Below are 112,642 nucleotides of genomic sequence, written 5' to 3' on the forward strand. Positions count from 1 at the left end.
AATCCACAGAGCCTGGACCCCCTGCCTTCTTAGCTTACCCACACCAACCAACGGTCCTGTCTGGGAGGTGAACTGTGAAAGGAACTGGTAGGAAACATTGCAGGAAGGTTGTAAGAGTCACCAACAATGGGTGTCTGCCAGGAGGAGGGGTCAGGCCCAGTGACCAGGGTAAAAGTAGGTTGGGAGGGTCTAGAGCACACACCTGCCAGGCCTAACATGTCCCGCATTGTTCCTTACCAACCAGCCTCACCTTCACGATGCTGATGGGCTTTCTGGACATGTGATAGCAGGCATAAATGAGGAAGGTGAGCAGCAGGATGAAGCCACGGAACCTGGAGGAGAGAGGAGCATCCCAGCCTTCAGAAGTCAGGCTAGAGCATCCTCAAGGCCTTGGTACCACCAACATTTTGCCTTTAGGCTCTCTTCTAGACACAAGTTCCTGGGGCAGAGGCCAGGAGTGTCTGGGAGCAAAGGACCTCTATGTATGCACACTGCACATGCGTGTGCGTGTACACACACACACACACACACACACACACACAGAGAGAGAGAGAGAGAGAGAGAGAGAGAGAGAGAGAGAGAGAGAGAGAGAGAGCTTCTGCCACCTTCTTTCCAACCTCTTAGTCCCTCTAGGGTCTCCCTGAGGCAATGCTGTCTTAGTGTCTGTTTGTGCAGAACAGGTATGGCCACAGACGGGCATGGGGTGGGATTAAAGGAGAGAGGGGTCTGTCTGCAGAGTGAGATCCATATTTCCCTTGCACTTAGGCGACAGTGGACTAGGCCCCGACTATAGGAAGAGCTGACTCAGCTGAGACAGCTGGTGACAAAACCTGAGTCCTCTCCCTCAGGGACCAGTCCCTGGCTAGTCGATTCCACTGGACAGAAAGATCGTTATTTCCTCTCTGGCTCACATATTCCATGTTCCCTCCTCTGCCCTCCTGCTTATCTCATGGGCCAGCCAGATGGAAAGAACAGTCTAATGGGGAGTCTCTCGAAGTTTCCACAGCAGCAGACCCACTTCACCCACCCGAGGGTCTGCGGAGGATCCCGCAGCACCCTGCTGAGTCACTGTTTCCCCAGCAAGACATCAGCTGAGCTGAATCAGCAACCGGAAACCAGGAGGTATATGGAAAATAGATCTCAGAATGGGGCTGAGGTTATAGTTCAGAGGCAGGACACAGGATTAGTATGCTTGAAGCCCCGGGTTTCAACCCACCAGCAAACAAACCAGCCTGAAAGAAAATGTTAGACAGTAAAAGGCTTGGTGCCTCTGCTCACTAAAGAATAGGGTAGGGGAAAAGGGTGAGCAGGCCCTGGAGCGCTCATCTCCCTTGGCTCCATGAACGTAAGGCGGATACTGGATGCTCACCCTGCCCTGTCTGGTAATCTGCCTCCAAACTCCAAACTCACTTCCCCCAAGCATGTAATTAAGCAATGCAGGCCACCTCTTGTGAAATGAAAGGTGTTTCTGCAGAACCTGAATTGAGTTGAGCTACCAAACAGTGTCTCACTTCACCCTGGATTTAAGTTTCCTACCCAGACATCTGTTTCTATTTTCTGCACTGTATTCTTGATTCTAAACCTTGGATGGTTGTGCACACCTGTTGTCCCAGAATTTAGGAGGCTGAGGCAGGAGGATTGGGACTCTGAGGCTAGCCTGGATTACATAATGAGACCCAATCTCAAAGTACCTCTTTGGCTACTTATTCCCAAGGTACCTATGTGAATTCACACAGGTCTTCTAGGGATGTCAAGGAAGCCAAGGCTACCCCCGATACCTGCCTGTCCCAGTGACTGACATCAAAAATCTTGGTGACACCAAAGTTTCTCAGGTCTACCAATTGCCATCTAGCTGATTCCTAGTTCAGGGATTTCTAAAATTTTCTGAGAAACTTTAGAGAGCTAGCCTGGGCAAAAAGCAACAGATGAAAAGAATGTGCAACCTTATAGTTAACTGGGATGTTGTCTAATCCAGGATAAAGCAGGCAGCTTTGACTGGCAACCTCCACTCGCTCACCAGGCAAGCCTTTTCTGCTTCTGGCTTCTTCAAGGGCATCAGTCCCAACCCCACCTATGTCACTCTCATCCTAGTTCTTGGGTACCTGGGGTACCACCTTTAAGTACCACACAGCTCAGCTTGTATGGTCACTCATCTTGGCTGACCACACAGAGGTGCCAGGGCCACAGATGTAGGTGGCCACAGTCATGACATATCAGGTCTTTTCTGCTTAAGACCTTTAGGGATGCAAGTCCCACTGGATTCCCTGAGAGCACACCAGTGATGACTAGTCAACAGAAGACCCCAGTGTTACCCGGGAAGTCAGAGGCTGTACCTCAGCAGACATGCTAGATGCCAGCTGTTTGAACCCTTCCCTTCACGTCAACTCCCAATATCCACACTGCATCACTACCACATACCAGGAGCATCCCAAGGAGGCAGGTCCAGCCCACCTTTTCATGGCTTCTTCCCACCTGAGTTCCCAGGTCTCTATCCTTATCTGTTCCATGCCCTTTTCATCCAGAGCCCTGACCCTTCCAACTGTAGGGAGGAAAAGCCATTGCAGAGAACAGTCATACTAATGTCCAAATCTAAAAATACAAATATTCTTCGAAAAAATCGAGACTCCCCTTGCAACCACCTACCATGTCATACTAGGGATTGGGCCACTGCAAGAGAAATGGGAAGAAAGACCCTGCCTTCTGCAGCTCACAGGTCATTGGGGGAAACAAACACTCGGGGAGAATTGGAGTGACTGTACCATAACAGCAGGAAGCCTTGTGTCCCAAGGGAACACAGAAGGGGACACCAAACCCGGTGGGATAGAAGCAGTGTCAGGAAAAAGGTTCTAAGAGAGATGGTTGCTTTCAAAATCAAGTAGGAGATGGCTAAGTCAACCAGGGATGGGAGATGGGCCAGGAAAGAAGCATCACGGAAGGCACTGGTGTGAAATAACACTGCCAGTGTGGGAACACTGCACGGCTTAGGATATCTGGAAAAGGAGACTGAGCCAAGCACAGAAGCAAAAGTGGCTAGATGAGGTAGGGCCCAGGCCAGGTAGGGCTCTGTGTGCCAAGAGGTAGAGTTTGGGCTATCTCTTGAAGAGAACAAGAAGACACTGGGTGATGCCTTCCTAGGAGTGGGAGCTCTGGCTATGAGCCGGGTGAAGCCAGGGGGAAGCCCCATGGGAGCTTCTTCACTGCGGGGTGGTGCCCATCCCTATGCCTTTCCATCCTGCTAGCCACTTCTAGATACACAGCAGGCATAAACGAGCAGGTTTACTCCTCGGAGGAGAAGGGCTTTCTCACCTTGTTCACAGAAGTATTGACAGATGCTTGTTCTAGATCTTACAGCATTCCTGATACCCAGTGGACACTTTAAAAATGGCTGGTGTTGTTTCACATTAGCACCGGAAAACAAAACAAAACAAAACAAAACAAAACAAAACAAAAAAAAACCAGACCTCTTGATTTTATAAGGGGAGTTCTAGGACTTCGTTGCCTGGCAGAAAGTTGGAGGCCATAAGCCCTTCCTCCCTATCTCTCAAGGATGCCTACCTAAGTCTCCTAGAACACAAAGACCTAGGGTTGCTAGTTTCTTCCCTTGTTTACAGAGGGTAGGGTAGCTGCAAGAGAGTCTGCAACCAATTATACAGGAAAGTGACTCTGAGTAGCTGAGGTCTTCCTCAGGGCAGACAGGAAGACCAGCCAGTCCATACTGGTGTTCTGATCTGTGATTTTTTTCCCCCCAGCTCTGCAGGGAGCTAGATCCCAATCTCCCAACCAAAAACCTGACCCCTAAGTTAGCAAGAAAGGACAAGACCCTTGAGAGCCAGGGTTTCTAGCCTGTGCTGTATGATGTTAGCCTAACACTGGTTTCCTCTGGGGCTTCCTGCTTGGCCTCTAGAGGGTAGAAGGTTAAGTTCATAAGACTGCTGGGCCCCAGCTGTCATCAAAGGGGCCTAGGAACATGGGGGGTAGGTTAAGGGTGAAGCTAGACTGAGACTTCAAGGAACTCAAGTTCACAGCTGAGGACTCTGAGCAGGGCAGGACCTGAAGGTTTCACTTCTCACAAGCCCTTTCTTCTCTCAGGAACCAAGAAGCCCCATAGGGGGCACAGGGTGAAGACTTGTAGAGGCACAGGGCAAGGAATGGCTACCCCAGTGCAGAGCAAGCAGTCCAGGGGCCAAGGAACATGTCAGGGAAGGCTCCAAGACTACAGCTATCCCATGACCCTGTTAGTCTTTTCGTTAGCAAGAGGTGGCACTTCTAGGAGTCCCACCTCCTCCACCATATGCTGGTTACTGAATAACCAAGTCAGATAGAGAAGGGCTACTATCTCTTAAGTATTAGCTGACAATCTAACTTATTCTTTCCCAAGACCTCGATAATAGCTTTATCAACTTCATTAAGACTTTGCACTAAGAATGATTCCGGGCTATGAACAAGGAACAATGTGTTCAACAGTAGCAACAGATAATGAACAAACACCACCCTTAAGTACCTTCATCGCTACCACAAGTCATCATGACCCCAAGAGCAGCCTCTGATCTCTGGAGAGGTGGAAACGGGTCCCTCTGCTGAGTCAACCCTGTTCCCCACCTTCTTCGCTCTACACCTACTTCTCTGATAGCCTTGCCATGACTTAGAGACAATGGGGGTTTGAACACTCTCAGTCACTGATCATCACCCCGGCTTCAACCTGGGACAGCCTCGATGACCGACATCACCATGTGGCTGCAGGTGACCTTGGCACTTCCTCTGAAGAGGTGAACCCGGTGACCTGTTCCTGGGTGTGCCGGTTCTAGGGTCAGCGGGTTCTGAAGAGGATAGAGGGCTGGGTACAGTAACAACCAGACCAGGATCAATTTGGGCTGGGCCACCACCCTCACCTTCTACCAAGTCCTCCACCAACACTGGGAGATATCCTAGTGGGGAAGGGCCAGCCAAGGACAGATACCCAGGGGTAGAGTCCTGAGTCATGTCTGCAGCAAGAGGGAGCAGGGACAGGACAGGCTAGGATGGCTTCTGAGAAGAAAGCTTTCTTGGGACAGGGAACAAGCCCATGGAATTTCAGTCCTCTTCCTTCTCCTCCTCCTCCAGCCCCTCTGAGAGATGGAGATGGCTTAGGGTTCAGCTAGCTAAGAAATGAAAGTTCCACCGGCACACCCAGGAACAGGTCACCGGGTTCACCTCTTCAGGGGAAGTACCAAGGTCGCCTGCAGCCACATCCTGACGTCTGTCTTTGAGGCTTTCCCAAAGGGGTGGTCAGTGACTGAGAGTGTTCTGGATAAAGGCTGTATTCTGAACAGAGCACAGGTGGGAATATGGTGACGGACACTCAGGGAAGTAGGATGCTGGCTTTCCTTCTAGGACCCTTAGAACACCTGGTCCTAGCCTCAGCCTCACTGTCTCCTGAGCATGCAGAACTCAAGGTCCAAGGCCTAAGCTACAGGTTAAGAAAGTAGTGATACGCCCCACCCACGTCCCTCACCCACCATCACACCAACTTAGTGACAAGTAGATAGGGGCAGAATCTGATTTCGGGGCTCTGTCCCTATTGGCCAGTTCTTCTGAAGCCCACAAACTTGCACCCTTAGCAACTCAAGCTCTGTGCATTCATTTGTTCTGGGCTCTTAGGGCTTCTCTATTTGGCTTGGCTTCCTTCTCAAATATATATATATATATATATATATATATATATATATATATATATATATTATATAATATATAATATATAATATAATATAAATATATATTCCTCTTTCCAATAAATAAATAAACACCTTAGCCACAAATTTCATCTAGAAAGTTCTAATTCCTGTGGTTACTGGCCAGTGTTTTCTTCTCTAAGAAGGATCTTAATATCCACTGGATTGAGACCCCCAGCCTTATGTCCACTGGATCTCTCTAATCCAACACTCAACTCCAGCAAGAAACACGGGATTCCATGGGCCGGCTTGTAAACCCACGACAGCTTTTGTGCCTTGGGCTGGTGTTACTTCGGGACTGTCTAACTCCAATCTTAGTGAGTACTGGTACAGCTGGACTGAAGAAAGATCCTGACCAGCTATGCAGACAACTCCAAGCCATTTGCTGCCTCCTGGACAGTCCACACAGGCTGAGCTGGCAGCCCCATTCAGCGCAGTGGGGCTTGGGGGAGGGGGTGTCACATGGATCTGTCCTTTAAGAAGGGAAAGAGGAAACATCAGGGGGAAAAGAGGAAGCCCAGAAAGCAGCTGCCTGGAGCTGCAGTAAGATGTGGGGGATGGGCCTCCTGGTCACATGCTGGTAACAGGAAGAAGATAGGCTCCTGTATCCTTGGGATCATTCCTCTGAAGGACAAGGCAGCCCCGGGTTTCACCGCTCTCCTTAACCAGTTTTGTCTGGTTGGTTTGGTTTTTTTGTCTGTTTTTTTTTTTTGTTTGTTTGTTTTTTATGTTTTTTTTTTTTTTTTTAAATATATGAGCACACTGTTGCTGTCTTCAGACACAGCAGAAAAGGGCATTGGATCACATTACAGATGGTTGTAAAGCCACCAATGTGGTTGCTGGGAATTGAACTCAGGGCCTCTGGAAGAGCAGCAGTCAGTGTTCTTGAGCCATCTCTCATCCCTTAAGCAGTTCTCTCTGCTGCCTTTATCAAGCATTTCTTTAAAGGAACCAGGAAAATAAGACGAGAGACAGGAACCATCTGGAACTCAGATCTGATTCCAGCCTTCTGGCCAGAGAATAGGGAAAAGGACCTCAGACTTAAGCCAAAGAAAGCTGAGGGTTCATTTCCGGTTCTGCCAACTTACTGTGACTTTTGAGCAAACCGTTTAACCTCTCAAGCCTCAGTTTTATTTTTAAAATAAAAGAATAGAGCACTGCCCAAAACCGTCAAAGGGACTGACAAACTCAACGGGTGCACAAATATCCAATGCGGACAGCATCTCTCCGAGTGTTTGAGTATCTTTCTGCTCTAGCTTCCTCACCAACTCCAGCATCACCCAGCTTCCCCGGGAAAGATTAAGGTATGGGGAAAACACAGACAGTGTGGGAGTCAAGCTCTCGCTCCTCTTGCCTAGGAAAGCTGTCTCCTTCCACACCCATTCCTGCTCATCCAGCTGCCGAGTCACCCTGCTCCCTTCTCCAGGTCCTGAGTTTCTCCTCCTCAAAAGGCCTCAGGAAATTCACCCAGCCCTCTAAGCACCAGCCACAGTCATTTCTCTGGAAAGATGCCTATGATGCCAGCTGTCCCCAGGCATGTCCATGGAGATATTGGCACACAAGGAACCAGATGGACCCATGGTTAGGGACCCCCTTGGGTGTTTGGAGGCTCAGAAGCACCATGAACTGGTTGGTGGTCTATTTGGTCTTGACCGGGTGTGGACTCACACCTACTGGGCTGAAACTCCACACCTCCACACACCTGCTGCCACCTGCTCCCAGCCCCACTCCAAGGATTGCTTTCTGGCACACTGTGCTTGCTCCCTCTGGCTGGAGAACCAAATAACCAGCACCCAGACAAAGACTGACAGATTTAATGATTCAAGGTGGCCTCCTCCCAACAGGCACATCCCTTCCACAGCAATCTCAACTGCCTAGCAAACCCTAACTACAGAGGCCTAAGTGCTTTAAAAAGCTTTCCATTTACATATGTATCTTAAAGATACAGAGGCTACCAACCTGAGGGAGAGGTTTGAGGGAGGGGAGCTGGGAGGAGAAGTTACAGGAAGGATAATGAGGAGGGAATGTGATATAATTCTATTTCAATTAAAAATATTCTTTTAAGCCGGGCGGTGGTGGCGCACGCCTTTAAGCCCAGCACTTGGGAGGCAGAGACAGGCGGATTTCTGAGTTTGAGGCCAGCCTGGTCTACAGAGCTAGTTCCAGGACAGCCAGGGCTACACAGAGAAACCCTGTCTTGGAAAAGAAAACAACAACAACAACAACAACAACACACACACACACACACACATATATTGATAATATTTTTTTTAAAGAACTAAGTAAATGTAAAAATCAAGCTTCTCACTTAATCTTATTAATACCCTGAAGTATACATATTGACATTTCCCTTTTAACGTTAAGGAAATGTAGCCTCAAAGAGATTAAGTGGTTTGTCTAAAATGACAAATGACAGTGTAATTTCTTATTTTCCACCCACGTGATCATCAGTACAGTGGGAAGACGAGAGGCTTAGGAGTCAGATTAACCTGGATCCAAGTCCAATTCAGTCACTTGCCAGCGACACAATACTGTACAAGCTACATGCTTTTCTATCTCTCAGTTTTATCGGTATGTCCCATGGGGGGACTAATGGTTCACTTAAAAAAAAAAAAAGGCAAATTAGTAATCCGTGGTATACAGTAGTATGGAAAGTTTATAGAATGACAGTCAGTAGTAAAGCTTCTTCAGGACTTAACGCAAGCCTGGCACCCATCCAAAAACACTTTCCCGTTTAAACCTCAGCGATCTTAGGAGTAGGTATCCTGTTATCCATATTTCACAGGTGAAGAGTCCAAGACTGTCTGTTATCTTCACGTCTATTTTGATGTTCTCCTTGGGGCCGTGTGAAAGCAATGTGCGACAGGGTTCGTTTCTAACTTTCTTTCACACTCTTAAGTCTTTATCCTGCTGTCTCCTACCTCAGCTTATGTTTGGTTTAGCACAGGAAATCTGCATTGGCCTGACATCCATCTGTGATGCTCTTCGGGAACCACAGAGAGAGTCGCGGTCACTGCAGGCTTCTTACATGCCAAGCAATTTCTACCTCTACCTCGATCTCATACTTTACACTCGCAGGAGGCGGTTTTCTTCGAAATCAATTCAACCGACCTGAAAGAGCCCCGTGAAAATATGAATCATTGCCCTTTGACACTCAAGTGCATGCAGCGCTACCTCTAAAATTGCTAACTCAGTGCTCAGTAGCACAGCACTTGCTCGGCTTCCCCAGGACCTTGGGTTCCACACCTAGGGCAACCAAACCAAATAAATAAAACAAAATAAAAAGATCAATGACTGCTGTGGGAACAGCAGCTCGCCAGCTCTCCCATCAATTCCAAGGAGGTGAGGTGATGCCTTTATTTTCTCTGGGACCCCCAGAGTTCAGTATAACATTTTTTTTTTTCCAGCAGAACTATACTTGGGTTCTTAGGGCAGGGGAACATCTAAAGTCACCACAGAGAACATCTGTGAAGGGTTCAGTCACAGAAGTCAGACATCTTTCCATGAACTATCAAACATACCCTCTAGAACTACCCTGCCTCTCCTGATGAGAACAAAAAAAGAGACTCTTAAAAGTGAACGACTCAAAAGCACGGAGTGGTAAAAGGATTCCTATCCCTGTATGGCTTGAACTTTGGAGAGCATCGCTGTTAGTCTCACTTTAAGTGTGCAAGTGGGGCTGAGCTGCAGGCTCAGTTGGTAGAGTGTTTGCCTAGCATACACAAGGCCCTGGGCCCAGGAATTCAAAGTCACACTTTGCTACATAGGCAGTTCAAGACCAGTGTAGACCCGAGCCCTTAGTTTTAAAAGACATTGCACAAGTGTTTTGAAGACTGTGTGGTGTGCATTCCTGTGCTGGGAGGCTGGCCTGTGATGGATTCTTTATCACGATTCACCCTCCGTTCTCCCTGATATGTGCCACTTTGGGCTGAGGTTGTAGGTTGCTGGTAGAGCATTTGCCACTTATGGTTATGGGATGTATTTTGTGGATGGTTAATGCGAGTTGCCTTGGATTGTAGTAGGTGCAAGGGTTAAGTCTGGAAAGAAGCAAGTGAGTATGATAAAATCCTGTCGGGGCAGGCTCAGGCTTGGAGACTTGTTTCACGTAATGGTGAAAATCAGGGTTCCCGGAAAACCAAACCATCTAGATTTTATTGTTTACCTTTTTAAAAAGAGAAGTACTGATAACTAGAATGGCTTTGCAAACCAATGCTAGTCAGTTAGCATTAGCATCGCTGGGAAATCAGGCGATAAAAGCAGTTTTCTCTCTACATTAAACTCATATAGATAAAATGCCATCATTTGTATAAATAGTTCAGAAATTTCTGCATGATAAATTACACAGATTTCGGAAGCTGTCTCTGACCATGTTTGTTTTTGTTTTGTTTTGTTGCCGTTGTGATTTTGTGGTATTTGGGGATTGAGACTAAGGGTCCTGCGTGTTCTAGGCAAGTGCTTTACCAGTAAACTGCAAGCTCGGCATTTTCCTATTTTCTATTTTGAAATAGGGTTCCCCTACTTGCCCAGGTTGGCCTTGAATTGACAATCCTCCTGCCTCAGCTTCCTGAGTATCGGACAATTACGGGCCTAGCCACATGTTTCCACTGATCCTGCCGTTGCTTTGTCTGATGGCAACATGCAGAGTTGGATACCATAACTTCAGCTACCAGCTAAAATGTTACAAGGATTAAAGCTCCTTTTCTTTAATTTGAAATACAGTAAGTTCCCAGGCCATCGATCCTCCCCTACAATCAGATGCTTAGGGACTGACCCCAAACTTACTCTTTTGTTGTTTACAGTCTTTGCATATTATGGGAATGAATCTCAAATTTCTTAGGCAGGTATTTATTTTTAGTTTATGTGTTTGAGTGTTTACCTGCATGTATATCTGTACACCACTTGTGTGCCTGATTCCCATGGAGGCCAAAGGGTGTCAAATCCCCTGGAACTAGAGCGACAGAAGGCTGTGAGTTGCCATTCGGTTGCCGGGAATAGATCCTGGGTCCTCCAGAAGAGTAGCCAGTGTTCTTAATCAACGAGCCATCGTGTCGGCCCATCTCAGAATTTTTGTATGTTGTATCTAAAAGTTTTCTTCTCTGGAACACGTGCTTGTTCATCCTTATACACTGAGCCCTTATTCTTCTCACTTGAACAACGTTAAGTACATGGTGGTGGGCAGTTAGGGAGATGCTTCTGCTTGTCCTGAGAAACTGAGTGCCAGAGATTGCTGAGCCAAGATGTGCAGAGTCAGCACTAATCACACAAGAAATAAGTGAACGACCAGTGACTGTCACATATGCTTGGAATGTTATTACAGTGCTCCATTTTCAGGATGCCAGGATAAGGAAGACCTTTGTCTTTCCTCCTAGGTGATCCATAACACATGACAATTTAATAGTAATAGGCATTGTGGTTTGTTTTGTTTTGTTTTTTTCTGAACTCCTCAGAATGCAGAAACTTGCAGTGACTCTTCTTGTTTTAAAGGGTGGTGTGGCTATTTGTAAAGCTTCAATAAGAATCTCTTCTTTTCTAACAAGAGTGTATTTAGAACTGATTATATAACCAACGCCTTGCCCGGATGTTGTAGTCGACAAGGATATCTATCTAATATCAACGACATCGGCCCCTTTGAAGGAACCGAGGCTCACTGTACGGACTCAACACTAATAGAACACTCCAAGGAAGGTGGTTTTCTGAGTTCCCCATCTTACAGGTAGAAGAAAGTCAGTCAGTTTTTCCGGAACTAAAAGGATAGTTGGGGGGTGGGGCCGTAAAGAAAGAGGGATCTGCTCAAATCTACAAGCAGGTGGAATCTGGTGAAGACAGGTTTTTTTGGCATCAGTCAGCAAAGAGCTTGCTGCACAGGCTGAGCTTCGCCCTCAGCACCCAGGTGGTGCTGCATCTGTGCTCCCAGGGAAGGCAGAGACTGGCTGGAGCTACCAAAAGCTTTGCGGAACTCACTGGTAAGGTCTGGGTCCCAGTGGGAAATCCTGTCTCAAAAACTAAGATGGATGGCTCCTGAAGACAGACACCTGAGGTTGACTTCTGGCTCCACGGAGACACACATGCACCACCACTGCCAAAGGACGGACACACACACACACACACACACACACACACACACACGTACCCCTGAAATCTTTTTAAACATTCCTTGTGAAAACTTCCAGCACTACAAATTTAACATGTCTATGACCTACCTGGTTAATTAACGCTTCTGCTGCACATAGGTAAACAGTGAGATTAAATCTAAGGAGACCCACTTTATTTTGTGATCAAAATTTTTTTCTTAGAGATGAAAAAAAAAAAAACCTGAAATAGAGTCTGTAAAGAAAATGATGTTTTAGAGAGAGGACACCTTCCAGATTATCTGAATCTAGTCTAATTTCAGATTTTCTTAACATTGAGCAATTTTACTCTCTGAAGGGTCGCTAATTGATAAGTCATATAAAATATGTCCGCTAGTGAGATAGCTTCAAGAGTCTTAATGTACAAATGAGTTTATTTGCATTATGCTTTTAAAAATCGTGGTAAAATATACATAGCATACAACCTTATCACCTCAACCACCTTTAACTGTAAAAGTCAGGGACAGCAAGATACCGTGTGCCACCCATCGCTGCAATCCACTGAAGGGTAAGTCTCCACTCCCCTCTGAATTCTCTTTCTACCAGGTTATGACATATTCTAGCTTCTTCAACAGAGGCCAATACACTCTCACATTCATGTTCATCTCCTTTTGAGAGTCATTTTATGTCCTTTTAAAAACACAAAGCTGTTTAATAGTTCCAAATTTTTAAAGGACCACATAAACCATCTAAAGGATTTTGTATATGTTGATTAGCCTTCTAGGCCTGGAAACAAAATGACGCTTTTTAAAACCAGGCCAAATTGATCACTAAATATCCGCCCAAGCTAAAGGTGACCCTTAATTTAGTTTGAGAATTTAGATTTGGCAATGCTGTGTCATCTGGTTTTTTTTTTTTTTTCAAAAGAAGCCAGCAACTATTCTGTTAAATTTTATAGTTTATTAATGATGGTAACTAAGAAAATATTTTAACACCCTCCCTTCCCCACCTCTTGCAGACCAAGTATACTGCTTCAAAAGCTCAATGGGGATTGGCTAAAACCTTTTCTCCCAGCACAAGGGCGACCTTGTGGTGGTGGGGACAGCTGCTGTAAATGCCAGCTCACGCTTTTAAGGGTGACCACCAGTACTGGAGCAGCTGTAGATCTGATCCGAGATTTGCCCTAGCTAGGTATCCCTGAGACTGGAACGGTGCCCCAGGCAGGCTTAACAGAATCAGTGATTTCTGCCTTGCTACCTAATCCAATCAATAGGGGACCTAAGCTTTCTGGCTCCATTTGTATTCTACCAGTTCTTGGCCTCGGTTCCCCACAGGCAAATCCGGATCCCTTAAATACACAGATAAGACTTGGAGGCACTCTACAGGTACCCGCCTGTGCGCCTGTGTTTGCAGATACAGGTGGCAAACCAGAAAGGATGAAGACTCCTAGACACTCTGTTCTTCACCGGGGTTATACAGACATCTGGGCTAATGTGGAAGTAATAGTTCTGTGTTACCAACCTTCCACGCCGGCGCCACCGGAGGAGCCCTGCCAGATAGAACTAGAACCCCATCCCCCACTGCAGGGACAAGCAGAAACATCTGCTGCCTGAGTGAGTCTCTGAGCCTCTAGGCAGCCTCCCTCCCCAGCCCTGCTCACCAGCTGTCCCTAGAGAAGGCACGGAGGAACCAGACTCCCGGAGCCAGGGAAGACCGCATCTTGTGGCGCTGGTACTCGAAGCTGGGACTATGGAGGGTGCAGAGCCGGCGCGCGTCCCCGCCAGCGTCCACAGCGATTTAAATGCCCCGCCGGCTGGCCCGCCCCAGGCAGGCCCGTGGCCAGAGCCCCCGCCCCTTGAACAGGACCGTCCTGCCCTCTAGGTCGCGCTGAGTGCAAACCCTAGCTACCCTTCTGTGCTCAGTAGCCTGTTTTCTATGAACTGCCATCTGTTTTCTCGAACTTTCTCTCCTTGTCGAAAACCATCAGTCTTGAGTTTCCTGGGGCTCCTCTTTCTTGTCTGTGCTTTTGCGTTTCACTACCCATGAAGGGATGGGGAACTGAAAAACTGCAGCCCGACAAGTCATCAACTCTGTGTGACGTCCGGTCTCCCGCAGTGCTACTTGTCTTGAGTGATTCTGTGCCCTGACATAAAGCAAATCAGGTGCTCTGTACGAGTGAGCGCAATGGGAGCGCCACACTGACACATGATCTGCGGGAGCTCTTCGGGAGCCCTGAAAGTTGTCTCAGGGAGGAAAAGGATCCCCAAACCCGCCTCTCAGGTTCAGGTTCTGCCTGCTTAGATTCCAGTTTACTGAGCCTGCGAGGAGCCTTTCTAAAGCTCCACTAGCCAGTTCTGCCAGTAGCCAACACGCCCCTTCCCAGGCACGCCGCCAGGTGGCAGTGAAGAGCTACAAGGGTCTTCCGTGCTCATAAAAAACCGACTGCCTCTAGCTTGAAGATTTCAGGGTATATTTCCACCTATAAAAAAGGCGCTGTGAGGAGATTCTTGTGTAGGAAACCGAGGGCAAAATACCGAGGGTGGAAAGGGAAAGTATGCGCCTCAAAAGTAAACTTGTTAATAGTACATAAAATAGGAATGTGTCTGTGCAAATGGGTTTCAGCCCTTACCCCACCCACCCCTAACTCCTAGGAGTGCCCAGTATTCAGAGCAAGGTCAGGGAGGTGCAGCAACAAACAGCTCCACCAAACAGTGGAGGACTCGGGAGAATGGGCTTGGCTCCTCAGCCCTGGTATCAAGCAGAAAGAGGGTAAGCAGAGTTATAAAACTCTTGGATAATACCAGCAGTTGGGAGTATGGGTCTAGTGCCAGAAACAAAGGCAACAAGTCAAGGGCAGGGGTAAAGAAAGGATTAGAGGAAGGAGAAAGGTGATAGTCAGGAGGCACAAACACCAAGAGTGTCACGTAGTACGTATGGCTCAGTGGAATCCCTAAGTACAGGGTCTGGGGAGATGGCTCAGTAAGAGTATTTCCTCTGCAAGCATGAGGACCTGAGTTTGAATCCCCAGCATGCACACAAAAAGGCAGGCATGGCTGCCCAGGCCAGAGACCACAGCACTAGGGGATGAAGACAAGTAGACCCTGAAAGCATCACTGGCTGGCCAGCCAGCCCACCCAAAACCGAGTATTTGTTATTCAAGAGGAAACCATCTTAAGACAATAATGGAGAATGACAGAAGACGAGGTCAGGGTCCTGCTCTGTGTATATGTGCATACACAGGCAGATACACCAAATAAAACACACACACCAACACTCACAATAAATAAACACACAAACAAACAAACAAACTCCACACCCTGCCTAAGTACTCATCCCTTCCTGTATCCACCCCCCCCTTTTTTTTTTTTTTTTTTTTTTTTTTTTTTTTTACCATTCAGTGAAGTGGGAATTATCAAAATGTGTAGCCTGACTTTAAGCTTCATTTTCCCGGGGCACTCCAAACCCAAGTGGCAAACACTCCTGATTAAACAGAGGACACAGTAGGGTGAGCTGGCATCCTCAGATTGTCAGCTACTGATTTCTAGGGGACTAAGAGAAGGAGCCGGTTGCGATACAAATGAGTTAAGGAAGCTGCAGGTCATCTGAGGTTACTCAGTAAGTAGGTAGCAGTAGAAGAATGGAGAGGCTGTTGCCAGGGCTTCTGTGGTGCTAGCTAGACCTCAGCAGTAAAGGACAGCTGTCTCTCCATTTGAAAGACAGACAAGCTGGGCGGTGGTGGTGCACGCCTTTAATCCCAGCACTTGGGAGGCAGAGGCAGGAGGATTTCTGAGTTCGAGGCCAGCCTGGTCTACAGAGTGAGTTCCAGGACAGCCAGGGCTACAGAGAAACCCTGTCTCAAAAAACAAAAACAAACAAACAAACAAAAAAGACAGTCTGTTTTTGCATGCTTTTCTAGAGGTGTGCCGGTGTCTCTTCCATAGTCATATCTGCTGAGTGCTGGAACTGTAAGACTAGGTGCTCAGTAGTGCTTACGCTAAGTGCTCTGAGGCTCTAAGACTAATGCCTCACCATGCACCAACAAGTACTGAGGAGCTGGGCCAGTCCTCAGTCTTTGCTGCCTATGGATTCTGGCCATGAATCCCTGTCCAGGGGTTAGGGTGGCACCTAGGGCACGTCTGTTAACCCTGGAACCCATCTGCAGTTGCCCCTGTAGGTGACCTGGCTGCGCTCTGCTTCCTGCTGCTTCAGAGTGACACAGAAGGATGTGACAACCCAGGTATTCCTTCTCCCCACTAACAACACCTCTCCACTCCTGCCTCACCTCACCTTCCTGTTGTGTCTGACACCCCCGTACAGCACCTTCTCAAACCCTTTGAAGAAATGAGGAAGGGAGGAGCCACTCAGTCAGCCACTGAGGGAAAAGATGCTAATTCCTGATATGGCAGCCTTCTAATTACTGTGGTTCAGTATTAGGCACTCGTGATGAGGAAACTCAATGTCATTCTCCTTTTTAGTCACAAAGCATCTATTTCAACTGCTACTGGATTTCAGTGATCACCCATGTGACTTTCTAGGCTTTCTGTTTAGACTCTTAGCAATGAGTGTCTTCCTTGGTTTTACGGAAGGGACAAAAGGCCTCGAATGCTCCTGAATATTAGCGACCAAATGCCAAAAGAAGTTACTGGGCTGAAGAACATAAAATATCAGCATACACACAACCATCATCTTAAACATGCTTTTCCCTCCTCTCGTTTCCGTTTCATAAAGCAGACAATAGAAGAACCATATCTCAAGGGATGTGATTGAATGGGCAGGAAGTCAGGATATTGGGAGAAATATATTACTAGGATTTTTCATTGAGAGGTGGATACTAAAAATATAAAACACTGCTTAGAGTCAGGGACAATTCTGCTTCTCAGTTCCCATCTCTGTAAAACATGGACAGTAACACCTGCAGTGTAAGGGCGGCTGTAAGAAGTGGAAGGTACTTATATACAAATGTGTATCCGTGCCTGACGTGATCAGTAGTTCTTGCAGGTAGAGAGATTGTGTGTGTATGGTTAGACATTGAATCAGAGTTCTTACAAAGAGCTGGTGGGTATAATGGCACAGGTTTGTCGTGTAAAAACCTTAACAGTGTGCCTGTGTACAAGACAAACCTATGCTATGCCACTCAATGAAAGCTACGTTTCTGAAATGTCTACCAAAGAAAAGCTCCGCCTTGATACAAGTAGTTACAAACAGGGGTTTTGACTTACCAAAGACTGGACTGATGATTAATGATGCCCTGAAGAACTGGCTTTACACTCGACATCAGCTGCTTCTCCTGTATCCAGCCTCCTCAGGACACTAGCAGACCAGCAGACCAGCAACAGCACAACCTCAAAGTCCTTATAGAAGGGGCACAGTGCGGCATGAGTGCTTACTTATTATAATTTTCCAAAGTTGCTTTGTTTAGAGGGAAACTAAGAAGTAAATGGCAAAAGGAGTTTGTCAGCCAGGCAGTGGTGGCACATGCCTTTAATCCCAGCACTTGGGAGGCAGAGGCAGGAGGATTTCTGAGTTCGAGGCCAGCCTGGTCTACAGAGTGAATTCCAGGACAGCTAGGGCTATGCAGGGAAACCCTGTCTCGAAAAACCAAAAAACCCAACCAAACAAACAAACAAACAAACAAACAAAAAGGAGTTTGTCCCTGTGACCTAGTCTCACAAGTTGTAGATGGTCTTTGGGTTAAATTAGTAATTCATTCATTTACTGATTTAATAAACGTTTGGTCTGTGTCAGTTCTATGGTAGGTGGAGGACAAACTGATAAGATAGGCATAGTGCCTAACCTCAAGGAATTTACAGTTGAATAGGTGAGAGATGTATAAGCACAGTCCCACCTCAAGGGTAAGTTAGTAGATCGATGCAAACAAGAAAGCAACACCGCAGAGTGTGTCCATACACCGCGGATAACCCTGAGATGGGATCAAGTAGTTCTTCATCTCAGAAGGCTTCACTATATGCCACATGTCCAGATTTGATGAATATGGCTAGCTGCTTACCACGTAGAGGAGATGAGAAGGTGGGACCCACAGAGCACATCTGCAAAACAACATGCCACAGAAAGCATGGTATTGAAGGACGGTCTGCATAGCCGGCAACATGGTGTTTCACATGTGCACAGTGGAAAACTACAGAAGCTATGACTGCTCTTCACTGTAGTGAGGTGGTTGAGAGTGGGGAACGGCCATGCTAACAGGTTGAGAGTTGATCCTTTGGACCGTAGGCTGTTATGAGAAGAGGGTTTCATGAAGGGTTCAGAAATTCTGAGCCTAGTGGTCCATATTTGAAACCCCTGCACTTGGGAGGCAGAGGCAGGAATGTGAATTCTCGGTTAAACCTAGGCTAACATAGACATTGCCAGAAGAGAGAAAGGAAGGTGCCTAGAAAAGTTAACCATGTCCAGTCAAAAGGGCAAAGAGAGGCCAAGCAATAAGCAGTCCACTCCAACAAGCACCAGAGAGAACACTAGCTCTCCACTCCTGTCAGCCAAGACGATAGGAGATCTAGATTTCTGCTTACACACGTCTACAGCAGATCCGATCCCCATGCCCTGAGGTGGCATCTGAGAACTTCAAATGTGAAGGAACTTTCGCCTCCTTCCAGTGATAACGAATACTCCAACCCATACACCAAAGTACCACTGGTCCGGAGTGGAGCAGTTAGAAGGTCCATTCTTCCTCCCATAGGGCTGCCAATAGAGACCTAATCAGAATGCTCACCCATCTTAATAGCAACGAGGCATACTTGGTCCCACAAGGGTGACAGTGAGGACACTTTTACCCATTGACACCTAGCAGAGTAGGTTAAAAACAAAAACACAACCCCCCAGAACATACTGTCACTTTCCTAGGAAATGTAGACTGTCAGTCAGCAAGATGGCTTAGCAGGTAAGATGCTTGCTGCCATGCCTGAGAGCCGGAGTCAGTCCCTGGAGCCCACATGATGGAAGGAAAGAACTGACTTGTCTTCTGACTTCCACATGTGCACCATGGCACACGCATGCATACATGCACACAGAGACATTTTTTTTAAAGTCTGAAACATACTTTCCATATAGTTAAGTTTCATTCTTGGGCATGTATATTGATTACTCGAACATTTCTATCTGTACAAAACCCAGTATATAAATGACCACAGCAGCTCATCTAAATAGCAAAGAATTATAAATCTCCCTCAATAAGTGAATGGCTATGAGCTAGGTGTAGGTAGCACACTCCTTTAATCCCAGCTCTCAGGAGGCAGAGCAAAGTGATCTCTGAATGTGAGGCCAGCCTGGTCCAGGACGCCCAGGCTGTCTTGAAACCGTCCTGAAAACAAACAAACAAAACAAAACCCATACATTAAATGGTTACATTAAAAAGCCAAGTAGTACGTGGTTTCATTTATATATGTTATAGTGAAAAACTGTGAAGATGAAAAGGATATAAAGATGACCTTGTGTTAGAGATGGTGATGGGGAAGATATGAGTTTAAGTTTCCAGGGTAATACGAGGGACCTTGGTGACAGTGGAGTCATTCTGTAACTGGATCCTGTGGTGTTTACTTGGATCAAAACATGATATATTGAGACAGAGAGATATGCATGCATACATATTGGCCAGCCTTGGCGTAAGCTACCGGATAGGCAGGCTGCAAGACTCAGGGATTAAGTGTAAGATTGGCTTAAATTCCCTGATTCGAGATCTGTTTCGTCAGAAATTCTTACTCTCAGGCCCTAATCATTTTTCTGAGCACTTTTACTAAATCGTTCTGCCCTCACTTCCTAGTGATGAACGGGAACAAGATCTTTCCCAGTTTCTAACAACCGAGCTCTGGCTATAGAGCCAGACAGGCATCACTTGAGAAAAGCAGAAATATGTCAGGGGCTTCCAGGTTCTTATCACACCCTTACATTACACAGAACGAGGGTTGTGCAGCAATGCCCTGAGTTAAAACCAATCCTGGGGCTGGAGAGATGGCCCAATAGTTAAAAGTATACTGGTCTTTTGGAGAAGCCAGGTTTGGTTCCCAGCACTCAAATGGCGGCTCACAACCATCTGGACCTCCAGTTTCTTGCCTTTGGGGCTACCAGGCACGCAAGTGGTACATTCTTACATAAAGGCAAAACACTTAAAATACAAATAAGTAACTCTTTTTAAAAAAGATCTATGAACAATTATCAGGTAGCTAGAGTGCCTATGTGCTAAACAGTTGAAGTAGCTATACTGTGTTGGAAAGTTTCTGAACGTAAGGGACCAGGCAAGTTTTCACCGAGCACTTTGCCTCAAAGGAAGGAAGTGTTTAAAGTTGAAAAATTCAAAGGGCACTTCACTCAAACAAAAGCCAGTTAATCCTAAGGGACACTCCTGCCAACTGATCTAAGTGTTCCCAGCTCTCTACAACCCAAGGAGAGGCTATCAACCCCCTGAGATTTATTAAGGGGCAATACCCAATTTAAACCCATCTTAGCAAGATTTCTAGTCCCAACTACAAAGATAAGGGTTCCTGGCAAACACAGGCACATAAAGGAACCTCACAGTCCATTTCCTGCATGCCAGATAGACAGAATTATACCGCCTATAACAAGCCTGAACAAATTCCCTGTCCCTGCTGCCTCAGTGGGCCAGTGTATAGAAATGCAGGTCCAGCTGGGCTACGCTTCTAGAGGCAAACTGATTCATAAACTATATATAGACAGCCACTCATCTATACATTTCCATCTTGGCAGTTGTCAAGGGGAAGAGGCAGTAGATAAGGGGTTTAAACAATGGGAAAGCAAGAGAGACGTATTTAGTGAGCATCAACCGTCTCCAGCTACACTTGTCTATGTCAGACAGCATTCCTTCATCAATGGACTTCCAGGTTGCGCCATTACAGGTTAAGTCTACAAAGGTAATAATAAGCACCAACTGTTGTCACGAACTCACAACTAGCTAAACTGCTCTTTCCTGTCGTGTTAGTTTATGCTCCGTCCCACTCTGCTTCAGACTCTCTTTGCTCTCTCAGCTCGGCTCGGCTCGCTCCTCGTGTGCCTGCGTAACCCTCTCCCAGTCTCCACTGTATCTAATGTAAATGACTGAAGTTACTGACAGGGTGAGAACGAGTTACGGTTACACGGAGACACTACCTGATCCCAGCCCCTCAAAGACAAGAGTGGTGTTACAGTCTTTCATGTTAAAACTTTTCAGGCTTCCGTGAATCAGTGTTTTGCTGGTGTGTACGTGTGTGTACGTGTGTGTACGTGTGTGTGCGTGTGTGTGCGTGTGTGTGCGTGTGTGTGCGTGTGTGTGCGTGTGTGTGCGTGTGTGTACGTGTGTGTACGTGTGTGTACGTGTGTGTACGTGTGTGTACGTGTGTGTGCAGCATGTGTGTACGTGTGTGTACGTGTGTGTACGTGTGTGTACGTGTGTGTACGTGTGTGTACGTGTGTGTGCAGCATGTGTGTACGTGTGTGTACGTGTGTGTGCAGCATGTGTGTACGTGTGTGTACGTGTGTGTACGTGTGTGTACGTGTGTGTACGTGTGTGTACGTGTGTGTACGTGTGTGTACGTGTGTGTACGTGTGTGTGCAGCATGTGTGTACGTGTGTGTACGTGTGTGTACGTGTGTGTACGTGTGTGTACGTGTGTGTACGTGTGTGTACGTGTGTGTGCGTGTGTGTGCGTGTGTGTGCGTGTGTGTGCGTGTGTGTACGTGTGTGTGCAGCATGTGTGTACGTGTGTGTACGTGTGTGTACGTGTGTGTGCAGCATGTGTGTACGTGTGTGTACGTGTGTGTACGTGTGTGTACGTGTGTGTACGTGTGTGTACGTGTGTGTGCAGCATGTGTGTTGCTGGTTCCAGCAGAAGCCAGAAGAGGACATTGTTTCCTGTAGCTGGAATTATAGGAGGCTGAGCCAACATATGGGCGCTAAGAATCAAACCCGGGTCCATCACAAGTGCAGCCAGTGCTCTAAACCCCGGAGCCATCTCTCCAGTCCCCCTACTCCCTAGGCTGCCTTTTCTTTCAGCCAAAGTCAGTTTATTTTATGTACACAATACAATGTCCTTATGTATGACAGAAAAAGATGTTCTTGTACCTTTACTTTATGACAAAATGTCTTTAATTCCCTAGAGAAAGCATTGTGCCCACATAGGAACATAGGGTAGACTTGGCCTCTTCAGGCTGAACTCAATCTTAGCCATTCCAAGGTGGGTGGCTCTCCTTAGATGAGGGTACCTACAGCTTTGAACCAGGAAGGATTTACAAACAGGCAACAACTCACCCTCAGATTGAGCAAAAGGGAGGGCAGGTTGATTTGCAATTTAATTGGCACACCCACTTATTTGGCAAACTCTCTTGCCTTCATCTTCCACTGTCAAAAAAAAAAAAAAAAAAAACAAAAAAACAAAAACACCTGGTTCTTGTGCTAAGTAGATTTCCTACAGGATGGAGCAATGAATAAAATCAAATAATCAAATTCTATGTCGTTATAACCTAGGGACATAGAAAATGTCTTTACCTAGGCAGTAACATAAAAGCCATACCAGATACACTTGTATTGCTGTGCTCCATTAGCTCAGCTCATTAGGAGACCCTGAAACAGCAATGGAGCAACGTGCTTGTGTTGAAGAGAAGGTCTTGTCTCTTGAATTGTTCAGGAACATCTGGAACAGCTGTATAGGGATATTCACATATGGTATTAAGAATGATACTGGAGGTAGTAACTCCGCTGTTAGTATATTCACTTTACTCACTATGTGCTAACCACTGTGTGTATGCTATCTCACTGAATTCTCAGAAATCTATGGAGTTTTCTTTTCCCCATCTAAAACTCAAATATCTACGGTAACTGACTTAAGGTCACTCAGCTGGCACGGGGAAGGACCAGGATTTGAAACATAATCACAATCTTAACCATGGGGTACAAACTCTGAAGATGAAGCAAGAAAGAGCTTCAGTGTCAGAGGACAATTCTGCCATGTAGATAGTAACAAACCATACTTACAAGGAAGCAGAAACCTGGAACCTGCCTGGGTCATTTCACAGGAAAACTCATCCCATTTCTAAAACAAGCTAGATTTTATTTTTTAAAATGGGGGAAGTGTTTCTAGATTAAAACATTTATAGATTTACATAACATCAAACTACAAATTTTCAATTTCTAGAGATTTGATTTAGAGGGAAGATGCAAGTAATGTTTTTAGCATCTTTGGATTAAATGCGATGGATATTCTTATCCCTATTTTCAGCCAAAGATTCAAAGCCGTTTTACTAAACTGCCGATGTGTCCTTCTCATTTTTACCCCAAGTTCTCTATGGGCTTTCCTCCTTGATTTCTCAACTTTTATAGGGCTGGGAATTCACAGATATACTTCATAAAACCCAGCGATGAGGTGCCTCTCTGATTACTCATGGTATGAGCTATGCGAGGGAGCCTCCTGACCAACCCAGCCTCTTGCACGAACCTCACTTCTATTTAGTCTGTAGCTTCTAGGTTCGCTTCACCAAACGCCCGAGTCACAAGTTCCAAAACTGTGAAATAACATTTTCTCCTTCAAATCTCTTTATTCAGGGGAGGGGGCAACGGGATAGTAACATAGCATTTCAGGCTTAAGACCTATGCTGTAAATTACTCAAGAAAACAACAACAACAAAACAAAAACAAAAACAAAAAAACCCAAGACCAAAACAAAACAACATCAACAAAATCCTCAAACACAAAATAAAGTGGAGAGCGTAATGACTCTCACAAACCTGCCCCCCATCCAGTGTTATCAAGCTTTTGTTAACACTTACTTGAATCAGCTCTTCTGTCCTATTTTGTTGAATTAGGATGAATCTTAAGACTGAATTTCGTTTCACTCATACCTACCTCAGTATTTATGTTCATGTTGATATAGAACTTTTTTTTTTCATTACTGGCTTCTTTTTCCTTTTGGGTCTGTGGTGCTGAGGACTGACCCCGGGGCCTTGAACATGCAGGGCATTTGCTTTATTTAGCACCGAGCTGTTGAAGATTGGTCCTAATGCTTTGAATTAATCTGGCTCCCAAAAGCGGGAATCCTTGTGTCCAAATGCTGAAGGTCCTTGTCCCCAATTGGCTTTTTGATCGATCAATAAAGAGCCAACAGCCAATGGCTGGGCAGGTAGACTGAGGCGGGACTTTGAGGAGAAAGGAAGGAAGCAGAGATCGCATGGCGGTGAAGAAGGCCAGATCTAAAGGCCCACTCGACATGGGAGAATCACAGAAGTGTCCACACGGGCCAGCTCCCCAATTGTGTTTGGGTAGCATAGATAAAATACAGATTTTAAAAGATGTGAACTCAGGAGTACTGGAGGAGAGCGTTTGCTAGCAGCGGGAAAGATTAGAAACACCCAACCATTAAGAAAGCTAGTCAAGGCATATTAAAATTAATGGGTATATGTGTCTCATTCGAGAATCCAGATAGCGCTCGGGCAGGTGCACATGTGCGACCCATCGGGAGCACAGAGCTGTTAACAAACTACTGCTACACCAAGTTACATCTCAGAACACATCTATTCATTGTCACCCCTCACGACTCGAATAGCTGCGGCTCTATACGTTCTTGGGTGAGTCCAAGTTACCTTTTCCAGACTTTCTCCTCTCAGGATCCAAATGAGGTTCACACGTTGTATCCTGGAAGTCATGTTTATAAATCTTTTAGGGGGTTGGAGAGATGGCTCGGTGGTTAAGAGCACTGACTGCTCTTCCAGAGGTCCTGAGTTCAATTCTCAGCAACCACATGGTGGCTCACAACCATCTATCTGTAATGGGGATCTGATGCCCATTCTGGTGTGTCTGAAGACAGCAACAGGGGACTCAGACATAAAATAAAATTTAAAACATAAAAATAAAAAATAAATCTTTTAATCCAGAATGTAAGGCACTAGCTTGCTTTAAAAACAGTTTCCGTTTTCCTACAGAATGACCTAGGTTCTAGGTTAACTGCGTCCTCATGGTAAAACTTGTTCCTATTTACTGTGACTACTCCAGGCTTTTCTCTTTACACAGTGTCAGTACCGAGATCAGAAAATGACTCAAGTGACCATTCTTTAACACACATGTTAAGGTCTGTTCTAGATGAGTAAAAGCTAACTTATCATATACCATGGATCTTGAGAGTTTTAGGACTCAGGATCTGTTTTGTGTAATAAATTAACTTTTGGGGGGACAAAGTTTCACTATGCAGACTAGGCTGGCCTTGAACTCAGAGATCTGTCTGGCCCTGCCTCCTGTACTGTGACTGGAAGGTGTAATGTAGCTTTTACTTAACCAGAATTATATGCTATCCTCGAGTTTTCTTCCAGAAGCTGGGTTTTTTAAAATATGCTAAAAGACTGATATAAATGTTGGTATCAGAATGGGCTCCGAACCCAGTGACATCACATCTAGGCAAGCCCCACATCTGATGTCAAGCGACAAAAAGGGGGAAAAGAGGGGGTGGGGTCAGAGGGGTCTGCCTATTTATATAGTGACGTAGCCTCTCACAAAGTGAGAGGTGAGCCAAGTAGATTCTGGAAATGTGTGGCGGTTGCCTTGACAACGGATGTGGGCGTCGCCTAGATGTGATGCCACTGGATTCAGAGCGGATCCTGATACCAACAATAACCCTTTCCCTTTTCTTTTTGCAGAAATACTTTATGGGAGACATTGTTTATTTCAGTTTGCTTTTCTTTTTGCTATGCTAGGAGGGTTAGGAGATTCAGACGATGGATGACCTGCCCAATAGGTTGACCCATTGATGAGTAACTTAGCTACTGGATCCTGTGTGGAGGCATATTGCCAAAATTTCAGCTTGGGGCCATGAAGAGATGACTCCTGTTGCAACACCAAATACCTTAATTTTTAGAATCCAGTTTGGTGTGTTTGACATAGCATACCCTGTTAGGGTCATCGGCAATACACAGAGCATGGTGAGATGGATCCTTTGTTTTTACTTTAAGAACGCCTTAAAAATCTAAAGCAACAAGTTTTAAGAACTTCACCCAACACAAAGAGCTGGATACGCATTTGTTTTTTGTCTTTCTTTATATTTTCAAATCTCTCAATCTCTGATTTTTTTTTTTTGGTCCAAGAAACTTGAAAATAGCTACAAGGAGACACAAAGTGATGACTCCATGCAAAAGGTAAACTAGAGGAAATATTTTGTTTCTAACGTGAAATATAAAGATGAATAGAAAAGTGATGCCTGCTGTCTTCCTTTCTCTAATTCAAACAGCTAAAAGACAGAAGCAGTTTCTAGTCTCAGCTTACAGTCGGTGGTCAATAAAGTTGTTGACGATCCTATTCCTGCCCATCGTAAAAGGGTTAAAGGGGTAAGGGTGAGGCCTGGATAATTAAGTAATAACCGAGACAAGGGAGAGAATGTAAACATTTCCTAAATGGAAGCATCTGGGAACAAGCTCACACAGGTTGGACTAGCTAGAAAAAACGTGTCACACATATTCTGGATGGTTGTTATCACAAGGAAGCAGGCAGACATCCCTGTTGGTACATGCTCCTACACTTGTCTGTACAGCACAGCTGTAGCTCTTGGCATATGCTGGCAGGTGATGAAGGGTGTCTCTGGGTAGGAGCTGATGCTCTGCTCTCAGTGCTTGTGCCCCTCGGGCTAAGCTCATACCTTCACTGTAAGTGCTTCTGTTCTGCCTTCCTGGTGCACTCTGACAGCATCAGTGGGCAACAGAGACCTTGTTGCACCCTTACTTCTGACACGTCAAATCTACCAGTAGTCTACACTCAGCAAGAACAGATCAACTACAAAACATGGGAGGGCAAAAGTAAAATCATACTGTATTAGAGCTGTGCTGAAAATCACATTGTACAGTCCTCTTATTTTATCAAAAATCACTGCCCAGAGACATTAAATTATTTGTCCTAAACTACCAAAACACCAAGGGAATATGAAACCAGGCAAAATGAGTTCCAGTGACTTCTCTGAGGAAATACTACATTAGGTAAGACTATTTATCATGGAGAATTACCTTTAATAAATTCTCTTTATTCTGGTCAGATTACGTCTATAGAGAGAGGATAGGGAAAGTCCTAGTACAGGGCTCAGTAAGATCACATTCTCTCCATGCACGACAATGCGCTGATCACTGGGTGAGGGGATCATGCCACCATTACAGGTCCAGAGGTGAGGCATCTCTGCTCTGCTGACTCAGAGTCCAGATGCTTGTAGGAGTTGAGTTGTGGCTAGATGTGTCTTTAAAACCGTTATACATAAGTGCTACCTCCATTTACGCACAGCTGAAGTTTGCAGTTATTCTGTGTTGAACATTCTACTGAAAACAATTAACCAGAACACAGAAGAAAGAGGGGTGGGGGACAAGTTTGTTTAATTATTTAATAAATATTGACAGAGTCCAATAAATATCAGGCACAACCTTAACATTGGGGATATATAACAGAATTTAACAAATACAAATAAAAGTCCCTCTAAGAAGTATACAATCCAGTGGAAAGATAAATAAATAAATAGTCTACCACACAGGCCAAGTAGCACAAAGGAAACATTTAGAGAGACTATGGAGCACTTGTGTCAGGGGTGGGTGGGTAGGAAGGGGAGCTTCAGCTCATTAGGGAGGCCTCGTGATAAACTACGTTTGAACAAAGATGAAGGACGCAAACCAAGTATTATCAAAGGAAGACGGCACAAGACAGCAGATGAAAAAGCCTTGAAACAAGTGTCCTTGGAGTGCCCAAGTTAGAACAAGCCAGTGTGGCTAATCAGAGCAGAGAGGAAAGAGGCAGGAGAAAAGTCTCAGAGCCGCCTGAACTCAGTCATGCCCTACACAACACTGGAAGGATAAGCCTTTTCTGAGTAGATCGTAGACAAAGGAGAGTTTGTGCAGGGGTGGCATGCAGACAGATCTGTCTACTTCTGGCTACTGCACTAAGAGCAGTGTAGGAGCTGGAACTGCACACAAACAGAAGCAAGAAAACCAAGTAGGAGGCTACTCTAGTAACTCAGGGGAATGAGGTGAGCACTGTAAAACAGTGAATCCTGAGTGTATCCTAAGGATAAAACCAATAAAACCTGTGTGCAGCTTGCGTAAGAAAGAGTGGAGAGTGACTCCACAGTTTTGGTGAAGATAAATTAGACGGAAATGGCATTTACTGAGATGGATAAGCGTATAATAAGGAACATTCATTGCTAATTTACTTAAAGTGGACTGGGGTGTGTACATACTGTGTTGTTAGGAGGGAGAGAGGCCTTATTTAGAGGAAGACGGGCTAAAGTTATAGCTAAGGGTAGTAGTGCACACCTGCAGTCCTAGCACTTGAGAGGTTGGAGGCAGGAGGATGAGACATTCAAGGTCATTCTTGGTGACACAGAGTTTAAGGCCAGCATGGATTACAGGATACTTGTTTGGGGAGGAGGGGAGAAGGGCGAGGGGAGGGAGAAAGGGGAGGGAGAGAAGAGGAAGTAGACGCTTGGCATCATTTGCTAATGGAATGATGAAGGGAGAGAGAGAGAGAGAGAGAGAGAGAGAGAGAAGAGCCAATGGTTTCTACAAGGCTTTGTCATTAACTGATAGTGGGCAGAGTGAAAAGTATACATCTTTGGTAAACCAGCCATACAGAAATGCCACCTATGCAGCCAAATTTATGAATCTGGAATTTAGAGATGAAGTCAGGAGCCAGAGAATAAATTTCAAAGTTGATACTTAAAGCCAAAGACCTAGATCAAAGCTCAAAGGAGCAAGGGGAAGGAAAGACAGAAGAGAGAAAATTTAAAATTTTGGTGGTGGGGAAGGTGATAAGGTGATTAAAAAATGACTGATCACTTATGTTATATTCTTTTGATAATTAGGATGAAGTTTGAAAATGACCTTTGGATTTAGCGATGGAGAAGCCACTGGTGACTTTGGCCTGGAATACATGGTCCACCTGCCTCAGCCTCTCTAGTACGTGGACCACCACACCCAATCTGAAGGATGTTTTCACCAAAGTGGTAAAGGCAAACTGTGTAATCAAGGCAGAACATGAGAAGGAGCAGTGAGTACTGAGAACTCAGGAATGTTACTTTAAAGGGAAACAAAGAAGTTTAGTGGTAACTGAGAGTATGTCAGGTAAACCAAGTTTTTATTTTGTTTAGTTTTTCCCTTTTTTTTCTCTTCTTCTTTTTTTTTTTTTTTTTTTTTTTAAGTTGGCTGGTTTTCAAGATGAAAAAAAATTACAGCAGTTCTGTATACCTATAGGAATATTTTAATAGTTAGGAACTTTTGTTTTGTTTTGAGACAGAGTGTCTCTGTGTAGCCCTGGATGTCTTGGAACTTGCTCTATGTACCAGGCTGGCCTTGAACTCTCGAGATCTGCCTGACTTTGTCTCCCAAGTGCTGGGATTAATGGCACGTGCCGCCACCATGCCTGGCGTGGGAGAAAATGATGTAGTGAAGAGAAATACTGAGGCAATGCCTTTGAGGAGATGGGGCCCTCACTTCAGCCACAGGATGGGATAGGATAGGACAGGACAGGACAGGACAGGACAGGACAGGACAGGAAGAGAGCCTCACAGTAGCAGGGCTGAGCAGGTACAGGCAGGTGTGCCTGTGCAGATATGATGGTGGGAGTTGTGAAGGTTCCCTGTTGTCTGTCAGAAAGACTTCATCAAATAATTGTTAGAAGGAAACACCTACAGAAAATATGAACAGCTATCCAAGGGCTATTCATTTTCTTACTCAAAATATTTTTTAAAAATGTTTATGTGTATTGGTGTTTAGCTTGCATTTATGTCTGTGCACCTTGTGCATGCAATGCCTGGGCCTGTAGAGGGCATCGAATCGCTAGTCCTGGAGTTTCAGATGATTATGAACTGCCCTGTGAGTGCTGGACACTGGATGGAGGCCCCCTGGAAGAGTAACCAGTATTTTTAATCGTGGTGGCATCTCTCCAGTCCCAAATATCCATCCTTATTTAGTCTCTTTTTTTCCAACTTAAATGCCTCGCTTCTACCCTACGCATCCACTCACTCACTCACTCACTCACTCACTCACTCACTCACTCACTCATTCACTCATTCACTCATTCTGAAGTGGGATCAAACTCCCAGCCTAACACATGCTAAGCAAATACTCTGAGGGACATTCCCCAGACACACACTTTAAATCCTGGGTCCCTATTCCTGCTCCAAAAATCAAAATCTCTTTAGGATCAATTTTTATCTTTCAGCCTCTTCTTCCTTAAAGTTCTCTGCTAGGAAAGTTTACCCTTCAAAGTTTGATTTACTAGTGTCTTAGTTAGGATTTCTGTTGCTGTGGTAATGCACCATGACCAAAAAGCAGGTTGGCAAGAAAAGGGTTTATTCTGCTTATAGTTCCACACCACAGTTTATCATCAAAGGAAGTTAGGACAGGAACTCAAGCAGGGCAAGAACCTGGAGGTAGGAGCTGCTGCAGAGGTCATGGAGGGGCACTGCTTACTGGTTTGCTCCCCATGGCTTGCTCAGTCTGCTTTTTAGAGCCCAGGACCACCAGCCTAGGGGTGGCACCACCCACAGTGGGCTGAGCCCTGCCACACCAATCACCAGTGAATCAAATGCCCTACAGGTTTTCCTATAACCAGATCTTATGAAGACATTTTGTCAACTGAGGCTCCCTCCTCTCTGGTGACTCCAACTTGTGTCAAGTTGACATAAAATAGCCAGGACAACAGTCCTTCAAATTTAGGAACAAAACAAGAAACTTGAATTCCATATTTCCTTCCAAAGCACATTTATCACTTCAAATGGAATTCACCACACTGTCACCATGTGTGACAGGTGACTTGCTTCTTCTTGATCAATGCTACTGCTCTCAGACTTCTGTAAGTCACAGATGGAACCACTGGCCACTGTTAACATATAACCAGACTGCAGTGCAAGAACATTCGCATCTGTGGTGGTTTGAGGATGAATAGCCTCCACAGGCTCACAGATTTGAATGCTGGTTACCAGGGTGTGGCGCTATCACGGAGTGGCACTATCAGGAGGTATGGCCTTGTTGGAGTCAGTGTCACTGAGGTGGGCTCTGAGGTTTCAGATGCTCAAGCCAGGTCCAGTGTCTCTCTCTTCCTGCTGCCTGACAATCCAGATGCAGAACTCTCAGCACCGTCTCAATACTATGTTTGCCTGCTGCCATGCTTCCCACCAAGATGATAATGGACTAAACTTCTGAACCTGTAAGCCAGCCCCAATTAAATGTTTTCCTTTATATGAGTTGCCTTGGTCATGGTGTCTCTTCACAGCAGTAAAATCCTAAGACATCAATCTTGAAACTTTTATATATAGACTGAAACTAAAAGACTTAAAAGTTTTCTAATGATATCCAATGGGCCAATTTTATCATCATTTCACTAACTTGAGATCACACAAGTCAAATCACCTGTTTCAGAAAACCAAACTTGGAACAAACAAGCAAACAAACAAACAACTGTGTTTGTTTAAAGAAACAAAAGCCAATACAACGTATCCTAGGAAAGTAATGTTGTAGTAACACAAGAAAACCAATTTAAAAAAAATTTTAAGGCAAGAGCATAAATTTGAAGCTGGCTTAGTCTACATTGCAAGGCCCTAATCCAAAACACCAAAAAGAAAAACAAACCAAACCAAAAAACCCCAAAGTCCCCCAAAGAATACATAATAATATTAGATGCAGAAAAGCATCAGATAAAACCTCACAATTCCAGGAAAACAACCCTCGGTAAGCTAGTAATAAAAGGTAACTTCATCAAGTCTGATAAATATCATAAAACCTTAAAAATTCTTCGCTCTTTAAGTGCTGTATAATTTTGTGTATAATGTTCTAACCAGTAACAAGACAAGTAATTAGACAAGAAAAAGAAACAAAGCGCCAAGCTGGAAGTAAGCTTCTATTTTAAGAAGACAAGATTCAACGTATAAAACATTCTTGGCTGGCACTGGGGAGACGGCTCAGTGGATAAAGTGCTTGGTGAACTAGCCTGATAATCTGAGTTGTTGTAGCCTTGGATCTCAGTGGAAGGAAAAAACTGACTTCTGAGATTGTCCTCTGACCTCCGTATATAAGCAGTAGTACCACCCCCTCCCCCCCCCCACACATACACATATAATATGTCCCACAAACTAATAATTTAAAAACAAAATCCCAGGCTGAGGATGTAGTGCTTGCTCAGTACTCACAAAGCCCCAGGTTCAATCCCCAGCACTGCATCAAGTGGGTGTGGTAGTACAAGCCTATAATTTCGGCACTCAAAAAATAGAAACAGGAGAGCATCTTTCTGACTACATACTGAGTTTGAGGCCTGCCTAAGTGACATAAGATCAGACTCAAAGTGGAGAAAAAGGGAAAAAGGGTAATTTCATTTACAATAACATCAATATAATAACACTAGGAACATGTTTAACCTACATACAATTTTTGCCCTCTGTAAATGTAAAACATGGCCAGGAAAAATTAAAGCCATACACATGTGAAATCTCATCTTATGTTCATGGGTCAGATGCCAATTACTCCTGAATTAACCAGGAATTCAGTATGTTTCCCAGCAGAATTCAGCTACTCTTTTGTGGTTTTTTTTGCTTTGCTTTGTTTTGTTTTTGGTGGAAAAGTGACCTTTAAACTCATATGAAAATGTATGGACTCAGAAAAGTAAAATTATCTTTTTAAAAAAGGACAAAGAAGTAGGGCTCACACTTGTCAACTTCAAACATCTCAAAGTTATAATATTGCAGAAATATTCTATGTAAGGGTAGGCACAGGATGAATGGTACACAATAGAGATCTTGCATGTACACTCTGACATTTCCAGTCAGTTCTGTGTGGCAAACAGTAGTCTTTAACAAGTGATAGTGGATCCACATGTCAAAGACAACCTTTGACACACATTAGCTCCAACTGGTTAGTAATTCTAAATATAAAAGCAACACTTTTAAAACTTGTAACAAAAGATGTAAGACAAACATTTGTCGGATCAAATAATGGCTTTTCAGACTATAGAAAAAACACAGGCCGCAAACATATATAAATTAGACTTCATTAAATCTAAGTGTGTGCGACAAGCTGCAGACACCACTAAGAAAGTGAAAAGAAGCAGGTGTTACACTCTTTAATCCCAGCATTTGAGAGGCAGAGCCAGGGAAATCTTTGTGAGTTCAAAGCCAGCCTGGTCTGCAAAGTCACTTCCAGAACAACAGTGAGACCTTGTCTCAAAAAAAAAAAAAAAAAAAAAAAGGAGAATGGGAAAAAACAAGTGACCAGCTGCTAAGGGGCCTGTGTAGAGCCCAGCAAGAGCTCCTCTAACTCTGTTGGTTTGCTCTTGCTATCTACTGTGATGCTAAGTGGTGGCCCTCAAGACCTGGAGTCCTCCAGTAGAACTGTGACCCTGACCCCAAGCGATTTCTGATTGGTAAATAAAGATGCCAACAGCCAGTAGCTGGGCAGAAGAGACACAGGTGAGGTTTAGGTTTCCAGGGCTTGGGGTCTGAGGAAAACCAAGAGAGGAAGAAGAAGGTGTAGGAGAAAGAGAAGCCAACGTAGGTTAAGTGAGCAAAATAAGGTGGCCCTGAGGGACTGGCCAGTTGGCGTTAAGAGCAGCCCAGATGAAACACAGTAAGTAATAACCCTGGATTACCATAAGAAAGTAGATTCTAACAGCACAGAGGGCAGGTATCTGCCCTGCTCTTGTGCTGTGTAAGGCTTACTGTAAATATAAAGGCTCTGTGTGTCTTTTATCTGGAAACTAAATGGTCAAAGGCTGTGTAGAAACTCCAGGTCGGGATTAAACATTTCAACAACACAATTCCATAATAAAAAGACAGCCCAGTTATAAAGCTGGCAAGGTATCTGACAAACATCTTCAAAGACAGACAGACAGACAGACAGACAGACAGACAGACCCACGCAGCCAACAGGCACACGAAAAAATAAGCAACATAACTGCTAGGAGGAACTTAAAACCACAATGAAATACCACCTCACAGCCACCTGTCTGAGAGATGAATGTTGGTGAAGAACTAAGCCTTTCTTTACACGTTCAAGAGAATGAAACATAGTACAGCTACTTTGAAAAAGAGTTTGTAGTTTGTCAAAAGTTAAGCACAAAGCTACTATGTGATTCCAAAATTTTACTCCCATACACCATGAAATGAAAACATGTACTACACAATCCTGAGAACACTTGCTCATAGCAGAATTCACAATAACTATGTAGAAAACCCCCAAATGTCTACTAGTGGATGAATGCATAAATACTTTTATTGTTACGACTACTATCAATATTACTCAACACATTAATGAATCTGACAACACAGATGAGTCTTGACATCAGACTAACTGAAAAAGTTCAGTAAAAAGAGCTCATACTGTATATTCCATTCATAAGAGAAGTCACATATAGACTTATTTATACATAAGAAATAGATTAATGGTTACCTAGGATTAGAAAGGGATTTTAGAGTGGGAAGACTCCAGAAGACTGCCATTATTAGTTCCTTCTGTTTTTACTGTTAACATTTTTAATTAGGAACAATCATATAAAAGCTGGTTGCCATGGAGAGGGCTGGTCTGAGGGTAGAGAGGTTGTCATGGAGAGGGCTGGTCTGAGGGCAGAGAGGTTGTCATGGAGAGGGCTGGTCTGAGGGTAGAGAGGTTGTCATGGAGAGGGCTGGTCTGAGGGTAGAGAGGTTGTCATGGAGAGGGCTGGTCTGAGGGTAGAGAGGTTGTCATGGAGAGGGCTGGTCTGAGGGTAGAGAGGTTGTCATGGAGAGGGCTGGTCTGAGGGCAGAGAGGTTGTCATGGAGAGGGCTGGTCTGAGGGTAGAGAGGTTGTCATGGAGAGGGCTGGTCTGAGGGCAGAGAGGTTGTCATGGAGAGGGCTGGTCTGAGGGCAGAGAGCCTTGTGCTGCACTCTGCATTTCCTATCAGGATGCCTAGCAGTGACCTCAGGAACCAAAGGCTTATGACTGCTGATGCCTTCTTTATGTAGACGGGAAGAGAAGACCACAAGAAGAAGAGCCAATGTCCTTCCCAATATTGCAGGATTCACTTAAGTGCTCTAAGAAATGGAAGCAATGCCTGGGAAGGGACATTTAAAACTGAGATGATGAAGTTGGAACATGAAGGACTGTAGCCCAGCTTCCAGGAGGGGAAGGAACCGGGCACTCGAGCTGCCCACAGACAGCTGTCTGCATTCTTCCTGCTTAGCTCAGAACTCTGGCCCAAGATTAAAGCTACCAATCTTGGGAATCTCTATGTAGGTTAAACAAACACACACACCCAACAGTTGAGTGAGATGCTGAACAGCTTAAGCAGCAGACAAAAGCATCAGTGAGGTGGAGAAGCAGAGGGAAAGTCTGCCGTAAAAAGGATCCGATTGGTGTGTTCACAAAGGAGGAAGAAGATGAGGAAGAACAGCAGAAGCACAAGGAAAAACAACTACTTTATTTGGCTTAAATTTTTTTTGAGACAGTTTCATGTAGTTCAGCTGGCCTGAAACTCCTGATCCTTCTACACCAGACTCCATAGTAGTGGGATTAAAGACATGTACCACCACGCTCACCTAAAAATGTTTATCTGTCTCCTTGAAAATACCATAAAGGGGGGAGTATCATGATCCACACATCTCATCTGCCCTCATTGGGTTTAATTTAGAATCTGACCACAGTCACACTGCGGCTTCTCAAAGCATGAAGTTTACATGAAGTGGACATTAAGTTTACGTGAAGTATCTGGAGCTCCTGAAGTTGTATCCACATCGTACATGTTCCCATACACTAACATGAAAGGTGCTCTGTGTAACCCTTGCTTTGCATTTTGATTTTGGTATGACAAGGCATTTGAAGATGTTTCTAGCATTATGCTTTCAGCCTATGAAGTGATATTAACATCATTATTGGCTCTAAAGCCCAAATTGAAAACTGGACATAAAACATATCTGTAGTTTGTAAAGTAAACAAAATTTCAAAACCAAACTCCTGATGCTCCTTGCTTGGCATGGGGAAGATGCCTTTTGGAAGGGCTATAGCTCAGGGGTGCACTGTGAGGCTGGAACCTCTGACACTGTAGTGGCTTCCAGTAGCTTCAGGTTGTCTTGTGGTTTCCTATGTGACATAGCATTTTGCTGACACTCTTTAGCTGTGAAAAGAGAAGCTAGCATGAGAAGTGTTGAGGTTTTGGTTATTTTTCTCTTAAGTTATCATGTACAGTAGATATACAGTAATCTTTAGACACACTGAGGAATTCTTCACTGTCAGCAATGAAACCCTGAGTTAACGTACGTTTCTAGAGCCCTCTGTGCCTACATTGAAGCAAATCATATGCATAAAATAAAAATAAATAAAATCTCAAACAAATTAATATAAAATAAGATTTAAAGTCCTATATCCAATGTCACTAATGAAAAAAGAGGCAGTCATTTAAAAAGTAAAAGAGATGGGAGGAATTTTTTTTTAATTTACACCAAATTCAAATTCTTCTCATCTCCAATTCTTATATAAAACTAGAGAACCATTGGTGCTCAGAAGTCCAGTTCTTTTCTTCCTCTCAGACACTTTCACTACTGTCAAGATTCAAAGGCACAGTTTCAGAAAGGTGATAGTAAGATAATGTCAAAGATTTCTCATGAGTTTCTCTAATTAAAGAAAAAGCTTAAAATAACAATTTTGATTTTAAAAAGTCCAGCAAAAAGTAAGAGAAACCTTAATTTCCTAATTACTTTAAAAATAACAGGTTCCACAAAGTAACCAAAGAGACAAGTTTGGCAGTCAGCTTTCAATGCTGGTCCCAAGGCAGATAGACGGTTATGTGGACTTGCTTTCCTTCCAGATGATACACCGTATATATACTTTAACAGCCTTTCCTATATAATTTGTGAGGTTGATTTTAAATGAAGGTGGAAATACTACCAGTCATCGGCACTGATTTCAGACTCTTACTGGAGACTTTGTTTTGAAGTCCGTCTATGTGCAGAAGCAAAATTACGAATGGCATTTCGAAGAGTTGCGTTCCCCTCAGAGATATCAGAAGAACTGATGACAGAATGCAATGCCCGATTATATGCTGCAAATGAAGGTGTGCACAGTGATGAATATGCTAGACTCTAGACGGCTCCCCCACTTCTTCCTATTGGCACTGCTTCATTACCCAAAATGCCACAGGCATTCATTCCCACACAGAACACATATTTATTGAGCACTGACAACAGAGGCTAACTCTGTGAGGAAAGAAAAGAGATTATAGAAAATGACAACAAGTGAAGCTGTAGTAAAGCGTGCTTCCACACCACAGGCACAGATACAACGTCACCACAACAGGAAGACGGATCTGAATCAACAGCTGGGGAACCCTGGAAAGACGTGAGAAGCTGTACCATTTAAAGTGGGATTTTGAGGGCTAACAGGAGGAAAGAGACAAAGCACTACAGATAGAGAACGAAGCGTATGAGATACACCCAGGCTAAGAGGAAGTTCGATGAAGCTGGAGTGTGGCCTGAGACTAGGGAGAAGTATATAAAATACGTCACGCATTTCATACTGTCATAAGAAGTTTTAAAGTAACTCATTGGACCGATAAATTATCACACAGATGAAGCATTTTTGGTATATAAATACTGACAACATTTTCAGTAGTTTCATGAGGCTGACAAAGTTCCTATGTTCTATAAATCAATACTTACTGCTGGGCAGGAAACATTACAGAAAGGACTCACTCCATTGTCTTTGCCAGGGACTCTATAGAGCTTCTCATCTTTCTTGGTGTACCCAGCAGAAGTGACAGTCCAATATGGATATATGCTTTTAAGTCTGCATTAGACATCATTAAAGTATGGTGATAACAGACTCCTAATTTAGCCATAAAAGACAAACTTATTTTTCTCTCAAGACAGGCAGGCTCTTTCTCTGTAGCCTTCATCTGGAACTTATTCTGTAGACCAGACTGGCCTGGAATGCAAAGAGATCCATCTAACTCTGCCTCCCAAGTTCTGGGTTTAAAGGCATGTGCCACTACCACATGGAAGTGCAGGGAAGATCTGCATCTGAGTCCTCTTGTATACAGTGTAAGGAGCTGAAAACGCTTCTTCAGCATGAGCAGGACCAATCAGAACTGAAACTATAGTAATTTCCATTGTCCCAAATATTTGTTTTATAAAGGAATAAATAAAATTCTCTTAAATTACTATATATAGATATTTAATTTTAATTGCTATTGGGACTCAAAGATTCCTTAAGAAACTTACCTCTGTAGTTTTTATAGAAAATGCAGTTGTTGGCACAGGTATCAGGATGAGCATCCCAAAAATCAGGACCACAACAGCATAATGGAGGTAAAGTGATATTATAAAGCTTCATTTTCTCCTGGACCTGGGCTCGTAAAGCTTCTACATATCTACAAGAAATGACAGTGAGGTCAGGTCAGTCAACTACTAGGAGAATAGTATGCATATACCTGGTTTTATAGCCAGGTCTCTCTCCTCTGTACCTCTAGTCTTCATATGCAGTGGGACATGGCACTAGGAAAATGCAGTACTAGTCCAACAGGTCCTAGACAATGCACCCTAAATACGGAAAAGTATGAGAAGGCATACAATGTCTCTAACTTTGTATTTCTTGAGACAGAATTTCTCTGTGGAGCCCTGGCTATCCTGGAACTCGGAGATGCACCTGCCTCTGCCTCCTGAGTACTGAGTACTGAGATTAAAGGCATGTACCACCATCGCCATGCTAAAGCAAGTCTGTTATGGAATATGAGAAAGCCTACTTTCTACTAGGTCTCTTCTAGACCCAGAATTTCATGCAGAACATTTAAAATCACCTTATATATTCTTTTTCTCTCTGTTGCTGTTTTTCTCTGGCTCCTTTTGTTTCTTCCAGTTGTAGCTGGGCTAAAACATCACTTATCTTCTCTTCTGAGTAAGGTTCTTCATGACAGCTCATTTTCAGGAGTCTCTGCTCTTCAGCATAGCGCTGTTCTTCTTTCCTTTTCTTAAGTCTGAAAGTGAAACAAAACATACTTAGAATTTTCTAAAACTGTTATTTAAAATTAGCTTCCTGATCCAAATAACTCAAGAAACGCCCTCAAAAAATGAGAAGCCCAGAATCAGTTCATCACTCTAAGAGCATGTGCAGAAAGTGTTCATGCTGGCTGACATGAGTTTATCTTCTAATCACCCATATAAATCGGTTCTCAAAGGGAAATGAGAACTGGTCAGGAAAACATTTTATGTAAGAATTCCAGCATAAAAACAGGCTCAGGTTAAAAGTCCTGGTAGGTAGGACACATGCACCAAAATGATGCAACAGGGGCCAGGTTTGTCCTCATACCAAAGAAACTTAAAATGCAAATAAGGCCAGGCAGTACTGACTCTGACTGACTCTGACTTTAATCCTAGCACTCAGGAGGCAGGAGGATCTCTGAGCTTGAGGCCAGCCTTGTCTACAGAGATACTTCTAGGGTAGCCAAGGCTATATATAGAAACCCTGTCTCAAGAAAATGAATGGAAGGAAGGAAGGAAGGAAGGAAGGAAGGAAGGAAGGAAGGAAGGAAGGAAGGAGATAAAACACCAGAAACACCAGCGTTCGAGACACTGACATCAACCAGCAAATACAGTAGTTCTAATAGATGATAAATAGAAAAGTAATCCCTACTACTGTCAACAGTTAGTGCCTTCAGTGTTTTTAGACAATAGCACAGGGGAAATGCAAATGTAACCTGGTGGATTCCCAAGTAAAAAACATTTGCAACAGTGATACACTTACCAACCAAAAGGTAAAAAATAAATCATAATGTTAGATATTGTCTTAGAGTTTCTACTGCTGTGATAAACACCAAGACCAAAAGCAACTTGAGGAGGAAAGGTCTATGTTTTATCTTACAACTCAAAAGTCACAGTCCATCAATGAAGGAAGTCAGGGCAGGAACTCAAGGCAATAACTGGAGGCAGGAATCAAAGCAGAAATCATGGGGGGACGCTACTTACTGGCTTTCTCCTAGCGTGCTTACACTGCTTTCTTATATAACTCAGACCCACCTGTCCAAGGGTGGCAGACTACAGTGAGTTGGCCCCACCCATATTCATCATTAATCCAGGAAATATGTCAAAGACTTGCATACAGGACAGTCTTAACACAGGCCTTTTCTCAACTAAGAGTCCCTTTTCCTGAGATATGTCTAGGTTTGTGTCATGTACATAAAAAAACATGCACAGGAGGCAGGGAAAGAACTCACAATGAGCAAAATCGTCAAACAAGATCAACTACAACCGGACTATTGGGTTAGAGTTACATAGAAGGACATTTACATAGTTACTACAGACATATGTTCAAAAATAAGGAATTGCTGGGCATGGTGGCAAATACATATACATATACATATACATATACATATACATATACATATACATATACATCTCAGCATTCAAGAAGCTCAAGTGTGAGGATCATCCCAAGTGTGAGGCTAGCCTGATCTATAATAGTGAATTCCAGATCAGACTGCACTACATAGTGAGAACCTATGTTGAACAACAAGAAGTAACAGGAAAAAGACAGAAATAAATCTTCCAGGGGTAAAAGCTACAATTTCTGAGTAAAAAAGATAGTAAACATGATTTTGTCAGAGATGTAAATCTGAAAACACAAAGATAGAAACGCTAAAGCATATCACAACAAAAGGGATGCAAATAAACAGCACAAAATTAGTCAGATTAAAAATTAGATAAAGAAATTCAGTAGCCATTTATGCAAAGATAAAATACAAATGGGCCAACATGCATGTAAAACAATAGCATCATTCACCATACCAAAGAAATGCAAACCAAATTTACCAAATAAAATAAAATTAAAAAATCCAGCCAGGCTGATGGCACATACCTTTAACCTTAGCACTTGGGAGGCGGAGGCAGGTGGATCTCTGTTTGAGGCCAGCCTGATCTACATAGTGAGTTCCAGGACAGCCAGGGCTATGTAAAGAGAAACCTGTCTTGAAACAAATAACAAAAATATTATCTAATATTCATCAGAATAGCTATCATTTTTTTAAAAAGTAGCTGAGGATACCTCAGTTGGAGGAGTACAGCTAAAGAATATTATAATAGGAGGCTGGAGAGACGGCGCAGACGATGAGAGCACTGGCTGCTCTTCCAGAGGACCCATTTAGATTTATAGCATCTACATGGCAGGTCATAACTGTCTATAATTCTAGTTGCAGGGAATCTGATGCCCTTTCTGGCCTCTGCACATACCAGAAACACACATGGTACACAGATAGATGTGCATGCAGGAAACATATTCATACCCAGAAAATAAAATTTAAAAAGTACACAGTAGTAAATTTCTAGCATTAAATACATATATATTAGAAAAATAAAATAAAAAGGGCCTCAGATCAAAGACTTTAGCTTCCACCTTAAGAAATTTACAAAGAGAAAAATCAAAGTCAAGATAAGTATAAGAAAAGACTTAATAAAGTAGATAAAAGAGATCTGAAACAAACTGACAAATGGAAAATAAAAATAATAGAAAAATACTGAAATGAAATTTCTTTATAACTGTTGAGTCAGACTGTGAGAGAAAAGATACAAATTACTAGTATACAAATAAAACAATGTTGTTACAGAGTCTACTGTAATAGAGAAAGCTCAGGGGTTGGGGATTTAGCCCAGTGGCAGAGTGCTTGCCTAGCAAGAGCAAGGCCCTGGGTTCGGTTCTCAGCTCTGGAAAAAAAAAAAAAAAGAAAAAAAAAAAAAAAAAAAAAAAAAAAAAGACATAATAAGAAAGCTCAGGACAATTTTGTGCCAATAAATTTGACAACTTTGGTGAAGCTACAATGCAAAAGATATACATTACTTATAGTCCTTTAGTGGCAAGAATGAAATTATAGTTAAGAAGTTTCTCACAATGAGAAGTCCAGAGTCACATGGATTTAAAAGCAAATTCTACCAAATGCTTAAGAAAGCAAGCAAGCCAGCTGTCACTCACTCATCCACCAAGACGGGAGAAGACAAAGTGCTTCCCCACCTGCTCTCCAGCCCTAGCCTTACCCTGAGACCAAACAAAACCCCAAATCAGAAAATCAAAGGCACAAGCTAGTATCTCTCAGCATACACATAATCAAATATTGTATTTTGTCTATTTTCTTTTCTGGAGCTGAGGAGTGAACCCAGGGCTTGTGGTTACCCGGTAAGCACAGCAGTAGGAGCTAACCCCACCCCCATGCCTGTTCTGTCTATTTATGGTTGTTGACAGCGCACAGGAGTTTTAGACACCAATGCCCTGCAACCTTACTAACTCCTTGTCAAATTCCAGTGCATTTTTATAAAATGATCATGTCATTTTCAAATAAAAGCAGCTTTATATCTTTGTTTAAATTAGATTGTTGTATTTCTTTTTCTTGCTAGACTGAACTAACTAGAACTTTCAGTAGGACTGGAACAGATGTGACAAGAATGGGTAGCATCTGATTTGGAAAGAAAGCATTTAGTCTTTCATATGAAATACATCATCAGTAAATTTTCAATAGATGTCCTTTACCAAAATCTTTCCAATTGTTTGAAAAGGGTTTAGATTTTAAAAAATGGATGCTGGCTTTTGCAGTGTAATAACGAGCTTTCCTCCCTTCTCTTCCTCCACGCCTTCTACTGAATGTTAAATCAAGCCCACTTGGTAAGATGCGTTGCCCTCTTACTATGTGGCTTGATTCTCTTTGCTCAGCATGCTGACAGAAGTGCCAGCAGTACGACCTGTGCTCACAGTGCCTCGGGTGGACACAATCAATTCTATTGGAAATGGAACTAGAGGCAATTCCATTCCTCAAATAACTTGTCTGTTTTATCTGTGTCCTGAGACTATGCAAGGCTAAACTTAAAGGATATGTTTTCTGGATTGGATCCACTTCTCATCTGTGGCTTTTCACTGTTTACAGTAATGTTGATACAACCACTTTGAAAAACAGTCTGAGAGCTTCTTTTAAGACTGAGGTATACAGCTATCTCCCTGTCAGGTACTTAGTCAAGACAAGGCATACTTGAAGCACACTAAAGCTTGCTTACAGATTTCACGGGAGCTTTAAGACCAAGTCAACGCCTGTCTACAAAGCTTCAAAGTGTGAGATGACTATTTGTTAAAGCCAATGCTCACTTCCCAACCTGAAAATCCTCAGGGACTCAAGGATTATACTAGGTCTACTTCACTCATGTTCTAAATAGAACAAACATAAATGACAAAACATCCATTTAAATGTTTACTGATAAGAAATTTTGTGACAAGCCACATGTGTCCCAGGATGGCCTGGAATTCCCCATGTAGTTTAGTGTTCTAGTTTCCTTCTGTTGCTGTGATAAAATATCTGGTCCCTTCTTAATGGAAAAAAGATTTTACCTCATCCTACACTTCCAGGTCACAGCCCATCATAAAGGGAAGTCAAGGCAGGAAGTCAACCAGGAACCTAATTATCAAACACTATGGAGGAAGCAGCCTGCTGGCCTGCTCTTGGGCTCATTTCCTGGCTCGTGCTTAGCTAGCTTCTTATACAGCCCAGGACTACATGCCTGAGGAACAAGTGCCACCCATAGTAGGTGGGCCTGCCTACATCAATTAATGACCACAGTTCCTCAGAGATACACACACAGAATAACCTGACCCAGGCAAATCTTCACTCAAGGCTTCTTTCAAAGAAGTCCAGGATGTGTCAAGATGACATTAACTAAGGCTAACCAGGACTCCAGGGATGACCTCTGGCCCCCTTGTCTCTTCCTGAGTGCTGGGATCATAGGTATGCATGTACCACCACACAGTTTCTGTGCTGCTGAAATCAGAACCACCGATGTGTGTGCGCTAGGCAAGGAGTCTGCCCAGTGAGCTGTATCCCTAGACTAGCTGTTGAGTAGTTTAAGCCTACTGTTGAGAAGTACTTCTTTGGGAAAAAAAAAAAAAAAAAAAAAGGCTTTTCTGGAAAAAAAAAAAAAAAAGAGAGAGAGTAATCTTTGTTAAAAATGACCTTGAATTCCTAAGAGCTCTGATGGATATCTATCAAGAGACCAATGTTGTTTCCATACTTCCTGTGGGTAGATACATCTAATGGATCTGGGCAACGTCAACTGTAAGTGTCCTGGAAAGAACTGACTGAGGTAAGCACCATTCCTTCGGAGGCTAACTAAAGTATGGCTCAGGCTCTTGGCTGAGGCTGACCCCAAGCTTATGGTTGACACTTAGGGATCCAAAACTAAAGTGGAGAAAATAGCTACAGATTGCAGAAGAAAAAAAGATGAAAACTAGAATTTGAAGTGAAGCCTGAAGACCCACCAGCCTCTGACAGACTTGTTGCAAACAATCAGGAGTTACAATCAAGAGGTGAACAAAGAACATGGTGTCTTCATAAAGAAATCTGCTTGAGTCGCTGAGAACACAGCTGAAATGAAGGATCTACAACGCTGTAGGAATCTAGCTAATGAAGCAACGGCAGGGTTTATGAAGACTTTGCTGTTTGTTTTGTGCAGGATCTCATTACATGGCCCAGGCAAAGCTCTGACTCATGATTCTCTCCCTCCTCTACTACTTTCTTGGTAGCAGACATGCAGCCGAGGGGCACACACAACCCAGGCAGGCGCTCTTCAACTCAGCTAAGCAACAGTCCAAGCCCTTTACTCCACATTTGAAAGTATTACAGTGGGAAAATGCTATCAAGTAGTGCCACGTACCAAAGAGATATATTCATAAAAAGAAGAGGCAGTTATTGGTACTGATATCTTACTGTAAGAAACTATTATCAAGGTATTTGCAGAAGATCAAGGCTAGTCTGAGCTACACAGCAAGTTCTAGGCCAGCTTGAACTACAAAATGAATGAGAACCTTGTCTCAAAATAAAAATAAATTTAAAAAAGAAAAATTGCCATAGCCATTCAAATACTCAGTAACCATCACTTTGATAAGTCAGCAGCCATTAACGTAAGGACAAGAGATTCGACTAATAAAAAGATTACATTTTGTTAAAGGCTTAGATGATTGTAAACATTTACTAATAAAGAATTTATTTCAGGCATGGTCTCACTATGTAGCCCTAGCTGGCCTAGAACTCACTATGTAGACCAGGCTGGCCTCTAATCACAGAGATCTTCTTGCTTCTCCCTTCCTAGTCTTACCAGTCTTAGGATTAAAGGGATATGCCACTGCTCCATGTAATAATGTATTTTAAATAAAGTAACACACACACACACACACACACACACACACTTAGAGGATGGGGAGTGAGCCTAAGACAAGACAACTTTTACTAGGGCCCCAAGGCCCTGTTGGGGAACAAGCTCTAGATGACCACCAGTCACCACCCCTCAGGCATCATGCAGCAGACCATGACCAAGACGATCCCTGCCAGAGATAACCTCTACCTGGAGCCATGCAGGGAGTGAGCCTGAGCCAACCACCAGTCCAGTGAGGGGTAGGTAGAAGGGGGGGAGTGGGAAGGATAGAGATGTCAGGGGGATGGGTTAGCATCAGACAGCCAACCCTGCCACTTATCTGCCATTCAACTACAGTGGTGAGAGAGATGCCCTCCCCTGCTCTCACCCCCTGCCACATTCCACAGGCCAGAGAGCTGGCCCTGCCCCTCATGGGCTACAGCATTCAGGAAAGAGGGCCCAACATCTTCACAGTAGAACTGACTCTGGTGATAGGAGATGACTGCGGGTGAGCCAGCCAGCCCTGAGGGTATAAGATGGGGAAAGCTGGCCCAGCCCCACACCTGCTACAGCACCTCAGGAGAGTAGGTCTGATGGCTTGGTACAGGTGAGCCAGCACCAAGTACATGAGAGCTGGTGCTGTCCTTTGCTGGCTGCAACATTGGTTGAGCTAGGCAGGGTAGTGATGGAAAGCTTGCCCTGGGTGCAGGAGAGCAGGAGAGCTAACCAGCTCAGATACCTCCCAGGCTCACTCACATTCAGAGCTTTGAGTTGGCCCACTCCAATATCTACCCCATCAGTGAACTTACGGAGCTCATGAGGAGGCCGGTCCTACAGATCCAAAGCTACAGGATCTCCATGACACAGGATAAGAACAGAATATCTGAGAGGAATCCCATGAAATTCCAGTATTAATAGTGTAGCAGAAGCCAAAGCTTCAAACCAGATCAATGACTCATTGCAAGTGTGGACAAAAGGGTATATATATATACTGTGGGACACACTGTGACACACTACAGCTATCATGTGATGGTTTGCATATGTTTGGCCCAGGGAGTGGCACTATTAGGAGGTGTGGCCTGGTTGGAGTAGGTGTGTCACTGTGGGTGTGGGCCATAATCCCTCATGCTAGCTGCCTAGAAGTCAGTCTTCCACTAAGCAGCCTTCAGATGAAGATGTAGAACTCTCAGCTCCACCTGCACCATGCCTGCCTGGATGTTGCCATGCTCTTGCCTTGATAATAATAGACTGAACCTAGCTAGCTTCAATGAAATGTTGTCCTTAGAAGAGTTGCCTTGGTCATGGTATCTGTTCACAGCAGTAAAACCTAACTAAGACAAGTTGGTACCAGGAATGGGGTATTTCTGTGACAGGCCTGACCATGCTTTTGTTTAGAAGAATGTGGATTTGGGGACTTTGGATTTGGAAAGCAGTGAAATATGTAGGAGGAGCTAAGGAGGAAGGAAGAAGGAGGAAGGAGAGGAAGAGGAAGAGCTAAGGGTGAGACGGAGAACAAGAGGGGGATATGGAGGCTGATGTTCGCTTGTCTGTAGCAGTCAAAGGTAGTTGGTATATCTAGGTTGGGCATTGGGTTACACCTCTGATTGTATGGGTATCTTGTTATTGATCATTACTAAATATATAAGCCTTTGGATAATCTAAGTATTAGAGTCTCATTTGTACCGACCCCGTGCGGTTGGTGGGATGGTCTGCACAGAGCCATCTCCCATGCTGGCATCTCGTGGGTGGCAGGGCTGGTGTTTCTGGCTGTTTCTAGCTGCTGCGCGCATGTGGCCTCTGGCCACAAAACACGGTTGCTGAGCTAGGCAGAGCTGCTGCAGCTTAGATAGACAGCTTGATCCGGCCACTTTTTAAATAATTAATTCAACAGAATATGTTAAATGGGGCTTAATGAGCTGTCATAGGAGGAATATGGAAGACTTTGTTACTGAGAGTGTTCTAAATTGTATGGACCTGGCCCAAGAGGTTTCAGTGGAGAATTTCACTATGTGGCCTAGAGACTGTTTTTATGGTAATTTGCTGAAGAATTTGGCTACTTTTTGCCCTTGTCTGAAGAGTCTACCTGAGGCTAAGGCAAAGAGATTTATATTAATTGCATTGACAAAGGAGTCTCAAAAAAGCCCAACAGAGACTTTGTTCTCTGGTTAAGTCTCATGAAGAGCATTTTCAACAAGCATAGCAAGCTGAGAAAAGAAATATGTAAAATATATGATTTGAGTACTAAAAAGGCACCAGGAAATGGAGCTGAATCCAGTGTTCAAGGATATTAAATTGAATTAAGGGAGTAATGACCTTGTGGCAAGATTCCACCCAAATTTAGATCCAGTAGTACAAGCCTTTAATCCCAGGAGGCAAAGACAAGCAGATCTCTCTGAGTTCAAGGCCAGCCTAGAACAGAGCAAGTTCTAGGTAAAGAAAAACTTAAATCCAGGCTTGGTGGCCCACACCTTTAATCCCAGTGTTTAGGAGACAGGCCTGCAGATCTCTGAGTTCAAAGTGAGTCTACAGAGCAAGTTCCAGGACAGACAAGCTTAGGCAGTGAAGGAATTGGAAAACAGAAACCTGGTGATAATGTAATAGAACAAGGGGCCATGTTCCTGTCCCAGCAAGCAGCAGAGCTTGGCAGCTTTGACCACATGGCCCTGGCTTTAGAGTCCAGAATAAAAGGAACTTCTGAGAAAATGAATGCTGGTTAGCTGGAGCTAAGAAATTAGTGGTGATTAAGAAGAGACGAGCATAACTGAGGTTAAATCTTCTGGGAAGTGTTTTCTGAGAGCATAATGAAGCTCTGTTTCAGAAGTAGTCAAGGTTGTACCTTGTGCTGCAGCTATACGTGGAGGAGCCCAGAAGATCATGTGTGGATCCCAGACATTGAAACAAGAAACAGTAACACTGAAGCTGCCTTGGAGAGCCCAAGATGTTTGAGATGCTAGAGCCATGGGCTATCTGCTAAGAAAAGCTGTTAACAGGGAGTGGAACCAGCGCAGGTAAAAGAAGTTTGGTGCAGTCAACAAAGATGAAAAAAAGGAGCTGGAGATCTGAAGAGCACTTTGACATCAGACATGGAGATACAGAGTCTGGAGTTTTCCCAGCTGGTTTCCTGTCTTGCTTTGGGGATTACAGTTAAATGACTGGATGAATCTCAAAAGAGACCTTGACCTTTGAACTTTTAACACTGTTGAGACTGCTATAGACTATGGGGACTCTGTAAGTTGGACTAAATGTATTTTGCACTATGCTATGTTTAGGTATGGCCCCCCATAGACTCATGCGTTTGAACAACCCTATGGGGGCCAAGGAGTGGAATGTGATGGTTTGCATATGCTCAGCCCAGGGAGTGGCACTGTTAGAAGGTGTGGCCTGGTTGGAGTAGGTGTGTCACTGTGGGTGTAGGCTTTACAACCCTCATCCGAGCTGCCTGAAAGCCAGTATTCTGCTAGTAGCCTTCAGATGAAGATGTAGAATTCTCAGCTCCACCTGTACCATGCCTGCCTGGATGATGCCATGCTCTGGCCTTGATGATAATGGACTGAACCTCTGAACCTGTAAGGCAGCCCCAATTAAATGGTGTCCTCATAAGAGTTGCCTTAGTCATGGTGTTTGTTCACAGCATTAAAACCCTAACTGAGACGTATCACAACAAGATTTTTTTCTTCTTTTGGGAGGGGAGATTGCAAGGATGGAGGGTGGATACAAGGCCACAGGGAGATGAGTGGGATTGGAGTGCAAGATGTGAAAAGATTCACAAAAAAAAAAAAAACAATAAAATGTTTAAAAAGTATATATCATATATTTTTAGACACAATGCTATTACTCATTTAATAGGCTATAAAAGATAACTTTTACATGCAGTGGGAATACAATCCAAGTGACTGTCTTTTGTGATATTCACTTTATTGCAGTGGTCTGGAAACCAAACACAGTATCTCCAAAGTATGCTGGAATATGACTCTAAACTATGCAAACCAGTCCACTCAAAAAGCAGGCTAGTATTGCCTGGGTTTCAAGAGGGTATGGAGGGAGGGATGCCAAGGGACATGACACAAGCTCTGGGGATGCCAGATGCCTAGTTAGGGTTACTGTGGCTGTGACCTTGACCAGAAGCCATGTGGTTTATTAGGCTTACTCTTCCACAGAATAGCCCATCACTGAAGGAAGTCAGCATAGGAACTGAAATAGGGCTGCAGCCCAGAAGCAGAGCTGATGCAGAAGCCACAAACATTGCTGATTACTGGCTTGCTCACCCTGCTTTCTTATAGAACCCTGGACTACTAGCCCAAGGATGGCATCACCACAATAGGATGGGCCCTCCCCCATCAATCACTAATTAAGAAAATGCCCTACAGACCTATCATAGGGAGACATTTTTTTCAATTGTGGGTCCCTCCTTTCAGATGATTCTAGGCTTTGTCAAGTTGACATAAAACTAGCCAGCACAACAGGTATGTTTACGGTCATGACACTGATGGTGGTTTCATATATTACATATTTCAAAACTTACAAACTTTTGGTGCTGGGGAGCTGGCCCAGTCACTAAGTGTTTGTCATACCAGCATGAAGGTCTTAGTTTGGATATTCAGTACCCAAGAAAAAGGCAGGTGCAGTGGCATGTATCTGCCATCCCAGTACTGGCAAAGCAGAGACAGGCAGATCTTTGCAGGTCACTAGTCAGCTAGTCTAGCTGAAATGCTAAGCTCCAGGTTCAACAAAAGACCCTTTCTCATAAAATAAGGTAAAACCCGATGAAGAATGTACACATGTAAATACATGTGTGCACATGCACACACACACACAAAATATGTACACACACATACAAAACTCTTTATCAACTCTTATACTGTGCACACACAAAATATGTACACACATACAGAACTCTTTATCAACATCAATAAGTGATATCTAGTTAAATCTCCAATTATAACCAGAAAGCAAATTAGCAGTGAGTGCAATGAGAGAAATCATGAAAACATTCAGAAAGCTTTGACTAGGAAACATGACTTGCTAGGGTTATAACACAGTTGTAGAAAGTATGCTTAGCACCTGCAACACTGTGAGCTCAGTCCCCCAGAATGAGAATCATGGCTTGAGTGAAGGCTAGACCTCATAAATACATGCTGTCCAGGTCAACTGCTAAAAATTACTTCACAGCAAGTAAGATTATCATCTGTAAAGTAGTGGAGAACAAACTCATACTTACACTTTTCCCAAGATTGATTTACTCTACTTTATGTGTTTGATGCTCTGCTTGCAAGGTGTCAGATGCCCTGGAGCTGGGGTGGTTGTAAGCTCCAGGGGGAATTAAAGCCTCCATTTTATTAGATTAAATTAAGTTCTAGAAACCATTCTACAAAAACTAAAAGATCCGGCACCAGAAAAATAGGCAGGATATTGTCAGCATTCAGCCAATTCATCCATATTCTGACAGCTAACTACAAGCCACTCCCAGGAGAGAGAAATACAACCAACTTTAAATAAGGATTTTCTCAACTGCCTTCTCACATTTGCTGTATTTTCTGAGCTACCCCTGTAAATCTAAGTCAAGTATTTCCCAAAGCACATAAAAACTTTTTATGGTATGACTGAAACTGCAGTACAACATACAGGTATAATGGGGCAGAGGTGAGAAATCTCATTGTTGCAACCTGGGCACGGGAATCTCTTTATACCAGGAAAGACACACTTTAGAGGCATGTGAGGCACTGGCCTGGGGATGTGAGACAGGGGATGTGGAGAACCCAGCACAAGTGCACACACAGACTGCACTGACTACACGCTGCGCTCAGCATAAGCTGGAGAATGAGTGAAGACTGAAAACACACCGTATGGCAGGAGAGCCTAGGAGAGCAGCGGCTTTGGGCTAGGATCTACAAGCATAAAGAAGAGTTTGTTTTGTTTTGGGTTTTTTTCATTTTGTTCTTTTATGTTATGTTTTGTTTTGTTATGTCTTATTTTCCGAGACAGGGTTTCTCTGTGTAGCCCTGACTGTCTTGGCTGTTCTTGAATTCACAAAGATCTGCTTGCCTTGCCTCCTGAGTCCTGGGATTAAAGATAGGCTTTTTCACTTAAAAAAAAAAAAGTATTTCTTTTTATTTTATGTGTATGGGTGTTTGTCTATGTTTGTCTATGTACCACATGCATGCATGTGGTGCCCACAAAGAACAGAATGGCATTAGATCCCCTGAAACTGGAGTTACAGATGGTTGTTAACCACCATGTTGGTCTGGGGAACCAAACCTGGATCCTCTAGACGAACTACTGCTCTTAACTGCTGAGTCGTCTCTCCAGCCCTGCTCACTACTTCTTTATTTTACTGTGAACTATGCTGTGGTGACCAGAGCTTTTGAACATGGTTATAATTGGTGTATGAGCAATGTCATGGTGGCAACCAAGCATCTTTCCCCAATTCTGCTCTGTAATGATTCATCTTGATCAGTTCGACTGAATTGAGAACACATAGGGCACTAGTAAAACATTCTTTTGGTGTACCTACAAAGTGCATGTGCATACTAGAAGTGGGTTTCCAGAGACCATGGATGGAACACGCCTTTAATCCCAGCACTTGGTAAGCAGAAGCAGGCAGTTCAAGGACAGCCTTATATACAGATTGAGTTCCAGGACAGCCAGAATCAACTGTCTCTAAAACAAAACAGTAACAACAACAACAAAAACCAAAGCTCTTTGGCAACAACAATTAAAAAAAAAAGACTGAGGAAGCATGGGAGGACTTTCCTGTCCTTAATGACTTGTTCTCTCTTTGCTAACTCCTGTCTTGAAACTGTTCTTGCTCAGCCTTCAAACAAACTGTTTTTGCTAGGTTTCATCACAACCTCTCTGGACTCACCCTCCTCTGTCTACCCTGCAAGCTTGTCTCCTTCAAGCTCTAGTAGGTATTTCCCTTTTCTCATGATATTCTCACCCCAAGTGACTTAACCTATGGCTTCTGTTTCAGGTACCACCCACCGTCACCTATAACTCTCACAGACACAACAATGACATAGATTAGACCAGGATCCAAGTCTATTTATGTGTCAATTTGACATTTTCACTGGTATCTCACAGGCATTTTCTTAGGCAAAGAATCCATAGCTTTGGCCAGAATTCTCAGGATAAGAATTACCACCATAGAGTACTTTCAGAAAAGAACATAAAGTCCAAAATGATAGTGCTACCAAGGTTGATAAATAATCTGCTCTACAAACAAGTTTCTATTCTCTAATGCCTTCTAAGCTTTTTATGCAAACATACCCTTTACTGATACACAATAGAAACCTGAGAAAGTCAGAACAATGGTGTGAGTGCTTTTAGAACACTGATCTGGTAATAATAAAGGTATTCTCAAACCAATGTTAATTTTTCAATACAAGAGAGGTAAGAGTTAAGGGACTGCAAGATGGTCTATAAATTCAATAGAGTGGGCATCTGCACAGCTAAACAAGTAGATACTAACGTTTATACATCTAAAGTACACTCTAAAGACAAACTGAGAATCATAATGAAGCTGTATATAAAGTGACATAAAATATTACCTTCTAGCTGAGGAAACAATTGAAAAACTTTGGGTTTTTTTTTTTTTTTGAGACCTGGTCTCTTTAGGTAGCTGTGGCTGGCTTGGAACTCACTATATAGACCAGGCTGGCCTTAAACTCACAGATTCACCTGCCCCTGCCTCCCTAATTCTAGGATTAAAGGTGTGTACCGCCGCGCCCTACAAAAACTCTTCTCATTGCTTAGTCCTCTTCCATATAGCAAGGCGAAACACACCGCTAATTCTTTACATAGTCAAACTAAATAAAAGGCATAGAACTGAATGGGGTTATCTTTTGATTCCCTGGACTTTCTTCCTGTGCAATTATGGAAATCTGCCAACACTAATAATATGCTCAAATAAAAGGAATTTGGTTTCTGTGACTGAGAAACTAATTTATTCTTAAGTGAAAGAGGTGCTCTGCTAGAAAAACAGCTTCTCATAGAGGTGTAAGTCTGCCTCTGACTCACAGAACTAAATCCTAAAGTCTAACCCAGCACAGTCTCCATCTCTGCTCATACAACTTTCCTATCCAACCCTTTCCCCTACTCCCATTCCCTGATTCTCAAAGTACTACTCCTTAGCAATTTATTTAGCAAGGGCTAGGAATGGAGCTCAATTAGTAGGATGCTTGCATGGCATAAACCCCGGGCTCAGTACTCAGCACCGCAGTTCACACCGACAATCCCAGCACTTAGGAGATATATGCACCTACAGTCAGAAGCTCAGGGTTGTCCTCAGTTACATAGTGACCTCCAGACCAAGCTGAGCTATAGAAGACCCATCTCTAATAATGACAATGACAATAACAGGAAGGAGAATTTAGCATTTCCTCCTGAAATCTTTATGTGCCCCAGACTAAATGTATCCTCTACCCATACTTCCCTCCTGGGAGCTGTGTTTACCAGTACCTCATGCACTTGGGAGCACAGACCACAGGTAGGACTCAGCCTCAAATCCCCCTCGTGACACTGCCACCATGGTCTTGTCACGTGTGACAAGCCAAGTTAAAGATTTCTAAAGTCAGGTGATGGCACCAAATCTGGGATAAAGCCAGTTCTGCCACTTGTTACATATAATCTTATGTCAGGCAGACCGCCTAGCCTTTCTAGGGCTCATTTTCTCATCTTTAAAATAAAAAGAATAAAATATACCTTATCAAGTTACTGAAATCTGCAAATTAGCTAATACTCTAAAGTATGAGGAGTCATACCTAATACAGCTCAGACATTTGGTAGTGTCTGCTACCATGAAGGATGGCTGACTTGACTGAACACAGTGACCTGTAATACAGTACACACAGACTCACAAGGCTTTCATATATACTTTAAAATTAATTTTACTTTCTTGTCTTATTTCAATAACCTCCTAGCCATTAGTCTTCTCTATTCCCACAATGCCTTTAGCTGGGCTCCTAACTGTTCTCAGTATAAAGTCCAGCGTGCTCCCGACACACTACGATCTTGTCTTTGGGTTCTAAGGCTTACATCTTGCCCTTTATTTAGCTCTGTTCACATCAGAAATGTCTATTATCTCACAAATCGCTGCTTCTGCCTTGGCAGTCCTTTAACCTACAAGTCAGTCTTTATCTCATACAGTTCCTAGTAATTCAATACTAAGGTTTGAGAAGGCGTCCCTTCCTGCCACCCAGGCCCTCGGTTTTGGTTTAAAAACAGTTTCTGTGCTCTCACATCTTTTTTCTCTACTCTTCTTCCTTCCTTCCTTTTGAAAGATTTCATATATATAAAATCTGTCACTGTCTTCAGACACACCAGAAGAGGGCATCAGATCCCATTACAGATGGTTGTGAGCCACCATATGGTTGCTGGGAATTGAACTCAGGACCTCTGGAAGAGCAGTCAGTGCTCTTAATTGCTTAGCCATCTCTCCAGCCATCTTTTATTTCTTATAACAGCAGCCACCAACAGCTATTGAAAATGCACTACATTCCAAATTCTATGTCGTTCATTCACATAAGCTATTACCTTATTTTACTCAACACAGCACCTTTATGAGATATATTTATCCTCATGATATAAGGAGATAGGAAGCAGAGCTGGGAGTGGATGCTTTATAACTCTTAATACAAAGCACGATGATGATCGACTTATTTATCTGCTTCCGGTTTCCTCAGCCAAATCTACTGTTTTGAAGACTGGTATTGTAGTTTTCATTTCTCTTATCCCTTTATCTAAGACATCCACCAATAAATAGAAGCACCATAAGCAGCTGCTAAACTAATGGAAACCATATCATTTAATTCTCATAAGTAGGCCAAGAGAAGCAGTTATAAATTCATGCTTACAAAGCAAACACATGATTATTTTAGAAAGTGGTTTTTGCCTTCAAGTTAAAACACATAACCTCCATCAAAGAATGCATAATTTTAGTTTCTTCAACAAGAAAAAAGCAAAAAAAAAAAAAATTTAAATTATGTGTCAACAAGATGATTTAAGTCTTCTGTTGCCACCTGTAAAACAATCAGTAACTCTCATATTATTTTCTGATGTCAAGAATATAAATCTAGGGGATAAGGTTATCTAGAAGTCGGTGCTTTAAAAAAAAAAAAAAAAAAAAAAAAAAAAAACCTTAAGGAAAATTGTTTGTTTTTTAAAGGCCAGTAGTCCTGCTAAATAAAAATTCACCACTAATTATGCCACGTGTCCTAAGATTTAGGTTAGACATCAAACCTATAGAAGAGACATATTGGTTTCAGTTAAGTAAAGTGAGCTAAATGCATTTCTAGTCTGTCTTTAACCTAATGGCCCCACAAAGAACTGGAAGATATCTTTAATGTTAATTAGACCATAATTATGGCTAAAAGATAAGATGTAGTAAGATAAACCTGGCATAAGGATTACTTCCTCAGAGCTAATATTCTTACTTAGATCCTAGTGTTGTTATGAGAAAGATTATATAACCACAGTTCTGAAGACCATTGAGAACAGAGATGACCTGAGCTATGGGTGCAGTGGTTAGTTGACTGCTTGCCTAAAATACACAAAGCTGCAGGTTCAATCCAAGCAAGCCTGCAATTTCAGAAATGGAGAGGTAGAGGCAGAAGGCTCAGGAGTTCAAGGTCACCCACCACTGCATGGTCAGTTCAATAGCAACCTCAGCTACATGAAACCCTACTTCAGAAAGAAAAAAAAAAAAACTGTTAAGATATTAGAGCTCTACCAAAAACTACACTAGATAACCTCATAAGGACTTTTTCCAGGACCCACCAACCTAGCCTGACACATACACACACACACTGTCTCTCCCTCTTCCCCCCTTGGCATGTTTTATCAAGTGGCTTTCAGACAAGAGTATCATCAGTATCGTTACATACCTTGGAAGTGGGATATACATATAAGAAAAAAGACATACACAAAATAACAAACACCTCAGAGGAAATCCAGTCTCACCAGTGAAATGTCACATAAAAGCTTCCTGTGTCCTTGTACACTCTACTATGAAAAAAAAAAAAAAAAAAAAAAAAAGAAATACAGAATCTGCCAAAGTATCCTGGTTAAGCCTGTGATTCTAGCATTCAGGAGCAGTGATAGGAGGCCACAGACAACATGAGATGAAGAGATGGGCCAGTGGTTAAGAGTAGGTCTTACTCTTGTAGATCACTAGAGTTCAATTCTCAGCACTCGCTCGTATACCTCCAGCTCCAGGGAATCAAACACACGTGCACACACACGCGTGCACACACACATGCACAGACACACATATATATACATACTTACAAATAAATCTTTAAAACAAAACTGATGAAGGGAAGGTAGTGAAGGAGAATTGTCACAAAGAGGAGGAGGAAGGAGTGCAAAGGCAAAAGGCAGAGGAGAAGAAATAACATAGGGGTTGACAATTTAGCTCAGTAGTCAAGTGTGTGACTAGCAGGTACAAGGCTAGGCTTAGGGTCTGACCCATGGTAAGTGTAACAGTCAATCAATCAATCAATCATGTTGGGCATGGTAGTATAAGCCTGAAGTTATAGCACCAGGCAGATGAAATTTGAGAGTAATCTGGCATATATAGTGAAATCCTATCTCTCTCTCTCACTCTCTCTTTTTTTTGGGGGAGGGGGGGTTCAAGACAGGGTTTCTCTGTGTAGCCCTGGCTGTCCTGGAACTCACTCTGTAGACCAGGCTGGCCTCGAACTCAGAAATCTGCCTGCCTCTGCCTCCAAAGTGCTGGGATTAAAGGCATGCCCCACCACTGCCCGGCATGAAATTTTATCTCAAAGAGGCAAGGCCCAGGGAGCCCTAATGGAGGCCTCTGGCTTATGTGTGCCTGATCTGCCACCAGAATTGCCCTGTTTTCTATCATGGCTTCCCTATGGCATTGATTTTGAGATTAGTGTGTACTCCGTACTGTGCATGCCATGCCATTAAGCAGTACCTGAAATACCTCAGCACATTTGAGAACACTGTTATGTTGCAAATTGCAGAGTTCTTCATAGAAAGTTTCCTGCTCTTAAAACAAAGACTTTTTATATGTTCCTACATCATTCCTCAAGATGAAATTATTGTATCTTAAGATTGTATTAGCTGGAAAGTTCCAAGTTAGTAAATCTTTAGATTGTATTGTGTTAGAATATTTCATTTTAAAAAACTGTTCTTAAAAGTTGGTAACTGAATTTCATTTAAAAAAAAAACATTAAATACTTTTTGGCTTGGGATTAGAGAATAATTTCTAGCAACATCTAACAAGGCCAGGAACACACTTCAGCCATTGTGTACTACGAATTTATTTGACGTGCACTCTCACCATTAATGATTATCAAGTCAGCATTTAATTATTTATGTAGAACTGAGTGAGCACACCCATTTCACTGGTGTGCAAATGTGCTCATCTTTAATACATGGCAGAAGTTTAGTATTATGCTGTCTCTATATAATTACATATATGAGTATATAATGAAAGTAAATTTATGATTTGTCAGTACATTTTCAGCTATACACCACTTATAAAACTGTATACCCAGGTTTGCATAAAGATGGGTACCGAGAATAAAACATTAAAGAATGACCCCTGCTTTGAGCAATGTAATTAACATTTTTGGGTCCCCTTTTCTCCATCTGTTTGTCTTCTATTTCTTAAACTTTGTGGCAGTGATACAGACTCTTTACTGTAATTTTTATTAAATGCCAGGCACAAAAGTAAATCTACTATATATATTTCTCCAATTCATGTAATCATCATTCCAGAAAATAGGTATTATACCCATTTCAGAGGGCTGAGGTAGAGTGCCTGCAAGCATTGGGACCCATGTAAAAAGCCAGGCATGGGAACCCTGCACTAGAGAATAGAAACAAAGATCCCAGGGGCTATCCTAGCCAAAATATCAAACTCTAGGTTCAATGAAGAACTGTGTCTCAAAACTAAAGTGGAGCATAACAGAGGTAGACACCGGTCTCATCCACCTCTGACCTTTATATGCCCTACAAAAAAAATTAAAAGTTAAGACCATATTTCATGGTGAGAAACTGTAAGCTTCCATGTTTAAGTCTGAAATAACCAAGACTGGTTCTTCAACCATTTTCTTTCAACATTGTATTGGGAGCCTTAGCAAATGCAATCAGACAAGAAAAGGAAATAAAGGCCAGTGACTCGGAAGCTAATGTCTGTGTTCAAAGACAGTAGTATGTCATCTATATAGACGTTCTAAAGAATCACCAAAAACAACTCTTGGAACTAATATTAACAGCAAGGTTATATTGACAGCCATTTTCCTATGTCAATAAGGAACAGGGAAAAAGCAGATTGTAAAAAAATATATTTATGGTAGTAATCAAAAGGAAGAAGATTTGATTATGCTAGTAGTCAAAAAAAAAGAGGGGAGGAGGGGAAAGAAAAGAGAAGAGAGAACAAAGCAGAGCTAGGAAGGCGCAGCAACTGACAACACTGCTGCTCCTTCAGAGGAGCCTGCTTTAATTCAAGCACCCACATGGCAGCTCACAACTGTCTGTAACTCCAGTTCCAAGAGATTTGATTCTGGCTTTTGACTTATGTAGGCAACAGGTATGCACCCATGTATACACAGACATATATGTGAGCAACACACTCACACACATAAAATAATAAAACTACCACCCCCAATCAATCAATCAAACAAACAAAAAGACCCCCGCCCCAGTTATAAAGCCAAACAAGTACTTAGGGACTCAGATAAAGTAACTGTAAAGTTTGTGAAGCAAGAAGAGAGCTGAAACGATGTACAAGGAAAAGAATGAAGGCGGACGGCTGAAGCTCCAGACTGAACTCGCATGTAAAACATTCCAAAGGAATGAACAAACGGATTAGTAGAACAGAGAGTTCAGAAGTACATAAATACAATTAACTGACTTTTCACAAAGGAGCAAAGGAACATAATGAAGAAAAAACAGTCTTTTCAATAATGGTGCTGGAAAAAACCCGAGTGTCTTCATGCAAAATAAATTAAACACAGACTTTGTATTACTTATAAAAACTTGGGGGTTGGAGAGATGGCTCAGCAGTTAAGAGCACTGACTGTTCTTCCAGAGGTCCTGAGTTCAATTCCCAACAACCACATGGTGGCTCACAACCATCTGTATGGGATATGATGCCCTCTTTTGGTGTGTCTGAAGAGAGTAACAGTGTATGCATACATAAAATAAATTAAAAAATTAAAATATTTTTTAAAAAATAAATAAAATAAAAATAAAATAAATTAATCCAAACAGTTCAGCTAGGTATGCTGACACATATCTATAATCCCAGAGCTTCAGTGCCTTAAACAGAAAGATTATGAGTTCAAGACCAATCTGATTTCAACTGCAAGATCCTGTTTTCAAAAAAAACACAAAGCAAAACAACAACAACAACAAAAGCAAAAAACCACTTGTCAAGCGGGCATGGTGTAGTCAAGAACTAGACTCTCAGTACTGAGGAGAGCAGAAAGTAGTAACGACAGCTCAGGATTATTCTTAAATACACTGAGTTCCAGGCCAGCCTGGGTCTTGTCTAAAAAAAAAAAAAAAAAAAAAAAAAAAAACAAAACAAAACCTACCTAAAATGAACATAAAACCATACAGCTCCTAGAAGATAACAGGACTGACAAAGCTAGATGATTTGCATGCGGCAGAATTAATCCACAGAAAAGAAATGATAAATTAGATTTTGTTAAAATCTTCTGCTCTGAAAAGACACCGTCAAAGGGATGAAAAGACATGACAAGAGACTGAATGAAAATATTTCAAAAGATTTTACAAAGACCTTGTACTCCACATATACATACACAAAAATTCTTTAAAGTCAAAATAAAATAATGGTATCATTGAAATGGAGAAAGGGAGCCTGTGCTTCCTCTCCTGACTTGCACTCACGGTGCTGAAAGGGACTAGGCACGTGACTGAAGGAGCAAAATAAACATCAATATCACACAGCTACAAACATTGTAACTTACAGCAAAGACCTGCCTGCAAGGTATACTGTGCAATAGTGGCACGAATGTCATGGAGTGACCAACCACCTTCTGATCGGGTTTTAAGACCCACTCCAAGATGGAACCCACACCCAGTACTGCTAAAGTGCCTGAGAACCTGAGACTAGACAGGTGATGAACCTAAAGGAATTTTATCTTGAGCCTAATTCTATTATTCTGCTAAAGGAACATAGCAATAAAATGACTCCTAATGACATACTGTTATACCCATAGAGGGGGAATCACTCAATTCGCATTTGAAAAGACTCTTCCTGCAGTAGATGAAACTAACATTGACATCCACAACTAGACCGTGTGCAGAGAGAGAGTGAGACTTTGGAGTAGTCAGGCCTCAACAGGATGTCTTTACCAAACCCCTCCCCTCAAGGCTCAGAGTCTTTGTGAAGAGGAAACAGAAAAAGTGCAAGAGTCAGAGGTGGGGGTGGGGTTGGCTCTAAAGAAAAAGCATTTTCCAGACACAGGCTGATACACATATGAACTCAAAGAGACCAAGAAAGCATGCACAGGACCTACACAGGTTCAAACCAGAAAATCCCATCACTGAGAAAGGGACATGGACACGAAGTGCCATACCTAACCAAGAAGCTATTTGCAACTGTCACCTGATAGGAAAAGAAAAACCAGATTTTTTTCAAATGGAGTCTCACTGGGTATTATCAACTACCCCATGCCCAGGAGTACCTAGCCAACAAAAAACAGATTTCAGTGTACTTTTTGTTTTGTTTGTTTGTTTTTTGGTCTTATTGGTTTTCTTTTTTTTTTTAAGTTTGTTTTGATGTTTTCGGTTTGTTTGTTTTGAAAAAGAGAAAGAACATAAAATCACATGGATAGGGAGGTGGGAAGATCTATGGGGAATTGAAGACAGGAAAGAATATGATCAAAAGATATTGTACAAAAAAATTAATAAAAATATAAACATAAAAAATAAAAACAAATGACCCAATTAAAAATTAGACAACAGATCTTAAGAGACACAGAACCCAAGAAGATAAGCAGATGGCAAGTAAGCATGTGGCAAGACACTGCATATCCCGGGTCACCAGGGAGCTGAGCTGTGACAGTGAGATACCACTCGTCTAATACATGTTGATTAGAATGTCCAGGCTCCAAACCCTGACAACACCAAATGCTGACACGAACATGAGCAAACAGGAATTCTCTCACTGCTGGTGGGAATGCAAAAGCGACACCGTGGAAGACAATATGGAAGTTTCTTACAAAGATAAAGCACACTTGGCACATTATCTAGAAATCACACTTTGTATTTCCCCAACTGAGCCAGCAATATATGTCCTTGGGAAAAACTCACACAGCAGTTGTTACAGGAGCTTTATTCAGAAGTACCAAATCGTAATAGCATCTAAGAAGTCCTTAAGCAGGCAAAAGGATACTTACAACAGTTCTACATCAAGAAGGCAGACTACTATTTAGTTCTTTTTTTTTTTTTTTAAATTAAATATTTTTTAAAACAGCTATTTGGCCAATAAGATGTATCAACCAGTAAAAGTGTTCGCCAGCAAGCTTGCCAGCCTGAGATTGACCCTTAGGATGCAAGGGAACTGACCCATAGGCTATCTTCTGACATCCACATGTGTGAGCACCGCCCCCATACAAACAACACATTTGTAAAAGAAACAACTATGGAAACATGAAAAGGAAGTGCAGGAACCTTAGATGATGGTGCCATAGGAAACTGACCTGAAAAGCCCAGACACCGAAGGAAGTCAAACCACAGAGCAGAGGAGGGATGGCCTTAGAGGGAAGAAATGGCCAAGCACAGGTTTTCAGGGCAATGGAAATAATTATATAACAGACTGTCCTAGTGGAAAAGCTGTACACTAACAGGAGGTGGGAGGTTATTTGGAGGTTACTCCATCACTCGATTATACTATGAACTTAAAAACTGTTCTAAAAAATTAAGTTTATTTTAAAAAATCAAACAAGTAAGACATGGTAGTGCACAGAGGCAGGAGGATGACTACAAATTTGGAGTTAGCTTGGCCTAGAGAATAAGTTCCTACAAAGTGAATGTGTCTCAAAAAAAAAAAAAAAAGAAAAAAAGAAAAAAGAAAAGAAGAAGGACTACAGCCTGATAATTGCTCCTCTTCCCTCTCCTCCTGTTTTTTCTTTTGGGTAGTGAGTGGTATGATGGCTGGGACTGAGCCCAGGCTGCCACGAGTGCTAAGCGTAGGTTTTACCACCGAGCTACAGTAGGAGCCCAGACGTGGGGACTTCTAACCCTCAGTGTTATGTTAGCAAGCGTTCCATTGCCCTGACTGGTCACTTCAGTCTCAGAATGAGAATCCAAGCACTTACTTTTCAATCCTCCTCTTTTGTTCCTTTTGTCTGTTCTGTTCTTTCACTTGTTCTCTCTCAATATCCATGAAAAGCCTCCTGTGTCTCAGATATTGCTTTTGACGCTAAAGGAAAGAAGTTAAAATTATCAAGCCCATTCAGACAACTTTGCAAAGAAGGGTAATACTTTTATTCTAAAGAAGAGAAAACTGTCAGATAATGAAGTTACATGTGATAAAATCATTAACTTCCTTCTAGATTAACAATGGAACTGTTTTCAAGTACATAGCTATTTTGTTAATAGACAAACTAGTAAAAGTGAAAATTTAGTAAAAACTGAAGTAGTTAATATGATCTGAACACACACACACACACACACACAGAGGAGTGTATCAGACTGCCCTCAGTATAGTCCACTTGTCAATGATACCTAGGAAATTGTTATACTTGACACAATAAGGTACATACTATATTTACTCTGTGCTTTCAAGAAGTATCATAAAAGCAGGGCCACAGAGAAGGAAGGGAGGGATTCTGTAATAGAACAATAGCTCATTTAACCTGTAAAGACTAAACTCACATCACAAAATATACCCCAAGCCCAGCCACACATGATAAGAGAAGCACAAAGAGATGAGATATCGTGCTCATAAACAGAATGAACGTAATAAAAGCAAGTGCTCCCATACTGTGCACGATCCGTTTATGCCTCTGGATTAGCATATTCCCTTTCAAGGACACAGGCTACTCAAAGAGATGACATATCTACACATACACTTGGTAAAAGAATCTTAATTTGAAGAGTGACTCTCATTATTGAAGATGCATCAGAAGAATGTTTCTCATTTGACACTGGCATGTGGCTGGCCAGGATTTAAAACTATTAGTTTAAACTACCTTTTCACTGAAGGGCCATGGAAGAAACATATAAAAGTATCCCCTTACATAAGTTATAGTTATGTGTCAAGTATGTACAGCTAGAAAGTCACTTGAATCAAATCTTTGATTTCACACAAATGCAGCTTAAATCCCAAATACCTGTAAGAGAAGTTAAGCATATCATACTGACTTAACATCTTCAGAATTTCTGATTTTTCTTTTCCATTTTTAAAAAATATTTATTTATTTTTATATGTTCTAGCAGGCAACATGCATTTTGGCTACTCAAATCCTTCATGTCTCTTGTGCATGCTGGTAAAGTGTTCTGCATGTATGTGTGTCTGTGTACCAAGTGCATACAGCACTTGCAAAGGCCAGAAGAAGGCATCAGGTCATCTGAGGCTGTGCTATGGGTGGTTGTGAGCCACCATGTAGGGCTGGGAACTCAACTCAGGCTCTCTCAAGAAGCAGCATGTGGTCTTCCCTGCTAAGCTATCTCTCCAGCCCCAGAGTCTGTTGTCTAATGAGTTAGACTGGTGAGCTGCTTCCAGCTTCACACAGAATTCAGAAGCAGCACCCTCGCATACCTCTTTTTTGTCTTCTTCTTGATCCACTCCAGACTGAAATGCCACCAGAGGCTGCTGTTCAGTGCTCAGTCCCGACCGATACTCCTCATAGACCTGCTACAAAGTCCAATGACAAAATGTGACAAAACTACCAAAAGCTCTGTGAATCCTCTCGATTACTTACTACATCTTCTAGAAAAGTCTCAATGTTAGTTGGTACACCTACCTAAGCATTTTATAAGCCAAGCAATAATTTCTAACTTTTAAAAAGGAAAAAAAAATTACTTTAAAATTCCTTATTTTAAAAATTACTGGTCTTCAGTACTATGGGAAGACTATGAAGCCAGACCATTCTAGGCAATAGAATCTTTTGGAGGTGATGAAAGTGTTTTCATACTGACTGTGCAGGTTCAATCCTGTGAGTACTCACAAAATATTGAACTGTACACTTGTACTCACTCTCATACTCACAAATTACACACTCATTCAGATCTGTAAGGAACCCCAACATTTCCAGCACTTACGTAGTCCTTTGCAGACATGCAGAGACATGAAAGATGTGAGTAAAAAGAACGTATGGTGTCAGCTGGGCTGTTTCAGCGCTCATGACATAAATACGCATCTTTTCTGCAGTCTACTTGGTGACAAATTTGATGTGGTTTTGTGCATTTTTGTTGGTAATTTCTCTGGTAACATGATCCCCCTATTATACTGCAGATATATTCTCACTCCTAAACATAGAAAGGTTGTGATATAGATTCAATTTCTAGCACAAGAGACATGTGCGTGCAGTGGGTAGGGGTTATGACGTGTCTCACAGAGAAAATGCATGTGAGATAAGTTTTATTCAGGGTTGAGTTATGATGCTGCTGGCTGAGATCAACGTTAGGGATCAATCACATATATTTTCTTTTTGTGGTGCTGGGGCTGAAACCAGGGGCTTGTGCACATGAAGCAAACACTCTACTACTGGGTTATATCCCCAGCCAAACCATATAAATTAAATCAAGACCTTTACATAGAAATATGTAAAACAAATTTAAAATGTATATTAACTAAATGACTATAAATAAGCCATGGTACACATGGTCAGATGCTCTAGATAAGGAAGCAGAGACCATTCAGTGTGGAAGAGACAGTCTCTTCAACAAATAGTATTAGGGAAATGGCTATTCACATAAAAAACATGAAGCTCAGCCTTTAGCATCTACCATCTACAAAACTTAACTCAACATAAATCAGATCAGGAGATGTAAACAATATAAGAAAGCAAACCAATATATATGTGTATATATACACATAAACATATATACATGTATACATATACACATACATATATACATATACACATACATATACATTCTATATACATATATATACATATATACATATACACATACATATATATACACATACATAGAGGGGAAAGCTATTTAACACCAGAGTTGGCAATTTCCTGAATATGATACAAAAAAATATAGGTAACATTAAAAAACAAACAAACTGGACTACATTAATACTTGCATACAAATGGATACTCGCAGAGTAAAAAGGTAACACAGGAAATGGAAGAAATTTTCAAATCAGGTATGCTTGGAATATGACATGCTCCCCCATCTCTCCAGATGTTCATATACTGGTCCCAGGTATTGGTGCTATTTTGGTAGGCTTTAGAACGTTTAGGAGGTAGAGCCCAGTTGAAGGAAGTAGCTCACTGGGAATGTGACAGTGAAGGTTATACTGAGTCCCCAGGCTCTTCCTCTCCTGTCTACCATGACTTGAACTCCCCCTTCACATATAGCTGCCACAATGATATTTTACCCAAGTACCTGGGACCAAGAAACTATGGAGTGAACCTTTCAAAATCATAAACCAAAATAAATGATTCCTCCTTTAACTTGTTGTCCCAGAGATCAGAAGTATTATAAGCCCCAGAGTAGGTTAAGTAACTCAGACACTATTAAGTCTGTTAACCGAAACTGAATGGGTTAACTTATGCCCTAACAACAGAGCAAATCTATTTGTCATTGTGTCTGTTTTGCCTTGCTCCCTTGTGACCCACTTTCCAAATACTTGACACAGCCATCAGCCTTCCCTAAAAAGAAAAGTAAGGGGAAACGTCCAAGAAAGCCACCAGTGGGAGGACTTCCTATTCATCAGCATGAAGTTTAAAGGAACCAGAAATCCCTGGTATTCTTGGTGACCTATGGACAGCCGCAAAATCATGTAACACAATCAATTACTACAAGAGCTGTCAGGCTATGGGTAGAGCCCCAAAGAAGAACACTTGTCCAGCAAGCATGAGGCCCTGAGTTCCCACCACAAACACACAAAAAATTAATCAGCACTCCATGGCTCACCTGGCTACAGATAAATTTAGACTCCCAGAACCACCATGGAAGCTTGCCAGCTTGTAACCTCTGACAAGACGGAACCTGGGTATGAAAAGCCTTCCATCTCAGATTTGCTAGCTTGTAAACAAAGTTTTTTTCCTCCCATCACTGCCTCTCTACTTACTGAATTCAGCAACAGGAAGAGACATTTCAGTGTTATATACCAATGTGTGTTAGAGCATATTTACAAACAACCCAAGTGTCCACTAGTGGATGAATACAACGTAACACACACATATGTGTATTAAAGTGAAAACACTGTACTATGCTATAGCATCATGCTAAATGAAGCAGGGCAGCCACAAGAGGACAAACACTGTATAAAGCTATGTCATGAGGTACTTAAAGAATCAGTCTCCGAGACTGGAAGAAGGATGGTGCAGCAGGAGAGAGTGGCAGGCTTTTGTTTAATTGGTATAGAGTTCCAGATATATATGGGTAAAAAATGTTTTAGAGACAGACGGTTGACAGGCTGTCTAATATCATAAAGGTACTTACTACCACTGGAGCACATATTTGAAAATGTTTAAAATAAGCTGAGTGGTGACTGATACCTGTAATTCCAATATTCAGAGACTGAGATAAGATTTCATGTTTAAGGCTAATCTGGGCTCTATATGCTATATATGAAGAGTCTGTTTCAAAAATTCAAAAATTTACTTATATTATAAATAAAAATGGTTTACATGGCAGTTTGTTACATGTCTTAAATACTCATGTATTCTGGGAGCACAGGGTCCCAGGTACTCACTCATCAAGTACTATACTACTGTCCCCAGCCCTCTGTGGTTTGCTAGTGTTTAAACATTCCACAAGAATTTATCCGGTGATTACATGCACATATCCCAACATTTTGTTTTAAATGTTTTATAAGGTTTTCATCATATAAGAAACAAAGAATTACTTCTTCATATTTCATTATTTCTTCCCTGTATTCATTTTAAAGATTTTTTTCCTTTTAAAACTTGTCTATGGATGAAACTATCTCCCAGGCACCTGTGATAATGCCTGCATGCATTTCTGTTTGTCATACTCTGGGTTAGGGGTGAGTTTGGAGCAGTGTCTGTCCTGCTACTGGCTTCCAGTGGCTAAAAGAAGCCATAGACATAAGAAGTTAGAAACACCTCCAAGAGGGTATAAGTAGACCTAAATGTTTATATATCTCTACTACACATAAAAATATAGTATCAGAATTCGATAGTTGAGGTTTATAAAGCTGACTAATCGATATACAATGTCATTATATAAAAATGTATGTGATACACAACCCAACAAAACCCATTTGAATGAATGCATATATACATGTGTGTGTGCATATATATATACATGTGTGTGTGCATATACACATGTGTGTGCATATATATACATGTGTGTATGCATATATACATGTGTGTGCATATATATACATGTGTGTATGCATATATACATGTGTGTACATATATATACATGTGTGTGTGCATATATATACATGTGTGTGTGCATATATATACATGTGTGTGCATATATATACACGTGTGTGCACATATATATACATGTGTGTGCATATATACATGTGTGTGCATATATATACATGTGTGTATGCATATATACATGTGTGTACATATATATACATGTGTGTGTGCATATATATACATGTGTGTGTGCATATATATACATGTGTGTGCATATATATATACACGTGTGTGTACATATATATACACGTGTGTGCATATATACATGTGTGTGTGCATATATATACATGTGTGTGCATATATGTATATACACATGTGTGTGTGCATATATATACACGTGTGTGTACATATATATACATGTGTGTGCATATATACATGTGTGTGCATATATATACATGTGTGCATATATATATACACGTGTGTGCATATATACATGTGTGTGCATATATATACACATGTGTGTGCATATATATATACATGTGTGTGTGCATATATATACATGTGTGTGCATATATGTATATACACATGTGTGTGCGCATATATATATATACGTGTGTGTGCATATATATACGTGTGTGTGCATATATATACACGTGTGTGTACATATATACATGTGTGTGCATATATATATACATGTGTGTGTGCATATATATACACATGTGTGTGCATATATATACATGTGTGTGTGCATATATATATATATATACACATACATGTGTGTGTGTGTGTGTGTGTGTGTGTGTGTGCAAACTAAGAGGTCTAGTGATGAGCTGTAAGCTGTTGGCAGTAGGTGTATCTGGAGAAAAGGAAAGGCTGAGGAAATAGAATATGGAAAGGCAGCATTGATCTTTATACCGCCTATACTCCTGCAGTTAAAATTTTGCATTAAAATTATTGAAATGAATCCTAACTGATCAATTTGGGAGTACTAAAATTAAATTAGCATCTCCAGATAACAGGTTCTATCTGACTGTATCGTGAAAGATAAATTGAAACAGGATAGAAAAGTCAAAGCCAAGAAGTCAGTTTCCTAGATCAGACAAAGTGGAGGCAGACACTGGGTGACAATTACAAGACCAGCTAAGGCATGGCAAAGGCCTGAGCTAAAATGATGGCAACAAGAATAGAAAAACCCAATGTGAAACTGCCTCCATCTGCATCATCAGGAGGATCTGAGGAGGCAGGATGACTTAAGGAAAGGTGTTGGCTGCACAAGCCTGGAGACTTGAGGTTGACTCCTAGAACTCAAGGAACTGTACAAGGGGACTACTATTCTAGTTTGGTTCTCCATTGCTGTGATGGATAAACACTAACCAGAAGCAACTTAGGAAAGAAAATGGTTTATTTGGCTCACAGATTATGGCCCACCATTGAGAGAAGCTAATGCAGGAACCTAAATCAGGAACTAAAGCAGAGACCGTGGGAGGATGTTGCTTCTAAAGCCCGCCTCCCTGGCTTGCTCATCTACCTACAGTATACAGCCCATGACCACCTGGCCACGAACAGCATCCCTCACAGTCAGGGGGGTCCTCCTACATCAAATACCAAATAAGAAGATTCCCCTCATACATGCCCACAGGCCTCTCTGATGGAAGCAATTCTTCAGCTGGGGTTCCCTCTTCTCAGGTGGGTCAAGGTGGCAGTCAAGCTAATGATGACTTGACTCTACAAACTGTCGCTGACCTCTACACACAAACACACACACACCATGGAATATGAATCACATTATATCATGTCATAAACACAATAATAATATTTTTTTTCTAACTGAAAAGGGACCTAAAATCAAGGTGTGGAGGAGACATAAAAATAATCCCTAGGATTGCATCTTGCACGGTTAAGTAGGTAAAGTAAATTGCTCTGGAACGAACACTCAGAACATCTTCAGTTTGGGGTACCTATAGAATATAAGAGGTATTCTTAAATAGACTTCAAAATCATCAAAAAAAACCTATCTGGCAGCTGAAGTCACAGAAGTAAATATTATGGAGATGGTAAGGGAGAGGTAGAGAGGGTGAGAGGAAGGCAGGAAGGGAGGGAGAGAGACACACAGAGAAACTGAGACTGTTTAGTAATTTAAAAAATATAGCATACTAACAGAAAACAAGTTCAGTAAACAGGAAGGCTCAGAAAAAATGGTCAAAATTTTAGGAGTGAATCACAAAGGAGAAAGGGTTCAGGAACAAGCAGTTTCCTATTTCAATGCTGCAGAGGGTCAGCAGCATATCCGAAGTCAAGTATCCACTGATCTAACAAGAACAGATCTAGGAACCTTCTAAACAGTATTCAAGTTCAAGGGTATTGGTGAGGACAGTAATCAGAATATAGTAACTGAGAAACTGCCTATGTCTACGTCAGTGGAAGATAAAAAGGAGCCACTTATCATTGATTATTTTTATTTTTAAAAGCTGGTTGTTATGATCACTAAAATTATTTGCAGATCACAATTAGGTAAAAAACATATGAGTATCATGAAGAATTATGTATCTTCAAAACCACTGTCTATAGAACTCAGGAAGAATCTTATGCTCATTTCTGTGGTGCTGGGGAAAGAAGCAAGGACCTTGCGTCTGCTCGGCAAGCTCTCTCCCGGTGATCCAGAGTTCTCTGGTCCAAAGTAGTTTTTGGGGTTTTTGGTTTGTTTGTTTAAATGGAAAACACTTGAGAATATCTATACAAGAGAAGTAGTTTAAGATACATTCATGATATAAGATAATTAAAGACACAGGAGTCTACAAAAAAATAAATGAATGTAGAATATATATCAAAAAAGAAACTACTGTTGCTCTAACATAGTCAGAATAGGTGATACGGCAAAAAAATTAAATATCTATAACTAGTAATAGCAGTAAAAGTTGTGAGAGCTTTGGTTTCCCTCCTTCCTTCCTTTTTTCTCTTATCTTTTTCTTGAGACAGGGTCTATGTAGACCAGGCAGACATCCGTCTGCCTCTGTCTCAAGTGCTGTGATTGAAAATGTATGCCACCATACTCAGCTTTTCATTTTCTTTATGCAACAAAATTCCTGATAAAGTAAACTAAGGGAGGCTTTAAAGGCTTGTGTGGGCTTAGTTTCAGAGATATCAGCCTAGGTCATAGGAATGTATTGTTTCTGGGACCATGTAAGACAGATCATCAAGGCAGGAGCATGCAGTAGTGCAAAATGACACATTCCACACAGACAGGAATGAGACAGATGATCTATACTAGTCTCCACCTCCTAAGAGCCCATTTATGACGTCAGCACCTTCGTGATGCAATCACTTCTCAATAGAACCACCAGCTGGAGACCAAGCCTTCAAATGAGCCTTTGGGGACATTTTAAACCTAGACTATAACAGACAGAAAGAACTGATAAAGGGCCTGGTCCCTCAGATCCTTCAGACTCTATACATGACAATGTTGAAGAAGCTATGACAGTACATCCTAGGCCAACCGTGCAGGCCCAAACTGAAAGTCCCAAAGAGCAGCAATTCAGAAGAAGCTTCAACCCACATCCTATCACTTTGACTCCTTTAAAGAGACCAAGAGGAAATTTGTTGATCTCTTTCAGGCACCCTTAACACTACTAGTCACCTAGAGCCTTTTTTTCTAAAATTATTCATAAAACCACAAATAGAAACAATATAGAGGCCAGGCAGTGGTGGCGCATGCCTTTAATCCCAGCACTTGGGAGGCAGAGGCAGGTGGATTTCTGAGTTCGAGGTCAGCCTGGTCTACAGAGTGAGTTCCAAGACAACCAGGACTACACAGAGAAACCCTGTTTCGAAAAACCAAAAAAAAAAAAAAAAAAAAAAAAAAAAAAAAAAAATATATATATATATATATATATATATATATATAGAGAGAGAGAGAGAGAGAGAGAGAGAGAGAGAGAGAAGTAGAATTTTAGTAGAAATTCGTAAGATCACAGCCTTGTGACATTTCTTTTAACACTAGAGATCTTAATTCAATATCTTCAAACTTTGGCCAATACGACCCTAAGAAGTTCTGGCATAAGCTCTAAAATAATCCTCTCAGCACCGTGGTTTCTGATCAGCCTTTCTGCTTAGTAAGCGGTCTGCAGCAGCATAGACTCTGTGGTCTGCCCTACCTGTCGCCTGTTGCACCCGTCTCTTCGTTGTCTGGGGGAAAGACGTTCATGGCCACTGAAATACAAATCCTCCTGCCACCTTTCGGCTGTCCTAACAGAAGGCTGCTGGCTCTGCAACACACAGCAAATTGTGTAAATGGAGACGTAATAGTGAAAATACTACAGGCTTAGCCACAGGTAATCTAAATAAGTCAAAATGTTCTGATCTGTTATATACCATAAAAGTAGAAATATTTCTTATCACTGTGAGTCTTAGCACCATCTGTAAAACAATTGTAAATTTTACCTATAAGACAAGGATCATATCAGTATCTATCTCCCAGGTTATTGTAAGAGTTCAGTAAGATAATGAATACAAGGTTCTAAAATCATTTTGGCTATTAATACTTCATGAAGGTAGCTATCATTTTTAAAATATTATTAATGAAGACAGGCATTTTTCCTCACTGCTTATACCATTTGTACTAAACACCACTCTACCTGCCTGCTGGCATTTCATATACTCCATAGTACTCTGGATATAACTCCTTTTGCCATCTTTCATCTATCATATTATGTGATGCCAGCTCAGGGCTTCTGTACCATAAGAAAATATAAATATCAAATATAAATTGCCCAAACACGAGGATGACATCTATAGCAGCAATGAAAGCTTATGATGAGGTCTGTAGCAGTTTTAATCGATCAGAATGGCAAACAGAACAAAGGCAGTCTGTTTCTGCTCTTTGCTCATTATTACTGACCTTAACAGTATATACCTGAAGCAATTACCGCACTGCCTGTCAAGTCTCGAGCCCAAATGTAAGCATTTTGTTCTTCGCAGCACATTCTCCCTCCCTTCATCTCTACCTACTCTCCTGGAAAGGTTAGGTCTCAAACACTGTGTGAAACTGAGTGCAGTCTTCCAAAGCACCTCCTCTTGCAATCTTTCTTTTCTCTCCAGATAAAGTCTGTCTGATGCACTTGATCAAAAGGAACTACAAACTGTCTCAGCAGAAATAATGGGCTCATTATGATACAAGAGAAAATCTTAGATTGATGACAGAACAGAGGCTGTGCGTTGTATTTTACAAGTATTTTAAAGCAAACCACAGATTATTTTGGCACATTTTAAAATACCTAGACATTTTATTGTAGCCTTAAGTTTATGTATTCCACATAAAAGCTAGCTTGATAAATCCTGACTGAAGTAATGGTCTTTTTTTCTTTCTCAGGGGTCATAAGGAATCTATAGATTCTCTCTACCTGTTCTCTAAGGAACACTTGGTCCTGGATCTGAGGTGGAGCATACTGAGGAGACTCCAGAGGCAACTCCTCATCCCCTCTCTCTCTTCCCATAAGAGCTGATGATTGCTTGAGAAACCTGTCCTAAAAGATACCAAAAACAGCAACAGTGGCAATAATAACATAATAACAACAGCCAGGGTAATAAGCTAGTCAAAATCTTGCCTAACTGCAAAATTGCTTCAGTGAGAACTCCATGGAAATCGTGATGGTCTAGAATCAGTGACAATGCTATACTCTTAATCCAACTCTTTCAATTTTAATTCTTAAATCCTAAACTATACACAAGAGAATCTAACACACCCACCAAACCAAAAAACAACTTACAATAAAAAACTCACCAAACAGAAAAACAATACATTGTGTAGCAGAATAACATGATAGAAATGATATTTAAGGCTGGTGAAAGTCGGGCAGTGGTGGCACACGCCTTTAATCCCAGCACTTGGGAGGCAGAGGCAGGTGGATTTTTGAGTTCCGAGGCCAGCCTGGTCTACAGAGTGAGTTCCAGGACAGCCAGGGCTATACAGAGAAACCCTGTCTCAAAAAACCAAAAAGACTGGTGAAAACCTCAAGATAATTTTTAAATTCAGAGTAATATGAAATATAATGGCAGAGCGCCATGTTTGGTCAGGTCTCAAGTTTAACGGAGAGTCTTTGAAGATCCAAGTTAAACCCCAAACAGTTACGTTTCTGCTAATCTCTGTCCTTTTTCTGCTCTACCTTGCTGCTGATGGAGACCTGAGAGCAGCCACAGAGATCTTGACAGACATCAGAGCAAGCGCTTCACTCTCTTGTCTGCCTCTCAGAACTGATTCTGGCTTCTCCATATTTGCTTTAAAAAGAGCAAACATACCGTGCTGATGGCTGAGTTAAGAATAACAAACTGCCAGCTTGGGTGAAAATCTGGCCAACTACAACCCAAAGTGCTGTTCTCTCTGCCCTTCTCCCTCCTTCACCTCTAAATGATCTCTTGCAGAAAACTGGCCTGGAACCTGTGTTGAAAGATATAGCTGGGTACTTGTGGGACAAGCCTCAACCCAACTTGCAGCTGCCAAAACAGATGACGGCTGCCAGAAATCTTTATCCTAATAAAGAATTATTTTATACATAAGTCTCCCAGATAGATGAAATATATTTCTGAAATTACTTTAACATTTTATAAGAACCTCAAAGTTTTGAAAAAAAAATTAATCAGAAAAGTGCCATTTGCAGCTAGGATCTCCAAATCAGCTGCAGAGGAACCTGCAGGCCCTACTGCAAACCGAGGGTCACGTGTGTCTTGTACCCCACTTCCTGCCCTGCTTTACCTGATTCTGGAGTGGAAGATTCTGCTCCTGATAACTGTGTAGATAATTCTGGCCTTTGGAAAGAACATCATGATCTTGACATTTAGGAAGAACATGCGGATCTCTTCGGTCCTGATATATAGGTAAAATATACTGCTGTCTGGGCAGGGGAAACTGTTCTTTAGGTAGGAGACCCTGCTTCTGACATTTGAGTGGATGATTCTGTTCTTTGGGTAAAGCAAGTTGGTTTCTAGGTAAAAATTTCTGGTCTACTGGTAGAAAATGCTGGTCCTGGTATTTAGGTAAAACATTCTGGTAACTAGGGTGATCTTTGGGTAAAGAATCCTGGTATTGACAATCGGGCAGAAAATCTTGGTCTCTGGGAAGAAAATCCTGGGCCTCCAACTCAGTATTCCCATCGACCTCAACAGTCTGGACTTTAAGAACATCCTGAATCTCCGTCTTAACAGCCTGGCCTTCTGGCTCTGTGGTCTGAAACTCCATTCCAGTGGCCTGGGTGTCTGGCTCAACACCTGGAGCTTTGGGTTCAATTCCTGAAGCTTTAGGCTCAACATTCTGGACATCTATCACATCATTCTGAGATTCTGGAAGGCTGCTTTGAACTTCTACAAAATAACCCTGGGCTTCTGGAAGAACAGCTTGAAGGCTATGAGGATGTAATTGCTTTCCTTCATCTTCTTTTATCACAACAGATAATGGATTTTTGAATTTTACTTTCTGAAAGGAAATATAAATACAAACAGAGACTGTTAGATGGTAACAAAAATCCAGATTTTTTTCCTGAGTCCTAAAATAATATTAAATGATATCATAATCAAACAAAACTAGAATAAAAGATGAAACATTATTATTTGTTCAACTTTAAAATAACCTGAGTCAATATAAATCCTTAATCCAAGTCAAACTTTTTAAAAAACACTTTTTTGCATTATTTGTGACTGAACCAGGGCTTCATAAACAATAGACAAACACTCTACCACTGGGCTACATACACAATCCTCTTTTTATTTTGGGATAAGTTCTCACAAAATAGTTCAGGCTGGCCTTAAACTCATTCTGTATCCAAGGCTGACTTGGAACTTGTAATCCTTCTGCTTCAGTCTCCCAAGTGGCTAAGACTGTAGACTGGAGCCCTTAGAGACCTGGCTTATTTTATTGCCTTACCTGAACTTTGCTGAGAGCCTTTTCTTTGCCTTCAGAAAGGAGATCCTGTTGGCAGCTGCTCACAAACAAATGGTCTCTCTCCTCACTTAAAGAAATAAATGAAATTTTCCCACAGCCAAGGTCCTAAAGAAAAGGCAATTAAAAAAACAAAAAACAAAACAAAAAAAAAACCCACCAAATGTAGTTATTACAAGTAGGAACCATACATTTGCAACAAAACTCTAAGAACAATAAGACTTTAGATACTGCAAACAAGTCTAACAGAAGAATGTATCAAATACCATTAAATGTTTATAAAACACAAGGCTGTACACTTTAAACTATAAAATATAATTAAAAGAAATTAAAGATCTAAATACATGAAAAGATATCCCATGTTCACAATGGGAGACAATATTGTTCTTTGGCAATATTACAGAATCTGGTGGACAATCTGTACTCCCAGAAATCGAAGATAACAGCACAAACTCCTGAGTGGAGACCAGCCTGGGCAATATCCTCAAACCTTATTGAATATACACATAAAGACACACACACACCCCCAACCATGGCCACATTTCCAACATTGCAGATTACAGGTTGATCTACAGACTCAAGAATTCCTATCAAAATGCCAGCTGGCTTAAAGAAAAAAGCAAGACAGAAAAAGCCAACAGAATTAACAAGCAAATCATGCAGACACACAGATATTAGAAAAATGGGGGGGGGGGGAGGGGTAAGAAACAAACCCACACGTTTATAGCAAACTGACATCTGACAAGGGTGCCAGGACAGTTCAATGGGAAAAGGACAACTCTAACAAATGTCATTAAGACAACTGGGTATCGCTGGGCAGTGGTGGCACTCGCCTTTGATCCCAGCACTTGGGAGGCAGAGGCAGGTGGATTTCTGAGTTCGAGGCCAGCCTGGTCTACAGAGTGAGTTCCAGGATAGCCAGGGCTACACAGAGAAACCCTGTCTCGAAATACCAAAAAAAACCCAAAAAACAAAAAACAATAAATTAGACCATTCCAAAACTAAAATTTGCAGCCTATAAATGATGCTTTACAATAAAAAAATGATCCAATTATAATTTTTCAATAGACATTTTCTTCACAAGAGATACAAATGGGCAATAAGTATATCTTCTCCCTCTCCCCCCTCCCCCTCCTCCTCTCTCTATCTCTATCTCTATCTCTATCTCTATCTCTATCTCTATCTAATTTCTGTTGTGGATGGGCCTGGTGCTGTTTGTATTTTGATGTAAATTCTGCTCTCCTAGGAGGGGCTGTGGATGAGGAGCAAGTGACTCCTTGTGAACCAATCCCCTAATGAATAAAGGAGCCAACCGCTGGGAGAGTAGGCGGGACTTCCCGGTTGGATAGGAGAGAGGGGAAAGGGAGGAAGGGAGAGGGAGGGAGAAAGAGAGGGAGGGCCTTTTTGGACAGGGATAGCTTGAGGACAAGATGTAGCTACTAGTGTCTCCTGGCTTAGGATTCACTGTCACCAGCCACCGCCACCAGGAGAGGATTTAGATTTAATAAGGCTTACAAGATTAGGATTTAGTTGTTGCGCCCACTGACTCAGTTACCATGGTTTCTGAACTAAGTTGTGTTTTCCTTCACATGGAGGCTTGTCTGAGTTCAAGAGAGAAAGGTACAGCAGCAAAGAAAGCGTGGGTTTGCCTGACGTGCACCACAAAGGCCGTGGGGGATTTGAAGCTCGGGGCTGGCGTGGTAGAGACCCACCAGAGGGAACTTAGTTAACTGGCCAGCGAGCCCACGGGGCCGAGAGTAGCAGCAGGGCATATCGCAGGAACTTGCCGTTCGTTCATTTTTAATATCCCACAACACATTTCCCTACTTGATTTTCTATAAAGTTCTGGCAATACATTGTAGTTAAAGGGCCTACACAGACCTCAGGGTGGGGGGTTCCTCTCCTGTTTATTTATTTATTTATCTTGATATATGCTGGTTTTCTAAAAAGGGCTTTCTGGGAGGTAAAACAAGCCAGTCTGTATATAAATGGTATAGAGAAAGCAATGTCCTCATGATATTCAATCTTTATGAATGATATAGAATAAACAGTAGCTTAGAATAAAGGGAAAATGATTATTTGTACTTCAAACATACAAATAAATCACACATCAACATGTGGAATAAAATATAGTGGAAGAAAATATAAACTTTATAAGTGACAACCTGCCATTTTTCTAGCCACTAACAATTACAGAGGATGGTAATTTCACGCTTGGCAATCTGACAGGGACTAGCAAAAACACGCTATACTTGTATCTCAAATTTTGAATGACAATAACAAATAGATGCCACTGAAGTCTAATGAAAGAATGACTGCAGAACCTAACTGGGTTACAGTGCAGTTCTTTTTGATTGGTAGTTTCTACTTTACACATATGGGAAGGCAGAATACAGGTCAGATAGAAACGAAAGTGTAAGTGTACGTGTAAAAAAAGTTGTAGTATTTCATAGATCATTCCCAGGTATATGGAGTGGATCTATTTCCATTCTTTAGTCTGAAAAAGAATATGACATTCCCTGAAAACAAGTGGCAAGCCTGAACTCATTATAATAATAATAATAACAACAACACTCATATGGCACCTCTGACGTATGAAACTGGTTTGTACAAGGATGTTATTATCTCAGGATTAATTCTCTCTTCTACAGGATTAATTATGTGGACAGTATTTTCTCTGGAAAAACACCAGTTAAAATGTCTGAGTATATTCCAGACAATGTGAAATGTCAGTCTCTAGGAACTAACGACAGCTTTCTCCTGGCATCAGAAAGTGGCCAATCCTTTCCCTAATGGTGCCCTCCCATAACTCTAACAGTCCGAATCCATGGCAGGTTTAAGAAGGAAGAAGGCACAACATAAAAGGATCTCAAAAGTCACAGCGGGATCCTAGGAAAAAGCTGCCTATGGCCGCACCTAGGACGGCTACCATATGTGAATATATAGATGCCCGTTAGCTTTTTTAATTTAATTTTTAAATTTTTAATTACTACTGAAGAGGAAAATATTCATAGTTTAGTACCCAGCAAATTACAAACTTAGAGACATATCTATTTTGCAACATTTAAAGAAAAACTCACCTATGTGGTAGGGAGCCATAAGACTATCACCTAATGAATGATGTTGTAGCCTCTAGCTTGTCTAAGTATGCACTATGAGTTTACACAGTAAGGAAATCGACTAGCAACGCATTTCCCTGAATGCATTGCTGTAGTTAAGCAACACACAATGTGTATGGTCCACATGCCAAGTAGGCACTGAAACAAGGAAAGAGCTGAGAAACAGTCGATGGAGGAAATACTCTGAAAAGCCTACGTGTCTACTTTACTACATGCTGCCACCAAACTTCAAAGTTAATGAGCAGACACACGAAAGCACAGGAATTGAGCATCCATCTAGTAAAATCTGAAATAAGGAGGACATCCAAATAATGTCATTTTACAAGTACAGGCCTAAATATACTTTTAAGCCTAGATCTGCACTTAGGTTCTAATTCTTCATTCTAAACTTAAGTTTAGAATTAAATTCCTTTATCAAAAATAGTACTCACACTGGCAGTGGTGGTACACACCTTTAATCCCAGCACTCAGGAGGCAGAAGCACGGAGATCTTTGTGACCTCAAGCCCAGCCTAATCTACAAAGTTAGTTCCAAGACAATCCAGGTTACATAGAGAAACCGTATCTTGGAAAACAAACAAAAATAGTATTTACTATTTCCTTATTAGAAAGTAAAACATATGAAATAAACAGACAGAAGGAAATAAAAAATCAGCTATAATATACAAAACTATGAGGCCCTGGATTTGATTCTCAGCAAGTTCAAGGGAGGAAAGGAAGCCCAGTACTAACTTCCTGTACCACTTCTATCCAAGTTTGTCTGGACACACAGCATTCTCTCCCTGTCTCAGGTTTCTTTATCACATACAACTTCTCATTTCATTTCTGGTTATTTACTTATTTACTTCCACACTAGTACAGAAGTCTCCTGACAAACATTTGTTAAATAAACACATAATTTTTAAATTAACTATAGACTATATAATTGTATATCCTACCTTTTTCAGCTAAAACTTTTCCCTAATCTTCAGGTACCATTCAAACATATAATTTTTTTTTTAAATAGCTTTATTTAGATATGTCTTAATTTATTCAAGCATTCCCTATTAAGAGATATTCAAGATTACTTCCAATTATTTTGCATTTCTAAAGTACATTGACATAAAAATAAATTGCTAACTATGCTTTCATGTATTTTTTTAAAGCAGGATACTGGAAATTAATATACCTCTTGGGTGGGAGAGCTTTTCCTTCCACCATTTGGAAACACTGATGTCTTTTTTTCACTCACAGTTTTCAAGGATGCCAGCTGGTGACGTGCCTGTTTCATAGTTTGACTAAGCTGCCAGGGAAAGGTGGAAAAAAGAAAACAAAAACAGTTAAAGTCTTAATACCAAATGCACTGGTGTTCCAACAGGAAATCAGGTGTCTATTATTAAAAGACGCCAGACTTAGGACAAGAGGATCACTTGCAAAGGAGGCTTTAATCTGCTGGCAGGGCTTTACAATATCGCTGCCAATAAGCTAAGATAAAACTTGGTAACTTTGTGACTTGATTTAAGGTTTATTAATCAAATCTATTTTAAATGATATATATTTTATACCCAAAATGCCAAATATCTAAATATACTTAGAAATTATTGAGCAAGTACATCCTTACTTTTATTCATCTTGCATTAATGTTTTTATTACTCCTTCCTGTAAGACTCCATACCTAGTTCCCCTAAAACTCTTATTTCCCTGTGTACATGAATCTAACTAACACTACATGAAACTAGCACTAGCCTTTTCTCAGATTTCCTTTTCATCCAGGAAGCCTTCCTAAATATCCTAAATATTATTTCTTCTGTTGCTGTGATAAAAAAGTACCCTGACAAAGGCAACTCAGGGATTTAGATGAGGATGGGAATGGTGGTTTATTTCATCTTATAACTCCAGGCTATATAGTCTATCACTGTAGGGAAACCACGGCAGGAAATTCAAAGAGCTAGTCACATGATAGCTGGGAACAGAAAGAAATGAATGCATAGATGCTCACTTGATTCCTTGCTTGTAATCAATTTGTTTTCCCCTTTCTTGTTATAGTTCAGAACCCCTTGCGTAGGGAATGGTAATACCCTCAGTGGGCTGGGTCTTTCCACACCAATGAACTTAACTGAAACACCCTCCACACACATGTGCACAGGCCAACCCAATGCAATATTACCTCACTGAAACTCTCTTCCTAGATGATTCTAGATTGTGTCAAGTTGACAATGAAAGCTAACCATCACATTAAGTTAATGTAGATGTTTAGACACATTTTGTTTCAATTATTCTAAGAAACAAATATGTGATCATCATACAGTTTTATATTTACTCCTTATTCTAGTGATTTTAGTACATAATTATTTTCTTTTACAATAGCACAACCTATTTCATCTTTCTCAAATCTTCAAAGAATGTTCACTTAGAAGAAAAAGACACCTATGTATCTTTTTATTTTAGGATAAGTAAGGCATCAGGTAAAGGACAAACATTTCCACACTAGTTAAAGAAATTATAGCAAGGCTAGAAATACTTCTAACCCACTCATTAAAAAATGCTAATGATAACAAGTATTCCTTGAAGAGAACTGTGACTTACCAATATAGTAATCAATATTATATAATAACAAAAAACAAAAAATATGATAAAAACAAAAATCACTCTTACTACCAGACCTACATTCTAGAGAATATCTTCTCTCCTTAGTCCTTGCTTCTAAAGAGCTGCACTTCTAGCCAGATAAAACAGTTTGAAACATTACTCTTTATTCTACCAAAAGAAAGACTTGTGGATCAAGTGCAGAGTGGCCACAGAGATTAACACAGTCACACAGTGCAGACACACACTCTGTGAGGTTGGAGTTAGGTGCAGAGTGGCTACAAAGATTAACACAGTCACACAGTGCAGACACACACTCTGTGAGGTTGGAGTTAGGTGCAGAGTGGCCACAGAGATTAACACAGTCACACAGTGCAGACACACACTCTGTGAGGTTGGAGTTAGGTGCAGAGTGGCCACAGAGATTAACACAGTCACTCACAGTGCAGACACACACTCTGTGCAGCTGGAGTGAGCCATGTGCTGCGCTGTTTACTGTCAAGTAGAAGAGGTTTCAATGACCATTGGATTACTAGTCCAAGGAGTCTAGATGCCTGCTGTAGTCTGCTGGAAAGCACCTAAAAACAGGTGTTTAGAATCTTCATTTCCTATCAATTACTAATTTATTTTTAGAGTCTGAGTCATAAGCAGGTTTTTTGACTGGTCCAGCAGCCAGAAAAAGCACTATGTTCTGTTTGTCTTTCATTACCCTAACACTTTGTCAAAGTTCAACCTTGTGAGAGCCTTTTCAATGACACTTTAACAGTCTGAATACTATCCAAAAATACTACATCCCAGTCCCTGGAACTCTAAATGGCACTTTATAAGGCCAAAAGAGCCCTTGAAGATATGGTTAAAAACACTGATATATGGAAACAATCTCATATTATCCACATGGGCACTAACTGCCATCACAAGTGTCCTTGTAAGCGAACAGCAGAGAGAGGCTTAGCAAGGAGGAGAGACTGTGAAGATGCAGACACAGGCTGATAGACGTAGCTACAAGAAAAGGCAAGACAGCAGAGAAACACCAAAATCGGGAAAAGTAACATATTTTCTTCTAAAATCTGTAGGTGTGTGGCTCTGCCGCTACCTTGATTAGGATCGAGTTAAGATATCTAGCATCTAGAGCCATGAATAAATACATTTCTGATACTTGAAGCCATTTAAATTAGGTAATCTGGATGTACATAACACAAAACACAGAAAATAGCTATTACTAGCATAAAATTATTTAATAATTAAAAGAAACTAGTATAAAAAAACACTTGTATTACAAGATAATGGTAATTACTATGTGTGTGTACTTGTATGTATGTGTTTAAAAGTATATTCAAAATACAAACTTTAAAATATCTTCTTTATACAAAACTAGATACATAACATTCTTTTACCAGCTATTACTTATTAGTAGCAGACTTTCACTAAATGATTAGCCAAGATTTAAACTTGCTGGATGGAGCTGATTGTAGTGGCTCATGCCTGCAATCACAGCACTTGGGAGACTCCGGCAACAAGATTGCTGCAATCTCAAGGTTGCTGCAATCTCAAGGCCAGTCTCTGCTAAGTAGGAAATTCCAGGAAAGCCTCAGCTATGTAGTAAGACTCTGCCTCAAAAAAAAAAAAAAAAAAAAAAAAAAAAAAAAAAAAAAAAAAAAACCAAGTAGGCTCCTGAAATGGCTCAGCTGCTCTAAGAGCACGTATTAGTCTTCTGAAGAGCCTGAGTTTAGTCCCAGCACCCATGTGGAACAAGATACAAACACATGCCTTAACTTTAACTCCAAAGGATCTGACCCATTTTGGTCTCCAGGAGTCCCACTCCCCAACATATGCATCAACTTAAGCAGTAATAAAAAAAAAAAAAAAAAAAAAAAAAACAATTCCCTAGTGGAAATGAAAAACTCAAAACTGTACAAAAAACCTAGCAAATAAAAAAAAAATCAATATAACTCCAGATAAAAAAGTAATTACAGTTACCACCAGGTTCAGCTGGGCTGAACCTCAATCTAAGCAAAATTAAAATATAGTAATATTATAAAGAGAGGGTACAGGGTGGAAAGATCCATTTGCAGTGGCAAGAGGGAAAGACAAGAGAGGCAAACCCTCACCTTTCCTGCTGGGACATCAATAACACTCTCCACCATATGCTTATGTGTGCAAGTTTCCTTTGAGATTGAACTATTCGGTCCCCACCCTGCAGGGACGTCTTTAAACAGGATGGTAAACAACTCAAAATACCTGAACTGACCAGAGTCACTAAGCCTCTCCCAAAGTAAGCAACAGAGTCTGAGCATCTACTTCTGACCCAAGCTGAGGTGCACAGAAGACTAGAAAACTGAGCTGCCAGAGACTCAACCACGCTGAGCTCTGAAGAAGACTCTCAGAGAAGAAAATTCTGAGAAAACTCAGAACAGACCAACCAGCTAGAAGAGACTTAGCCCAACTGAGGTACCTGGGAAGGCTGGGCTGTGTTCTCCAGGTTCCCTGCTGTGTGAGCGGTCACCCATGCTCAGGTGGGCTTTGGTGATTCAAAGTTCTCTTTGAATCTTTCTGCACCTGTTAGTAGCCCCCTCACCTATACTTCTGTAAGTAACCCTAATAGAACACATGGCTTTATCAAACTGGACTTTGGTGGCATCTGTACTTTGGTCTGTTGTGTGTCCCCTAACTAGGGTGAGTAGACCTGTGGGTTCAATCTCCTCAGCTAAAGTTTTTCTCACAGAACAGCTTATTATTTAGAAACATGAATGTTGCTACAAAAATATAAAACTTTTAAAAAAGCAAATAGTTGCTTTTGAGGAGGGAGAAATGGGCAGAGTATTTCTGTTTTTAAAATATGGATATTACATACACCATATTTTTTTTATTTGTGTACACAACTATATGCACATACTATTTCAGACCTTAGGCATATCCTAGAGAACACAAGCCTAGGTTTTCTTCCAGCCAATAGAAACATCATCAACAAACATTCACTCACACTGACTCTTAAGAGACAGCATCCTCTTTATGATAAACAGTGTCTTCTAAGGAAAACAGGTATTTCACAAGCTCTACTAAAGGCTAACAGCCTCCTCCCCAGCCTTAGCTGCTTCAAACAGTGGCTGAATAGCTGCATATCAAGTAATACAGGTCTTGATTCAGTGTCTTTTACATGTAACAACAGCAGAAAAATCGATCACGCTCAAAAATAGTTTTACTCATTAGCAAAAAAATTTCCCCCGATGAAATAAAAATTATAGTATATAAACAAATGTTGATTTAAATGTCAAAATCTAGACCCGTATTATTATGTTATAAAACAAATTTAAAACAGCAAGTATATTGGGTAAATTTTAACAATATTTATTATATTTTTTTCTTTAGCTCTCTTAATTTGTTCATGTAATTCTGCCCATTGGGTAGAATTTATACATAACTGAACTATAAGTAATGGTACTATGTAGGTCATGGATAGGGATTAATATTTATGAAATGCTACCCTACTTTTTTGCTATGGAACTCATTATCAATTTAATATATGTGCAATACCATAATAGCTATCCAAAGTTGAACTTATTTAAATATAATGCAGTACATTTGCAAATTATGCTAATTTTTTAAGTAGGGGGGTGAGTTTTATGTAAGGTCTCATGTAGTAAACCTGATATTGGCTCTGTAGGATCAATGTGCAATCTCTCCAGTACCAACTGTGTATATTCTTGATGCAGACTCTTCTCTTGCTTGGGTTGGCCTGAATTACCTGAATGGTACCTGTGGTGGTTTAAATGAAAATGGTCCCCACAGGCGAATATATTTGAATGCTTGGTGCCGAGTTGATGGACTTGTTTGAGAAGGGTTAGGAGGTGTGGTCTTCTTGAAGGAGGCATGTCATTTTGGGTGGACTCTGAGGATTAGAAAGCCTGAACCAATCCTAGTTAGAGCTCTCCTCTCTCCCTCTTCTCTCCAGCACCATGCCTGCCTGCCTGCTGCCATGCTCCCCACACCATGAAGGTCATGGACTCACCTTCTGAAACTATAAGCCCCAACAAATTATTTCTTCTGTAAGTTGCCTTGGTCATGGTATCTTATATCTTAGCACAGATATAGAAAATTGAGACAGTACCTTGGAGATAATTTAAAAATGCTTTCACATCATTTAAGTATTTAAAGGGCTAGAGAGATGAGTAAATGATTCCGAGTGCTGGTTTCTCCTCCAGAGGCCCGAGTTTACCTCAGAGCACTTACATTAGGTGGCTGGCTTTAACTCTGGCTCCAGAGGATCTGATGTCCTTTTCTAGCCTCTTTGAACCCACACGCAGACACACATAACCAGAATAAATAAAAAGTAAATCTTTACTACATAAGCAATTATTTCCAGAAAAGATAAAGAATAGAAATCTGGTGGTGTAATGAGGGAACAGAGACAACATGGGATGTAAGAGAATGAAACTGAATTCATGACATTCCTGCACCAAAATAAATAAATAAAATGGATCAAATAAAGATCTTTATATGAGACCTGAAATTCAACTGTTAGAAGAAACCACAGGAAACACTTGAACGTTTTTAAGAACTTTTAAAAGAACAGTCTAATAGCACAGAAAACACTTCTAAAAATTAGTTGACAAATGGGATTGCATGAGATTAAAAAACTTCTATACAGCATAAGACACCATCAGCAGACTGCCATCCCTTGTCTATACAGCATAAGACGCCATCAGCAGACTGCCATCCCTTGTCTATACAGCATAAGACGCCATCAGCAGACTGCCATCCCTTGTCTATACAGCATAAGACGCCATCAGCAGACTGCCATCCCTTGTCTATACAGCGTAAGACGCCATCAGCAGAATGTATCCCTTGTCTATACAGCATAAGACGCCATCAGCAGACTGCCATCCCTTGTCTATACAGCATAAGACACCATCAGCAGAGTGCATCCCTTGTCTATACAGCATAAGACACCATCAGCAGACTGTATCCCTTGTCTATACAGCATAAGACACCATCAGCAGACTGCATCCCTTGCAGGGTGAGAGAAAACCAGTCCTGGCTGCTCATCCGACAGACGAGTCTATAAAGAACTGAAGAGGTAAGAACTACAAGAGGGAGCTCGTGTATATAACAAGGACAAATGAGCTTCAGACAGTTCTCAAAAGAAAAAAATGGCAAGAAGTATGTTTTTTAAATGCTCAAAGCCTTAGGTGCCATGAAAATGCCTATTAAAAAAAGAAAAACTGCTCTGAGATTCCATCTAAACCCACTTGAATGCCGGCAAAGATGTCAGAGGGAAGGTTCGTCATATATTTTTGGTAGAACACAAACTTTAGCCACTATGGAAATATCAGTTGGAAATATCTCAGAAAACTAAAAATAGATCTGACAAGTGATCCAGTGCTAGTATTTTTGTGAATACACCCACAGGAACCTAAGTCAGTGTGTACATCACAGGACAGAGGCACAGCCATTGTATCGCTGCACACTATTTACAACAGCCAAGATAGAAGGCCTGCCTAAATGTTTATTAATGAATGAAGAAAATTCATGATAGATATACATAATGGAATTGTATTCATTCATAAAAAGGAATGAAATGTCACTTGCACATGGCTGGAACTGGAGATCACCATGCTAACCGAAACAAGACTCAGACAAATGCATTATCACGTTTTCTCTTATATACAAAATCTGTGTACACACAAAATCTGTTTACGTGAGCACCACACACATACACATGATATGAAAGTAAAGGGGTTAAGAAGGAAGAAGAGGTCTAAAAGGGAGAGAAGAACAAGGGGATGATAAGGAAAGGAACAAAATACCACATTTTCTCTTCTAAAGAATCTAGGTCCCAGAGAGAGCAAAAGTGGGGAGAGAGAAAAAAGAGAGGTAGGCTAGCAAAAGGAGGAAGGATAGAAAACAGAAAACAGTGGGAGATAGCAATTAATAGCAAGATATAACAATATACTTAAAAATCTCACAATGAAATTAATTATTGTATATGCTACCTAAAAAGTTGTTTTAAAAAACCAAGATAGCAAAATATTCAGTGAGAAACAGAAAACTACAACAAACCATGACAGTCTGAAAACAAACAGTGGTGAACTGCACCATCTAAAGACAAATGTGTTATGCGGTAAGAACGAAAATACACTAAGATGTTTTTAACGTGTAATCTAAATGAAACAACCAAGAGACACCACAGCATCCCAACCCGTAATGACAAACATCAGTACTAACCAAAGGGGCTGTGGCCACTCGGAACTTCTTTCCACTCTGTGGCTCTAGAGCTTTAGTTTCTGTTCCTAATTATATTTGGCCGTTCAACAGGTAGGGAATACCAAGTATTAGTAGAAGGTTGGGCAGTAAGACAAAGAGAAAAACTAGCCAAAACACATGTTTTAAATTTACTACAGTTACATGATGATGATGGTGATGATGATGATGATGGTGGTGGTGGTGGTGGTGGTGGTGGTGGTGGTGGTGGTGGTGGTGGTGGTGATGGTGATGATTTAGTCTGTACATATGCGCCAAGGCTTGAAGAACTGAGGACAACTTGTGGGACTTAGTTCTCTCCTTCCACCATATGGGTCCCAGATATCAAACTCAAGTCTTACCTGTTGAAACAAGTGTCCCTACGAAATTACAGTTGAAACACAGAGGCCAGAAGCAGTCTGTAGAAGTCAGTTTCCTCCTTTCACTATGTGGGTCCTTGAGACTGAACTCAGATCACTGGCTTGGCAGCGAATGCCTTCCCACATGGAGCCACTGGCTCCTAAAAATGTTATTTCACCTTTTAAAAATTTTTTACAACTATTTATTTCATATGCTTGAGTGTGGTTTTGCTTTTGTTTTTTTAAGATTTATTCATTTTAGTTTTATGTGCATGGGCATTGTTCCTGCATGTATGTCTGCTAGCCATGTGTGTTCAGTGCCTGCAGAGGGCAGAAGAGGGCATCAGATTTTCTGCAACTGGAATCAGAGAGTTGTGAGCTGCCATGTGAATGCTGGGAATTGAACCTGAGTCCTCTGGATGAGCAGCCTTAACCTATGAACTATCTCTACAGCAAATTCTCCCTCCCTCCCTCCCTCCCTCCCTCCCTCCCTCGCTCCCTCCCTCCCTCCCTCCCATTTAAGGGAAGTGTAATTAAGTACATAAAACTCAAGCATTTTACCCAGATCTAGAATTAACTCCTAAACAAACCTGCCTTACCTATAACTCCACATCCTGTTGTTTGAATGTCAAATGTCTGACATAAGCTCACAAGTTTGAATATTTGATCCCTAGCTGGAGGAAGAAGGTTATGAAACCTTTAGGAGATGGAGCTTTGCTGGAGGAAGTAGGTCACTGGGGTGAGCCTTGAGGCTTTAGCATGGCTGCCTTTCCTACAGACTCTGCTTTTTGAGCACAAACAACCAGCCTCCTGCTCCTGTCACCACACCTTCCTTGCCTGCTGGCCCATGGACTACACCCTGAACTATAAACCAAAATAAACCCTTTCTCCCTTAAGTTGCTTTTGTCAAGGTATTTTATAAGGCAACAGCAAGATAATTAACAAAATAGCTGATGCTTATATTATCAAGTATAGCCCAGATATCAAATCATTTTATCCTTAAATATTTAAACATCAGATAAGCTTTAAAAACCCAATGCTAGCCGGGCGGTGGTGGTGCACGCCTTTAATCCCAGCACTTGGGAGGCGGAGGCAGGTGGATTTCTGAGTTCGAGGCCAGCCTGGTCTACAGAGTGAGTTCCAGGACAGCCAGGACTACACAGAGAAACCCTGTCTCGAAAAACCAAAAAAAAAAAAAAAAAAAAAAAAAAAAAATGCTAGCCAGGCATGGTGGTACACGACATTAATCCCAGCACTCCCCAGGCAGAGGCAGGCAGATGTCTTTGACAGCCAGAGCTGTTACAAAGAGCAGCCTTGTCTTGAAAAAAACAAGCTAAGCTAAAATAAGCTAAACTAAAACCAACCAATGCCAGGAGCTGGAGAGACAACTCAGCAGTTAGGAGCACTGACTGCTCTTCTAGAGGACACTAGTTCAAGTCTGAGAAACCACAACAGCTCACAACTCTCTATAACCCCAGTTCCAGGGGTTCCAATGCCTCCTTCTGGCCTCTGAAGGCACTGTACACATTTAATGTACAGACACATACATATAGGCAAAATACTCATATTAAATAATAAAATAAAATAAAAAGTTAGGAAAAACCCCTAACCCCCCAATCCCAGTATTCTTTTTTTTTTCAGCGTAAAGAAACAGAAACTGAAAAGTTCTCTCACGTTCAGGACTAAGGTGTGTTTGGCGTTGTCTAATCAGTTTTTGATAAAGTAAAGGAGTGAAGGCTGCAACGGTTTCATTGTCTGGTTTCATAACGACATCTAGTGGATTAAAAGTGCAATAGAAACAGTAAGAATAAAAACAACCACTGGCTGTGTGGGCAGAAGTTCACAGGACCAAATTAATAAGTCACCCAACAGCCTTTAGTAAGTTATCTTTTCAAAAAAAAAAAGGGGGGGGGGGGAGAAGGTATACAAACTTTTAAACTTTCATAATACTAAGGTTCTTTAAACCTGATTTCTACCTCACCTCACTTCTGTTTTTTTCCTTCATAAAATACCAACTAGAGACTTATTCTATCACTTATTCTAGAAGATACCAAGCACATTACAGAGCCTATACTTTTGAGTGTTCTTATCAATTCAATTCAGCATACCAATTCAAAATAAACAGTTCAATTCTGTCTCTTGCAGGAATTCTTCCTGTACTCTTCCCTTATATTTTAAAATTTTGGAATTCCTATGGTACAACCTTTTGGGGTATAACAGACTATAGAATATCTTTCTGGAAATATAAACCTATGGGGGGGGGGGTCCTGTTTAACATATTAGTAACACCTCCTACAGTGCTTAACACATATAATGTGTTCACTCACATGCTGACTGATATGTTCAAGCCAGAAGAAATTCTATTACAATGAAATTTATAGTTATAATCATGATGGTAAAGACTGAACTGATCCTTCAGTCTTCTATTGCTTATAATGTACCCAGTGTCGAGTTTAATAAATTCTTCATTTTTTCTTTCTTTTTTATTAAGGCAGAGTCTACATGGCCCAGTATGGCGTCAAACTTTATATATTTCTGATCTAATTCCTTAAGGCTAAGATTATAAGTATATATACCATGTCTGGCTCCTATTTATAAACTTAAAAAAGAAAATTAAAATAATTATAAAAATGATTACAAATCACACAATGCCCCCCCCAAATGAAGAAATTTGGGATAAAAGAAATTTTAAAACAAGATTTGAAGATGATAGCATGTCTCTTCTAATACTCTCTCTACTTATATATAGATCGCAATTCAATAATGACCAAGCACTGTGGGGAGTGAAAAAATTCTGAGTGAATGTATATTGTTGAAAAAAAGACAGCCATGTCCAGGACCTGTTGGGGGCCGACTTTTAGCAGAAAGCGGCTATCAGCTTTGCAGCCATCTTGAGCCATATACCCTGACATGAGACTTGGATTACAACAGCCTACAACAGCTGAGCACACTCTGATAACATCTTGCTTTAGATACCCAGGACTTTCCTTGGGTGTGTGAGATTAAAGGTGTGTGACTTAAGAGTGTGACCTAGAGATCAGATTTAGAGACAAGACCTAAGGGCATGATTAAAGGTGTGACCAAAAGGCATGGCTTAGAAGTGAGACATATAAAAGATGAGAGATTCAGACACTTTAGAGAGTACAACTTGGAGAATAATTTGGAGTAACAGAGATTCAGACACTAGGAGTAGGAGTAGACATTAGACACTCGGAAGAGAAAGGAATGAGTACAACTAGGAACTAGAGAGACTGAAGAATAAACGGGATTGAAACACTCTGTCTGATCTCCATTCTTCGAGTCCATCCTCACTCTCTCTCTTGCTGAACCCCGACCCACGGACCGGAGCGGTAGCTTGGGCTGAGATACAGTGGCCACCAAGGGCAAAGTAGGACAGAGGGCCTCAACATTTTTGGCCATCCAAAACGTGGGACTAGTGCGGTTCTCAACAAGGACCCAGTCATAGGGTTTTACAGCCGTGAAGAGACACCATGACCACATCAACTCTTATAAAGGAAAGCATTTCATTGGGGCTGGCATTCAGTTCAAAGGTTTAGTCCATTATCATCATGGTAGCACGCATGCAGGCAGACGTGGTGTTGGAAAGGCAGCTGAGAGCTCTACGTCTAGATCAACAGGCATCAGGAAGTGACTGCCATAGTGGAGATGGCTTGAGCATCTGAGACCTCAAAGCCTCCCCACAGTGACCATGACCCAGACAAGGCCACACCTAATAGTGCCATTCGCTATGGGTTTAAGGGGGCCATTTTCTTTTAAACCACCACATTCCACTCCCTGGCCACTATAGGCTTGTAGCCATATCATAATGCAGGAATGCATCAGTCCAACTTCAAAAGACCACATAGTCTGTAACCATCTCACCACTGTTTAAAAGTCCAAAGTTCAAAGTCTCTTCTGACACTCATGCAATCTCTTAACTATAATCCCCTATAAAATCAAACTGAAAAGCAGATCACATATTTCCAACATATAATGACACAGGATATACATTCCCATTCCAAAGGGTAGAAAGGGAACACAGTGAGGACATATTAGATCAAAGAAGACCAGAACCAGCTGGGCAAGCTCCAAACTCTGCATCTCCGTATCTGATGTTCTTCAGACCTCCAACTCCTGTGGGTTTTCTTAACTGCAACGCACTTCTTTCCTTTGGGCTGGCCCACTCCCTGTTAGCAGCTCTGCTCAGCTCAGATCACATGGTGCTAGCCATCTCCAACACTGTGGGGTCTCCAAGGCAATCGAAGCATCACCTTCACAGCGTCACCTAGTGGCCTCTTGAAGCATCCATGCAGGGACACACCCCTGACATATGCCTAGCTCCGTGGCTCTCCTCAGTCTGTGAGGGAGATTCCATGACCCTTTTCTTCTATCCTTGACTCTAAAGCCAGACCCATGTGGCTGAATCTGCCAGGTTCTGCTTGGGAGGGCTGGAACATGGCCCCTCATTCAATTATTTAGTTAACCTCCTGTTTTCCATAGTCTCCTTCACTGCCTAAGCTTGCCTGTCCTGGAACTCACTCTGAAAACCAGGTTGGCCTTGAACTAAGAGATCTGCCAACCTCTGCCTCTGTAAGGCTGAGTAAAGGTTGCATCACCACACCTGCTCTGATCTTTTCTTTAATTCCTTTTCACAAGTTGAAGGCTTAGCTTGGTGGGATCTTGCCTAGAAGTCACCACTCCCTTTATTACACTGAACCACTTATCTCCATTCCACTTCCTGGTGCCCCTTTTCTCCTTGGATTGTACATTTGCATTTCTTTCTTGCTTAGTTTGTTCCTTTTCAATTAGATCTTCATAGAGTGAGCACTAATAACCACGTGACAGAGTTCATACTACGGTGTTTTGAAATTTTCGCTGGCAATGCAACCAAGCCAAACACTTCAATTTAGCCTCAGGCAGATTTTTTGAATAAGGGCAGAAGGAGCCACATTCTTCACCAAAATATCACAAACCAGTCTCTAGGCCACATACTAACATTCTTCTCCTTTGGAATCTCTTGAGCCTGGCCCCTACAGTTCAAATCATCCTCAGCACCACAGTCTTTTGCGTTCCTAATAGGATGGCCCATAAGTCACACTTAAAACATTCAACTGCTTTTCTAATCCTCCTGCCTCAGAACCCAAGACCCAGGAACCGAAGCCCCACCTACCTCTCTTCTGCCCAGCTACAGGCTGTAGGTATCTTATTTAACCAAGAGTTTTAGATTAAGGAACAAGGCTGCAGAGCATCATTTGGTATAAATGAGGACTCCCTCCTCCCTGAAGCAGCCAGCTCCTGGAAGTCAGTGTTCAGCATCACAGTACACAGCAACAGACCAAGCCTCAGCAAGGAAGGCAGATCCTTTCTCTGGCTCTGGTGCAGATGTTTATAATGCATGCAGAAAAAGTTTAACATAGCCTCCTCCTGTTCCCCACTGACATTTATGACCCAAAAACTGTTCCCCTACAGAGACAGCTCTTGAGCTTAGCTAAGCATGCTGCCTTGGTCCAGCTGTACACCATAAGTCCTGCTTCCTCAACTCAGCCAACAACACACCTACTGTTCAACTGGATATAATAAGCATGCTGAACTTCAGGGTGCTGTAGGTCCTCCATCAGAGAGCCCGGTCTACCTGACTGCAGCTTTTCTGTTCATGTGTCCCTGTGTATCTGTCTTGCTGCCCCCGTTAGGTCAATCCCTGAAGCTATGCAAGGACTTGGAAAAGTGCATTAACTTGGAGTAAACAGCTTCATGTGGTCATTGTTTTCCACATTTATTTTTCTTTTCTTCATACTATCTCTAAATAGGCATTTTCAAGTAGAATGAAGAACAATTCTTAAAGCAAAGGTGAACAGCACATCGAGGAAAGCTAAGGTAACCAAGAAGGAACTGACTGGATGGGAAGAATGATGCCTTTAATGTTTTAAGTATTAGTTACATTAAAAAGGTCACTAAAATTTTTTCCAAGTATTCTGGATATGTAAAAATTTACTATATTATTACCTAACATATAGTACAGATAAATTTATTGTTGTAATTAGTTTAAAATACAAAAGTAAGAGAAGCAAATAATAATAATAATAAATAAAAACACTAACTGTATTGGATCCCTTGGCATCAACATAATTTCAATTCAATTGGTAAATTATCTATGCATGAGAGGACTGAAGGGAAACATCGAAACAGAAGATAAAATGTACCTGTACTTACAGCTTGAGCTTGTTTTTGAAACAACTGATTCTGATTCTCTCCATCTTCTGTTGCATCACCAAGCACCTGGGAAGAGGGTAACCTAAAACTTCCAACAGCAGCATTCAAACTGCTAGGGAAAACACTTGTCCTTTTAGAAGCTAAATGTGCCGAATCTGAGTACCGCATGGCTATAGAGTCTTCCTTTTCTGCCTACACAAAGGAAAAAGGAGAGATAATGAGACTCTGCTCCACTCTAACATAGATAATCCCTTCTAGCAGCCATAAGATTTTCAACTGGGACAAGAAAGGAGAGGGAGGAGCCTTGGCTGATGGAGGAACTAACGTGACAATAATTTAAGTAGCCTATCTTACCTAGTTCCTATCCAATCCTATAAGCTTAAGTATCATTTTATAGTGTGATAGCTAATTGTGGCTGTCACCTTGACTACTTCTGGAACCAACTAAAAGCTAAGCACACCTGTGAAGGATTGCTTTGACTGGATGATTTGAGGTATGAGGACCCACCCTAAATCTATGCCAACTTTGGGTGGCAGCCTACATAAAAAAATATGGAAGAAGAAAGCTTGCGGTTTCTCGCCTGCTTGCTCTCTCTCACTGGCAGCTCATCCATCCTGCTGCTGACGCACTGGTATTAGAAGCTACTTCTTTGGGATTCTAGCACAGAGTAAAGAGTAGCAGCTCTAGCTCTCTAAGGATCCTCTGGGACTCCAGCACCAGATTGGCACTCCAAAAACATCCAGTCCCATGGATCGATGACTACAGGATTCCTGGCCTCACCATCAGAGACAGACATTGGATCATAGCCTGTAAGTCATTCTAATAAATTCTCCATCTGTTCTGTTTGTTTGTAGAACCTTAATACACATTATATATATATGACATCTATAGAGATACATAAATCATACCTATGTATATATTGATGATTTTTTTTTTTTTGGACACAGGGTCCTCATTCTATAGTCCAGGTCTGGAACTCATGGCCATCCTCCTGCCTCAGCCTGTCAAGTACTGAGATTATAGGTATGAGCCACCATACTCAGCATTTGTCTACTTTATAAATAAGGAAACTATTATTAAACGATTATTAGAAAAGTTAAGTAATTAGCCCAAGGTCACAAAGCTAGGTAATAAAGATAGAATTCAAACTTAAATCTATACCCCAAATCCTAGCTTTTTTTTTTTTTTTTTACACATATTTAGTAAAAGGGCTAAAAAGCAAGTTGGAACAGAACAGGAATAAAAACAGTTTCCCTACATGAAAATTGGCTGTGCTCAGTAGAAACTTGGATTTTAACAACCAGAATCAGAGAGAGGCGTGATCCGGCTATGGCCTCACAGTGCGTCTATTCACAGTGCGTCTATTCACGCCACCTCACTTCAGAACTTACTGCTCTGTAAGACTTGTGAAGTTGCTGCTTTTTCCTCAGCTTAACCTGCTGATTGACCCGGTGTCTGACTTGCCTCTGAAAGTGTCTCAGAGACTCTTGTTTTCTTCGTTGCTGTTCCTTTATTTCCTCTTCAATTACATATGCTGAAGTCTTTAAAGAAGGAAACAGAAAGTGGACTTAAACGGCATCGATTTGCCCCATGAGGAACGCCATGACTGCAGAGAAGTTAGCATGTTAACTGTGAAGAAGGAAAACTCAATTCTACAATCGGCTCTCTCCAGAACAGCAAGGGAATAACCACTGATCTAAGTATAGTTAGGGAGTCCCAAGAGCTCAAAGCAAACCAGAAGCTTTAAAGAAAATGGAATTTGTGAATATGTTTAACAAATGTTAATGTTTTAAATGTTAACTAAAACTAAAGATGTCTTCATTAATTCTTTTTGTTTTGTTTTGTTTTGTTTTTCGAGACAGGGTTTCTCTGTGTAGCCCTGGCTGTCCTGGAACTCACTCTGTAGACCAGGCTGGCCTCGAACTCAGAAATCTGCCTGCCTCTGCCTCCCAAGTGCTGGGATTAAAGGCGTGCGCCACCACCGCCTGGCCGTCTTCATTAATTCTTAAAGAACTGACTTTGACCCATTTGTGTTATGCTTCCTAATATAAGTAAACAGACTCACCATTCACCAGACATGTTCCCTATGTCCAATGTCTTCATACTTAGAATTAGCCACCCTTCGTGGGTGGAAGGGGGCATGTCACTGTTATAGCCCTAACTAGCCTACAGCCCACTACATAGTTGCAGCTGACCTCAAACTCCTTTCTCTGTCTCCCAAGTGCCTTTGACTCATTTTTAACTTAGCTTTCCTTTCACCCACCTAGCAAAGGCCTCCTTAGTCTTCAAGACTATCCCTCATCCCAGCACTTTCCCCTGAGCCCTTATGCCATAGCACATTTCATTTTGATTAAAATGTAGCACTTATTAACTCTCCTCCTAGATTATGAATTCTGAGAGTAGGAAATGCTTAACACTCCTTTCTGTGGATAATCTATATATGATGGAAATAATGCTTAAATTATATAGACATTATTCTTCAAGAATGATATAACTTAACCTAAATAAATCAAGTCTCTTGGTACTGATGCTGTTGTGTAGTTTTTTCCCACACTGAATTGTATCTGTCTTTGTATAAACAACAGAATGAGGCAGAAGCATTGGGTCTACGACTTCCCCAACAAGGCCATTAAGCAACTTCTACTGGAGCTCTGGAATGCCCACCACGAGGAAAACCAGTATCACAAAAGAATTCTGACTACTCTGAGACTCCCATGTTGGAGGGAAGCACAGCTAGCCAAATTAGCCTTATTGGACATGACAGCCTACAAAGACTAAGAACTTTAACATCCAGACCCATTAAGATGTCTCAAATATCCAGTTACTCCAAATATCAAATAAGCCACTCAGCTGAGGCCCAGGACACTGAAGCAGGTAAGACATGACACATTATCCTGTGTAAACTCCTGACACACAGTATTTCCTGCTTTATGCAACTATGTCCTGATATGATTCATTATATAACAAAAGATAAGGGGAGGGGAGATTAACATGCAAGAGAAATCATATATAAGACCACAGTGACTTTTTATAATAATTTAACTTACCAAATTAATTTAATTTACCAGTAGTTACCAAAGAGAAATGAATTTCTGAAGCTATGAGGCTTTTACAAACCTAGAAATGTGAAGTTCTTCTTTAGGATAGGAATGTCCTTGGAGTAGACAAGCTTTAGAAGTGACTACTCACTGTATCTCTGAGTTGACAGTGCTGGGGCTGTAGTAAGAATGATTTCCCAAGTTTTAGTGACAAAGAGTTCTACCAGATGCTTGACTGAAACTGATTGTGGAATTATTTAAAAAGAGAAAAGGAGAAAATTTGTATGTGTTTCAAGACTTTAATGCTTAAACTATTTTTAACAAGAAGGGTGTCATGGGAAAAGATTTTGAGCAGTACAATACAATACTACTGAGGCTATAACGGTGTCTTAGTCATTGAAAAGATGTCTTGGGCAGTGAGGTAGCTCCGCAGGTAAAGGCTCTGAGAGCCGAGTGCCATCACCAAGCTCCACATCATGGTGGGAGGAGAAAGCCAATTTCAACAAGCCTTCAGAGCTTCGCACTACACACACAAATAGATGGAATTAAAAGTTTGCCAAACTATACGGTCTTCAGTAATAACAGAACTTTGTACCAATTCTTATTGACTGATTCCCACTTCACGCATCCGTTTCAAGGTGTTCCTCTCCTCCGTTCCCCATTATTAAAGAAATTCTGATGTTATGCCTCATGTCTAAATTGTTTTAATTTATTCTAATTTGTTCCTCCCAATCTAATCTCTCCCTAACTCTTAACACTTTGTAGCAATTAATCTAATCAAACCAGCTTGATTATGGGACTTATCTATAAATATTAAATAGTGAATAAAGTTCACAAGTTTCTATAGTTTTCCACTCCCCTTATCTTCAACTCCGTCAGCCTCCATCCTTGCAGTAAACCTACCCCTCCAACCAACCTAACCCACCTAATAGCCACTTCCTTATTTCCTACTGTCTTCAGTCCCCTTAATAGGAAAATCATCTCATATCTACTGATCCAGATTCTTTTAAACTTTCCCAGCCAGCCCAGTCTTATCTTTCTTCTTTAAGACAGATACTCTTAGCACTTATGCAGTCCCACTTTTAAGTTCCTTCCTGAAAAGTAGCAAAGTAGGCATAAATCAGTGAATGTGGAACTATATATACTATGAACATAAATAAAATTAACTTACTATATTGCATTGTGTTATTAACATGTATAACTGGGGTTGCATTGATGTTTTGGGGTTTTTTATTTTGTTTGAGACAGATCTTACTATGTCTGACTTGGAATGCCCTACACAGACCAAGCTGGCCTCAAATTCAGAAATCCACCTGTGCTAGAATGTGCCCCCCAGTGCTAGAATGAAAGGCATGCACCACCACATCTAGCCATTTATAATCTTTTAATATTAACTTTGATCTTTTATGTGTGTGGGGGTGTTTTGCTTGTGTGTTTGTCTATATACTATGTCTGTAGAAGCTCTAGATTCTCCAGAATTGGGAATTTAAAAAGTTTTTAGCTGCCATATGGGTGCTGAGAATTATGGAAGAGCAACCAATTCTCCTAACTGTTGAACCATCCATCTCTCTAACCCAACATTTTTTAAAATTTAGTGTGCATGCGTGTGTGTGTGTGTGTTGTGTGTATGTGTGCATGTATACATGTATGTACAAATGGGTGCATCCAATGGTATGATCGCATGTGTAGAGATCAGAGGACTTTTCACGAGTTGGCTCTCTCCTTCCACCTGGTTTTAAGGCACAGTTATAGTGACATTTTGGGGTTTTGGTTTCTTTAAAAAACACACAAATACTATGAGAATGGGTTTTCATTCTGATCCTAGGTGTGGAGATACAGAGCTACTTCAGACTGTCCACAGCAGGTGACTGTGATTTGCCTCATGCTCTAACAGGGACATGATTTTGTCAGCTGCAGATAGTTTCGACAGTTGTGTGACATTTGGAATTCTGGGGACTTTTCAGAGGGTATACAAATGCTAGGGCCCTGAGACGTGTGCTTGGGTTGTTGGTTAGTTGGTTGTTGTTGAGGGTTTGTTAGGTAGTTGTGCTCAAAGAAGAGACAAGAAGAAATTAGATATCCTATGACAGAGATCAAACTTGCCCCAAGGAACTTGATGCCTCTAATCGGCAGGAAGTAGTTAGCAATGATGCTGTCCTCTTTCTAACCCTTGACTTTACTCAGGGTCTCGCTCTTTCTTTCCTTTCCTCCCTTTTTTTTTTCTTCTTTCTGTTATCTAGTGTCAGGGGATGACTGAAAGGTTAAAAGAGAAGGGGTGGAGAAGGGTGAAAAAAAGAAGGACCTGCCAAGTAGCAGAGACCAGCTACACAGGGTCTCTCTTACCTCTGCTGTGTCACTCCAGGCCACAAGCTCCTGGCAGGTTCTCCTGTCTGCCTGCCTCCCACCTCAATACAGAGCTGTGGGGATTACACTGCTCCATGCAGCTTGCACCTGGACTCCAGGACCTCAGTTCATTGGGCTTGAACACAAGTATGTCTACCTGGAAGCTACCTCCCAGATCCTTACGTACTATTTAAATGTCTTGTTTCTCCTCTAAGATCACCCACGCTTAGTACCTTGCATATTCTAAGAACACTGCATATTCCCTACATTCCATAGATACTATGCATTGCTATGTCTATTAGGCAGTATTATTTAATTTAAAAACAAGGGGTGTGGAACGTGGCTTTGCTCCCTATGCACAATAAAATCTGAGCAATGAGCTAAGGGATGGTTTGTTGAGACACTAAACAAAGCCAAACAAAAACCCTGTAAAACCACTCTCATTTGTTAGCAAGAGAGTCAAATATTTACATGTATAAACTTTTGCAAGAGCGTCTCTTCATCTGAAATGCTTCTACACTATCTGCATTTACTGCGTTTCCATTCTTTCAAGCCAGCAAAGACCATATTTCCTCATTCACTCAACAACTACATCCCGAAGGACCTACTTTACCCCAAAACCAGAAGAAACAAGAAGTCCCTTGTCCTCGTGGAATTTACAACTTCCACAGAGTTTCTGTCAGGATTAACCTCTTTTGTTTTCTTATTTCATTTTGCCTGGATCTTCATTTAAAAACTTATACACTCGGAGCAACTAATTAGCATTCGAAGAGTGACCAACTGCCATCCTTATGTTACAGAGTGTCAGGGAGAGGTACTCGGTACCTATGCTTTTCACAGCAATCAATCAAGTTTGTGAAGTAGACTCGTCTTACCGGTATATAGTAGGAACTAAGTAACATTTGATTATGTCAACCAAAGATGAAGCAAGTTTTGGAAAATACATCATTACTGTGTAATTCTGACGCAAGGATATAATCTGTAACAGGATGGAAATAGCATCTTCCAGCTGTTTAAACACCAAAAATTAGAGAGTGATCACAGCATCTGGGTCAACTGACACTCACATGTGCTGGAATTCCCGACCAATTTGGTGAAGCAGGTTCCACCCAAGCCCCGACTGGTACTATGGCCTGGTTCCTCTCAGCCAGCACTGCCAAAACGTCCTTGCTCTTCGTGGGGTTTAAAGCCAGGGGCAATTTTGTGGGATTCCGAGGCTTCTTGAGGGGCGCCATACCTCCTGGCATTGACTTCTGGTTAGGAGAAAAGAGAAAGAGGGGCAAGAAATAAAGACGAGGCGGGGGGGGGGGGGGGGTAAAGGTTTAAAGACTACTCTCTGGAAGGAACGGAGACAAGAGGACGGAGAAACGAGGATTCACTTGGGAGATGAAAAACTGCCCAGAGGTGAGCATAGGCGAGCGCTGGGGACAAGACTGTGGAAACGCGCCGACCCACCCACCGCAGCGGGGGTGAAGGGGCGTCTGAGACCCGGGCAGATGGACAGGGGACCTGTGAAGCCTGGAGCCCGCCGCGATCCGGACCGTCTCACACTCAAACTCCGCGGGCTGCTACGCATAGGACAAACAGCAAACTGTCACACCGCGGCCAGACGCCTGCCCTGCCCCTTCCGTATTCGTCACGCGTCCTGGGCTGGGAAGGCGGGGATCCGAGCGCCGGGGTTACGTCACTTCCGCTTCCTGTCCTTCGGTTAGGCGGTCTAGAGCCCGTAAGTGAAGGAAAGCCTCTGCGAGCTTAGGCTCGGCTGTACTGTGGACCCTGGTGCTGTAGTCGTGTCAAATCTCATAGAGAGATGTCTGGCAGGGTGAGCAGGCGAGCAAGCGTTCACCGTTGAGGAAATCTCAGGAAAAGGCACAGCAGTTCTTTTGGGGGCCGCATATCAGATATCCTGCAACGAGACGTTTTGCATTACAGTTCAGATAGCAGGAGCAAAATTACAGTTCTGAAGTCGCAACCACATTTTTTGGATGGGGGTCACCACAACATAAGGAACTGTGTTAAAGAGTCGCAGCCTTAGGAAGGCTGAGAACCGCTGTGCTAGAACATGTTGCCAGTGGGTCCTCGAGGGACGGACCAAGCCAACAATCAACCAGACTGCGCTTTTATGCAACGCCTACTACGGTTTACAACGCTATTCCGTGATTACCCTTGACATGTTCTTGTGTGTGACCATCACATATGCTCATTCATTGAAGGTGTATGTGTGTGCTGGGGGTTGAACCTAGGGCCTCTGGCATGCTAGACAAGGGTAGCAGTGGAAACCCTAGCCCCTTAATATATTTGCTTTTAAGTCAGGGTCTCACTAAAGTGCCCACGCTGGACTTGAACTCACTGTGTAGCCCAGGCCTCGAACTTGCAATCCTCCTTCCTTAGCCTTCCCAATGGCTGATGTTACAGGCTTGTGTCACCAGGCTTCACTTCAACATGTATTATTGCAAGCATTTTATATATCAGTATGTTTTCAGGGTACTCCAGTTACTACCAGTGAACAAAGACCCCTTGCTTGGGGAATTTACAATATATTGACATTAATAGGACATTTCCAGAGAAAACATTCCCCAAGGCAATTGAAGTTGTTCTTTGTCTTCTGTTTGTATTTCATTTTACTCGATACTGGAAATTAAGCCCAGGGCTTCATACATGCTAGTCAAGAACTATATATCCTGCCAACTTTTTTTTTTTTTTAACTAAAGTTCTTTTAAGCAAAGACTATGTAAGATCAGGAACATGTCTTTATACTCTTCAAGGAAGGGTTTTAGGTTGATTTTAGTTGATTGGCAGCTTGTAATGGGATCTCCTAGGTAGTTCAGGTTCCTCCTGCCTCAGCATCCCAAGGGCTGGAATAACAGGCACAAAACATCATACCCAGGTATAGGACTGTTCCAGGTAGGAGCTGGAGAAATAGTTAATTAAGACTGTTTCCTGCGCTGGGCAGTGGTGGCTCACGCCTTTAATCCCAGCACTTGGGAGGCAGAGGCAGGCGGATTTCTGAGTTCGAGGCCAACCTGGGCTACAGAGTGAGTTCCAGGATAGCCAGGGCTACACAGAGAAACCCTGTCTTGAAAAACAAAACAAAACAAAAGACTGTTTCCTGCTCTTCTAGAGGACCAAAGTTCATACCCCAGCACCCATGTGCCCACAATCTCCTGTAACTCCAGCTCCATGGATACAGCATCCTCTTCTGGCCTCCCTCGGCATCTATACAACCCCCGACATACACACCCGAGACACACACACACACAATGTTCTGAGTAGAGAGTGAGCATTATGTGGGAGCACTGACTGACTGAGAAAAGTGAAGGAGGCTGACTAGAACAGGATGAAAGGGAAGATCTGAGAGGAGCATGACAAGTCACATAGAGTCACAAGTCACGTGTTGAGCACTATAATGTGTTGAGATGGAGCACCATTACAGAACTGTGAGCTAATGAGTACCAATTTTTTTTTTAAAAAGCATTCCTTATACTGTATTGAGAATTAAGAATACGTGGGGAAAGACTAGTTAGGCTACAGCAATTGCCCCATTATGACTTTCCCTCAAGAATCTCATGATTTGAGAAGAAAAAGGCTGAAGTCTGGTGCCAGCCATATAGAAAACTTGTTTTCCAGAAATTGGAAAGAGATGTCCCAGTGTACCAATAACTTATCAGACCACCCTGCAGAAGACAGGAGCTGAAACGATTATGGATCAATAACCATGCTTTGGCCAAGATTGCTTAATTATGCCTTCTGTTTAAACTTTATCCTCATGATTGGACCCCTGGAAGATGGACCTCTTTGTTCCTCTTCCCATTATGACCATATTGAGTAAATCATTTTCTGCTTTTCATGTTTAATGTGGCTCTTTTCATTGGCTAATTAAGCACATGTGACCAAGGCCAACTTGTTAGGGCAGCCAGGGAATAATCTCTGATCCCTAACTCTGGAAATAAGAAAATGGGTCTTCCAGGGTATCTGGCACCCTCTCCTCACTTCTGTGAGCACCAGACACAAACGTAGTGAACAAATATGCATGCAGGCTAAATGACCATGTGCATTCAATGAAATGAACAATGAGAGCAATGGACAAACTGTCCAGGACAAGTCTGAAATTACTGAAAAAAAAAAAAAATGACAAGCACAGGTTAATCATTGTCAGGAACAACAATCTTTAAGGCACTTCAGAAAAACATTTCCAGAGGTTGGTTGACGAACGTAAGTTGGAAAGCAGTAGATGGTATAGTCAGATGATACGAGATTTAAAATTAAGGGTGTTTGTTGAGAAAAAGCAAGGAGGTGGTTAGAGATAGCAAAAAAAAAAAAAAAAAAAAAAACATCCTGCCTCCATCCAGGTAGGTAATGGACAGAACAAAGTCACTTCTTGGGGACAAAGAGGAGATTAGGTTACACACACTAGTGCGTTCTCACACACACACACACACACACACACACACACACACACACACACACCATTTGGGAAAGGTGTTATTAAGTAACTCCATGCCCTCCCCAAACCTCTACCTCAGATTCTTTATTTCCCATTAAAAGCTAGGCCCGACATTCTCTAAGAACTCATAAATCCAGAGAATTCACATTAGAGATCCAGCTCATTTTTTAACCTCTTCTACAAAGCTGAGATATTCCACCCGGCTGGGATTGGTTGTTTAGCAAGGGAACTGTTAATTTAGAAAAGTGCATCTTCAGAAGCTTAAAATACCAGGTTCTGCTGACAACAGAGTGTGGAGTCCCGGCTCCAGAGCAGCCCTCAACAGAGTTAAATAATCCTTTTTCTGCAACTGGGAATCCCTAGTCTTGCCTGCACAAAGCCCCGAGTCTTTGTGCACTTGGCAGCAGTCCACCCAACACAGAACCAATTGTTTGTTGAACACCAGGGAGAAGTTTGCTATTTGATCACTACTCTCCTGTTTGTGACTAGCTGAACCATAGTTGTAGCAATATAGAAAACTCATATTTAATTCCTCAGAGCCTGTGGAAAGGAGCAGCTCTGTAACAGTAAGAAACCCTTCTATCCCAACTCTTAGGGGAAACAAAGTGTTACGAACCCAGAGCCAGGCAGCTAAGTAATACCCACATTGACCTCTTCCCCAAGTTTGGGCAGGGTTACCTATAGCTAACCAGGGTTTTGGCTGATGTCCTAAAAAGCAGACCATAATGCTATCCATTCTCCTGTTCCTTCTTCTTGTTCTTCTTCTTGTTCTTCCTCCTCCTCCTCTTCTCCTCCTCCTCCTCTTCCTCCTTCTCTTCCTCCTCCTCTCTTCCTTCTCCTCTTCCTCTTCCTCTTCCTCTTCTTTTTCCTCCTTCTCTATCCTCCTCTCCTCCTTCTCCTCCTCTTCCTCCTCCTCTTCTTCTTCCTCCTTCTCTATCCTCCTTTCCTCCTTCTCCTCTTCTTCTTCTCCCTCCCTCACCATCTCCAAAGGTAACCTTTCTAACTAGAAGAACTAGAATGGCTCTTCAGTTTGCTGGGCAGGCCAGGTTTTTGCAACAGCATTTCAGTGTAAATGGCATCACAAATGGCACCCAGTTTTTCTAAAAAGCATCTGCTTCAGTGCTTTTTTCTTTTCAAAAGATTCTCTAATTTTATCATGGACACAGAAATCTTTCTTTCTTTCTTTCTTTCTTTCTTTCTTTCTTTCTTTCTTTCTTGGTGTATTACATATAAAAAAATGAACGAACATAGGGGTCTCAGTGTCTTTCCATATTTCCAAATATACATCTAGCACAGACAAGAAATGCATGGCCTAGCTCCCTGTCCAGGAAAGACTTGTCACATTTTGGGAGTACTGTAATCCCTTCAACTGTTTGCCTCTCAACCTCTCCCTTCTGATGATGTAAGATGTGGACTTTCTAATAAGATTAGGTCTCAAGGCTATCCCCATGGCAATGTTCTAAATAGAAGGACCAAAGAGTAGTTTACTAATAATACAATTAGTATTCTTTTTTATCATTTATAACACAGAAAAACTCTTACTTGACTGACTGGTATGTAGAGCCAGCATTACAGGAAGTTATAAGCCATTGTGTATGAGTGCTGGGAACTGAATTCAGGTCCTCCGGAAGAGCAGTATGCACTCTTAACCTCTCAGCCTTCTCTTAAGCCTCAGCTACCTAAATTTAAGCTAATTAAATATAAATTAATCAAAATGAAAGCCCATTGTAATGGTGCATTCCTGTAACCCCAGCACTCGGAAGGCTGAAGCATAAAAAGCACCTTAAATTTGAAACCAGCCTAAGGGACATAGCAAGTTCAAGGCCAGCCTGAGCTATGTGGCAAGACTGTCTCAAAACCATAAATTAGGTAAAATGTATCATTTGTTTTCTCAGCCCTATTAACCACATAGCACTAACCTCTACCATACTCGGCACTGTTGCTACAGAACCTTCCCACTATTTCAGGAAGTTATAATGAATTATGTCCATATTGTACAGCATCTAGCAACCACCCCATCCCATCAAAAAAAAAAAAGCCTTAAAAAGTTTGAGAAATGAAGCTGACACCAACAGCAAATAATTGTCATGATGACACTTGAGCATCTTACTTCCTATTTCCACCCTAATTTTATTACATAACACAAGAAAACACACAGACACACAGACACACACACCTGCTAAATAGGTCAATGTAAAATTCCATCACTGATAACCAAAGAATGGTGATGGTGGCAGTGGTGGTTATTGTTGTTTGAGACAAGGTCTCAATATGTGGCTCTGGGTGTCCTTGAACTCACTCTGTAGACCATGCTGGCCTCAAACTCAGAACTCTTCCTGCCTCTACCTCCCAGTGCTGGAATTAAAAGTGTGTACCATTAAGCCCAGCCTGACTGTGGCCAGGATCTGTAAAGTAAGCAAACCCAAATCCTTTTAAGTGTTGCCACAAGGAGTGAAAATTTGGGGCTGTCTTTGAAGCCATCTCCCCTACCAATTGAGGGGTGGATTTACTAAGACACCTTATTTTTCTCTACTTTGATCCTACATACCAAATGTCTTGTGTCTCTGGCCCACCACTGATGGTTGTGTGGTTGTTTGTTATTTGTAAAGGGTGGGGGGAGGCTAAGCTTTTCTGTTATTCATCTTTTCTCTTCTCCCACATCCTCTCTCAAAGCCCTCCTTTTTTCATCTTTTTGCTTTAAGATTAAAAAAATGTGCGTGCATGCGTGCGTTTGTGTGTGTGTGTGTGTGTGTGTGTGTGTGTGTGTGTGTGTGTGTATCTGAAGCATTGGATCACCTGAAGCTGGAGTTTCAGGAAGTTGTAAGCTGCCCAAACTGAGCATTGGGAAGCCAATTCAGGTCCTCTGGAATCACAGGAAGTGGTCTTAACTGCTGAGCCATCTCTGAAGTCCCTAACACCCTGGTTTTTTTTTTTTTTTTCTACTCACTATTTTCCTTGGGGTCTGGCTGAGGGCGGATAGTAGTTTGTGTGCCTAGAATGCATAAAAATGCATAGATGCTGGGTTCGATCCCCAGCATCACAGAAAACTGAGAAAGAGCCACAAGCCTAGCTTGCAGAAGGTGGAGGCAGGAGGACCAAGAAGTTCAAGATTTTTCACATCTACATAGTAAGTTTGAGTCCAAACTTACACACACACACACACACACACACACACATGTACGCACACACATGCACACACACACATACGCACACACGCACACGCATGCACACACCTTAAAAGTAATTTGTAAATAGCAATTCAAATGTACTACTAATAATCTACCACTCGTTGCAAGTTTAGATACAGCTTCCCCAACTACATATCAGGTCCTAAACAGGGATAGCGCCAACTATTGCTTATTTTGATTTTTGATGCTGGGACTGATCCCAGGGCCTTGTGCAGGCCAAGCACATGCTCTACCACCGAGCTCCTGCCCAGGCCAGCCATTGCTTTTGACTATGCCGCTCCCCTCCCCGTGGTCCACCATTCTTAATGTTTAGGACATGGAGTTCTTTTCACACAGTAGGCAATTATTGGATGCTGGCCAGCTGATTTTCATTTCTGTGTCTCCCTCTTTGAGAGGCAGGGGAGAAGAGAGAGAGAAGGCATCCTTGCCTGGGATGGTGTTGGTGGGTGGACACCATCTGAGGACCTAAGAGAAAGGAGACAATGGTGCTTTTGAGGAGTGGGTATCATCTGTGGCTTCCTGTGATTTCCCAGCCTGTTTACAGCCCACACCGAAGCCTTACAAGCCTGGAGCTCCAGAGATGCTCCCGAGAATGTCCTTACGATCTGATCCGAGGGCAGCATCTTAAGTAGGTCAGAGAAAGCTGGCTGGTTCTCTCCAACTCTTTAAGGCCAATTAATTTCTTCGCTTTGTTCCTCTGGAGAGCGGCTTCAATAGGGGCACGTTTAGCAACCATAGCCACAAGCCGGAGTCCCTCTGGGTTTCTGAGGGGGTGGGAATTCTATTCAGAAATCAAATATTTACTCTCAGCACAAAAGGCTTTGATGTGTTTTCAGCTTCCAGGACAGAAATATGTGTACCTTCTTTTAACCTCTCAGACTTTACCCAGGATCCCTGGGTACCCTCCCGGGGGCGGGGGCGAGAATCATATATTTCTCCTAACAAACCCTGCAGATTTTGGAAATACGTATCTCCTAAGAAACCCTTTCCTCTGAGTGTCATATCATATATAGACAAATATTCAGGCAGCAAAGCCCTTGTTCAGGGTGAAGGAACTAGGAAGAGGAGGGGGTGTGTTCTGATTCCTCCACTTTCTATTTGATATTTCTCAGAAGCCACTCAGAGTAAGGCCACCTAGGGAAACTTTAGAAAGAAAGGGAAGCGGGTGGGGGATGTCCTTGGAGAGGGCCATTCCTCACTGTCCAAGCTTCAAAAAGCTTGTTTTGCACCGAGGGAGCTAGTTAATCTCCCTCTTGTGTTCAGAAGTTGGTGGTGAGGCCCAGCCCTGCCTCTTCACAACAAAACTGCACACAAATTCCTCATTTCCCAGGCAACGCTTCTCAGCTCCACAAACTAGCTGGCTGCTGTTTGCCCCGCAGTCTCTCTCCACCTCATTGAACTGAGAAAAGCGGCTAGTACAGCATTGTCTGTGCACAGGCTTACTAATCAAAACTAAAAATACCTTTGGCAGTAGTGGGGAGGGGCACAAGGAATGAGCAAAAACGGGTTGCCTCACATCCTGAGCTTAGTTAAGGACGGTGGTAAAAAGCTGGACCAGAGCTGAGGTTCAGGTACATGGGACAAAGACCTCCTGCAGAGATTGGGCCATGAATACAGAGAAAGGCCTATGTTTTCTTGATTATCAATCTGGAGTCCTTGGTTTAATCTGTAGTAGCTACATGATCTTCTTAGCAAGTCACTAGCCCTTTGGAAGTTTAGGTTTTCTTTGTAAAATAAGGTTATTTATAATCTTTAAAGTAGGCGCTGGGAAAATTGGCTGAATAATTGCTGGTAAAAGGGTTGACAGAGTCAATTGAGCAGAAATACACACACACACTCACACACAAACACACACCTCACACACACCTCACACACAGACACACACACAGACACACACACCTCACACACACACACACAGATACACACACCTCACACACACCTCACACACTCACACACACACAGACACACACACCTCTCACACACACACACACACACACACACACTTCATACACACCTCACACACTCACAGACACACACACCTCACACACACACTCACACACACACCTCACACACACACAGACACACACACCTCACACACTCACACACACACAAACACACACACCTCACACACACCTCACACTCACAGACACACACCTCATACACACCTCACACACTCACACACACACTCACACACACCACACATACACACACACACACACAATGTGGGGACAGGGAGATATGAAAGGAAAGAAGCTTCCATAGAAGGCTCTATTCAGATATCTGGGAGATTTTCCTACTCTTCCCCTAAGCCCCAGCTCTGATCACGTCTGGTAGTCGTGATTCAGTTAGTGATGTTACGGTAAGTATCCCACATTCCTTGCCACTGCAATGGAGTTGGATAACTCTGAGACACATTCTTCACTGCTTTCCAGAGTTCTCAGGAAGACTAAGTTCTAGCTGTCCACAATGGAAATCTGCCTGGTAGGCCGGCTACTTTCATTGACTTCCTTCACTTCTGTATCTCATTCTCCAACATGAGACAACCAACCCGTCGTTTACTCTGTGTTCCTAGCTGGAGTTCACATTCCCCTTCCAAGCTCCTAGTGGGTGTAGGTCTGAAGTTCCTGCTCCTTTGCTGGCTGTTGATGGTTCTTAGCTTCTAAAAGTAGCACAGTGCCTTGTCATGTGACCCTCACACTGAGCAGTGTACTTCTTCAAAGTCAGAAAGACAATCGCCTCCCCCTATCTATCTATCTATCTATCTATCTATCTATCTATCTATCTATCTATTTATATCTGGTTTGCATTAGTGTGACTTAATCAAGTAAATGACTAACTTGTTACTGCAGTGGGGCTGTTCTGTCATTAAGAGAGAAAGAAAGGGGGCTGGGAATCAAACCCAAGGCCTTGTGTATGCTACACACAAGTGCAGGACAGCTGGATGATCTGGGAGGAGTTAAGGGAAGTAGTTGGGATAAAGATGATCAAGACACATTGTGTGAAGTTCTCAAAGAATTGGCAAAAAAAAAAAAATTTTTTAAAGAATGTGAGTGGGATGCATTTTAAGAATGCGAGTGGGACCAATTTTTCTGAAGGCAGGTGGGGGATGGGTGAGGCATTAACTGCACTGCAAGCTTGGGGGCCATGTTGGGATCTGTGATCCACTGGAGGCCATGATGAGGTCCGTGCCGCTGGAAACCACGTGGGTGTCTGTGATCCATGCTGCCACTGGCTGTTCTGGGCAAGAAAGCTTCTTTTGCGATGGTATCGATGACTGTAGGATGACAGTAGACTCATAATTGAGAATGAGAAATGTTGGCGGCTTCTGTCACACACCACACACACACACACACACAAGCAGTCTAGACAGGAAGCCATTAAAGAGAGTCCTTAAAAATTGTGATAAAGATAATGAAATGTAGCTTTTCACAGTTGATAGCTTCTGCTGGAGGGGGATGGGAAGGACTCAGTTGTCTTTAGGGGGCTGGCCATTAGGAATTTGACCATGTTCCAGTAAGTATATGAGCAACACAAATTTGACTTGGTGTACTTTTCTTCTTTTTTGGGGGGGTAGGGTGCACAAGGGTGGGAGGGTGCATGTGGGAGGAATGGGGATTGAATGTTTCTGGGGTGCATTGTATGAAATTCCCAAACAATCAATAAAAATATTATCTTGGGGAAAACCTATGCCCCAAGCTGTCCTCATGGCTGTTACTCTCTGATCTCCTGGCTCTTTCTTTTCTTTCTACTTTTTTCCATCCCCAAATTCACATTTATTTCTAATGAAAAGTAGTTTCTCTTTTACTTCCTTGACTATGCTCAAGGCCTTACTTACCTCTCCATGTGGAATTTAGGTTCTGTTTTTTTGTTTTGTTTTGCTAAAGAAAATTCCCTTCTACAGAGCAATCTTGGTGACATTTGTGGAAGGGTTTTCTGTTGGTGGTGGCTGGTGTTTGTTTGTTTTATTTCTTTGTTTTTGTTTTTTTTTTTTCCATTCTACTGCCAAAGAATAGTTACAGTTTGGTGACGAGACAGATATGATTCGAACAATAGCAGGAAATGAACACAAAGGAGGAAAGGGAGAAGGCTATAAATATAAAATTTGCCAGGGATCCAACATTGTCACTGAGGTCAACTTGTGATTTCTGGCTGTGTTCTCACACTTCCCAGAGCCCAGAAACCAGGAAGCGGCCAATCCGTGAGGACACTGGGAAATCTAAGGCTAGAGCTGTTAAGAACTGGTACATTTTTGTACGCGTGTGTGCCTTATCTTTTCTTGCCTCTAAATTTATTTTTGCGTTAATTATATATAATGGGTTTTGTGACATTTTATAATGACTATCGATAGCCTATTTTCATCATACGTATCATTACTACAGTCTTTATCTCATTCTCACACTCCCGCTCTCCGTTCTTCCAACTAGAACCTCTTCTATTTTCAAGTCTCTCTGTTCTTTAGACATGGTCTCAATCTGTAGGCCTGGCTGGCCTAGAACTCACTATGCAGCCCAAGCTGGCCTTGAACTCATGAAAATTCTCCTGCCTCAGCATCCCAGGTGCTGGGATTATAAGTCTACATCTAGGAAACTCCACCTTTTCTGCTGTGTTTACTGCTGTTGTTTTGTAACACGTGGAATTGAAGCCAGGGTCTGGCACACACTGTGAGTGCGGGAGCACTGAACTCATCTCAAGCCTTTCTCTATTTAGGTGCCGATGATGATGATGATGATGATGATGATGATGATGATGATGATGATGATGATGATGTGTGGTAGCTCAAGAGTCTTGGTCCATCGGTCAATAACACTTTAACTCTGGACAAATTAGTCTGTCTGTCCCTTGGTGTTCTTCACTGGGAAATGAGGAAATGGAACAAAAACGTATCTTGTGGCAGGGGCTGTCCACTTCTCTAAGTCTTCCCTGCCAGTCTTTCAAGACCTTCAGCACTGGGAAGACAGAACATACCTTTGCGATTCCCCCGTCCTGCTTTTCAGTTTGTTTCCTCCGGTTCCTGAAGAGGCTTACTTAGGATGATGCCTCAGTTAAAACTACAAGTTTCCACCTTCCCTTGTTCCAGAACACACACTCCATAGTTTTAGCTGATGAGTGTGCGGATAGTGAGTGGGTCGGGGGGGGGGGGGGGGCTTTGTTCTGAGCTGCAGGGCCTCTGTGGGGACCAACTGCATAGCTGCAAGGACTGCAGGAGTCAGAGTCCCTCCCTCCAAAAGAGCAATTAGATGAATCCACTCAGATTGAGAACCCTAAGTTCACATGGAAGGACAACACATAAACCAGGACAGATGATATACACACAGTTCTTTATTAAAGAGCCTTTACTTACTGCAAGAGAAAGGCATATAGGCAGACAATTATAAGCTTCTACAAGTCTGCTGTTCTCAAAACCACCCAAAAGGGTATTGCAAAATTATGCATTGTTCGCTGAGACGGATGGAGGCAAAGCAGTACTGAGACTGTGTTTGCAGTTATTGTGATCTTCCGCTTGGCCTCTCTGTCTCTCAGGGTAACAGGAAACTCACCAGCTTCTCCTTCTGAGCTCTGCTTGTTAAGGTTCTTTCTCCTCAAGTAGCTCGGTCATTCAGACCACTCAGGTTGTCCTCCTCCTTTCTTCCTTCAACCCCAGAGCAACCCTAGGAAGGATGAGTGTTGGTGGCCTGCGTGAGGTGACATAGCAAGAGGCAGAGTAGTGGTGTCTCTGAGTGCTATCTATTCTGCTGTCCCCTTGCTGGTCTACAGGGCTTCGTTCTGGTTCCTACCACAGCAGCTGATCCCCTCAT

At 42.0% G+C, this 112,642-nt stretch overlaps 2 protein-coding genes across 4 annotated transcripts in view; both read right to left on the bottom strand.

Annotated features, from left to right (window-relative positions):
- Window positions 1-13,818, bottom strand: part of Slc37a2 (solute carrier family 37 member 2) — a 24,636-nt gene extending 10,818 nt beyond the window's left edge. Inside the window, exons 1-2 of one of the 2 annotated variants that reach the window (XM_076924654.1) lie at window positions 13,437-13,818; window positions 251-332 (exon numbers count right to left, since the gene is read on the bottom strand). In XM_076924654.1, coding sequence (XP_076780769.1) covers window positions 251-332; window positions 13,437-13,495 — 141 coding nt within the window. In that variant the 5' untranslated portion in view covers window positions 13,496-13,818. The remainder of the gene's footprint in view (window positions 1-250; window positions 333-13,436) is intronic. The other variant, XM_076924653.1, reaches the window with a different exon arrangement.
- A 13,476-nt stretch (window positions 13,819-27,294) lies between these two features.
- Window positions 27,295-100,855, bottom strand: Ccdc15 (coiled-coil domain containing 15). 2 transcript variants are annotated; one of them, XM_076924658.1, is made up of 15 exons: window positions 100,675-100,855; window positions 100,283-100,468; window positions 95,226-95,375; window positions 93,835-94,026; window positions 79,632-79,745; window positions 75,331-75,453; window positions 74,167-74,883; window positions 72,818-72,940; window positions 71,573-71,683; window positions 63,659-63,754; window positions 62,214-62,317; window positions 38,538-38,714; window positions 37,963-38,111; window positions 36,632-36,785; window positions 27,295-35,861 (listed from the first exon to the last, which is right to left on the bottom strand). In XM_076924658.1, exons 1-14 carry the CDS (start codon window positions 100,789-100,791, stop codon window positions 36,658-36,660), a joined length of 2,487 nt encoding a protein of 828 aa, XP_076780773.1. In that variant the 5' UTR covers window positions 100,792-100,855; the 3' UTR covers window positions 27,295-35,861; window positions 36,632-36,657. The 2 variants fall into 2 exon arrangements, with proteins under 2 accessions (XP_076780773.1, XP_076780771.1); XM_076924656.1 differs by having other exon boundaries at window positions 36,662-36,785; window positions 100,675-100,854.
- Between the last annotated feature and the right edge of the window lie 11,787 nt (window positions 100,856-112,642).

The sequence above is a fragment of the Arvicanthis niloticus genome, chromosome 26 (genome assembly GCF_011762505.2).
Source record: "Arvicanthis niloticus isolate mArvNil1 chromosome 26, mArvNil1.pat.X, whole genome shotgun sequence".
Taxonomy (NCBI): Eukaryota; Metazoa; Chordata; class Mammalia; order Rodentia; family Muridae; genus Arvicanthis; species Arvicanthis niloticus.

Bases quoted from the DNA above. Each gene is read 5' to 3' on its own strand.
- Ccdc15 (XM_076924658.1), bottom strand. From the start codon at position 100,791: ATGCGTAGCAGCCCGCGGAGTTTGAGTGTGAGACGGTCCGGATCGCGG. The intron at 95,376-100,282 runs GTGAGTGTCAGT...CCTTCTTTAAAG, and splicing joins GGTCGGGAATTCCAGCACAT to ACTTCAGCATATGTAATTGA. The intron at 36,786-37,962 runs GTAAGTTTCTTA...CTTCATTTGCAG, and splicing joins TTTCTATAAAAACTACAGAG to CATATAATCGGGCATTGCAT.